Source organism: Asterias amurensis, chromosome 20 (assembly GCF_032118995.1).
Source record: "Asterias amurensis chromosome 20, ASM3211899v1".
Taxonomy (NCBI): Eukaryota; Metazoa; Echinodermata; class Asteroidea; order Forcipulatida; family Asteriidae; genus Asterias; species Asterias amurensis.
In genome coordinates, this window is record NC_092667.1 from 12,836,354 (window position 1) to 12,962,356 (window position 126,003).

At 38.7% G+C, this 126,003-nt stretch overlaps 6 protein-coding genes and 1 non-coding gene across 10 annotated transcripts in view; all 7 read left to right on the forward strand.

The window, feature by feature from the left end:
• The first annotated feature begins 507 nt into the window (after positions 1–507).
• LOC139952315 (uncharacterized) lies at positions 508–71,118 on the forward strand. Of its 3 annotated transcripts, none has more exons than XM_071951414.1 (5): positions 508–621; positions 10,283–10,510; positions 36,623–36,708; positions 58,410–58,705; positions 68,287–71,118. In XM_071951414.1, the coding sequence occupies exons 4-5, from the start codon at positions 58,681–58,683 to the stop codon at positions 70,161–70,163; spliced, it is 1,902 nt and encodes a 633-aa protein (XP_071807515.1). In that variant the 5' UTR covers positions 508–621; positions 10,283–10,510; positions 36,623–36,708; positions 58,410–58,680; the 3' UTR covers positions 70,164–71,118. The 3 variants fall into 3 exon arrangements, with proteins under 3 accessions (XP_071807515.1, XP_071807517.1, XP_071807516.1); XM_071951415.1 differs by lacking the exon at positions 508–621 and adding an exon at positions 3,674–3,759; XM_071951416.1 differs by lacking the exon at positions 36,623–36,708.
• Positions 71,119–75,320: 4,202 nt separating this feature from the next.
• On the forward strand, positions 75,321–94,964 carry LOC139952410 (uncharacterized). 2 transcript variants are annotated; one of them, XM_071951529.1, is made up of 7 exons: positions 75,321–75,538; positions 88,632–88,748; positions 89,315–89,604; positions 90,568–90,676; positions 91,109–91,309; positions 92,556–92,676; positions 92,901–94,964. In XM_071951529.1, the coding sequence occupies exons 1-7, from the start codon at positions 75,442–75,444 to the stop codon at positions 93,493–93,495; spliced, it is 1,530 nt and encodes a 509-aa protein (XP_071807630.1). In that variant the 5' UTR covers positions 75,321–75,441; the 3' UTR covers positions 93,496–94,964. The 2 variants fall into 2 exon arrangements, with proteins under 2 accessions (XP_071807630.1, XP_071807631.1); XM_071951530.1 differs by having other exon boundaries at positions 89,318–89,604.
• Trnak-cuu (transfer RNA lysine (anticodon CUU)) lies at positions 91,570–91,642 on the forward strand. The gene has a single exon. It is a non-coding gene; the product is annotated as a tRNA-Lys (tRNA).
• A 1,647-nt stretch (positions 94,965–96,611) lies between the features above and the next one.
• LOC139952324 (uncharacterized) lies at positions 96,612–101,999 on the forward strand. Its single transcript, XM_071951426.1, has 4 exons — positions 96,612–96,726; positions 97,483–97,924; positions 98,407–98,506; positions 99,280–101,999. The coding sequence occupies exons 1-4, from the start codon at positions 96,712–96,714 to the stop codon at positions 99,815–99,817; spliced, it is 1,095 nt and encodes a 364-aa protein (XP_071807527.1). The 5' UTR covers positions 96,612–96,711; the 3' UTR covers positions 99,818–101,999.
• Positions 102,000–104,894: 2,895 nt separating this feature from the next.
• LOC139952540 (uncharacterized) overlaps positions 104,895–126,003 on the forward strand; it is a 26,981-nt gene continuing 5,872 nt past the window's right edge. The window contains exons 1-3 of the mRNA XM_071951708.1: positions 104,895–105,427; positions 113,172–114,083; positions 114,917–115,061. Coding sequence (XP_071807809.1) covers positions 105,334–105,427; positions 113,172–114,083; positions 114,917–115,061 — 1,151 coding nt within the window. The 5' untranslated portion in view covers positions 104,895–105,333. The remainder of the gene's footprint in view (positions 105,428–113,171; positions 114,084–114,916; positions 115,062–126,003) is intronic.
• On the forward strand, positions 118,944–119,817 carry LOC139952764 (snaclec bothroinsularin subunit beta-like). The gene has a single exon (XM_071951990.1). It carries the CDS (start codon positions 118,944–118,946, stop codon positions 119,610–119,612), a length of 669 nt encoding a protein of 222 aa, XP_071808091.1. The 3' UTR covers positions 119,613–119,817.
• LOC139952094 (snaclec bothroinsularin subunit beta-like) lies at positions 121,031–121,699 on the forward strand. Its single transcript, XM_071951046.1, has one exon. The coding sequence runs from the start codon at positions 121,031–121,033 to the stop codon at positions 121,697–121,699; it is 669 nt and encodes a 222-aa protein (XP_071807147.1).

Consider the following 126,003-nt stretch of genomic DNA (forward strand, 5'->3'; position numbering starts at 1 on the left):
GGCCACATTCTTGACAACGATCACTCTCCTTAAAAATAAAGGCGAGGTATACGTTTCAAATAATTGTACGAGCGATGGACAAAAAAACACGAAAGAACAAACACTCCGCACAACACAAAAAGCAATGGAGAGGCAAATGCTACATATGTCAATTATAGACAGGATTAAAACCTAGAGTTAGAGACATCATACGGGTTATAAAACAAGAAGCTAAATGGAGATGGGCTGGACACACTGCCTGAAGAAATGACAACAGATGGACAACAAGAATAATGGATTGGCAACCAAGGACAGGGAAAAGGAAAGGAGGTAGACAGAGAAGATGATGGAGAGATGAACTCAATGGTTTATGCAAGAACAACATGGACCAGAACTGTACACAATATAAATTAATGGCATTTAGAAAAGGAGGGCTACATCTTACACTGGACGAACACAGCCTAAAATGTACGCAACAGAAGTAGTGTGAAACGAGGCAGTGCCCGAAGGAGGGCGCTGTGCCATGTTCCCTTCATTTTGTATAGCTGCTTCGAGTTCGCAGCCTTTTCTGCCCACGCTTCATCGAAGTGTTCAACTCGAGTGTCTTAAGCCGATGACCCCGGCCAAAGAGACAATTAAATGGTGAGCAACTAATTAAGCTTGTGACATTAAATATAGTTAAAGGCAGTGGACACTATTGGTAATTACTCAAAAAAAATATCAGCATAAAATCTCACTTGGTAACGAGTAAAGGGGAGAGGTTGAAAGTATAAAAGATTGTGAGAAACGGCTCCCTCTGAAGAGACATAGTTTTCGAGAAAGAAGTACTTTTCTATGATTTCGATTTCGGGACCTCAAGTTTAGAATTTGAGGTCTCGAAATCAAGCATCTAAAAGCACATAACTTCGTGTGACAAGTATTTTTTTTTCATAGTTATCTCGCAACTCTGATGACTAATCGAGCTCACATTTTCACAGGTGTGTTATTTTATGCATATGTTGAGATACACCAAGTGAGAAGACTGGTCTTTGACAATTACCACTTGTGTCCACTGTCTTTAAAGAGTAATTTAGGCCTTGTCACACGAAGCACCTTTTGTGGGCAACTTGAAGGCAACCAACTGCAGCGCAGTCTACAGACCAATGAGTAATTTTCAAACAATATCGTACGATCACCAAGACAAATACGTGAACATCCAGATGTGACTGACTTTTCTTCTTGTTGATTGCCTGGAACTGGTTGCCTGTATACTGCCTCGTGTGACATGGCCCTAAGAAGCAATTGGAAGGCTTTATTTGATTCGTAAAGTTTCACTTCAAGTATTGACAAATTATTGTGAAATCATCTACCCAATCACCCTGACCCCTATACCCTCAAAAAAAAAAATAGCAAAATACAAATTCATCGCTAACACTTTTGTAATAAATTTGGAAACAGTTTGCCATTTCGTACTGAGACATTGTGGTGAATGAGAAGGCGCCCCCTATCTTTATCTAAAAGACTACATACTTTATCTGGATCCTGCAAAGTTTGTAACTCAAAACAGCGCTCTCTGATAGCAATAATAGGGTTGGGAAATACATGCTGACTTGTATGTGAGTGCACCACACTAAGGATAAACCCTTGCGCAGAGCTTCCATTTTAAAACATAAACCAACAACTTGTTAGCTGTACTGTCGTTTTTTTTTTTTTTTTTTTTCTTCTTTGTTTTTGTTGTAGAGGCAGGCACATTTAAAACAATAATTATTGTTGGTTATCTGTTTAAATGTTGGTTGCTCTTAAAATTTGGTGCACACTCATAACTTGCAACAGCGCCCTCTAACTTTGATGGATTAGAGAACAACTAATCGATGCGCCCTCTGGTCTCACTCTCCGCATAAGCAACAAACAACTCATTGACAGCATATATAGTTTCGCAACGGTAAAGTACTTTGTGAATGTACCACTGGTTTATTCATTTGTACTTTTAAACAATCAACTTTGTGCAGTTAGTTTCTTCTAATTTTTCATTAAGAACAAACGAAAATATCAGGTCATGGGCCAAATTTCCTAAAGCCTGCACTGCAAAAACGTTGGTCAAATCATTTGTTGGGCAAAGTAACTTCAACAATTATTGGTCGATAATTGCCCAACAAAACAAATAATTGGTCTTGTTGGGCAAACATTTTGTTTGCCCATTCTTTGTTTAAAAGGCGGAACAAAAGTTGGGCAAGTGTTGGGAAAATATTTCGTAATCTGAATTCATCATAACTGTTGGTTACACTTTTGCTTATTTAATGGGCAACTTTTTGGTAATTTTAATTAATCTCGATTGTTGGTTAAAATTATGCACATTAGTTGGTCAAAATCGTCCGATCATGCGCACTACGATTAAAGAGTTGCCAAAAAGTTGGGCATTAAACAGGAGAACAAAGATATTTTCCAACATGGCGAGTGGAAGAGTGGCTGTGACGAGCGGGGTTGTCCAGTGGATATAGATCCAATTTGAAGGTGAGTTTTTAACTAAATATGAAGTTGTGTTTTCTATTCAGTCGTACATAGTCGTGACAATTGCAGAGCGAGCAACACATTGACACTACTGTGATAGTTTCAGTTTTATCATGCCATTATGTGCAACGCCGGTTGTGGCATGTATGCGTGGTTGTTGTGTTGCTTTGTGTATGAAATACATGCATGGAACTATCACTGCATTGCTTGCGCTGCAACTGTCACGACTGTGTACAACAACTGAACAGGAAACAAACTGTATTTAGTTAAAAACTAACCTTCCAAAGCATTTACAAACCATTGAGCACCCTCACGATTTTGAGAGAGATGCCAAGGTCACAACTCACCACCGTTTGCCATGGTGGAAAATATATTTTATATGCCTGGTTGTATGACGTATCACAGGAGAAACTGTAAATCAAAGGGTTAAATACATTCACCATTTGTTGGATAACACCGAAAAAGGTTAAACATTTTAACTAGATCATGAATAAAATCATCGCCCAATAAGTGGGTATATTGATAATTATTAAAAACCCAGAAAATGGGTAAACAAAAAATTACCCAACTGTTGGTTACCAAAATATACCCAACTATTGATGATGAAATATTACCCAATTATTTGGCAATCAGAGCGCCCAACTTTGATGGGTAAAACTTTGCCCAAAAGTTGGAGGAGTTCACTATTCGCCCTTAAATGGGTAAAAAGTTGGGCATTTTTTTACCCAATTTTTTTACAGTGTGTAAGCACAAAGAAAACTCGCTAAGCACAGAGTGGTTTTGCTCAGAAGAAACAGGTTACCAGCCCATGATTTTGTATTGTTACTGCTGGTGCCCGACTCAATTTTTGCTCAGCGAATACTTTTTTCAAGAAGTTGTGTCTGCTTAACAGCTTCATGAAATTCTGAATCTAAACTCCCTTTTCCCTTGTTGTTTTAGTATGAAACATATAGTGTATGTGTGTAACTGACTGTGTAATGACGAGATGTCCAGAACACAGTTTATCCACAAAACCAACTTCCCTAAAATCGATAGGAGTAATCCACTTAGCATTTGGAAATGTCAATATGGCGACCCCGTTTTCGGGATTCCAAAGGAGACCGGACAATGGGAAAATACTTTATGTACATAAACGATATCTCGAACACTACTATAGATGAGTTTTTTTTTTTTCAAACTGTCATTTTGTAATCAACCGTCAGACGATCGCAGTGCAACCGCCACGCCATAACTGTTCGATAAATTACTCTGGTTTACATACAAACTGTTATTGTCAACGAAGATAATTTGAAGGTAAGTTATGATAATGAACCGCTTCTAAAACCATACATAAGCCTTGGGGTATTTTGACTGTGAATAATTAGGAACTGGCCACCATCTTCTACCAATTATCTAACGGTGAAGAAGCTATTGACTGTTCGCAAGACTCTTAAAACTGCTTAGAATAGTGAGGTTGTTTACAGAGTCCTTGCTGTTAGAGATGAACCAAGTCGCCACTTGTAATGGTCGATCATGCTACCGATGTTTATATTGTACTTCACTAACATTTTAAGAATTGAAGTTGCGAGATTATAATGGAAGAAAAAACACAACTGTCACACACGAAGTCAGAACAATTTCTACAAGTTCTTCTGGCATTGGGCCTCGATATTATAGGCACTTGGTTTTTGTTGTAATTATCAAAGACTAGTATTCTCACGTGCTTTTATCCAGAGTTAATGCAAAGACAACAAATCTTTGAGACTGTTGACTCAAAATGCTCATCAAAAAATGCGAGAGATAATGAAAGAAAAACACACTTGTTGCCTTACAGATGCCTATTATAAAAGAATTCAGTCCTGAAGTCTTTTATTGCTTTAGTGAGTGAAAACATTTACCCATTTATGTTGCTTCAGAGAAAGTAGTTTCTTACAATGTTTTATACTATCAACCGTTCGTCATTGCTCTTTACCAAGTAATTTGTTACAATACAAAATTATTTTGAATAACTACAAACATTGGTAGTTACTCAAAATATTTATCAGCATAAAACCTTACTTGGCAACGAGTAATGGGGAGAGGTTGGTGGTATAAAAATTGTGAAAAATGGCTCACGCTGAAGTGGAGTATTTTTCGAGAAAGAATTAATTTTCCACGAACGAATTTGATTTCGAGACCTCAGAATTTGAGGTCTCGAAATCAAGCATCTGAACGCACACAACTTCGTGTGACAAGGGTGTTTTGTTTCTTCTTTCATTATTGTCTCGCAACTTCGACGACCGATTGAGCTCAAATGTTCACAGGCTTGTTATTTGATGCAAAATTATGTTGAGATACAGCAAGTGAGAAGACTGGTCTTTAACAGCAAGTGAGAAGACTGGTCTTTAACAATTAATTACCAATAGTGTCAACTTGACACCATTGTCAAGGATCGTATACTCTCACTTGTTTTGAGATTACTCGATGTTTATCTTAATATTTGATTTCACAAAATAAAACCCTCACCAAAGTACTTTAAAACACATCGAAATAATTGATTTTACTAATGGGATTCACCAGGGAAATTTTCAGCCTCATTTACATTCAACAGAGGGTTCTGAGAGTGTACTTTTTTGTTAACGCCATGTACGAATCGATCGACGGAAGATAAACTCTTGGGATCGATTAAATCCCACCGGCCCAGACTTATAATTACTTGTTGAACCTTGAGGATGAATTAGGCAATTTCTTTGAGAACAACTTTCGGGAAACATCTGACAGAAGAGGGCAATACATTCATCCCGGTGTCGCCCTTTTTTACAAGAAAGCATTTCTACGAAACGAAGCAAGGCTCGAAGGTAAACATAGACAGGGTTCTTTTCATATGTAATGAAAATGTGTAGTCACGACTGTTCGGGTGTGCAGGAACAAGACGTTGGCGGCAAACTGAGGAGCAATAATTGATTAAAAAATTATCTCACAGACCTACTTTACAAACTGTGGTTGATTGTTCGCTTGGCCTATTTTCGCATCATGGTTTAGTAACCAATCAAATGCTTTGCCAAGTTGTTCTCGATCTTGAAATGGAAAGATTGCTCGTCGACAGGTGGTGTGGGTTTCCTGAGCACGACTTCACTCAATCCTGTTTGGCTATAGATTAGAACACCTGTACACTGCAATGGATATTGTTTGTATTAAAGGGACATTAGCAACAATATTCTACAAATCTTAGACTCTTATCTGATCTTGTGTAAAGCTGGATTTGAAATTTTGTTTCATTTTACAAAATGGGCGAACTTAATAAACAGTACACATTTTCTTGATATGTATGTGTATTAACTCTTTGTAAACTTGCGTATTTCCCTTTGAAGAAAAACTGTCCTCAAAGCCCCCAGTCTCCTATATCATTTCACAAAGTGTGCATCCACTTTCAATGTGGAGATCGGCTCCAGGCATTGCGATCATTATCGTGTAATGAAGACAGTTTATTGTCTGCAGAATTTACCGATCTCTCCATCCAATACTGGCCCTCGGGTACTAAAGTCCTCCCCGATACCGAGTCGAGTTATACCGCACGACACCCAACTCCAAACTTCTCAATTACCATCGTTCAATTTAGGGCTAAATTAAAGGCACTGGACACATTAATTGGTATTTGTCAAAGACCAATTATCTCACTTGGTCTATCCAAACATGTATAAAATAACAAATCTGTGGAAATTTTTACTCAAATTGTCATCGAAGCTGCGAGAGAATAATGAAATTGAAAGAATAACAACCTTGTTGCACAAATTTATGTGCTTTCAGTCGCTATATAAAAGACTTCAGGTATGACGTTTTTAAACAATCGAGTGGGAAATTACATCTTTCTCAAAAAGTACGCTACTTCAGTGGAAGTCGTTTCTAACCATTTTTTGGTGCGTGTATAGTATCAACAGCTCTCCATTGTTCGTTACTAAGAAGTATTTTGTTTAAAGGCAGTGGACACTATTGGTTATTACTCAAAATAGTTAGTAGCATAAAACCTTTCTTGGTGACGAGTAATGGGGAGAGGTTGATGGTATAAAACATTGTGAGAAACGGCTCCCTCTGAAGTGCTACAGTTTTCGAGAAAGAACTAATTTTCCACGAATTTGATTTCGAGACCTCAAGTTTAGATCTTGAGGTCTCGAAATCAACCATCTAAACGCACAGAACTTCGTGTGAAAAGGGTGTTTTTTCTTTCATTATTATCTCGCAAGTTCGATGACCGATTGAGCTCAAATTTTCACAGGTTTGTTATTTCATGCATATGTTGAGATACACCAACTCTGAAGCCTAGTCTTTGACAACTACCAATAGTGTTCACTGCCTTTAACCATAATTTTTGAGAACTTCCTGCTTTGGATACATTTATGCCGCCAGGGTTCTAAAGAAATGAAGGTCTATTATTTCAGATGAATTTCATCCTGTGAATAGTTTGTTTTAATTAATGAGAACCAGGTAAACGACAAAGAGCGATCAAAGCCGAATCCAACCGTACTCGCAATAGTTTTTACCCCAGTGCAATAAGGTTACTTAATGATTAATACTTTTTAATTTGTTTTCGGGGGGTTGCAATTTTTATACTGTAATTGTCTCTCTGCATAATGTGCGCCTACTGTTGATTTGTTCGTCATGTATGTCTTTGTGGTTAAACGTTTTGTTCTGTATTTTTTTTGTAATTTTTAATATAAACTCACAAGCCGAAGTGAATTTTACTGTATATGTTTATTGTGTGACAATAATACAATTGGATCGAGTTGAATTGGATTGTTTACAGGGCCCATTTTCATAGAGCTGCTTAAGCAAAAATATTTGCTTAAGCAGAAATATCCTTGCTTAGTAAAATCAGAGTACCGGCCAAGACTCAACTCAATTGTTATGCTAAGTAAACAACAGCTAAATACCAGTCACAACCAATGTATATGTCATGAAATTTTGTCCAGTAACATGTGTAAAATAAGCAAGCTATTTTCGTGCTTAAGAATTGGCCCCTGTTTGTTTACTGATGTTAACTATACTTGCAACAACTCGCTAGCCAACTATTAATTCCCCTTCAGCTGCTACCACAAAGTGATCAGAGACATATTTCATATCCCCCAGAGGTGTATAATATAACTTACCTGCAAACCGTATATATTACAAAGGCTTAGGGGCACTGTCAATTCTAATAAAATAAGATTCAAGATACTTTTTTTTTTTTTTTTATTATCCTTTTTTCAGATAAATATCTCCCTGGACATGAAAATAAAGAAAACATACCAGGGTCACCGTAAAACCACTAATCGACCCCGCACGGCCGCCATTCCTTTCAATACCTTTAAAGTCGATAATGTAAATTGTCAAGGCCCCTTTTTCAAACTGTAAAATTGCCTTGTTTTTCTTCTTATGAACACGAAGTAGTTGTCGTTATTTACTCTTGAATGGTTCGTGCTTTGGACATTTCGTAGACCGAAACCCCTCCCCTAACAAATAAAAATAAAATAATACAGTCTAAACCCAGTCGTGTAACTTTACTTCGCACACAAGATCTCTTGCAAACCTAGTCTGTTTTGCAACAAGAGATATTTTGTACAACATTCAGTGAGTATCAAGGACAAGTAAAAAATAAAAATAAATAGTTATCAAAAAGATTCCCAAAGTAATATTTGTCAAAACATGAAAAGATAAAAAAATTGGTTTATTTTTTGTTTTCTTCTGCAGAATCAGGACGAGTTGACAGCTCTGTAATAGACTCTTTGTCAACAAACTCCGGGTTTGTTATAACCTCGGACCGTTCGAATATTTTAAAATCCCTTGAATGTGATGAGTTGGCCATGTAGGCTTATGTATGAAATTCAAACATTTTATGAAGTTCAAACGTGACACGCTTCTGCCATACACATCGTTAAGAAGTTGAAGTTGTTCACTCATAGTTCAACCCGATCTAGCGAAGATAAAACACAATCCTATTTTCATAGTACACAACTACTTCAAGTGATCCTTCACCTTCAATCAACACACTTACTACTTAATCTTCACAAAAATCTTAAGATTAGCAGCTAAACCAAAGCTTACTCTCACATCCGATGCATGGACACACATAACCAACCAGGAAATCCCTTTCTTGATCTGCTTCGAGATGTCCACCTGATAACTACGTCCTCTTCAGATTATGAAGAGATCCAGTTCTACTTGTGACCCCAAAACGCAGCTCGTATCACAACTGCAGGAATATATTGAACACGATGAATTCAGTTCTATAAGCCTGCTTTATAAAGACCATGGGTTTGAAATCACCCCTTGTCGTGTTCAATTACACCTCGACGATGCGACACTGTTTCCTGGGGCTGTTAGTGAGTAGAGAGACGTTCAGAATTCATGATGATCCTGCGAGGACATAAACAACAAATGACCAGAAAGTTTTGCGGCCTTTCATCCCAAGTCCACGTGCAGCATGATACGTCGTGGTGTTTCAGTTAATCAAATTGATCAAATTGATCTTCATTATGCTTATTGTTATTAGTCCATTTGTGATTTTTATAAAATCATACATGAGAAGGAATTCAAGTTTCCGGTCATTTCACTCGTCTTGCGATCATCTTATTACATATACTCGCTGAAGGTACTAAAGTAAAATAAACAGTATAAATAAAGTAAAATAAAGTTAGGGGGGTGGGTTCTGACCTGTTTTTTTTTTTTTTTTTTTTTTTTTTCTCTCAATATTATGACTTCATTCAGATGGAATTATTACAAAGAAAATGTGGTAGTGTTCTAGTGTGAGCTTTACAAAAATCAATGCATTTCAAGACTAAAATTTAATAATGGTATTTATTATCCTGTACACCAGTACATAATGTGTATTGTCTTCGGCGTTGCTTCAAGCGCAACCTCTAAGTGCGAAGAAAACAACGCGGGGAAACTAGCGGTTGCGGTAAATCATATTTCACGATACAAAATTGTCTGCACACATACTCCTCTTCAAAATAGGGGCGAGAAAAGTCAAATCAACCATTTGACTGAGTATGAATGGATCTTTATTGAATGTTCGTTTTACCCGCCAGAGAGACCATTAAAAGGAAATGTAATCATGATGGATGCAGAGTTCATCTGATTGCATTTCACAAAAAAACTTCTTTCTTTGCACGAAGTTTGTACAGCGTTCACAGGGCAATGACATTTCCTCTTAGTATAACTCTGTTGTCCCCTTATTAAAACCTCACTTCGGAAGTCCCTTGTACAGTGAACAGTGTAGTAACCCAATATTAATATCATTTTTTTTTTTTTTTTTTGAGTATTGCAAGAACCTTAGCAACATATCGATGTCTACCCCTGATAATTTTAATACCGTCTGAAATCCCCAAACCGCTGGGCAGTATCAAGGGACAGTGGGCGTCAAGAGCAACCGACTCTCTTCAATAACCACTTGAACATGAACACATTGAGTTTCTTCAACTCACCTTCAAGATGTTTTTATTTTATATCCATATAACCCCCTACATAAATTATTTGAAACTTAAGAGGGGGTGATGTCTAAAATAATGGTGGGACTAAGGCTTGCACTGTTACGGGTACATATATTCCCTCTTCCATGCTGAAGACACGCCTGACTCTGTCCACTGTCTACCATTTTGTAAAAAGTGCGTTTGAAGTACGCACTGCGTTGACCAGTGTAGGGCACACTGCATAAAACACAATATTACACGAGGAAATCTTAATGGGTGACGGCGTCAGGTAATTGTGTATGTAGGTGTTCGGAACACACCCTGATCAATCTCTTCATTTTTAAATCATCACAATTTTTCCTTTTGTAAACATAAAGTCTAACAATACGTTCTTGTTCAACTTCGCCTTTCAGGAGAAAATCCCGCGAGAATACAAACCCTGAACGAGCGAGACGCACAATTAGAGCGCAACAGATGACCATCGATTCTTCATAACGGGTCAAAGAATCTACTTCAGCGATAATATGAGACCATCGGGACCTGAGGAATCACAGTCAACAGGGTCCACATCTGAATCCCGTATACAGGAAGTTCACGGTCGAGAGGAGATGAACCTCTGAGATACCAACTCTAAACTGAAAGTAGGTTTCTTCTTTCTACGGTTCAATTGTAGCGTATTGCGTGACACAGTCTTGACATTTCTCGGAGCGTTAAAGGCAGTGGATACTATTGGTAATTACTCAAAATAATTATCAGCATGAAACCTCAATTGGTAGCGAGTAATGGGGAGAGGTTAGAAGTAAAACAAATTGTGAGAAACAGCTCCCTCTGAAGTGAAGTATTTTTCGAGAAAGAAGTAATTTTCCACGAGTTTAATTTCGAGACCTCAAATTTAGAATTCGAGGTCTCGAAATGAAGCATCTGAAAGCACACAGCTTCGTGTGACAAGGGTAATTTTTTCTTCCATAGTTATTTAGCAACTCCGACGACCAATCAGGCTCAAATTTTCACAGGTTCGTTATTTAATGCGAAGACTGGTCTTTGACAGTTACCAATAGTGTCCATTGTCTTTAAGAGATAGTTTACATTAATGCCAATGGTGATTTGTTTCCCAATAAATTTTGTTGTCACTTGGTTCGAAAATGTAGAAGAAAAAAATATATATTTAGGCGACGTGATAATTAACTTTAGAACCCTTCTGTGATTGGAAAAGTCTGGTTCAACTTGAGTAAGACTCTCGACGAGAAACTCAGTTCTGAAAAATAAGCTTTTGCCTTTATAGAGCGCCTAAGTTCTCAGAGGATGCAAAGCGATTGGACGTTTCCTACACACATCAAATCACATTCAAAGATGGGCCAAAATAATATATTACTGTCGACGAAACAAGTGAGTCTTTACAATGCATTGACGGAACAACATTTCATTTCGGTTCGGAGTCGCCTGGATTCTGACTATTAAAGTTCCTTCGGGTACTAACGATCACACTATGGTGTCTCCTTCATTAATAACTGTAGATGGGGTTCAGGTTCCGGGTCTGACTCTAACTGAGCCATGGTTCTAAACGCAATTTAAGTCCGGTTCGGATTCGCCTTGATATCTCCTATAGTTCAAATGGTCCATGTATTAAGGGTGGTGCCTCCTTCATCAATACAATGATTCAATTCATACCACAAGTGACATCCGGAGTTCCGGGTGAGACTCTCATAGGAGTCATAGTTCTATATATGCAACCAAAGTCTGGTTTGGATTCGCCTTGATCGCTCCTGGTTCGAATGGTCCAGGTAATAAGGATCACACTACACAGTGCCCCCTTCATTTATACGACAACTATACATTCAACCTGTTCGTGAGATACCGCTTAGAAATCTACACAGTTCACAAAACTGATATTTTGCCCGGTTGGGCATTCAATTGACAGACCTGCTGCGGCTGATAATGTTCATACAGATCGTCAGATACCTCGCAATTTCAGTTGTTGCTTCTGTTTACACCTCATTCGCGTCTTATTCACGGGGTTTATTAAGACCAGTCGGAATTGTTAAACTTTTAGTGGGAAGGTATCCGTGGATTAATGGATACAAGACTGAGCTAGATCAACAGCAAAGGTGCCACGGAGCAGTGTCTGTGTAGCACGATCTCGTAACTGGAAATCGATGCGTGGCAAGAAAAAAAAAAAAAAACAATTCTTACAAATTAATAACTGTAACAAGATCTGGATTTTTCCTCAGAACTTATAATCAAATTGTTGTAATCAAATAACTTGTAAGTAGCTTGTTGCTGTATATGATGGGGACATTAATAACAAAATTTAGTACAACTATTTATGTTGAATATCGTTTCGGTTTTTACATTGCTATTACACCGATGCCTACTCAATATTTTCCCGAGCTCTGTGGAAAAAACAAGTCACAAGTGGTCTCTGTTGACATCTGTTCTCTAACGGAAATTTATTCGTTTTGATTCGCGTTTCAAATCTAAGTGAATATAAAAATGCGAAGTTAACTATGTTTTTATTGGGGAGCATATTTTCCCGTACGATCTTCTACGTGGATCGTTATTTGAGCTTGTTTTCTGCTTAGAAAGGTTGTGTTCTTTCAACCCAGTCAACAATCTCCATTACCAAGAACTGTCTTTAAATTGAAACGTTGAATTCTTTAATCTAAACAATCTTCACGAACTGTCTTTAAATTGAAACGTTGCGCGACGATCGAGAGCATTTTGTAATATTAACGTCCTCCTATAGGCCTACCGCTACGTGACATTTCGCTTCAAATCGCATCAACCCACCCACATCGCAGGTAAACGGTTAGTTATATCAAATTTCATTCGCTTCTCCCCGCTCATCCTCGCGTCGTGTCCCGCTGACAATTTGTTGGATTTCAAGAATCCATTACCAGCGATGTAGCCGTTTACGATCCTACTCGCCACATCCCCTGTAAAAAAGCAATTACTCAACAGTGTGGTGCAGCCCCCAAGAGTACATGGTTCGATATATTGGGTTGGCAAGCACACTTAGTGATTCACCGTCGTCACGGGGACTTGGTCGGGACACGAGAAGAAGGACGAGAAATCCAGGGTCTCATTTGCTTCGAACCGTTACCTTGAGGGGGTCTCAGTGACACGGGTGTTGAATTCAAACTGAAGTTTCTTTTGAAACTGTTACATGACCGTTGTTTGCACTTAAAGCCATTGGACCCTTTCGGTAAACAGTATTTTCCAAGGCCCACGCTTAGTGTATCACAACTTCTATATAAAATAACAAACCTGTGGAAATTTAGGCTCAATCGGTCATCGGAGTCGGGAGAAAATAACGGGAAAACCCATCCTTGTTTCCGCACGTTTCGCCGTGTCATGTGACATGTGTTTAAAATAAATCCGTAATTTCGCTATCGAGAATTGATATTGTTTTACTGTTTTCTCAAAAAGTAAAGCATTTTATGGAGTAATATTTCAAGGGAAGTCTTTCACCACTACCTTCTGTAAGCCCTGCAAGTTATTTGTAAATCTGTGATTTTTATTTTGTTCTGTACCGAAAGGGTCCAATGGCTTTAAATACGGCGTATAGGGATCGAGTATAATATCGTATCCCACCGGACTCCATCGAACCCTTACATTGTTTTGGCATTGAATGTGCAGTTTATTATTATATGAAGTTCGAAGGTTCTTTTTTGTTGATAGTTTGTACTTTGTGAGTTAGTATTTAAAAAATATAGTGTAACATTGAAAAATGATGAAAACAATAATATAGGCGACAGAATGCAAATTGTTTTGGATTGTTATAATCCAAACCCTCTAAAAACAGTTTAAATTGTAAGGCCATAAAAATGCAAAGATTAGAACATAACTCGCAACATTAGGAAAGTTAAATATAATGTTAATTGTAAAGTCATGTTGGCGTCAGTCCGTCTCGATTTTACTCACTATACTTGATGGTCATTAATTGTACCCTCTTATTTTGATGTTTGAATAACTGTCTAAATGTTTCAGATGAACCACAATCACCTTCCAACCTGTAGACAGAATTTAAACATTTAATTCCAAGTCACGAACTTTCTACCCCCCCCCCCCCATATCATTATGCCTTGAATGTGTAGCACTCAGTGATGCGTTGCACACTCGCAGTCCACGGCAAGATCGATAGTGACGTCTTGGCTATTTTGAGCAAGTTTGCATCAATTATCCGTCTAGGCAAAACAGGTGTCAAAATGATATGTGTGCACTTCTTGGACACTTTAAGACCCCATTCTGGACTGCTAGGAACTGTCATAGACCAGTCTTCTCACTTGGCGTATCTCAACACATACATACAATAACAAACCTGTGCAAAATCGGACTCAATTGTTGGTCGTCGAAGTTGTAAGATAATACTAATATTGAAGAAATTGTGGATATCACATGAAACATCTCATATCATATAATACCGAACGTCAGGCCGTTAACTATTTTGTGCATTTCCGTTGCAACAGCTAATCTTGTTTTCTCTTTGCTACAATGCAAACAATTCAAAGTGATATTTCATGTTCCATATTGTAATTGTTGCGTTTCCAGTTCACTTCAACCAGATAAAAAAACAGCTCAGTTAGTACAAGAAAAGTAGTGGGATCGCTAGTGGTCAATTCTTACATCCTAGTCAAATAAGAGTTACTGAAACATTTCTTAGCAGACCTGATTAAAAAAAAAAAAAAAAAAAAAAAAAACGACATTGATGTATCAAACCTTGTGAAGCAATCATGTAGACCCTTGAGTTTCTCTTGCGAAACATAAAACCTCTAAGGCTAAAACTTGTCATGAAATAGCCATACTCAATCATAATATGACTGATAATGACATGAGCTGATAGGCTGCAGGATTTGCTATTGGTTACATCGCAATAAGCTCAGAAGGTGCTCAATTCTAAATTGCGTGTGCGTCGTCGTATCTGTCAGGGGATGTTTTTATCGCCAGTCGGTTTAGTTTACATAAAAACAAAAGTGGCCTAATTGGTAAAAATAGACGCAGTGATCACAAATCACCGTTTGCTTCTCACCTGCCCCCATAAGAAACCATTGTTGTTTTCTGCTATTTCAAACAAAAAGGCTGGATATGCAAAATTCATACTGTCCAACATAGATTCAAAACAAGTGTTAATGATACTCCTTGAAAAAAAAAAAAAAAAAAAAAAAAACAGCAGGTTCAGAATTGACAACCGAGACACTTAACCATTATTGCTGAGCCCTTCGGATGGAACGTTAAACCGTTGGTCCCGTGTGTTTTGTAACTCACGTAAATTAATACAGTGCAGTCATCGAATGAAAAAAATGTTTCGTCCCGATGTTCCTGGTTTGATTGGCTGTATAGTGCGCCACACTACCTTGCAAACCGTGGTGATATATGTACAGAAATTGGTCTCATACTTGACAAAACGTAGCTCCACATCAATAGCTTGCAGGGAAGATACTTAATGATAAAGTGCATTGAGCGTCATCGAGTGGCATTTGAGTGCTATAATAATGAGCAACCAATAAGTTCATAGTTTACCACACTACCCGTTGTGTTATACCCACCATGACCAATAACATCTTCCTGGGGGGGACGAGGTTGACCTTTACTGGACATTCTGTTGTAATGTCACTGTGTTTAAAATCACGTCGGTACCCAGATACCCGTGTAGCTTCTATATGCGCACTCTCTAGCGGACCTATAGACAGGTTATTGGTAGACATCAACTAAGATAATTCAACAAACAGACCGGCTAATAAATCACAAATAAAGATTGATTGATCCTCTTAATTAGATTTAATGGTCAACTTTGTACGGAACAAATTCAAAGACGAGATTAAATGTCATCGATTGGTCTTAAACAGGAAGGATCCAGACTGCAATGTAAACGCAGGTAAATGGATCTAACACACGGAATGACAGTTTTTATCCAAACTAGTATTAGTCCAATAGTAACTCTTTTTTTGAGCAAAGTTTATAGGCAGTGGACACTATTGGTAATTACTTAAAATAATTATTTGCTTAAAACTTTCTTGGTGAAGAGTAATGGGGAGAGGTTGATGGTATAAATCATGGTTAAAAACGGCTCCCTCTGAAGTGCCATAGTTTTTTTAGAGTAATTTTCTACGAATTTGATTTCGAGACCTCAGATTTAGAACTTGAGGTCTCGAAATCAACCATCTAAACGCACACAACTTCGTGTGACAATGGTACTTTTTCTTTCATTATTATCTCACAAGTTCGAAGGCCGATTGAGCTCAAATTTTCACAGGTTTGTTGTTTTATGCAAATGTTGAGATACACCAACTGTGAAGGCTAGTCTTTGACAATTACCAATAGTGTCCACTGCCTTTAAAGCACTTCCAATAGTTATTGTCCGCAAATCTAATTTCTGATTTGGTCACTATGGCTTTATTATCAATTACATGCTATATTATATCGGCGGCACTGACGTAGACTAGGGTGGGGTTGGATGGTTCACCCTCATGCACTGCATCTGGTTTCCTTCTCATTTCAATGAGGTCCACTCGTATCTGATTACAAGAACCTGACCAGAGAACCAAATTGCACATTGGCCTGCAAATTGCACATTTAATGGCTTCAACATCGGCTATGCCCGGAACTCTCAACTGTTATTATTACTGGCATGGTTTAGTTAATAAAACACTGCATTACAGCGGCATAAAGATGAATTATACAGTTTACAAAATAGTCGTTAAAAACATTACTATATAAAAAATAAATAAAAAATGAATTAGGAAAAGAAAAAAAAAAACTGTCGTTGAAGATAACGGAAATACCCGTAGCCAAAGCCTCAGGATTCAAACCCAGCTCGAGTTTATATTAAATGAAATACAAGATCTTCCTCATCGCCAAAAAAAAAATCAAATAAAAAATGGTAGAATAACTTCCGTCACTACAAGTTTATTTTCATTGTTAATCAATACGATAGGTAGCAGTATCCCATTATACTTCCTTGCGTTGTGGCATTGCCGTTAACCATCCCAAAATGGCAGTCATATATTCCGTGACAGATTCCTCATTAAAATAGATCGAATAACAAATCATTTTCTTGGCACGAACATTCATACTCTTTTACAATCTGTAGCCGGTGATTTGATACTCAATACCCCCAGTGACGTTGATGCCTGATGTAACAGGTTCTAATTAAAAGTATCGTGTGACCGAAACTCCGTCAATTTTTTACTTAATCGTTACAATTTATTGTAATATAGTCTGAGGAAAAGCTATACATCGTATAACGCTTTCTGGGTCATGCAACCCCCAAGTTCCACCTCGGCTGCAAATAAAGGTCGGAAATAACAAAAAAACATGATTAATATGCGCATTCATAAAATGGCCTAATCGTTAACAAATATTGAAGTTTCTTCTGAATTGTGCCTCCCGGATTATCTTCCGTTAATTTGTATTCGTTTCCCTAGCGAGCAGTAACCATGAGCGGTTTTACGACCATATCGAATCGTAGATCCAATTTCCTCCTCATCGAATACTAACAACTTTCGTAAAGATGCCTTAATACTTTGACACATTTTTAAATTGAGTTTTCGACAGAAGTGCGACTCGATGTAATCGATTATTTTGTAACCGAGACCCGGGTTTCGCTTTCTATAAGTAATCGATACATGCGTGTTGCGTTGTTGTGATAGCCTCTGCACTTTTAAGTAAACGAAACGAGAAGGAACTTAATCCATGATTTTTTCGATGATAAATAACTCAATCATGTAACACAAACACATGCCGCAGATGGAAGTGAAATAAAACAGACCTACAAGTTTATACCCTCCAAAGGAGATAAACCAATGATCAAAAAGCATTTCAACATTGACCAATGAAATAATATCAATTTGTATGTAACTTTATTGACTTTTTTTTAATTGACAACATGTTACAGACGTAATTAGACCAGACGAGTACGGAAATTATGGGAGATTTTTTTTTTTTTTTTTTTTTTTCCCACAAACATTGCGGAAAACAAAATGTTTATTTTTACGTCATCGTTTATAACTTGGTGTAATGCACACTTGTGGCAGGTTTCATAACAAAAGCATCCCTTAAACTTTGACAAACATGGGAAACGTCACGTGCTTGTTAAGGCAGCTATTTTCTTCAACACGCAGTGCATTGTATAAAATATTACGCGTTAATGTGCGTTCGAGTTGGCGTATTCCGCCCTTTCTACCTCCGGGACCCCGGTTCGAATCTCTCTCAACGGGGTCACTATCTGGATTAGGTTTTCCAGTCCTTGGGTGGATTTCACAAAGAGTTAGGACTAGTCTTATCTCGAGTTAGGACCAGTTACTCGTCCTAACTTAGGACTATCCATGCAGTTTGTATATCTCTTAGGACTAGTCATAAGTTAGGACTAGTCCTAGTCCTTAGTTAGGACTAGTCCTAACTCTTTGTGAAATCGACCCCTTATCTGATAGCGTGGGTTTCCCCTAGAATCAGTCGCTGGGATTTTGCTCGCACATCTAAAACTGAAACTTGTTTCCCGGTCCTCTCTTCATGTGAGCCTTGGTGATTAAATTCGCTTTTCTCAGCTTCAAAACACGCATTGATTGTTACATTGTGGCCCAACTGTTTGCGCCAATGCAATATATCATGCAACCTAACCCCTTTTGTGCAAATGTTCCGTTGTATCGGTAAACTTGTTTCAAAATGCAAAGTAAACTAAGAGCGAAACCAAAAACGAAATTCGAAACCGTCAAGGCGACAGTAACGGTAAATAACGAGAACATTCATTACCGACAAACTCACATGTACGGAACATAAAATGTTCTGTCTCCGTATGAAATAGCCTTTTATACATGATATTTAGATGCATGGAAGGATGTAACATAAGCATGTGTCAGTACTTTGTGTAACGTTAGGGTTCAGCTCGTGCTGTAAAACTTATGTTTCGTATATAGTAACTGTGTACACAACGGGATACAGCAGTTGTTAATGTTAAGACATACTTTAAAGGCAGTGGACACTATTGGTAATTACTCAAAATAATTATTAGCATAAAACCTTACTTGGTATCGAGTAATAGAGAGAGGTTGGTAGTATAAAACATTGTGAGAAATGGCCCCCTCTGAAGTGGAGTAGTTTTCGAGAAAGAAGTAATTTTCCACGAATTTGATTTTGAGACCTCAAGTTTAGAATTTGAGGTCTCGAAATCAAGCATCTGAAAGCACACAACTTCGTGTGACCAGGGTGTTTTTTCTTTCATTATTAACTCGAAACTTGGACGACCGATTGAGCTCAAACTTTCACAGGTTTGTTGTTAAATGTATATGTTGAGATACACCAAGTGAGAAGACTGGTCTTTGACAGTTACCTATAGTGTCCACGGTCTTTAAATTCGCTTTTCTCAGCTTCAAAACACGCATCGATTATTACATTGTGGCCCAACTGTTTGCGCCAGGGCAATATATCATGCAACCTAACCCCTTTTGTGCAAATGTTCCGTTGTATCTAAACTTGATTCAAAATGCAAAGTAAACTAAGAGCGAAACGCAAAACGAAATACGAAACCGTCAAGGCGACAGTAACGGTAAATAACGAGAACATTCATTACCAACAAACTCACATGTATACGGAGCATAAAATGTTCCGTCTCCGTATGAAATAGCCTTTTATACATGACATTAAGACGCTTAAAAGGATGTAACATAAGCATGTGCCAGTACTTTGTGTAATGTTAAAGTTCAGCTCATCGTGTAAAACTTATTTTTCGTATATAGTAACTGTGTACACAACAGGATACAGCAGTTGTTAGTGTTGAGGCATACTTTAAAGGAGTTTGACACTTTCTTTTGCAAGAGTTTGCTATGATGTTGTTACGGTTTGTCATTGCCGAACAATTTAGCATTGAATTCAAGCTATTGTGGTTAAGTCATCGGCTGATGTGGGTTCGACTCCCCGTCATGACACTTGTTTCCTCGAGCGAGATAGATACCTAACATAATACTAAACGATGCTTATCTTTACCCCGGCAGGGGTTGATAACGCGTTCGTTTGAAAAGGCCTTTGGAGCGCCCCTGCAGCCCAGGGGTGGATTTCACAAAAAGTTAGGACTAGTCTTATCTCGAGTTAGGACCAGTTACTCGTCCTAACTTAGGACTAGCCATGCAATTTGTATATCTCCTAGGACTAGTCCTAAGTTAGGACTAGTCCTAACTCTTTGTGAAATCGACCCCAGGGCTGTATAAATCTCCAGGTAGATGAGAAAGAAACAAACAATTGGTTTGCCAAAATAACCAGGTCACCAAGTAGCTAAGAACTAGTTACTAACTATTACCACTGTCTCCCGAATTAAGAAAATCCTAATTTCGGTAAAGATTTCTTCCAAACTCAAAAAAATTCTCATCCACGGTAGTAGAGATACCAGACAAGTTCTCAAAAGAGCGTAACCAGCAGAGCATATGTACACATGGTATTACCGCACACCAAGTACTTTAATATCACACCATGCAATACCTCAAATTCCATATAACTAGCATTATCATTATGCCCTATCTGCAAACATAAACAATTAAAAGTACAATGGATTGAACCCGTAGTTTTTGACACAGTCTGTTTTAGAGCCGCGGTATCAACTTTCCTCTGTAAGTTGTGTCAACCATCTTGAACGGGAACGCTGATTCGGATAACCACTGAATTTGAGCAGGTAATCCGAGTCGTAAATCCCGTCGCGATGAGACCCTGGGGCGCCTCATCTTCCGTGATTGAGATGACGCCAGTATCTTTTATGAGATGTCTAATAAGGGGAAAGGGGTTCGATTGCCTACGTTGCACCTGCAGGTTCAACAACATGCACCTGCACGCAGTACATACACGCCACGAGGCACCCCATCAAGTTCTGACAAAGATATTATAATACACTGCGGCCCAGTGCCTTTAAAAATTACACCGATCCATCATTTACTAACCAGGAGATTTAAAAGCACTGGACATTAGTGGTTATTACCCAAAATAATTGTTAGCATAACAAGTTTACTTGGTAACGAGCAATGGAGACCTGTTGATAAAACATTGTGAGAAACGGCTCCCTCTGAAGTTACATAGTTTTTGAGAAAGAGGTTATGTCTCACTCAAATATTAAAAGACTTCAGGCCTGAAGTCTTTTAGTAGGCATCTGAAAGCACACAAAGTAATGCAACAAGGGTTTTTTTTTTTTTTCAATATTCGATGAGCAATTGGAAAAAACAATCACAGATTTGTTTTTTTTATGCATTCTCTGTTGGGATATACCAAGCAAGAACACTGGTATTTGGCAATTAACAATTTCAAGTGTCTTTAAAGACAATGGACACTATTGGTAATTGTCAAAGACCAGTCTTCTCACATGGTGTATCTCAACATATACATAAAATAACAAACCTGTGAAAATTTGAGCTCAATTGGTCGTCGAAGTTGCGAAATATGAATGAAATAAAAAACACTCTTGTCACACGACGTTGTGTAATTTCAGATACTTGATTTCGAGACCTCAAACTGTAAACTTGAGGTCTCGAAATCAAATTCTTGCAAAATTACTCCTTTCCCGAAAACTACGTCACTTCAGAGGGAGCCGTTTCTCACAATGTTTTATATTATCAACCTCTCCCCATTACTCGTTACCAAGTGAGGTTTTATGCTGACAATTATTTTGAGTAACAACCAATAGTGTCCACTGCCTTTAAGAGGTCCTCGATTTGATCAACAGCTGTAACTTTAATTAACAATTACACCTGTTTTTAAACGGTTTTTGATACATCATATTGAACCAACTTTACATGAAATGTAGACGGTGTTCATTGATTGGTTTATAAGTGTATTGAGATCCACCTGGTGTACGTGCAGTCCACTTGGGCGATTATTATAGATTTCAAACAAGAATCCATGGTTAATGAAGTGTGCTGTTATAATGCATTGGGTTACCATACACTACTTACTGACTAGGAGGATGACATAGCAAAAGCGAGTACGCCCTCAATTATTATAATAATAATTATAGTGGCTTTTCATATAGCGCACGTATCCGTCACTCGGTGACGCTCAACAAGGCGCTTTAAAGATGCTATGTCAGATTTTTGGCTCCAAACATTAAAAAATAGATATTTTTTTGAGTGAATAGTATTTCCAAAAGTATCACCCGTTCTAACGAAAAAAAGGTTGACTTTTACTTTTAATGGTCAGGAACTATGACAACAATTTAAAACGTTTCTTATAAAACACATAAGAATTGGTCACGTGATATATTGTCGGGATCCCGACAAAAACTAATTTTGAGCACTTTATTTTACTGCTACTAATAATTGCCGGACTTTTTCGAGCAATGGCTCAAATGAAAGCTTGTAACTTTCTCGACCCCATCAAAATACCTATTGAATTTTTTAATTCAACATTTTGGGGGTCAAATCGGCCACAAATCTGACATAGCATCTTTAACATATACAGTGTATAAGTGCAAGGTATACTTTGTGAATAAACATATTGCTTAGCAGATACAAACAATTTCAGAAACAGGTCATTTTGCTCAGCAATATGTTTAACTCCGGTACTCAGACAGAAACAACTCTGTGTTTTAATCATTTGTATTTGGCACATCGGCCGGATGCCGAAATATGGCGTGGAATGGACACTGAGCAATCAGGTTATTTGCACACCCTGAGTATACATTACATACACGACGCAGCCTGTATTTAAATAGTACGTTGTGTGCAGTTTGATACTGTTTGCGAACTGTCTGAAGTTTAAGGATGTATATATAGTGTTACAACAACTGATACAATTGCAAAACGTTCTTACTTTGTCCTCATTGGTTGTACTTAAAGGGACCGCCGTCTTTAGATTGTTTTTTGATAATGGATCACTGGTACAAAAAGACAGCTACCTGTCTTTGGAATTGTAAAACTACTATTTTCATTCACCAAGTCCGTGGAACTCGAATCAGTCACACGTTTGCAAGGAGACACCCACATTAAATATAAATAGAATATTTACAAAAAATAACAACAGTTATTTCAAGTGCGTGACACTGCCACTTCGGGACGATCTTCCCCCTCCCCTAACTTAATGACGTCATTGATAACCTGATTACCCATTCGCTGGTTGATTTCTACCTAGTTTGTTATTGGTAAAACTTCCCGCGTGTTTGTGTGTCTCTTCAAAATGACGGGGTGGCTTCGGGCGTTGGACCAGCGGAGCGTAAATTCAACATTTACCCCGTGGGTATCTTCGTCAATGTTGCTAGTCCGGAACGTATGGAATGGACTAAGTCCCGTCTTGACTGACACCAAGCTGCCGGACTGTAGTTGCGATTCTCCCCGGTGTCGAGGAGGTGTTTGTTTTGTCAGGGTGTCTATATACCCGGACATTTGACGGATTGATTGCAATTTTGAGTCTCTGACCAAATTTCCCAAAGCAAATGTTACTAGTGTTTATCATTGAAAGATGAAAGATATACGGTTTACGTGCGTGCCTTCGCTACGTTATTTAATTTGCTATTTTCAATTCCTTGGGTTCTGGATTTCTCTGGCGGCATTTCCAGTGGAAATGATATGCTTCAGCACAGTTTATTATCCTCTATAAATTAGGTTGTATAATAAACATTAATGTAAGATTCTGAATTATGTTTATTTTGAGAAGGATCAAATTGTGCGAAAAGGAATGTTCCGCAAAAACGAATATTTATCAAACTGTTGTTTGCGGAGAAGAAGAAACAATGCATATTTTGTTCTCCATTTGTTTTTGTTTTATTCAACTCGGTGGTCCATTCAGTGAAAACCACTGGTCTCCCGTGGGTCCCAGCTTGTTTAAAAATACAATGCAATCGGTTAAAAAAAAAAAGGGTAAACTTTCTGCGAGTTGAGCAACACGACCCCTCTTTCGCGTAAGTCCTTTTGACGCATGATGATTTCCAATAATAAAATGTAAACTAACATCCCACCTGCAACTGTAGATTATGCTAATTCATATAAGCTGTCCCCATCTTTCTCTCGCTCGGTTGTCGTCTGTGTCTATTTTGTCACACCGCGAAAACGTGACGCAAATAATCTCCATTTTTAACAGGAGAGATTACCTTCGTTTGATCGCGTTATGAAGTCGCACATGTCGAGTTATTGAAATGTGTTATTCATGAAGTTTGGGGTAGACTGACGATTTGATAAGATATTGTTTGACCATCTAGGGAGAATTACAGACCTGGTTGAGTATTGGGAACTGATGGCCGAGTAATATATCGAGTTAGAAAATGTGCTTCAGTGGTTTGCAAAGATGATGTTTATCGGACGAATGGATTGTTGTTTCCACGAGGAAGGTTTTAGACTTACGTGTTTATTGTTTTTACATCTAGATTTGAGGAGAAGTGTCCAAACAATTTGTCAAAATGCAGCCTTGTTATTCAGTCGGTGACGTTCGTGTAAAATTACTTTGTACCTTCCACGCTCATCATTAGGATATGGTGAATAATGTTGAATGTATAATTTGCAACCTAAAGGAACACGTTGCCTTGGAACACGTTGCCTTGGAACGGTCGAGTTGGTCTTTGAAAAGCATTTTAAAATCGTTTGTTATGAAATGCAAATGGTTAGATAGATAATTCAAAAGTAGAATATAATGATTCACACAAACATGTCTCGAAACTTTACGTTTTTCCTTTTATGTTAAGAACAAACACGGTCGGCCATTTTGTGGAGTTAAAGGAACACGTTGCCTTGGATCGGTCGAGTTGGTCTTTAAAAAGCGTTTGTAACCGTTTTTTATAAAGTGGAGTTAAAGGAACACGTTGCCTTGGATCGGTCGAGTTGGTCTTTAAAAAGCGTTTGTAACCGTTTTTTATAAAATGCATATGGGTAGAAAGATGTTGTAAAAGTAGAATACAATGATCCACACAAACATGCCTCGAAATTGCGTGGTTTTCCTCTTACCTCGTCGACTAACACGTCGGCCATTTATGGGGGTCAAAATTTTGACTCCCATAAATGGCCGACCATGTTAGTTCGCACAGTAGAAGGAAAACCACGCAATTTCGAGGCAAACTTGTGTGGATCATTGTATTCTACTTTAAAACATCTTTCCAACCATATGCATTTTATAAAAAACGGTTACAAACGCTTTTGCTTTGACCAACTCGTCCGATCCAAGGCAACGTGTTCCTTTAAACTTTTGCTTCCATAAAATGGCCGACCGTGTTAGTTTGCGACGTAAAAGGAAAACCGTGCAATTGCGAGTGATACTTGTGTGAATCATTATATTCTACTTTTAAATTATCTATCTAACCATTTGCATTCCATAACAAACGGTTACAAACGCATTCCAAAGACCAACTCGTCGATCCAACGCAACGTGTTCCTGTAAAGGGAAGTCACCGTTTGGTAACCACTCCTGACATTAAAATCGATAAAAACTTACTTGGTTAGAAGTTTTATAAGAATAATTTTATTATTTTATATTTGTTATGATAATTGATATCGGGTTTTATCCCACACAATTTGAAGTTGAGAATCGTTCCTGTCGGAAACGTTTCTCAGGATGGGTGTTCCAATTACAATTAATCGCATCACCGCTCTGTGTTTTCGACGATATCTAAAAAACGTGACCACCTTTTGAGGTGAAATAAGTCCAGATTCCCAAACTTGGGTTTTTGCAATTGGTGACCCCCCCCCCCCCTCCACCGCCTCCAAGTGTTCTATATCAGACTCTTAAGCATAAGGCCGAGCATATGTATCGACGTAATAAGAGCCGTTACCCAATGTCCTCATTCGGATGTAGCCATGCGTCTTAAAAGATGCCAAGATAATCGTCTTACAGCCGATAATGGTCTCTCTTAAGTACATGGTAAGACTTGTACAATTCATCCATGCTTGTACTAATACCAATGTAAGTCGGTGAAGATTTGAACATCAACACGTAGCTCTAGGGATTCGAGGGATGCGTGGTGTTGCAAGGGGGACCTTTTACTTGTATTTATACGAAGATGCCACTAAATGGGCTGCGTATCGAAACAACAGAAAAAGGTCGTTCCCTCGTGTATATGACAGTAAAGTTAGTTTGAAATTTGAGATTGGACATTCACATTATGTTTGCACAGTGAATATCGATGCCTCCGTATGCAATAGGTGGGATGAATGTTTGCATATTAATTTCCAAAACGAGTTGTCAAGTCTCCCTCGATCTATACCAGAGAGAAAAGAGCGGGTGTTTGGGGGTTGTCTCGATCTTGCATCTGGCAGGGCTAGCTACAGATTGTGGCGAAGTATTCTGTAAACCCCGTTAAGGTGCTATGTAAATGGATCTCATCGATCAAAACAATTTGACTACCTTTGGTCAAACTAATGGAGACAACTCTTGTTAACAAACGCTGCGTACAATTCGTAGTGTATTGTTATTTATATATTTGAGGAAACATCGGGAAAGGAGGAGTTTTTATTTTTATTTTTTACAGTTAATAACATACATTTAAATTGTCATGGTCAAGGCAAAAGTTTATTAAATAACTACCATATTATATCCAATACAACATTAGAAAAAACATACAAAATGCAAAATAAAATAAGTGAAAGTGGTGGGATTAATTTCTACCATACATAATAAAAAATATAAAAAGAGCCACTAACTACGCAAAACAAGATGATTACATTAAACAGAAGGAAAAAAACATAAACAACTAAAAATTCGGCAGTTAAAAATGTTCTCCCCTGCTGGATCTGAAAACATGAAAAGAGATGAGACCCTGCTTTCAGGAGCAAGATTAGAAAACTTGTCTAGGTCCCTAAGACCTCCCCAAGACCTGCTCACCTGCAACTATATCTGCGATAATCATGAATAGTGCACTTATTTTAGTCTTGTTCTGCCCCATTTCTACTCATATGTTTATAGATCCCGAACCCACAGAACCCTGAAGGCGTGTCAGACTTGGCCTAGTTTGTGTGATTAGCTCAGAAACTGACGGCTTGTATACTGTCATGTTTACTTAATACCCAGTTGCCATTATAATCAGGACAACATTTCCAATATATATGGAAAGCCAATCATTTGATGGTTGTTAAATAAGTCCTCTAAAATCATGAAAACAATACACACAAACAGCAAACAAATAGCAGGCAGAACATAACAGGACAATTGAACATAATTTTTTTTTTTAATCTGTGCAAAATTAATTCAAGATTGCCCAAACAAGGCTTAAAGCGACTACATACACTGGATTGACACGTTTGGTAATTACTGAATTTTTTTTATAAGCATAAAAAACATACTTGGTAACGAGCAAGAGGGAGCTGTTGATAATAATTATAAAACATTGTGTCTTGAGGAACGACTCCCTGTAAGTTACTGTAAGTATTTTAATCTTTTCAAATTAATCTGACAATGACTTCAGACTTGAGGCTTTTTTTTTCAAATGTGATGACAAAAGGAACAATTTTTCCCCAGGGTTGTTATGTTTATATATGTTTGGATACACCTAGTGAAAATACTTGTCTTTTGCAATACCAAAACGTGACCAGTGCCTTTAAAAACAGAACATCTTCCTGTACTTTCCATAAACCTATCTTTTCTCCAGGTAATTCATATTACAAAGTGGTGATTCTCGGTGAAGGTTGGTGAAGTTATAAGCTCCTGTATCCCCACGTTAAGCCTAGGCGATTGAGAATAATTCAAAATTGGAAAATTGTGCAGCGGTTTGGAACAGAATACGAGCATGCCCTCTTATCGTTAATACCAGTCAATTATATTTGTCACGTGCAGGCACAAGACCCGGGATTATTGTTAGTCGTGTTCACTGTATAAGTGGCGTAGCAAAACATGTTCGTTCGGGAAGGAGGTTGGGGTGGGTGGGGTAGAACCTAACTGAGGGTGGGCGTGTGGGGTTGGGGGTTCTAAATATAGGTGCATGCTTTATGTGAAACAGAAACACCAGAGTTACTCCCCAATTCTTCCACGGCATGTGTTCGTGTACGTTACGGTGTGTAAGTGCAATACGCCACTATCCGTCCTAGTTCGTAGGACCTAAGGGCGTAATATCCCATCCTAACATTTTACGAAGCATTTGAACACCATTAGAGTGGACCAGCAGAGTCCTTTGCTCTTATAACCACTTGCTCATACAACTATAAACTTTTGCTTGAATCGTCAATCATGGGAAATGTAAAACTTGGGAATTGGGATTCCGGTTAAAGTGGTCTTATTTTAGGAATATTTACTTCTAGTGAAAGAAAAGTGAGGAACCAATTATATAGAAAGCACGTGTGAAAAATATTGGTTAATCTAATTCACAGAGCGAACAATAATAGTTTCAATAGAGAAACTGTTTACTCCGAGGTGTTTTGATTCTTTGAAAAAAAGAGGTCAAATATTATAATACGAGCATTTAAATTAGTGTTATAAGCAGGATGATTTGCAACTATTGCCACTGTTGCTGATGTTCTTGTTTTTAAGCGTATACGAAATTCATCACGATGACATGTGCATTAACTTCTCTAGAGCATTTGATGTTTGTTCAATGTAAAATCCTATTAATCTGTCTATTTAGAATCGTCCACTTTCATCAGGAGACTTGATGAAGTTAAAGTTTAAGTCTTATCTGTAAGGACTGATAGTGGAAATAATGATGTCATACACAGACATATACACAGACAGACATCAGCGCATATTATTCTAATCGAATAGTCACAATGTATACTGACATGAAGTACCCATGACATCTCCGAAACACGTCTTCAATCTTCCGCTGTCGGGCCTCACTCCACAGTCCATCTTAACCCCTTAAAGGAACACGTTGCCTTGGATCGGTCGAGTTGGTCTTTGAAAAGCCTTTGTAACCGTTTTTCATAAAATGCATATGGGTAGAAAGCTGTTGTAAAAGTAGAATACAATGATCCACACAAACATGCCTCGAAATTGCGTGGTTTTCCTTTTACCTCGTCGACTAAACACGTCGGCCATTTATGGGGGTCAAAATTTTGACCCCCATAAATGGCCGACCATGTTAGTTCGCACAGTAGAAGGAAAACCACGCAATTTTGAGGCAAACTTGTGTGGATCATTGTATTCTACTTTTAAAACATCTTTCCAACCATATGCATTTTATAAAAAACGGTTACAAACGCTTTTGTTTTGACCAACTCGTCCGATCCAAGGCAACGTGTTCCTTTAATATCAACACTTGACAACATCTCTAGATTGTCGTCAAGTGACTGGTTTAGCAATTCATACTTACGGGTCTATGTATAAACCTTTACAACAGAGTATTAAGTAAATACAAATCAAGATAGAACGTCGGTCCGATTTTCTCGCTTTAAAAAACCTTAACATCTGATTAGCAAATCGTATTCAACAGCCATATGCCATATAAAGGTTCGATATATTTTACGGGACGGCCCCCTGGAAAAAGAAATGTGCAAATTGGATGGATAGGATTTGATGGATTCCCGAGGACGGCAATGAGTGTGATGCCCTGTAAACCAGTTGTAGAACAAGCTTAAAGGTACTGGAAACTATTGATAATTACTCAAAATAATTGTTATGCATACAAAACTTACTTGGTAACGAGCAATGGAGAACTGTTGATAGTATACAACATTGTGGGAAACGGCTCCCTCTTAAGTAACGTAGTTCACTAGAAAGTCTCAGTAAAATAACTATTTGAATTTTATTTCGAGACCGCAGGATTTGATTTTGAGGTCTCGAATTCAAGCTTCTGAAAGCATACAACTTCGTGTGACAATGGCGTTTTTCTTATATTATTATTTCGCAACTTCGACGACCAAAGGGTTCAAATTTTCACGGGTTTGTTATTTTGTGCATGTTGAGATACACCAAGTGAGAAGACTGGTCTGTAACAATTACCAATAGTGGCCAGTGTCTTTAAGTCTCCAATGCTCACCTCGGTGTATTACAGAGAAGTTGGTTGCTGTCAGCATCTGTTAATCCTGTGGCGGTCAGTTCGCTCGGTTTTTTAAGTCGATTAGCTGCATTCGCATCAACTGATTAGTCGAGGTTGTAAGATCTATTACCCGGTACTCGTTTGATTGGATTACTTTTATAAACACAATCCTCATGAAATCGAATCGAAGTGGTTAATCTGATTTATACTAGTCTAAATTATACTAGATTTGTATAGGATAATTCTTGATGAAGGACGGTTCAACCCTTTTCTAAGTTAGTTATCGATGCTTGCTGGTCTATTTTGAAATAAATGTAGGCTCGGTTTCCGTATGCTTTTTGAGAATGTACCGAACTTTCTGGCAAAAGTAAAAAAAAAAAAAAACAGTTTTTACATATATAGTATTATATAGTTTTTGGGGTAAAGCAAATATACATTGACACCAATGGCTTCACCGTAATAGCCTGAGTTTTACAATAATGCCCCTGCGTCGACACACATTTAGTAATATACCGCAATGCACCGTGGAAAACAAACAATAGTCGCGACTAGTGTGGAAGTCGCGACTAATAATATTTGTAGCGTGACTAACCGAGTAGTACATTTCACAGTCACAATTAAGGCCCTAATCACAAAATACTCAATTATCAACGTAAAATGACGCTTCGTCAAGATTTCAAACAGTATCAACCGCACGTGTTCGTAGAGATCAAGCTGTTTAAATTAAAGGAACACGTTGCCTTTGGATCGGTCGAGTTGGTCTTTGAAAAGCGTTCTGTAACCGTTTTTTATAAAATGCACATGGTTGGAAAGATATTATAAAAGTAGAATATACTTATCTACACAAATATGCCTCGAAATTGCGTGGTTTTCTTTTTACCTCGTCGACTAACGCGGTCGGCCATTTATGGGAGTCAAAATTGTGATAGTTTGCGACGTAAAAGGAAAACCGTGCAATTTTGTGTGTTACTTGTGTGGATCAGAATATTCTACTTTTAAAACATCTTTCTAACCATATGCATTTCATAACAAACGGTTTCAAACGCTTTTAATAGACCAACTCGTCCGATCCAAGGCAACGTGTTCCTTTAAGAGCCTATACCTCTTCTTGTATGTTGTTTTTGTATATCCCATCTGCTCAACTTGCACGTAAATAAAAAAAAGTTCCAACAAGTACTTCGAGACCCGAGTTCACCGCTTAATCGTAACGTTGGCGGTTACAAGAGTACGGTTTGCAACACACAACGCGCAGTTCATAACGGAAGCTTTCAATTTAGCATTGCCTTTACCAGGACACACACAGACCTGCTAGCTCATTCAAAAACCAAAGCTGCAACCCTTTGCACTTCTAAGTAAACTTATCCATATTGGATTTGAGAGTTCTTTTCTCAGCGAGGTCGCCATACACTTACACGCAGGGCATTGCACTGAATGTGGACATGTATATATGTAAATGTTGTCTACTTGAAGTATTGTTGCACACAAGCCAACATATTAGACAAATACAGCTCTCCCGACGTTGCATAAACCGACGAATCCAATCAAAATGACATTTTTACGTTATTAAAGGGAACGTTTGCCGCTCGTTTTTTGGAACCGTTTGATTGTTTTATTCCTATTTAAAGTTGCTGATACAATGAAACTAACCAGTGAAATCTTAATTTCAAAAGGTCGAATAGTGATTTTTAATTATCACCAAAAAAGTCCGGACCTGTTAGGTTGGAAAGAACAAGATACCCCGAAGTTGTGTGCTTTACACTTTATTTCGTGAACTAACACGGTATAAACTGTTTGTTTTCGAAATACAAGAAACCAAACAATTTCGAGGGATATTTGTGTGGAACACTATAATATTCCGAAATACTTTTTAGCCATATTTATTTCCTAGGAAATTTCAAGGAAGAAATTTCCTGCTTAGGATTTGTTTGTTTATGCTTAGCAGCTCTATGAAATTGGGCCCTACTCTTTAGTAAGCAGCAGGTTTTGTGATTTTGCGGATGTCAAAGAGTCGTAATGTTGTTTTCTGACTTTGTTGTGCCCTCCATTCACTTGTGTTTGCTTGGTTGTCTTTTGTGGACGTGTGCAACCGTGTTTTTGATCAATTCGTGCCAATAACGTTCGCCCTTGATTTTCGTATCTACTTTTTGTACTTTATACTGAGTTCAATGAAATCAGGCCCCCTTGTTTTTTTTAGTGTGACCTCTAATTCGGTAATGGTATAATCATATTGCCACGCGAGTGCACACGAATGTTTGAGGCGAAATCGAAAAAGAACATTCACCCAATTATTCTTCAATCCATTTATTATAGGCGTTGGTTGCTCAGCGCAGTGATAGATATGATAATAATGTTGGCAATGCATTTGAAAAGAAAAGAGTCTTTCTGCTAGGCCCCTATTTTCCGTACTTATTTCGGGTTTTGATGACCATTCATCGTCGGGTAGTCTCAGATTGACTTTCATCAGAAGTTAATGTTTGACCTCTTACCAGATCACGTTTACCACGCCGTTATCACACTAGTAAACAATTACTAACCGTTCAGTTTCCCCTAGTGATGTTTTACTTGCTATAATAAGTTGACCACTCTTTCGAGATTGAAGTTTGTGATCATCTTAGCTAACGACCAGTCCGAGCAACATCAATTTACCATGACCATTTTAATTTTGCAACTTAGCTAAGTGCTTTTCTTGTATCTACTCTGTTACTGCTTGACCCCAGTGACAATGGTGTTTTCCAGCTGGTTGGTAATGCTAATGCGGACGTGACAGTAGAGTTCACCTTTTGCTATTCCTCTTATAATTATACTATCTGGTTTACAGTTCACCGGTGGGTTCACGATGTAGGCCTCTTTTAAAGTGCTGCAAGTGCAATGATGTTTTCCAGCTGGTTAGTAATGCTGATGCGGACGTAACAGTAGAGTTCACATTTGGCTAGTACAATTATCTATATCTGGTGTAATTGATCGGTTCATTCCCGAGGCAGGTCTATCGGGTGTCGCAAGTGGCAATGTCTTTTTCCAGCTGGTTTTTAATGCTAATGCGGACGTAATAGTAAAGTTCACCGGTGGCTATTGCAATTCTTCATTTCTTTAGTCATAGAACAGGCCTCTCCTCTCTCCCTTGAGTGAACGTACGAATGTCGTAAACCTGCGTCGTCTATTATCGATGCTGACGCAGAGGAAGACGATTGTTTGTAGTTGCCCGCCAAATTTACCTAATGTGTGATAGAGTGGTTATGAGCAACCTACATTGTGTACATAACGAAAGTGTTTGTAGTTTGTCTGTCTAGACTGTCTTCTACGTGCCTTTGTTTAATCTGACAGCTCCATACTGTCTTAATTTAAGTCTGTGTGGATTAACTCCTTTCCCTCCATCTTCTGTGCTTAAATACTTTGCGTAGGCTTATCTATGCACAATTTTCATATTCGTGATATATAAATAAATAAAAAGTAGTATTAATAATATTGACTTAATTTGTCCCATTTTCTCTTGTTTTAAAGCCATTGGACTCTTTCGGTACAAAAAAAAAAGTTCACAGATTTACAAATAACTTACAGGGTTTACAGAAGGTAGTGGTGAAAGACTTCTCTTGAAATATTATTTCAAGAAACGCTCTACTTTTTGAGAAACCAGTAAAGCAATATCAATTCTCGATAGCGAGAATGAGGGATTTATTTTAAACACATGTCATGACACGGCGAAACGCGTGGATACAAGGGTGGGTTTTCCCGTTATTTTCTCCCGACTCCGACGACCGATTGAGCCTAAATTTTCACAGGTTTGTTATTTGATATATGAAGTTGTGATACACGAAGTGTGGGCCTTGGACAATACTGTTTACCGAAGGGGTCCAATGGCTTTAAAGAGCGAAGAGAAAGGGTCCCTTTAATACTTTGTTTTTGAATGTTTCAACTTGCGTGTTCTGAGAGAGCGTCTTCGGGTTGTCTCTTACACGCCATACATTGTAATCTAACCTCTTCCTCATGTGACTCTGACCAGAGAAACACACCCTTCACTGGAAAGAACCAAACATTCTCCACAGTAATTCACTCTCCACTCAATTCAAATTGTTACCAGACGTGTCACACTAAAGTGCTAAAATTGAAAGCTCCAAAGCCCTCCAGACTTTCTGATATTTCAAAATAAACAAGTCGGTTACACACACACAAGAAACAAATAATGTCCCTCTTTTCAACGATTACGACTCTATGAAGCAATAAATAATTCCCAGCGGGTACACGACAATTCAAATTAAATTTATTGAAAGGATAAAAACTATAACATACTGGGCTGGAAAAATACTTCAGGCAGGAAAAACAAATCATGCAAACTGACCGAGTTCTGCCAAATATTGTTTTATGATTCAACATTCCATTCAATTATACCAGAGGCAAACATCTTTAGTTTTGGGGAAAAACACTTTAAAAAGTCGACCGTCTAAAAAGTGCATCCCCTCAAAAACTCGGGCTTTGTCCTATATAAAAATGTTGTTTTAGATCAGCATCTTACATTATTCAAGATTAATGTTATAGTGTGGGCAGTATTCTGACATAGTTTCCAACAAGTGATTTTGTACAAACGGAACAAAATAATTGTTGATAATATTTACGTAACCAAAAATTATTCAATAATTTGTTTGTTAAGTTTAAATTCAGATGGCTTCTAAAAATCATAAAATCCTATGAGGAAGTGAGTTGCATCAATGCATTTTACAAAATTCTTTGTACTATCGAAAGCTGTTGTAGGTTTCTAATCAATAGTTTGATTGCTATTACTTTTAAGAGTTTGTTACCAGGCGTTTGTTTTCCCCTTGAAACAGTATGACCTGACGGAATACCACCTGTGCCATAAATACAATGAGGCATTGAATGGTGAGGTATCAATGTATACTTCTTTTTGCGGTAACACCATGTGTGTATCTACTTGCCAGGTAGAGTTTTGTTCTTTAGAGAACTGTCTTGCTTAATTCTACTACCGCGGAGCAGATGTTTGTCATGAGAAGCTTCATTTGCGCAGGGCGTATAGACAATAGGGACTTTTCGTTTTCGACGACGGATGGTTCTGCGACGGTTGTTCAGCTAAACGTTGTCGTTTTCAGCACAACGAAGATTTATCCCAAGTACTGTCGTAGAAATTGAGGGACGACCGTCCTCAAAGCCGACGCATGCGCAGATGACGCCAAATGTCATCTTTACCGTCGCAAAACCATCCGTCGTCTGAAACGAAAACTCCTTAATAATGTCAGACGGCGAGCTTAGAGCTACACACTGCTTCGTTTGGGTAAAAAAAGTATCTGTGTATTTCATCTCCTTCTTGCGTAGTAGTGACATTAATGATGGGGATGGATAGATCGGCAGATGGCAATGTGATGGACTCATCGTGATATCTTATGATGTGATTAGCATCTCGTACTAACTATAAATATCCGGTTTGTCCCCGGGAGTTTGCGGGGGTGGGTACGTCATGGGAGGAAGCGAGTGGTAAATTACAAATCAGGATACAAGCAAAACTACCAAATCTATGAAGATCAGACTTGGAGCGGTCGGGTTGGTGGTGTAGGTTATGAAGGGGTAGATACGGCGGGTTTGCCTGCTTAGACAATGGAGACCACTTAGACACGGGTTGCTGATTGATACAAAATTCACACCTCGTTGAGTATGAGAAAGCGGCCCGAGTCGTGTATTAGAAAATTTGTAGCAATATTCAGGACTTGCGTATTGTTTGCCCATTACTATATATATATATATATATTGTTTTGCCAGACAGACCGTAAACAAACCTTCAACAAATAAGGTCGCCCAAACCAAATTCACCCATCAAGCTTTAAGGATATTGTCCAGCCTTCAAATAACTCAGTCCCTAAACCTCAAACATGAATGATACATATCGAAGATAAAATTCCATCTACTGTAAGGTTGCCCAAAGCAAATCCACCCATCAAGATTTAAGGATATCATCCAGCCTTCAAATAACTCCCTAACTTCAAACATGGATGATACATATCGAAGAAAAATTCAATCTACTGTATTAGTGTGCTTGCCTTTTTTTTTTTTTTTTCTTTTTTTTTCTTTTCTTTTTTAAATAACATACTTTGACATTTTGCTGCTCAGCCTTTCTTCACAATACAATTTCCAGAAAACCTTGATGTAGTGTGCGAACGACTTGCTTGCATTATGTTCGGCTTACTCCTTAAGTGAAATCTAGAAGCCTGACCTCATAGCGAATAAGAGAAAGACCAGGTTGTTCTCTTTTCAGCCTCGTTTTTGTCATACATTTTACGATGACTTACATTTTGTTACTCTCTAAAAACTCACATACTTTTAGGAATGACGTGTATAAAAAACGGAGAGCTGTTGATAGGATAGTATTAACATTGTGAGAAACGGCTCCCTCTGAACAAAGACTCAATACCTGAATTCTTGTATTGTGCATCCGGAAGCACAGACTTTATTTTGTGCATCAAGGGTGTTTTTTTTTCTTTCATTATTCTCTTGCAACTTCAATGACCATAAGGCCAAAATGTTCACGACACCAAGTGAGAATAGTCTTTGAAAACATTAACACATGTGCTGGACACCTTTAAGTAACATATATACCACAGCCTTGATCCGTACAGAAATGATTAAATTTTTGAATTCAAAACAATCTATTCAACTTTAGCTGCCCAGCCCGCATTATGTATAGCCCACTACAAGACATTATAAATCAGTGAAAAAAACAACAACTGCGTTGTTCATCTTGATGATTTGATTGACACCATCGCCACTCAAGCGTAACAGAGATGACGTTTCTACAATAAAAGCATCTCACATCTTCCCGCTCGAGTGAACATCCACTCTCCCTGCTGGCCACTAAAATCACATCAGTTGTATTTTATTTGTGCATTCCTTCTCGTCCTTGCAGCTCTTCCTGATGAGAGGCATCGTCGCGTGTTGCTCGGGATGGTAACCCCACTCCCCTCGCCCTCAAAAACAGCTTATACAGGAAAGGTATGTGTACATTTAAGCCCTCTAGATTAAAGTAGGGTTGTCATACTCTGGGGATACATTGAAGTAAATCTGCAATTAACACACCCACACACTGTAATAACACGACGTTGAACATGAAGCATAAGTACTCTATAAGCTTCAATTGCTTGTAATAACTCCCACGATTTAAACATAATGCTGAGAACAAATGTCTACCGGATAACACCCTACGGCTTTACAAAAAGTGTAGAATTGCTGCCTATAAATCCATGTTCGTTTTGTGTTTATTCCGGGAATAGTCATCATACCTGATGTAGTTGAAAGTTGTTAGCTTCTTCTTTGATAAACGTGTGAGGTACAGTAAACGATTTGCAGAATGCCGTGAATTTCGCCATTGCTCAATATATGATTTGTTCATAGCTGATGTTTGGGCCTGTAAAAACCTGTATGCAAAATGCATTATACTGACGATGAATTGTGTGCCTTGATTCAGAAATAACTTCAGTTATCATTGAACCATCAGTGATGTACGTTATCTTGATTCAAACAGGTTTGCCCTGTCAGTATAGCGGCAACATTGACTTCACTTAACATGGCCTGTGGTGTACAGTACATACCTTGGTTCATACACTTTGCTGAAAGGTGACTCGTAAACGTTTGGTCATTACTCTTAAAATTAATGGCAGTACAACATGTTGGTTGGAAGCTTACCCGGGAGGTTTTGCTAGTACAACACATTTAGAGAAACAGTTAGAAGTAATAGTGGTTTATCTAATAGGATATAAAATTATATTGCACCCAAAAATAATACGAGAAGCGTTACCGCGTAACGTTTCTCAGATGTTGTATTCATATTGGCGAATGTTCTTCCTACGATAACAAAGGCGGTAATGATTTTTGGTAATATTTCGGGAAAAACGCGACCACCTTTTGAGATTGTTTGTTTCACATGTTAGTTTTGTTCAATACATCTACATGTATACAATCAAACAGTTAAAAAGGGTATACTTTGCTTTAAAGCATTTCATAAAGGGAATGTCAAAACATCTCCCAACATCTCCAGATCGTTGGTCGAAAGAAAGTAGCTTACATTACTAATGTTAGTCTAAAACACCTGATTAAAGTATTATGATGTCTATACTTCTTCTGTCCCCTCTTTTCTTACCTCTTCCTTTCTACAAGTACCTTGAAGGAATGTTGAGTGGGGCTTGAGACTGAGTCTATGACGAGCTGACTTGTTAAATTGTCAGACGGTCATCTCAGCTACTCAGTGTGGTTTCTTCTCTTAATTGCACCCTGTTAGGAACTGTGAAAAGAGCGCCTTAGGCAATTTTGGTTGACAAAACTTCTAGTGATTTGCGAGTATTGTCAGTCGATCTGCGAGTGTGGGTAGATTGCTTTACCGTTTTGTACATTCTCTGTTTGAAGACACAAGGTCGGTGTCTTTTTTACCAACTCTCTATACATGCATTAGCTATTCGTACAATGGACACGCGCGATTCAAAGAGCGAGATAACTTTGTGTTTAGTGTTATTAACGTGATAAAGACAGCACTACTAATGCGATTAGAAACTTGACGGAAAACGTGGAACAGGTTAAGCAAATGTAAGTGCCTTTATGTGAACTTTAAAGGATCATGTAAACCGACGTAGCTATCACACACACTTTTGCTCAAATTTTGAGTAATGGAGAGCTTTTGGTAATATAAAACATTGTGAGAAACGGCTCTCTCTGAAGTAACGTAGTTTTCGAGAATGCAGTAGTTTTTTGCCAATTTGATTTCGAGACTTCAGATTTAGAATTTGAGGTATCGAAATCAAGCCTTGAAAGCACACAACTCCGTGTGACAATGGTGATTTTTTTCTTTCATTATTATCTCGCAACTTCGACGACCAATTGAGCTAAAATGTTCACAGGCTTGTTATTTTATGCATAATATATTGAGATACACCAACTGAGAAAACTGGTCTTTGACAATTACCAATAGTGTCTAGTGTCTTTAAGCAGCGCTATGAAATTGAGCCCTGGTTTTATTGCTGTTCATTGATCCTAATTATTTATCTAAATATGTCGAGCAACAGCATAAACTTGTTACAATTTCATGGTTGTGTTAAACGAGTTGGGCAACGAGTAAATGAGGACCCCTCGAACTTTTCAGGTGTTAATTTAGAGTACCTAAAGATGCACTCAACAATTCCCCATCAGAACTGCACGACAAAGTGAATTCAATTACATTGCGATAACGCAAGAAACAAAATTGTTGTCACGTTGGCAAGAAAACTAACTTGATTTCCACCTTTAAAGAAAGAAAAAAAAAACAACCAGGAAGGGTATTCCGTTGCCGTGTGCCTTGGTTGTCACGAGACAACCCAGAGTTTAGCATTAATAATTAGTCATTGCCCAAAAGCTCAAGACAAAATGACCATCTTAAACTCGATTTCATGATGACCCTGTTGTTTCAGACGGGAGGTTTTGTAAACTTATGTGTGAAGTTAGTGCTGAAGGGACGTGTGTTTTGGGGCGCTAAATTTGATCAAATATGCAAACCACGTGAAACGGGTGCTTCCCAAGTGGTTTACCGGGCGCAGTCAGGTTTAATTAAAAAAGGAGTCTGCACTTACCTGGAGTTTCTCGAGAAGGGAAATTGATCGTATTGTGACCCGTCCGATGGGCACAAAAACTAATCACCGGCCGTTGCCATACCTATAAATAAATACAATAGTTGAAGGTGTTTTTCCAAAACTTGTAAATCCAGGAATTACGCTTTCTAGTAACATTCATTATCCAACACTAAAGATAGTGTGCCTGGGGATGGTTTAGGTTGTTTTGTCCTTGTTTGGTTTGTTAGATTTTGGTACAAAAATAAAAAGTGGTTGGGACGACAACAACAGTTTGTCAAAAAATGTCAAAGCATGTGTAAGAAAGGGAATATGCCGTTAGGTATATGAGTCAACCTAAAAATAATTCCAAGTGCTTATTATACTGTTAACTAGTGAATATACAAACTTATGTAACTACGTTACTTCAGGGGGAGCCGTTTCTCACAATGTTTTATACAATCAACAGCTATCCGTTGCTCTAATTACCAAATAAGTTTTAACGTTTACAATTATTTTGAGCAATAGTGGTCAGTTCCTTTAACTGGTTCACTCGTACTTTGGAAGTGCTTATTGATGTCATTACAACAACATTGACGGGAACCCATTGAGGACACTATATCATGAGCGTAATCCTCCGCAGCGTAAAAATGTCAAACGCTACCTGCTGTACAATAGCAGTTTGCTGCCCTACGTCATCTGTGTCCATAGGCTGTTGTTGACCAACCACTGGAGCTTGTCTATGGCTCCATGGGCCGGGGCTGACCGATGAGTGTTTTGCCAAGAAACTCCGGCGTCTCGGTGATGGGTCACTCCATAATATTCCTCGAAGCTATGCAATGAGATTACTTTAAGTACCTGCTAGTATGACCCCAAGCCACGCATTTTCAGAGTGAGATCTTTAAAGTATGACTTGGTCTTTTCAGTTGAGAACAATAATCCTAGCTAAGTAAGAAAAGTTGATCCAATGGCTTATAGGTTTATAGTGGATAGTGTTTTATATGGTTCCAGTATTTGAATCCAGACCAGTTGTAATGCATGTAAGCTTACGGACGTGCTTGAAGCTTGACTGTAGTATGTACCACGAGTACAACTACACGAATAACTTATAACTGTACTACGAGTAAGATTATTAAATTAAGCTCAAAGTACCTTTAATTCCATACCAAAAACAAAACAAAAGAGACACACAAAGAAGTCACTGGAATTAAATTGAATAACCAACACAATGTAAGAAGCGAACATACTAGGTCAAACGGAGCGTCTATCTGGACAAAATAGATCCATTTTGGAAGAATAATACAGAGAAAAACACGATCAAGAACAGCATCAAGACAGAACAAGTATTTAAACTTTCCAAAAAATAAACAAGAAACTATTGACATTTCGTGGCACAAAACATGTTCAACCTCTCCTCGACCAGCTTAGAATCCTACGACGGGAATCGAACGCGACCTTAAAGATTATTCGTCGTCCATTTTGTTGATATAAATATTACAATCTACAATGAATACATCACAAGAGGGATTTTTTTTTTTTTTTTTTTTTTTTTTTTTTTTAATATTTTGGTCTATTCCTGCATAGCCTTGGTCCACTGTCTGGATGGAAAGTTTGGTTGTTTTGTGTTTGGTTGATTTTGTGTTTTACATAAAATATTCACGGTTTTGTATCTGATCTTACTTAAACCGAATAGTTGTATTGTTGGCTTAGAGTACTCAGACTAAACGAGGCTCTCTTTCTACTGCAGTTGAACATTGCCCGAGTCGGACATCGCACATACTAAGTACTTTTTTTAGCTCCATCAGTTGTCAGTAAATCGATTCTGTGTCAACTGACCGGAGAAAGATTGTGTACCCTTTTGTCCGTTTTGGGGCTCATAAAGGGAAATATACAACACAATGTTATCTTTCTGGCAATTGGCTTTTCATTTTCCATCGCTTAATCAAAGCAATGTTTTATCAAACTATATAATCTGTGTGTGCTCTTTGAAACGCTCCAAAATTCACATTTCTCATATGGTGCCCTTTACTGAGAAGAAAAGGCCTTGCCTGCCCTTGCCCTTTCAAAAACGAGGCGTACAGGCTTGGATAACCTCCCTCTTGATTAGTTGAATGATATATTCTGGGATACCAATGAAGTTGACTCCACCAGGACATTGGTGACCCACTCTGTGAAAATGAGTCACATGTCGCCCAATGCAATATTAAGTTATGGACAGTTTAATGTGGAAAATGTAAAAAAAAAAACAAAAAAAACTAAAAAACTTTAGAACACCTTTAGAACGTTAGAACACTTACTTTTAGGCAACAAAGCTACGAATACAACAATTTTGTAAACATCCTTATGTCTAATTTGAATCCTTTTGCACACAATGGTTGTTTAAAATATCATTTTATCCTTTTGCACACAATGGTAGTTTAAAATAACATTTTACTTGTAATTTGTTTAAAAAAAAAAAAAAAAATGGTGTAGTGGCTAATTTCAAACGGGAGTAACTCAGCAACGCGAAACACCCCAAAGCTTAGACACATACCAAATTACTGCTGATGATGTATTCTTTCCAGCCATGTATATAACTCAATTCCTGAAATTGCCTACATCTGACTCAATTTCACAGAGCGGGTCACAGGTTGATTTGGATTTTAATGACTTCATTAGTGAGTATGTGCCACAACATAATTGGCCCCCTCCAACGTAAAAGACATCCGCAAAAGGCTTACAATTCCCAAGATGTTTTGTATCTGCGTCAAGACTCATCTATATCGTCAAATGTCATCCGGCCGTAATTTCAATAAGTAAACTTCGTTGCGTCACCGTGACGAAAGAAAACCCGGTTCATACTTGATTGGGATGCGGGTGCAAAGTGAAAGTTTCAGAGGAGTTGAGCGCACAAACTATTATTCATTGCGAATTGTGTGACGTCAAACTATTTCGTTTCGCATTCGAATTTGCGGACTTAAAAGGCAGTGGACACTATTGGTAATTGTCAAAGACTAGCCTTCACAGTTGGTGTATCTCAACATATGCATAAAATAACAAACCTGTAAAAAGTTGAGCTCAGTCGGTCTTTGAACTTGCGAGATAATAATGAAACAAAAAAACACCCTTGTCACACGAAGTTGTGTGCGTTTAGATGGTTGATCTCGAGACCTCAAGTTCTAAACTTGAGGTCTTGAAGTCAAATTCGTGGAAAATTACTTCTTTCTCGATAACTATGGCACTTCAGAGGAAGCCGTTTCTCACCATGTTTTATACCATCAACTTCTTCCCAATACTCGTCACCAAGAAAGGTTTTATGCTCATAATTATTTTGAGTAATTACCAATAGTGTCCACTGTCTTTAACTAGTCACCGATTGATTGTGTGCATCAAATGTACTGGCATACAATCAGAAAACCCTTAAAGGTTAAAGCCATTATACACTTTCGGTAAACAGTATTGTCCAAGTCCCACACTTCGTGTATCACAACTTATACATAAAATAACAATCCTGTGGAAATTTAGGCTCAATCGGACATCGGAGTCGGGAGAAAATAACGGGAAAACCCACTCCTGTTTCCGCGCGTTTCGCCGTGACATGACATGTGTTTATAACAAATCCGTAATTCTCGTTAACGAGAATTTATATTGTTCTACCGTTTTCTCAAAAAGTAAAGCATTTCATGGACTAATATTTCAAGGGAAGTCTTTCACCATTACCTTCTGTAAACCCTGTAAATTATTTGTAAATCTGTGAACTTTTTTTTTCTGTACCGAAAGGGTCCAATGGCTTTAACAATAATTTGTGGAAATGGATCGATAAACGAATGCACTTTGAATAGTAAAAGAACTCTGTACACAGTGGATGTCAAATTTAACGTATCGACATCACGTCATCGTTGAGAAGCGCATGCGGCTTGTGCTATTGACGATACAAACGTGTTATTGAACTTGTGGGAGTCCTTGTGCAAACTATACCATGCAGCCGTTCACTTTATAAACACAGGCGTGTAAACGCATTCTTATAAACTCAATAACTAACTGATAAATTATTCGTCATATCTTCTTACTTTGGATTATTCAATGGCGAGGAATGTTGAACTTAAAGGAACTGGACACTATTAGTATTTACTCACATTGTTAACGAGCAATGAAGAGCTGTTGCATGATAGCATAAAACATTGTGAGAAACATCTCCCTCTGAAGTAACGTAATTTTTGAAAAAGACTGTTTTCTCAAGTTTTAAAAGACTACAGGCCTGAAACCTTTTATAGGCGTCTGAAATCACACGAACTTGTACAACAAGGGTGTTTTTTCCGTCGTTATTTTCCTGCAACTTTGATGACCAATTGAGTCGAAATGTTCACAGATTTGTTATTTTATAAATATTGGGATAGCTCAAGTGAGAATACCGGTCTTTGACAATTACCAAAGGTGTCCAGTGCTGAATCACTGAAAGGAATAAAAAAAAAAAAAAAAAAAAAAAATCACCACTGCTGGTAGTTACCGGTTCGGGATTCAAACCGTCCTCACGTCTGACGTCATTACAGCGATCTCGGTAGTCTTGCTGTCAAAACAAGGTTGATAATCCGGAGTTTCAATCTTTGGAAGAAAACACACAACTAAACAAAATTGAATATTAACATAAAAACGTTCCCCCGTAATCTCAATCAAAACAATCAAATTGGATTTGAAAATAAAAAGGTGTGACTATATCGTATGTATATGTTTTTTTAGTATATAGGTTAATACAATTACAAAACCTGTTAAAGGGTCTATGTAACTTTTGTAGGGCAAAACACACAATGTCCACAGATTTACACTAAACTTACAGTTTGAAGATAATGATAGTAGAAAGCTTCCCTGAAAATACTACGTGCTGAGGTGCTGTAGTTTTTGAGAAATGAGTAAAACAATGTCAGTAAAATAATGTTCGTCTCATGAGACGAAAATTATTTTAATAATTTACAAACGTATTTTATGACATTGTTTTACGCATTTCTCAAAAACTACAGCACCTCAGTAAGTAAGATTTGAAGGGAAGCTTTCCACTATCATTATCTTCAAACCCTGTAAGTTTAATGTAAGTCTATGGACATTTTGAAAAAGTACCCAAATCCTTTAAGAAAAACGCTATGGGGAGAGGATGCTCTAATTGAATTGAACTGGGCGTGTTGGTATAGTTATATCCGATTATTATATTTTCTTAAATATTGATATTTGATTGAATCCTACCTTTTTATTATTATTTTTTTTAATATCAGTGCGAAACTGTTTATTTTTAGGGCGATAATATTAAGCAAACAATTATAATATAATAAAAAAAGAAAAAAGGAGCAATTTCAAAATCGATGATGCTATACCCGAACAGATAACCCCATGTTCATCTTGGGGAACTAATTTTAAAATCAACTTCCATTTTTCGAAGTGTACTTCCGAAACAACGACCCACAATGGCTCAACGCGAAGGGTTGTTTTAATAGTTCATCAGCATAACGTTATCTCTTCACTATCCTTTTCGGGGAAGTAAAGTATAACGCAAACATATCCCTGGTTGCATGTTTGACTTGAACGTTTACAGTCCATATTCAAGTTTGTTGTTTCATAATCCCCTTCAGTCAAAAACCTCAAAGCTATGCACTCTGGAGCAGCAGCTACCATTTTTATTGGATTTGACCCAAACAATTAGGTCAAGCTGTATGAAAGTAAAGGTCTTGATAACTCTACAGCTAAGAAACACCAGTTAGAGAGCGTCTGTTCATGTTATAAATTCCCCAAGTATTGGCCTAGATCTTTGGGAGTGTCCTTTTGGCATTTTGATATTTGGATCACTGATAAAGCATCAAATTGCCCGTGTACTTTCGTCCGGTTAGCCAATATGACTTGAAATTATCTCCAGTAGTATGTCATCTTCGGCAGCCGAGGCGAGTAGTTGGAACCAGCGACAGCCCCTGGATGCCCTTCCAGCCCGTCTCTAATAAAACGCCAAATACGGAACCGGGTTAAAATGGGGCTGTATATTTATAATAAAACCAAGCGAGAAAAGTCATACTTGCCAAACAAAGCATTTTTCCACACGAAGATATTGTCGCGATCTTCCCGACGTAGCCTAGATATTATAAATAGATTTGGTATAATCAAAGGAGAGATGAATGCACGTCTGGCTCATTAAAAAGACCTATACATATTAAACCATTTGGTTGGACTCAAAATATCAAATCAAATAATATATAAACTGGCAGAGGAGTCGGATACTCAAGCATTAGTTAAACAATATGCTGCCGATCTAACCAGGAACACCGGGACGAACCCCTTTCTCTTTTCGATGAGTGCACGATGGGTTCTCTCACGTGCGTTACACAACACACGGGACCAACGGCTTTACGTCCCATCCGAATGGCGAATCATCATAGAGTGTTTTGCTAAATGACACAGGGATTCGAACCCACAATCTATTGGTCAGAAAACACCAGAGTTTGAGTCCGATGCTCTTAACTGCTAGGCAACGAGATGCCTTTGTACTTCATTTTATTCACCCCCGCCAAGGTTCGTCACTCTGACGTCATGTTGGATAGTATACTGGTACACGTGAGATATGAAAACATGATGGCTTTACTTTTGTAACTCTCTCCCCGTCATTCGCAAACTTATTTACAGACATTTTCAAATGGGTAAGAGGGGGGTTCAGCTCCTGGGAGACAAAACCAATTACTCATAAGTTGTTCACTGCCTGTTTTGTTGAAACTTTGTAATCTTATTATGTATTATTAGCCAATTGTTGCATGTTTACTTTACTGTTGCATGGTGTACTTTTTTAATCAAGGATTTTTCTAAAGGCCCCATTTCGGAGCAATTTGATTTATCAGATGTGAATTTATTTGTTGAGGCCTAATCACCGGTCTCACTCTACTTCAATATTCTTCACTTTCCATCTCTTTCCATCTCTGCGTCTCGTTCCCCTTTGCAATATCTAATCTAAGACTCGTTAGTTTCGCAAAGATGATGTTCTCCCCGAAGCCTCTAGCCGTAATTGAGTGTCGTATTGGAGTGCCCAGTGGTGAAGTCATGTTTTCAATGTATACTTTTTAATCCCAGTCGATTGTCAAGAAGCCCCGGTCTGATGGGACTTATGGACGATGCATCGCCACGAGCTGTTTGTTACGAACCGGGTTCCTAGAGACTTGTTTTCCATTCACTATGTGCCACATCCACGGATGTCATTTCAGCCCGCCCGGAGAAAATTGAATTCTATATTTGCTATTACGTTAATTTAATATATAAAAACACGCCGACACTGTGTGGACAGAAGTCCCCAATTGCTATACGGAAGGTTTAGGTTCTGCAAATATAGAATCCTTATTCTGTTTTCATTTGGGATTTTGGCGTTAGATACATATGAATTGCTCACCTGTTTCTATACTAAAAGAGCATCCTTCTTAATTTGATAATAACAACAGTCTATGTTTATAAAGTTTCTTATCCGCCTAAAGCAGGTGGCTTCTCTGCATATTTTTCTAAAATTTCAAAACGATTAGATATTTCATTACTTTGCTCCCGCCGTCAGGGATTTAATACCGGTTAAAGTGACTTGTATCTAAAAGGTAGGGCCAGTGATTATTTTGTCCAATTGTAACGTCGATTGAGGTAATGTGTTTTGAGAGAAGGGTTAACGGTTTAGTTGTGTACAAACCCATCCAGTAATGTCTTTTATATAATAAGTTATAATAATAGAACTACATCCAAAAGAGGGCGTACAAAACCATGTGAAATAGGGTGCGTTCAATTAGCTTCTCTGGGTCGACCCCGCGGTGCTCACTCAGGTGGGCCCCTGACATGAGCCAATCGAACGATCACACTCGCCCTCTCGTGGTGACGTCATACACCTCGGGCCAGCCCCAAGTGACCCACACCACAAACATGCCACATGGGGCTGACCCGGGCGAGCCCCTGTAATGACATCAAAGCATATTCGAACGTACCGGGGGCAGATCGGGGTTGACCCAGGGAAGGTAATCGAACGCAGCACCCACGCAGCCATTGAAAAGATGGCGCTGATCAATCAGAACAAAGGTCATCCAAGGTCAGTTCACAAAACCAACAATTTGGAAGTGGACATCTTTATGAATAAACTACTCATTGGTATTCATGCACACGGTGGGACAGAGCAGTCTCGTGTCTTTAGTTAGGGTCGCCCCTCGAGTTCTATTAAGCAAATCCTATGGATAAAACCAACAATAATTTTTAAAGTAAACCCTCGTGCGTATTTGTTGATACGAACCCAATTCAAGTTAACTCCACTGTCCCAATATTGTCACACACATTCTAACACGGATCGCTCCATCTACCCTTAGTATTGCGAGCTGAACATGTGTTGATAATGGTTTCAAAAAAATTTGCAAACTAAACGATGTCGAATGACGCGCTTCGTTGAATTTGAGACAAGATATCCTTTTACCAAAAGGTGCACAGTACACTGGAAGTAGGATGTATGATACCATTTCAAGGTATGTGGTGTTTTTATTTGTATTGTCAGTGGGGAATCAACTCACTCCTGCCTAAACACAACTTTCGACATAGTCAGAAATATAAGGTTTCTGTTTTCATTATACGGATTATATGTATTCCAGCTTTTTTTGTTTTTCTATTATTGATAAACACTAAGTTGTGTGCTTTAAGATGCTTGATTTTTTTGAGACCTTCAAATCTAATTCTGAGGTCTGGAACTCAAATTCGTGGAAAATTACTTCTTTCTCAAAAACTACGTCACTTTAGAGGGAGCCGTTTCTCACAATGTTTCATCTATCAACCTCTCCCCATTACTCCCAACCAACTAAGGTTTGATGCTAACAATTTTTTTTTAGTAATTACCAGTAGTGTCCACTGCATTTAAGCTCGCACATTTGTTTGTTTTCCTTAAACAGTGACTACAAACCTCACTGTGGTATGCGATATAGAATTGTTTAATACAATATTGTAATAATGGGATAATGGGATAGCCATGTGTTTTTATCCCCACAGTGTAAGATATTTATGTTCACATTTTCATGAAGAGTCCAAAACTGTTAGGGCCGTTAATTACTATAACAGCGTCATTACTAAACTGTTGTAAACAATTCTAGGAATATCATGTAATTAAATGTCAACTAGAATAGGCTTTTGCAAACAACTAACGAAATGTACCTATAGTATAAATGCAAACAATAGTTAATGGCCTGACGTTTCGAACCTAGCAGAGTCTTTGTTGAAGGCCTTTGGGAAACACTCTGCTCTAGTCGAAACGTCAGACCATAAACTTGTTTTGTTTAGTTAAATGTTGGGACGATTTAAAAAAAAGAAGAAAAAAAAAAAAACAAAAAAAAGCATGGCTTTAAGTTCCAATAAAATCACCATTAGCCTACAATCACCCGTGAATTACGCCAACAAAAATATGACATGTCTTGCAAAATATTTCCCAAACTTCACATCGTCAAGAAAAATACCCCTTCATATTTTCCTCTCTGTGAACCCGATGAAAGACTCTGAAGGCTCAGGGTGAAGGCGAATCGATGTTTCCTTCCTAAAATAATACGACGGATATTAAACTCTCCCTAGTTTTAATAGAGAGGGAATAATTTTGTCTAATGGTGTATGATTTCAGCTGTGGTTGACCAATAACGTTCAATGAAGACTCCATAAAATAAACAGACATTCCTTTAAAAGGGTGGAGCTCAATGGGTTTATTATGACCGAGATTAAAGAGGATAACCTTGGTCTCTGATAGAAATTTGATTTTCCAAATCGCTCTCTGTGAGTCTTTCGAGGAAGATGGTATTCTTGAAAACGAGAATCACCTTTTTACAAAAACATTATTTCCTTGATTGTCAATTACCCTCTTTCCACCGTGTCGTTGGCCGGGTAGCGCGCATTTTTGTTTCTGGCGTAGCAGACAAGCTAGAAGGAGCAATCGTTGCATGGTATTTAAGAGATGAATTTATTTCAGACGAAACAATTCAGTAAAACAATTTAAGAATTTAACTGCACTGCATTGCACTGTTTATTTGAGCTCATGCATGCCGTTGTATTAAATAAGTTTTGCTGTTGTCCTCGAAGGTACGACATTTCAATTTTAAATATTTTTTTAATAAGTAGGTTAGTTATATGTATTTATATTATTCATGGTTTTTAATTTGTTTGCGAAGAAATTATTTAATCTTTAATAAGTAGAGTACATTCTGCAATAACGCTGAGAACCAATTCATCCCTTAAATGTAATTAAATTCATATAAAAATACTGTGCTTCATGAAACCTGTGCTATAATACTTATGCAAAAACCAAAATGTCAAACACATAAAAAACTGTCGTCGTTATCCTTTAACCCCGGCAGCATTTATTTGTTTCTCAATCGATTCAAAAAGTGGAGTCCTTAAAACAAACAAAAAATACATCCGGACACTGTTTGAGGAAGACGATTTTATTGTACAGAAAAACAAATTGCATCATAGCTATTACCCACACGAGTGTGACGACATGAGACTTATGTGTCTGTAAACAAGGAGTTTTTTTGTTTTTTAGTAATGCAACTTTTCTTAATAACACCAAATCATGAAAACAAGATCTAGAGTTAAAGTCCTGTCAACAATTCCGGCTCGTTTCATTCTGCCTCAATTTGTGGACAACGAATGCTTTCTTTTTAGCATGCAACTCTTCTTAATAGTACCAAATCGTGAAAATGAGAACTAGAGATAAGACAACTGACCTGTCACAAATTCCACCTCCTTTTATTCCACCGTATTTTGTGGAAGAGGTGCTTTCTTTTTAGTAAATGCAACTTTTCTTAATAATACCAAGTCATGAAAACAGGAACTAGAGTTGAGACAACCGACCTGTCACAAATTCCACCTCGTTTCATTCCACTGTGTTTTGTGGACATGGCGAAATAAGTGTCGCCTGAGGTTATGTTGTGTTGACTCTTCGATGAGGTGTGAACTTCTCACCCTATACTGCTTCTTCATTTGAAACTTTATTTTGTCAAATCGAGAAAGTTAAATCACGGCAAACTTCTGCTGTTTAAAGTTGCAGCTGACGTTACATGGTACGGTATTGCAAAAGTCACTATGACTGTTTACAGTCTGCTCTCGTTAAATTATTTACTTAAAACAGGAACGTTGTTGTATGAGGACATCGACAAAATAACAAAGAGCAGAAGTAGGAAACACAATCACCAACTTCACTGACATTTTCATTATGTTGGTTTAAAGGCAGTGGACACTATTGATATATTATCAAAGACCAGTCTTCTCAACATATGCATATTATAAAAACCTGTTAAACTTTGGTCGTCGAAGTTGCGAGATAACTGTACAATAAAAAAACACCCTTGTCACACGAAGCTGTGTCCTTTCAGGCGCTTGATTTTGAGACCTCAAGTTCTGAATGAGGTCTCAAAATCAAATTCGTGAAAAATTACTTCTTTCTCAAAAACTACTTCACTTCAGAGGGAACCATTTCTCACAATGTTTTATGATATCATCCTCACCCCGTTACTCTTTACCAAAGTAACGTTTCTTGCTAATAATTATTTTGAGTAATTACCAATAGTGTCCACTGCCTGAAGGTCGTTTGAATTGATGCGTTATTCACAAAACCTGATGCCTCGAATATCCCTTTGAAATAACTCATCCTCTGAGCAGATGTCTCTTGGATATGACAGATTTTGACTGACTTCAACCAATCCAATCAAAGACCCTTGTGCCAAGCATGAGTAAAGAAAAATTCACTTTCCATCACATTTTAAAGCCTGCCTGCCGTTGAAGCCCCCAAAGAAAGCAAAATAGGCTAAGTATGTTCATTTTATAACTATTAATGTTTCATGGTCACATGTGAAATATTATTATGCAGTAATGCATTTGCTTTTGCGTTTCTAAAAACTTGTTTACACTAAAATACACACTCAAAATTCAACTTAATAAACAAAACTAATCGAAACATGTAGACAGTAAAGTATATAATCTCGCCATTGATCTTACAATGGTTTGATACTTTCGAAGAAATCTGGCTCCGAAAGTCTCCTCGCAAAAAAAGTACGATCCGGCAGCAAGACATTGTTGTGTGATGAGGGAATTTTACCCGCGACCAGTTTTTGAAAGACGATCCTAGTTTTGCTAAGAGATGGGCTAATTTTTGCTGCCAGCGCGCACTCAGAGTGCGGCTGCACTTCTCTGGTTTGTTTCGATGGAAATATTGCGGTGTTTTCTCCTTAGGCAGTATTAAAAGGTAAACACGTGTGCATTTGTAGGTCGATTTATTAGGTTTACCAAAATGGAATGACGTTACACTTTACATACATTTCTGACACGTGCTCTCTTAGTGTAAAAGAGTGAAAATGTACTCTTTGAAGGGCCATATGAAGGACAACTCTTTTTCGAGTGGTCTTCCACTCTTGAAGTTTGCATCTTTTTGAGTGAGTTTTCACTCTCTCCTGGAGTGAAACCCCTTTAAAAGAGTGCAATAACCACCACACTTTTTGAAGAGCCATTTATATGACGGACAGTTCGAAATGTAAAGAGTGGTGTTTTTCATTCTTTTACATTTAGAGAGTGTTTTTTTTTTCTCTCTCGCTACGTTTAAATTAAATCTGTGGGTTTCTTTATTAGTAAATGTGTCAATTGGTGTGAACATTGATTTATGAATGGGTGTGGGGAAGTTATTAAATTGGCTTGATCTGATATACTCTTGTTAGACTCTTAGTGTGGAACCGTTATTGGTTGTGTTGAGCTTTTTTCGGGTTGCTAGCTTTTTATTAAAACTTACCATGAACAGCATCAGCAAGAGAGTCCAGGGGTGGATTTCACAAAGAGTTAGGACTAGTCTTATCTCGAGTTAGAACCAGTGACTTGTCCTAACTTAGGACTATCCATGCAGTTTGTATATCTCCTAGGACTAGTCCTAAGTTAGGACTAGTCCTAACTCTTTGTGAAATCGACCCCTGAGAGTTTTTTTTTTTTTCAAACTTACCATCATCATTTAAAATATTATATCTAAATAAAGACAGCACAAAAAGTAACGCAGCTGTTGTAAAAGCATTTATAACTTTAAAATTGTTACTCGTATTCTAAAAATGAAAATACCAGGAGACGGACAATTTAATTACGGTGATTTTGACGCCCTGTTTGTAACTCCTATTGACATGATTGATCTCTCCTATGATTCAGCGTGAAGCTAATAGCGGGAATTTTGAAAAGCTGTTCTTGTCAATAGGAATTACTGCAACAATGGAAATTGACACTTTTCACCTGTAAGCACTTACTGCGATAACAATACTCCACCCATTGTTACAAACAAGGTGTCAAAATCACTGTAATTAAATTGCCTGTCTCCTGGTATTTTCATTTTAAGAATACGAGTAAAAAAAAAAATATAGGTACTTTTACAACAGCTGCGTTACTTTTTTTGCTGTCTTTATTTAAAAGCATTATTAAAGATATAAAAACAGGCAATTTAAATAAAGGCTACGAGCATACGACAACAACACCTTCGATAGCTATGAAAAAAATATTATGTTAATTGTATAAGATGATTGCCTTCCGTTGCGCTGTCCCCATCAGCATTTAGGGGCGACGTTGTGGTAGCATTTGCCACACATAACCTCAATTTGTCTCTGTCTTCTGATGCCCTGAGAAGTTTGGCCCAATTTAAGACCTGTCCATTCCTTGATGTTATCTGCCCACATTTTCCACTGCAGCCAACCATCTGTTCCACCCTACAGGAGTGTGTTTCGTTTGTGATACTCCCCATCTATCTGGTTGTCCAAACCTGACCTGTATTTATGTTCGATGACTGTTGGCAATCTCTTGTTAGATACTTTGTTGCGGAACATATTCGTCTGTCTGTGCTAGCTAGTCTATGCTAGCATGCTAGCGTATGATGTTGTTTTATTATTATTTATAAAACCACATCACTTCAAATTAACTCACAAATTAATTTTCTCACAAATTATCCAATGATTGCCATTGATTTTAAGAGTGATTATCAAACATAATCATTGATACACTAATGGTCGATGAAAACTAAAGATGTCACCTCGATGTTAATTCATTCAATCAAATACTGCTGCCAGTTAGTTTAGTTTAATGTGCCAATTGTTTGTTGGCCTCGTTTATGAAACTCATATTGCAAAAATGCACTTAAAAGCGATTACTGACGAAAGATCTTCAAAGAGAAATGATAAAAACATCTGAACGGGTAAAAGGTAAAACATCAAACAACATGAACAGAATTAGCTTAGATAATTTTTAATGGACTTTTAATGGTGTGCTAAGTGTTTGCTTTGAGGTTTTTGTGCCGATAATTATTGTATCTAGGTTGATTTGTCACATTTTTTTTCTGATTGGTCTAGTTTTATGTGAATCGTCATCATTTCTATTACACTGTTAACAAGAACCCCAGGTCAACATTGTCTTAAAGGCACTGGGCACTATTGGTAATTACTCCAGATAGTTGTTAGCATAAAAACTGACTTTGGTAACGGGCAATGGAGAGCTATTGATAGTATACGACATTGTGATAAACGGCTCCCTCTGAAGAAACGTAGTTTTTGAGAAAAAGGTAGTTTCTCACTAAAATATTTGAATTTAACTCGAGACCTACCCATAGGTGGGTCACTGGTAAAAAGGGTATTTTAACCGGAATTTCACGCCAGTTTGACCCATTTCTTGGTCGAATTTACACGAATTCCCGGGTCATACAGTCCCATTCAAAATTTAGTCATGACTAAATAACTATAACATCATTACAAAGCTGCATGAGTTTTTGTATAACTACCGTTCCACTTTGCATCTGATGATTCAGTTATTGTCAAGCTCATGCAGTATTTCATGTAATTAGTCAGCCTTTAAAGACACTGGACACTATTTGTAATTTTCAAAGACCAGTCTTCTCACTTGGTGTATCTCAGCATAAATGCATAAAATAACAAACCTGTGAAAATTTGAGCTCAATCGGACGTCGAAGTTGCGAGATAATAATGAAAGAAAAAACACCCTTGTCACACGAAGTTGTGTGCTTTCAGATGCTCGGAACCTCAACATCTAATTCTGAGGTCTCGAAATCAAATTCGTGGAAAATTACTTCTTTCTCGAAAACTATACGTTACTTCAGAGGGAGCCATTTCACACAATGTTGTATACTACCAACACCTCCCCATTACTCGTTACCAAGTAAGGTGTTATGCTAATAATTATTTTGAGTAATAACCAATAGTGTCCACTGCCTTCCTTGTCTCAACCTTCATCCAGTCCCTGCTGTGACGTAATTTTACGTCACAACACGGATTTGATTTTACGCCTGTTTTCTGAGACACGTACTTCAAACAAATTGTTTCTTTATTATAAGGGTTCAGTTTCTATATTAAGGTACAAGTCCCTGAGCGGTAATTGCCTGTCTGGTTCACTGATCATTTACATGGCAAGTGAGTGACCATATAATGTAAAAAAAAAAAAATAGATTTGGTTATAATTAAGAAAACTTCCCGACTTCTCAGTTTCATTCAAAGGATATTATTTCTTAATAAACGATACACCGTCCACAGCGGTCAATGCCTTGCTCTGAGAAGCTTGTTTGCCACATAAGATGCCCTTTATTACTTTTCGGAGTTGACAACAATTTATTCCAACCGTAAACGTCTTACAAGCAACTTGTAAGCCGAACGTTCGTTATTAAGCTTTGTTTTGTATTAATATTTTGTCGTTTTGTGTTCTTATTGCGTGGTGTGCTACTGTAGCTACTCAACTGAAAGTTGTTAAATCAGGGGTAATTATTTTCGTAGTACAGCTTGTTTTTTGTTTTAAATTCAGTGTGTGTTCCTCCATCCTCGTTTATTTTGCCTTTTAAGTTGGCAATATTAATTTATTTTATGGCCGGCGCTATTGCCCAACTATGGTTGATTGGTTTAACATAGTTGTATTTTAGTTCATTTGAATAATGTGTGGGGGGGGGGTTCTCAAAAAAGTTGTCACTTATACAGATTAATTTACATCACATAATGTATATCTTTAAAACCGACTAAACATTGCATCTAATGACTTCTTCAATATTTAGTGTATTCATGCAACTTTTTTTGTCAATAAGGCTTTTGATTTCTACTTTTCTGCTTATTTTTACTGGGGCGGGTGTACTTTTTGTTTGACAATTTCGGTGTAACTTTCTCATGGTATTTTTTACTGTTATGTCCCCGGGTCTGGAGAGAGCGCAATATAAATTCAGTTTATTGGTATTATTTATTATTATTTGCATTAACTATTCCCATTAAAAACCTGTTGAGGGTTATTTACACTATCTGTACTTAGTGGCCTTAGCGATTATCACCGGTTGAAACAGCCAGATCCTCGGCGCGCACTATGACGACTGTGTCCCGCTTCTCAACGAGCATTCCTCCATGGGGACTCATCTATTATAATTGCTTGACTGGCACAAAATGAGTTGTCATTATTCATTTCTCAAACAAGATTCTTGCCCCCTAAGCTCTTCTCTGACTGACTCTGATGATGACCACTGACTGAGCGATGACCTTATATACCTGCTTCTATTCATGGTCTGGGGTTCGATAAAAGGAAAAGAAAAAAGGGACTAAATCAGAGCGATGAATCAACCTGGATCGAGAGAGTTGTGCCGCTCGATGTCGGGATGTCAGTATTACTCGGCGAATAGTCAGATCATCCACTCGACTGTTACCTCGCAGACATTGCCGCTGCATTTACGATCTTATGTGATTATTTTCACAATAGACGTAAGCTACTAGATCAGCCCCTTCGGCCCCATTCCATAATTATGAAGAATGGAGACAAAATAACAATCTTTGCTATTTTATTGTGGTTACAGGTAACCACTGTTGAACCTCGTATCTTGTGGCATGGTTTTCGGCAAAGATGATAGACGTCATCCATGGTAGTAGATTTTGAGAAATTTCAACAACATGTTATGATTACTCATGCTTCCTTTCTCCTGAAATCAACTTATCGTAAGCGAACAAACATCAACAGGAAAGTCTGCTCTCGTTTTGCATGAAGATTATTCAGTATTCAGAATATTGACTGACTCAAGGGAACCGTGGAGAGAGTTGTTGGTAGGAAGACAAACAACACAAGTCTCAACCCTTCGATGTTATCAACGATGACGAACTGTTAAAGGCACTGTTTTTTGGACACTACTTCTAGTTAGTGAGGTGTAAGCTTTATAAAGACTTACTTGGTAACGATCAATAGAGAGCTGTTGATAGTATAAAACATTGTGAGAAACGGCTCCCTCAGAAGTAACGTAATTTTTTGAGAAAGAGGTAAAAACAAATTATCAATCAAAAATATTAAAAGTCTTCAGACCTGAATAAGTTAATAGTGAAACTGAAAGCACACAAATTTGTGCAACAAGGGTTTTTTTTGTCAGAGTCGAAATACATTTTTCCGAAAAATTACTCATGTGCAACCAAAGTGGTTTTGTAGCATGCTCTGTAACTTGCAATTCGCCTGCTAAAGTTGCTTCGTGTGACTTGCCGTTACATCAGAGTCATTTTTTGAAGTGTGACTCACATTTTCGCTCTGTCCTATGGCCCCAAAACGAGCCACAACTTGCCAGATGTAATTAGTTGGCAGGAATTTAAATGAACATTTCATAGAGTCTGGTGGTTATTATTGACTCAACCGTCCCCAGTGGGTCGACCGAGGCAGGAAATAAAATTGTAATTGAACATGAGGATCGTACGTGTCTATCCGATAGTTGCATCACCTTAATCAACACCCATGGCTTATGACTTACTACAATTTGAAGCTACATCCACTTGCAATAATACGTTATACAAGTTGTATATAGGTTATATACGATCTTCAGAAGTTATAGCTGAAATACCAGGCTTTGGAAAACACTTCTGAAAAAACAAAATGAGAATAAAAGAAAGCTACTTGACTGCATGTTTTAAATAGTTCTTAACGCCTCAGAAGACAATAATTTAATTGAGACTGGCAAGCTAAAGCCAGAAGTTAAAATACTGGAAAGAAAAATAAATACAAATCTTTGTTCCTTGAGCCAAATGACAAGAAACACTAATTGGTACACGTTAGGACGCCTTTTGGCGCTATATGGTGACTGGTTTTTGAGTTTGCAAGAAGATGACGGCCTTCAAGTTGTGTATAGTCTCGCGTACAACATATCTGTACGTTCCTGGTGTTGTCTGATGTTGTTCTTGTCTTGACAATTCAAACAATTGACAAACTTCTTCTGCTCTGTCTACTCCGTTCCGAATGATGACAAGAGTTCTTGACGAGAAATGAAGGGGACGGTCCAAGACATCTGAGAGGTCTGGTGGCTAACGAAGAGATGTTTGCGGCAACAACAACTGAATATCTCTGTTGATCAATGTTGGTTCTTAAAGGAACCGGTGGTTAACAACTCAACGTTTCGATCAGTATTCTCTGATCGTCTTCAGGAGAATGCTGGACTAGTAGTTGCAGTTGCTCTGTTGGTCTGGTGGAGTGCCACCTTTCGCAGCACACCTCGGTAATTTGTGTCTTGTTGGTGGAATTCAGGGCTTCAATCACAGGTCTCTATCGCAGTGTACTCTTCCGATTAGTTGAACAAAACTAAAACCACATAGGGTCATAGTGGTCAGACCTTTTGGTCAGCTTTCACAAAACCCCGTTTAACATTTTGAAAGATTGCCTCCTTTTAACAAAACTATAAAAACATACGGCCACACGCAACCAGGCTAATTATTGCCACAATGCAGAATATCGCCTTGCAACTTCGTTATTTCCAATTCCTTACCGCATCATATAAACGGCGCTATTTAAGTAAGTCATCCCCTACTTTCATGCCCTTTTCTTTTCTTCCACGAACTTAAAACTTTCCTAGGAGACTTCTTTTAAGGATGTGCCCTTCGTTGCTTATAACTTCCCTCCTTAAGACCCCTAAATGCCGACCTCAGAAGCACTTGCTCGGTTTCCGTGCTCCAGGGCGAATTCATGCGATTTGTTTCAAACCTTTGTAAAATGCCTCGGCCATCAACAAACAAAGATCGATCCGGGTTGCCCCTCCCACTCTATATCACGGTAATGCTGCGCATCACCACTTACCCATACATCAGTCTCTATCACGTACCTCTCTTATGCTCCCGTCCACAGGAGGAGCAGTCAGCAGACAGTTAAACATGCGCACTGGGGGAGATGACTATACCATGGTGTGTTTTGAGATCGTTCCACAGTGACAGCTAAACCCATCTCGTGGACGGATAGCAAGAAACCACACCTGGACAACTGTTTAAACCAAGAGAAACTGCTCAAGACATTCTTGGGTGAATTACACGCAGTGGATGTAGCGGTACGTGGTGGGGAGCAGATCTCTCGACTTACTCGTCGTTGTTTTCTTGGGATGTAAAAACCTGCCAGTTTCAATATGGATGTTGATATATCAAAAGAAGGTATGTTTTGTTTATTTTAGACCTTTTAGTATTAACAGTGCTGAAACCCAAACCTTTGATTGAGTAAAATTCACAAAATGTTGCATTTCTCATGATGTTCGAATCTTGTTTTATGTCGTTCAATTGCTGCAACTTGGCTTGCTATTAACGAGCTGTTAAAGACATTCGCACTTAAAGCCGTTATACACTTTCGGTAAACAGTATTGTCCAAGTCCCACACTTCGTGTATCACAACTTATATATAAAACAACAATCCTGTGGAAATTTAGGCTCAATCGGACATCGGAGTCGGGAGAAAATAACGGGAAAACCCACTCCTGTTTTCGCGCGTTTCGCCGTGTCATGACATATGTTTATAACAAATCCGTTATTCTCGTTAACGAGAATTTATATTGTTTTACCGTTTTCTCAAAAAGTAAAGCATGTCATGGACTAATATTTCAAGAGAAGTCTTTCACCATTACCTTCTGTAAACCCTGTAAATTATTTGTAAATCTGTGAACTTTTTTTTTTTTCTGTACCGAAAGGGTCCAATGGCTTTAAAGACACTGGACACTATTTGTAATTGTCAAGGACCAGTCTTCTCACTCGGTGGAATTCAACATACAAAAAATTATGCATAAAATAACAAACTTGTGAAAATTTGAGCTCAGTCGCCGTCGGTCGTCGAAGTTGCGAGATAATAACGAAAGAAAACACAGTCACCCTTGTCACGAAGTCGTGTGCTTGATTTCGAGACCTCAAATTCTGAATATGAGGTCCTGAAATCAAGTTCGTGGACAGATACTACTTTCTCGAAAACTACGTTACTTCAGAGGGAGCCGTTTCTCACAATGTTTTATACTATCAACCTCTCCCCATTACTAGTTACCAAGTATAAGGTTTTTAAGTTATTTTGAGTAATTACCAATAGTGTCCACTGCTAAAGCGTGTGCATAGCATTTATGGGAGTAAATGTAAAAACAAATCACAAATTTGCACGCAGCTTGACATTAAGATTGTCAGGATTTGTTACTACATACTACTACCTTTGAGACATTGGTGCCTGAAATGCAATAGTTTCTGAAAAGAATGTGAAACAAGTGGTTTTGATCCTGCTGGTCCAAAATTCGATGTTTAAAAACAGTTAAAAAAAAAAATAAATAAATAAATAAAATAAGGATGTTTACGTTTTTTCCCCTTTTTCTCGTGACTTCAAAAACCAATAATAATGGCTTAATCTTTCACATAGAAAAAATTGTTTTTTTGACAACTACCAAAGGTGGAGTGCCTTAAAACACGGCATGTTGTGATTTTTAACCTCTACAGTAAAACTGTTGTTCCCCTTACGGTGTTCAAAGCCCTCTAACCTACCCCGCCGTCGTTTAACTAATGACTGCTAAACTATATAACTAAGGCCCACTGGAGCCTCTCGTCCCCGCTTATCTTATCAGTTTCTCACCCCCTTCTAGTTCCAGGCGTCAGTTGATTTCCCCTGGGTGGGGAGGTAATCCCCTACACAGGGGGAGACTAACCGACCTCCCTAGCTATTGATAACAGTGTTTAGAACCGATCGGCGTATGCTGTAAAGGCACTGGACACCTTTGGTAATTGTCGAGACCATTGTTCTCGTTTGTGTATCTCAAAATATGCATGTATGTTCAAAATAACAAGTTAGTGAAAATGTTGACTCAATTTCTCATCGAATTTACAATAAATTTCAAAGCAAAACAAATAATACCCTTGTTACATTACTGTGTATGCTTTTCAATTGCATAATAAAATGCCTCACATGAAGTAATTTATTATTTGAGTGCGAAATTACCTCTTTCTCAAAAACAGCGTGAGCTGTTTCTCACAATGTTTTATACTATAAGCAGCTCTCCATTGCTCGCTACCAAGTAAGTTTTATGCTCACAATAATTTTGAGCAACTACCAAAAGTGTTCAGTGCCTTTAAGTTATCATGCCGCTGGGTTTGTGGGAGGGGTGGTCATTCTAGGTTAACATCGGTCGTTTGGATGCATAAAAGCCAGGGGTAGCTAACGAAGCATTGCCCTGGGAGCAAGGATCGGTGTCAACAAGATAATATCCCCAAGAATATTTCTCGATTCATCCCCCACACGGAGAAAATCACCTGCTTGGCTAAACACGGGAGAATTTGGAGTTTAGCCCCAAAAATAATCTGATGATACTTGGGAATAATATTCCGATATAATTACGTAAACCAGTCTTTTGGGATTCTGCGAAAATCCTCATAAAAATCACGGTCTGGGTTTTTTAAATTGAAATAACACGAGTAAGCCGGATAAAAGCTGTTTTTTCTGCGTTGTATTTGGCAGTAAACCAAAAACAAATATATTCAATGTCTAAGCACGGAGGAAGGAAGCGACTCCTCCATGGTTACAGGTAGTTTGAGTCTCGACGGTGTTATCATCTTATGCTATCGCTGCAACATAATTTGATTTCGAGACCTCAGAATAAGATTGAGGTCTCGAAATCAAGCATCTGAAAGCACACAACTTTGTGTGACAAGGGTGTTTTTTTCTTTCATTAATATCTCGCAACTTCGACGACCAATTGAGCTAAAAAAAATTCACAGGTTTGTTATTTTATGCATATGTTGAGATACACCAAGTGAGAAGACTGATCTTTGACAATTAATTACCAATAGTGTCCAGTGTCTTTAATAAGAACAGTGTACTTGTATCAAGTATCAAGTGTGCAAGCTCTCTTGGCAGGAATTATCATAATGAAGAAAAAAAAAACTGAGCCACTAAAATGGTCTTTCAAAGTCAATATTGGTTTGTTTGTCCTACTTTCTGGCATTAGTAATGACGCCAGTGAGCTTCAGCATTAAGTTGTGCTTGATCGTTAGAGAGTGTTCTCCACGTGGCTGATTACTGGGTTTGAACCACGATCGATGTGTAAACGTCAATATGTAAATCCCTAGATTGACACGCGTCAAATCGAGGTTGGATACAGTTTAAAGGGGGAACTCTCATGTACAAACGAGAAATTGTGCTGCCCACCGTCTGAGCCTGGCACAAAAATGCGATTTTTTTTTTACCTTCACGTCCAAGCAACTATTTTTTCGGTTATCTTAAATTGTGTAATTTGTTTTATTGTAAATGTTGTTTTAGTATTCTTAATTTAAGGAAAATATGACCGAATTCAGCCTTCTGAAGGCTGTAAAACTTTTACTTCTGATATAAACCAAGCAATAAACTAAAATTTTGAAACAAACTAAACCACACGTCTCTTTGGATCCAAATCGTGCGAATAACTATGTGATCTGCCGGTGTCGCATGAATTGTGTCCTATATGCAATACTATCCGGAGGACATGATTGCAAATGCAATCATGGTCGCTGAACGGTTTTGCATATGCAATGGTGTCCGCCCGGACGCTGCTGCATGATGCAATTGTGTCCGCACGGATATTATTTGCATATGCAGTTGTGTCCGCCCCCGTGCAAAACCGTCCTTGCAGTAAATTAAACGCCCTTGGTCGACGGAACACGTTCGCCATTTTATAAGCCAAATGCATGTCAGAATGACATGAAATGTTCGGCCGTTGGGTACTCGCTGCAATCATACGTGCTGCATACACGTAGGTTCAGTTCATGCACGCTCGCTTACGCGCGCACATACATGTACAGTCATGTGCACGTTCACTGGACGGTCTTTGCATTGCGCCGGACACGATTGCAAATGCAAAAGTGTCCGGAGCGGACAGTATTGCATGGCGGACACAATTGCATCTGATCCCGGCAAACCAAGTCAGACTGCCATACCCTTAAACCCAGGTACGGGTTGGGATAAGTTAATTTCAGAAGGGGTGGGGGGGGACAGAAAGCTAGTAATTATTGTACGCCCGTTTCAAGAATAATGTCACTGATTGTGTTACCTATTTGCAAACCACGGGAATCGAATTTGTATCCAGCACGCGATGTATTAAACCAGATTACTGATATACCAGTATAGGCAGCAAGGTATCATTCCCAAGTTATAACTTGAAAAGTAAGATATAACGTCCTGACATTTCGAATCGTGTGATCTGCTCGTGAGATATACGATTGGAATTGTGACTGCATGATACCGCTTCGAGCCAGAAAGATCAAATTATTTTCTTAGCGATCTACAAAACGAGCATTATAACACGTACTTTGTTAATCAGACCCGGTCAACGGCCGTGCAGGACATCTCAATTATCCAGAACCAAATGTGAGCTTTCAGGCTGTGTTGACAATAACACAAGCAATCACAGGTTCCGTCTTCGGAAGAAGAAAAAAAAGTATAATACGGTTTAGTAAACGAAGTTAGATTCAAGGATGCCCCATTCTTTGCTATAGAAAATGGGGAAAACGAAATCCATTGACGCTAAAACGTAATCAGAATGGACTCTCACGTTCTCATTGTCAAACAAAAAGAAAAAGCTGATTCGGATCTCACATGTTTTGTGAGGCGAAGGTGTCATAGAAGCTAGGCGGTATGTTTAAATGCGAAGGTTGCGATTGTAAAATAATTAGAAAGTCAGTTTTTTTTATAAATGGAACACCCCGCTTCTCTCGCAACCTGTTTCCGGTTCTTTCTTCACGTGTACTTCCTCCCTGTGGGACGGTAACCTGATTTCCTACCTACTTATTTTGAGTCGTGATGTTAACAAGCGTAATCTCCTTTTTGATTGTCTCTTTGTTGTGACCATGTTTTTTGGTCCAGTTGCCTATTTTTCCCACAAGCTTCCTAGGCGTCAACTGCCTTAGAGTATTCTATCATATTGAAGCAAATGAAGTAACTATCCTATAGGGATAATTGCAGCAAGGCCATACATGTCATTTATGTCGGTGTTAACAATCACGTTCCATGTATCTGATGTATTGTCCATCAAATTATGAGGCAATTTAAAGCTAAAAATGAAGGATTTGCTCACCTGTGGGATTAAAATGTTATTCCGTAGAGCGTGGACTACGTGTGCAGTTTCGCTTTTGCAGATTGCTTTTAGACGTCTGCGAAATTGTTCTATAATTTACGAGGCTTTGTTCTATATAGTACAGTTTTGTAAAATGTTAAAAGTGTTTTTGTTTGTTTGTAGTTGTTGTTATTCAGCGTAACATCGACAAATTTCTTGTCATAGGACAATAAATATGTTGTTTATAATGTAATTGTATAAAGCCCATTTAGTATGTGGGCTGAAAACAGTTTGATAAGGCCTAACTGTGCCGAATTGGTTGACATTTATATATTTACCGTTTAGTATAATGTGCAAGGCATAATTCCTGTGTCTTTTTAGGATTTGATTGCTCTTGGTGTGGGCAGCTCGATCCATGTCATTCGTGCGTCAAGCTACAGTTTTTGTTTATGTTATTTAAATTGTTCAAACCTACAAAAGTGTGTCAACGTATTCAAAGTCCGGGTCGTTTGTTTTCTGAAATGGAAATTTTGAGGGCGTATGCATAATGCTCTTTGCGTACGTCGACAACAGCGGTTAAAACTCGGCCACTTTGGTTAAAGGTTGGTTCCCTTTAAAGACCACTCCTTATTCAACCCTCGGTGTGTGCCCCTTTAAGTAGTGCGCGGCTGTTGTATTTTTCCTGAAATTAATTGTGACTGTTGCATGTAGCCCAAACCATAAATCCCCAAGAGTCGTGACAACTATGATATAAGTAATGATTAAGATGTAGCACTTCACTGTCAGATCCTAATCACTCACATTTTAACATTTCCTTGACACGGGGGACCATTCCACATCTTTCGTGATCATCTTCGTTTCTATGTTGCCGTTCTCCATAAAAATGTTTTAAACACTTTAGCGCCGAAGGAGACATAATCTCTTCAAGAAACTAGACCAAGAACTATCCAGTTTCTACTTGAGACGTTGAGGGCTCACGTTTAAAACACTATTAGCAGAGTACTCGTTTGAAGAGTATGGGTAGTTGTTGTAGGACACAGAACGCAATGCCCACAAATTTACATTAACTGAGTTTAAAGATGATGATGGTAAAGAACAGGGATTTTGGATAATCCAAACAGGAAGTGAAGTGTTTGGAACCTGTTGTTTAATTGATAATTGATAACAACCTTAAATGTTAGGAAAGCATTTTAAGTGGTCTCCCGATAGTTAACAACCATGTCAAACAATTGTATGTGCCAATCGTTACTCCATTGTGTACTGATTAATGTTTTTCACCTCTCAAACCAGTTCCATTTTATGACAATCGTTTAATTAAATCCCTTGTGAACGGATTAATGTTTTTCACCTCTCAGACCAGTTCCATTTCATTATTCGTGCTCCTTGCTTTGTTTAGTTTCCAATTCAACACAACAGAATGCTGCTGTTGCTTCACATGGGATTTGACTTGTCAGCGTTTTGGTTCTTCTCCCTTTTCTGCCGTATTGTGTTTTGTTTTGTTTTTGCCGGGCCCTCTTTGAGAACAGTGTTAGAACTGTGTTTTAACACCGGTGGTGCTACACAGCTCTCTCCATTACTCGTTACCAAGTAGTTTGTTATGCTCAAAATTAATTTGACGAATTACCAATAGTGTCCACAGTGTGTCCACAGTGTGTTCACAGTGCCTTTAAAGGCAGTGGACACTATTGGTAATTTTTCACAATCTTTATTAGCATAAAACCTTTCTTGGTGACGAGTAATGGGGAGAGGTTGATGGTATAAAACAATGTGAGAAACGGCTCCCTCTGAAATGCCGTAGTTTTTGAGAAAGAAGTAATTTTTCACGAATTTGATTTCGAGACCTCGGATTTAGAACTTGAGGTCTCGAAATCGATCATCTAAACGCACACAACTTCGTGTGACAGGGGTGTTTTTTTCTTTCATTATTATCTTGCAAGTTCGATGACCGATTGAGCTCAAATTTTCACAGTTTTGTTATTTTATGCATATGTTGAGATACACCAACTGTGAAGACTAGTCTTTGACAATTACCAATAGTGTCCACTGCCTTTAAGTGTTACCTTCCTTGTTTTATCTATCACTGTTATGTTTTTAGTACTGTGTGTGTGTCGTGTGTGTCTCTCAATAACACTTATATCGTTGCCCTCTGTGACTCACCGTTATCCTATCGCTCGCATATTTATATCTCAAGATCAAGGAGACTTTATGTTGTTTTCAAATACACCCCGGCATTCTTGAGATGACATCTACGTATCCTACAATTTACACCTTCTGTAAAGTGTTCACACTGCAGGTTTAAACATTTCTGAGTTATCGATTTTTTTTTTGTTATTCTTGTTTTTCTATCTCCTCAGTTCTAATGTCATGCCTGAAGAAGCACAGACACGGATAAAACTTTACAGAAAGCCTTTTACGACGTGACAGAAAAACATCCTAACATGAACGTGTTAACGCTTTCAATCTCCGCTAAAAAACTGAATCCTGGTAATCAAATTATAGAAACTAAAAAGTTGTTTATTTCTCTCGTGGGACTGTTAATGTTTTTGTCACCGAGTTAAAATTGGAGGTGTGAAATCATGTTAGTCTCTTGCAATGCTTGATATCTGCCTCGGAAAAGGCTCCGCAAATGTAATAAACTCCGTGTGGGCTTTCAGGTAATTGATTTTTATTTTCTGTGGCGAGATGAAATTAGAAAAAGTTGGAAAGAAAAAGCCACTATTTCTAAGTGTTCAAACCACCAGTTTGCTTGAATGCATCGTATTTTTGTGTTAAGTGTGTCATGTATTTCTTTTTTCCAATTATATCACATGTGCACTCAACAACAGACTCGCAACGAGATGATGGGACAAGCAATTATCGATACCATGAAAATGCATTGCCCGTTTATAAATATAAAAGACGAAGTGGATTATCAAATGTTTGAATGTAACCACCTTAAATTGTTATTGCGTTGTTGAAATAGTTTTTGTATCTTCTATTTAATCAAGAGAGACTTGTGAAAGCAACATGAGTAGTGTTGGTTCTGGAAAAAACAGGTGGTTGACAAAAAATGACAACTCAACATTTCGATCAGTTTGCTCTGATCGTCCTTGGGGGTGCTTGACTCTGTGGTTTGGTTTTGTTTAAACTTTGAAGTAAAATTCAAATCATTTTCAACTTGGAACTTCTCTACTCGACCTGTCTTTGGGCGGGTTCGTTCTTTGGGCCCCCTGCAGGCTTCTTTACTCCTATTCTCAAAAGTAGAATTGTCTGCGCATTATTATACACAAGGTGCAAGCAGCGATATTTCTTAATTCATTCGTAACCTCGTCAAAATGAATGCAGTTCGTTACCTAACGAAGTTTATAACGGCACTGACAACTAATCAAAACATATTAACTTCACTCATGCATCCGACATGATGTCATAAAAATGTCACAATAGAATTTCCGTCCTTTGAAAATAAAATCAGTTAAAACTCTCCATGTTCTTCTCACAGGGTAGCTGTAATTCGTTTGCCCCACTTTTGTTCACATGAACGTGGGTCTCCCTGCCTATACCTCTACTCCAGATTCAGTGTCACCTTCCATGAGCCAATTTAATGAGGGGCATGCTAAACCTACCCAACAGATATTATGTGCGTTCAGCCCCCTCAGTCTTGAAACCTCATATGTGCTTACCGTAAATGCTCTAGATTGGGTTTCACCTATACACTCAGCATTTGGATATATTTAAACAGAATGTCATTTGAACATTCACTGTGTAAACAGATAACATTGTGTTCTATTAAAGCGGGCTCCCGTTTCGATGGAATTAGTTAAAGTGATATGGGACTTTTTTGTGTACGACGTAAAGCATTGTACACATATTTACATTTAACTTAAACGGTTTGAAGATAGTGATGGCAGAAAGCTTCCCTTGAAATATTATTTCTTGCTGAGGTACTCTATGTTTTTATGAGTAAAAACAATGTCACTAAATAAAAGAAGTCTCTTGAGTTCCCAAAAATCTACTTCGCGGTAGTAGAATATAAAAGCAAGACATGCTCTCTAAAGAACATAATCTACCTGGCAAGTAGATACACACATGGTGCTACCGCAAACCAAATATTTATTCTCGAAAGGTTGTCTTAAGACAATTTTCTGCTCCGGTTATTTAAAACAATAATATTTGAGAAAATTTGAAACCTGAATTTATGTTTGATCTTTACCGAGATTGGGCAGGGCACTGTTTACACTAGGTTTGATCCAACATTTTAAAGTAAGACCCCTGAACATTGTATATGTCCTTTATTTTTACAATTATTTCCAAGTGAGCTGAAGTGATAACACAGGGTTGTACTGGTTGCCAATTATACGGCAACACTGTTTCAGCCCCAGGCGAAGGTGGCAACGTGCCCCGTTGTCAGTTGATTTGGGCAAGACTATAACAAGCAGCAGGGGGTACCAACCTGTCGATCAGAACAAGTGTTGGGTACCAGGCATGTCGATCGAAACGTGCAGTGTACCAATACGTCGATCAAATCGATGTGTACCAGCTTTGTCAATCAAAACGCGCGCTGTACCAGTTATGTCGATCGGAACAAGCACGGTACCAGTATGTCGATCAAAACGTGCAGGGTACCAAGATGTCCATTAAAATGGACTGTAGACAAAATGTAGAACAAAATTACACTCTTTCATTTTATTTTTCAACTGTACGTTTTATTTCCAGGACTATCGGCCGCATTCATGAACAACAGCGACACTGACGTCGACAACGACGGCGAAATTGATCTGTACACCGTGAGTCCCGTCAAGGAGATTCTCATAGCGACCTTCGTGTCCGTCTTCATCGTCAGCTTGGCGGGAAACGTCCTAGTCGTCTTCGTCATTGTGCGCAACCGCAGTATGCACACCGTCACCAACTTTTTCCTCCTGAACCTGGCCGTTTCTGACCTCTTGGTGACGCTGTGCTGCGTGATCCCAACTCTATTGTGGTTCACGCAGGATACGTGGAGATTGGGGGTCTTCATCTGCAAGGCCCATAAGGCTGCTATCACCATGACGACGACAGCGTCTGTTTTTATGTTGACGGTGATATCGATGGAGCGCTTCATCGCCATTTTGTATCCATTTCAAACGAAGCGGATTTTAACAGTACAACGCCTCATAGGTGTCGTTATAGTGATATGGTTATTGAGTATAACACTCAGCGTTCCTCTGTTCGTATTCTACGAACTGGTCCCGTACCGTGACAATGAAACGTTCTGCGCTCCATCAAGACATTTTTTGGATAATGGCGCCCAAACTCAGGGAATAGTAATGGTGATCGTCTGCTATGTATTGCCATTAATGATTATGCTGGTGTTGTACACTAAGATAGGGCAGGGTTTATGGGCGCGTAGTAGAAGTGGAAGTAACCCACTGACTGCATCAATGCCGGTTGAAAGTCACAAAGGCGCTGAGAAATCCAAATCACATTTCAAAGTTACCTATAAAAGAAACAAGGCTGTATCGAGTCTGGCAGAAACCAAGAAAACCCCAGTTTTGTCGGTAGATGGCCTTCGCGAGGGCCTCCGTATCCACATCGGTCCTCAGTTGTCGCCTCCACCACCGGAAACTCCTTGTCTTTACAGCGACAATGAAGACACTCCTCATGAAGCATTACTTCGCCCTAGTAGCTGCGAAACAACACCAAGGAAGAGCAGACACGCCCCCGAAATGATAGGTCCGTTTTTTGTGTTTGAGCCGGATGAAAATGAAAATGAAAACTTCGTGGAATTCGACGATCGGGAATCGACTACAACGACAGTGCTCTGGAAGCCGTGTAATGACGTGATACTGAGTTCCAATGTCGATAAATCGATACCAGAAGAATCGAGTAAAATCGAGATCAAGATCACAGAGAACGGGTCCAATGGAGTTGGTTCCCATCACGAAGAAAAAAGATCAGATAACTTGAACAATGTGATTATAACTGACAACACCGATGAGTCCACACCGTGCATTGATAAAACAAGTACAGAACCAGAGATTCCAAGTCCTCAGCATCTTACACCAGGGAGGACACAAGGGGGCGTCAAATCACGTCTTGGGAGTAAGACAGAAGGAGGAGATAAGCGGCAGATTCATAGGAAATATGAACCAGCACCTAACAGCGGTCAGACATCGCTTGCCTATGGCCGTGGCAACAGCCACTCCCTCTCCCAAAAGTGTTTTAAAAAGACGCCCAGTAAGCGCAAACGGAACGCCGAGGCAGTCATGGCTGCTCGGAGGAAAGTCATCCGTTTGCTGGTCGTCATGGTAGTGTGTTTCGCTGTCTGTCTGTTCCCTCTGCAGTTCGTGTTCGTCTTGAGTTTATTCGGTGGTTTCGATGACAGGACTGTACCTGGTGCACTACTAACGGCCTTCACATATCTTGCTTACTTCATGAACAGCGCCCTCAATCCATTCCTCTACGCGTTTCTCTCGGATAACTTCCGGACTAGGATGAGGGAAACGTTGCATTGTGGGTCTAGTAGAGCGCGAAGGCAGGCCAGTCTGAGGCAGACGAGGCTTAAGAGCATGACGTCAGATGCCTACACTGAATCAGAACTCATGCCTAGCTGACAATCAACACATTGACGTACTACTCTCATTCTCTTACTCTAAGATTGGTCTCAACCCCAGACAGTCGTCTGTGTTTCGTGAATCAACCTCGAACAGGCATCTGTGTTTTCGGATACGCTGCATTAACAAAACAAACATCTGGAATAACTACCCAAAAGAAACCCCGACAATTTTAGAATTGATTGCAGTATCGTTTGGCAATGTTGCCGACGTTCAACGTATTGTTTCTTGAGAAGTGACCTCGTCATCAAGCCCGATAAGACGTCTTTACAAGACGTCGTTGAAACGTCGCCCCGACGTTGCCACGACGCCATTCTAATGTATTCACGACGACATTGCCACGACGTCGTCAAGATTGAATTTAGATAACTAAGCTGTACAGTTGTACTTTTAAAATAGAAACCAAACTTATCAGAAAGCGGAAGTTCATGTTTCATGTAATTATTATTCAACTGCACAGACGCACCTTTGCACCTAAAGTAATAATTTGTGTGCGACCTAAGACGCACGTATTGAGTAGAAAATGTACATAAAGTTTTAAATAGTGGAAGGTGTAATATTTGGACAACCAAGGCTGTTTGTTTTATTTCATTTTACACACGGGGCCTTTTATAGTAATATGAATACATACATATAACACTATGATAATATTAGGGCAGGATGGGCGTATTATAATGGTACAGTGAGAAAGGATGGATGTCATTCTTAATAAGAAAGAGTAACAGAAAGGATGGGGCGGAAATGGATGAAGACAATGGCGAGAAAGTTTTGTTTGAAATGAGCTTGGAGCGAAAACAAATACTTTGTTTGTTCTTACTTCGCCAACTAACTCGGTCGGCTATTTTATGGAGTCAAAAAGCCGTTGGTCCCATGTGTTGTGTAACGCATGTAAAAGAACCCAGTGCACTTATCGAAAAGAGAAGGGGTTCGCCCCGGTGTTCCTGGTTGTGGCTGCTTAATGCGCCGTAGCACCTTGTAACCCCTTACAAGGTGCTAAATAACTGGGTCTCAGAAATCATCACTACAATAACCTATCTTTCTGAAAGTTTGTATATACTCAGCGCCTTGAGTACCTTGTTTGGTAGATACGTGCGCTATATAAGACTTCGATATTATTATTATTATAAAAACTTGACTCCAATGGCGTACCGTGTTAGTTCACGACGTATAAGGAAGACCATGCAATTTCGCGGTATACCTGTGTGGATCATTATATATTCTACCTTTAAAACAAAATAAGCATTTCATAACAAAAGGTTTCAAAAACTTTTCGTTGACCAACTCGACAGATCCAAGGCAATGTTTCCCTTAAAGCAACGGTTCTCCTTTTCAAACGACTGGTAGTCTCACCCTTCCAGCACTCGATATATCATTTTAGGAAAAACAGGCAGAAATCAATTACATCGTTGTTGTTCCGTGAAACATACTTCTTTTTGTAACCGTAACGTAAAATCAAATTGTTTAAATCAAGAAACTCTGGAACGTAGTCGCGCCTAATCGTGTTAGTGTGTACGGACTTAAATAACCTCTTAATCTGATTTATCTATGTTTTCTGCGTAGTGCTTCAATGATAAGATCTCATTAATGTCGTGACAACACGTGCGATCTCCTCCCATTTAAAGGCACTGGACACATTTGGTAATTGTCAAAGACCAGTCTTCTCACTTGGTGAATCTCAACATATGCATTATTACAATAACAAACCTGTGGAAATTTGAACTCAATTGGTCGTCGAAGTTGGGAAAGAATATTTGTAAGAAAAGACACCCTTGTTGCACAAGTTGTGTGCTTTCAGTTGCTTGAATTGGAAACCTCATCAGCTGAGGTCTAGAGTTCAATCCAAATATTTTAATGAGAAATTAATTCTTTCTCGAAAACTACGTTACTTCAGAGGGAGCCGTTTGTTTTAGATTATCAACAGCTAGCTCTCCATTGCTTGTTACCAAAGTGTTTTTGCTAGCAGTTATTTTGAGTAAATACCAATACCGTCTAGAGCCTTTAAACCTTTCCTCCATGTTTGAAGCAAGATCGTTATCCCTGAGCAGAAGTATCCCCAGTAGGTACTGATGGTGGCTTTGAGCTTAAGATATACAAGGTTAAAAGTTGACAGGAAGTTTACACTTAACTCTAAAGTCTCAAACCCGCGGAGACCAGGGATTGTGTTCAACCAAGAAGCACAGTTAGAGTTTATTTGAGAAGACGTCTTTTTAGAAATGCCATCACCAAAAACTTGAACAAATACAATAGTTGTGTTTTAACTTAATCAACTGTTCAACAAATATTAAACAAATATTGGAAACAAGCTTTGGTTGCAAAAATAGTTGATCGGCGGTTGCGCAAAACACCTCAGTATTGACTTCCGTTGTTATTATTATTATTATGTTTTTTTTTTTGTTTTTTTATTTTTAACACTTTTTCTTTCTTCTCTGTTCCAAGTTTTTGGTCACATCTCCTTTAATCTTTTTCGCCACCATTTCTTCAGTTTTGTTGTATTCTATTAACCCATCTTAAACTGCAACTGTCACAGCTCAGCCTTCGGTCTTTTGTTCTGGAGTAAGGCTTACATTGACGATCTCTCTTTTTCTCCTCAGTCTCAGTTTTATTAGTGTTTAGTTTCCCTCGTTTTCATGCCTGTTTATCTATAGTCACATATATTCGAGAGGACAATCAACGTAAAACAAGACCGAATTATCATGATTAATGACAAAAACACTTTATAATTTGTTGAGATGAGATGGTTTTGAAATCAAAGGTTTGGTGTTTGTGGAGCGTTTGGAGGTACATACAGGATATGTCGAGCTGGCAAAACAAGTCGCAGTGTTCATGCTTTTGCCCAATTACTATAAATAACAACATGTTAACATTCGGGCTGAATTCGTTATGAGTCAGCAGAATGTATAGTGAACAAATTGTACAGCAAGTAAATACATTTTCCTCAATTTTGATTGTAACAACCAAATTAACCCCATTTTCGGGGGGGGGGGTGGTGGTTTTTGACTTTTACTCACAAAATGGTTTAGTATGAACTTCATTATCAGTGAGTCTTTAGACTAAAATTATACGATGTTTTTTGTTTGCCTCACCGATCCTGTCTAATACAAACCTACCGCAAGGACGATGGGGTGAAGAGTGATTGCTGACTGGCGGTTTGAGTAAGTAGATGTGATAAAATGAGAGTGAACATGAGAAATGTATACACATACAAACCGGGAGCCCAATAACAAAAGAGGACAATAGAGTCCACGATTCGGGAAGGTACACAGTTGCGAAAACGTACAAGACCAACGGGAGCTGTTGCAAAAAAGTTCACCGAGTACAACAAAAAGAGGGACAATCGGAGGTCCACGGTTGCAGGCGTACACACACTTGTGTAAGTGGGAATGATTGTTGGGGACTGTGTTTAGATCTCGTTCATTAAAAGCCATATTATGTTTCTGACATCCAATCCACTGCATCCAAATCGAGGCTGGGATGTAATGTATGATCTGCCTCATTATGGAGATCGGTCTGGAAACATGTCAACGATGATGTGAGTGCATGGTGAAGATTTATTGGGCGAGAATGTAATTTAAGTTTTATATGTTATCGGACTAATTAAACCAGTTGAAATACGTTGACCACTTTCCCTAAGTAACATAAATGTATGTATTACTATCGTGTATTGTATATAGGCCTATTTATTTGGTTTATTTTATTTATATATTTATTTTGTATCCTTGTATATAAATATATATATATATTGTAATTATTTCTTAAAAGGAAAAATCACAATCACCTTGTGCATGAAGAAGAAGTAATTTGGTTTTACAAATATTTGGTCTGCTGTGGAAAATGACCAGATGTTTTATTTACATGTTTTAACTGTTTTCAGATTTGTTTGAACAATCGAGTACTAAAACAGTTTTCTTTTTTAGTTCTTTGTTTTCTTCTTTTCTTCAAACTGGAATTGAGGAAGCTTTTTGTGAGCCTATATATTCATACAAAACAAAACCTTAAACGAAAATAAAGGTGACTTGGGGGATAAAAGGGGTGAGGCACATCATCATCATCATTCTCTGTGGACCATCAAGGGGGACGTAGAGCCGCCCAAACCAGACGATTGCTTGCAGACTGCCACAGCTGCTGTGCCGGTGGTCGACTTCTAGCTGGTGCAACCAGGTGTGAACTAAACTTATAAAACAAATCGACTCTCGCCCGTATTACAACTTGAGCCATTTCTAAAAATAATGGGCCGAATCATAATCCTACGGTATCTCACACAGGGGAGAGTCGGATGTCCGCACATCGTGTTTTTTATTATAATTTTGTTCTGTACTATCCTTGTATTTGTGAACCAAGTTTTCAATAAAATGTATCCTGTTCGTGGCTTATAATGTACAGAAAGAGTGTATGTCGTGTGTTTATGGTTTACCGACACTTCCTAATCCATTACATTAAAATGCCTATGTCTTCAAATGCATCAATTACGCGGCTTGCTGAAAAGTGCATTGGCTTTAAATTTTTGCTCATTCCCAGGGGCCTATAAACAGTAAGTAAGTTAACTTGACTTACCGGAACAAGGTTATCAGAGGGAAAGTATGTCACATGTACAATCTGTGATTGATTATGCTCACGTTTTTGCTAAGTAGATAGTTTGTTTAAAGGCAGTGGACACTATTGGTAACTACTCAAAATAAATACTAGCATAAAATCTTACTTGTTAACGAGTAATGGGGAGAGGTTATTAGTATAAAACATTGTGGAGAAACGGCTCCCTCTGAGGTTACGTAGTTACGTAGAACTTTAAGAAACGCAAATTTATAGTCTAAGAACTTGGTGGAACGAAACAAAGCAACGAGGCGTAATCATAAATGAAGAAAATAAGAATTTCAGCGTGTTGTTGGGGGTTTTGGGGAAAGCGGGAGGAGGGGGGGTGCAAGTACCCAACCGGACAAACTTCAAATTGGTTTGTCGCCGCTGCAAGGCCACCCAGTTTATTTCTCTCTTAGACAGGCGCAGTGACACCGTCCGTGACCTGCCATGTATGAGTACATAAGGGAAGGGGGTTTGATACATCAACTATAGTCTTCCCTTCTCTATGACTAATAATTTGCGCCAGGGGGTTTCATAACGCATAATGCTTAGAACGAACCCACCCTCCTAAAGCATAGCTATGGATTTATGAAGAGTAGATGAGAGTATACTGTGCCTATGCTTCATCGCGTAGTTACTCCACTTCTAGAAGTCTGTTTGTTTTCGTAGCTTTTTTTTAAAGAGGGCGTGGACATTGTTATGTGAGATGACAGAGATGTGCCTAGCGATGGGCTTGAGATGTAGTTTACTCGGTTTGTGGCTGGTACTGTTTGCCTGGCGAAGTGTGGACTGCATGAACACAAGTAAGTCAAAAACTAACAACAGTACAATTGGTTTGGCACATACTTTCTCGACTATCTGTCAGTGAACTGAAAACTACCTTATCTACATTGTTTATGATTTTTTGTTTTTCCTTTTTTTATGGCACTGGACACTCTTGGTAATTTACACAGATTTGTTATATGTTGGGATACATCAAAATGACAATTACCAAACATGTCCAGTGCCTTTAAACGTAATTCCTGTTATTGTAGTCATTGGTGTGGATTTGTTGGACAGTTTCATTCACACAGTCTTCGAGTATTAACTTCCTTGTACAGTTTTAGCCAAGTATAACCAAACACACATGACAAACAACATTTTATTTTCTGCAGGTAAGAGTTCTTGGTCATGAAAGCAAACTTGGGCTATAATCATTGAGGATGAGGGTGGGGTTTTGGTTTCCTGTTTCCTTCATATTGAATGCAACCCCTGGCCAATAAGTTTAGAGCTTTGACTTGAAATGTAAGACCTTTCTAAAGGAACAACCGTGCTTTGTAAATCGTCGATACGGTTATAACTTAGAAAACGGAGTCACATCTATGAGCCAAAGACCAGATTCTCCCAAATGTTATACGCAGTACATATATTGGGTATAAAGGGGACATGTTTACAGGGTATACCTAAAATGTTCGGTTTTCCTCCACAAATAGTTACTACTTCCAAGTTTGGAAATATCTGTACGCATTCTTTATGTTTTTTCTCACTATCTTTTTTTTTAAGAAATAAGACACAATCTTTTGGCCACACCTTTCATTTTCAAAGAAAAGCTGCAAACAAAAATGTGTGGCATCAGCCATGGACAGTATCAACAACTCCTACGCGAGTATAGGCTTAGATAGTCACTCCGATTATTTTGGGTCCCAGAAACATTCAGAGCAAAAAAAAAAATTGTTTGCTGCTTTTTCTTTCGGACACGTATAATAATGACGATTGAAATCTGTACATGTCTATAAATATGTGAGTTTTAGGAAATCACTTCATTTCCTGAACCAGTCTTTCGTTATCCATGACCTGTCACCACATAATTAACAACAGTTACTTTAAAATATTTAAATATTTGATTGAACGCTTCTCATTCCGTCAAAGTCAGAAAAATATAAAATGGCAATTGCGTTCTTGATGTCTCGATAAATTATCATGTGAATGTTAGAAATCACCTAATTTCCTGGGGTGGATTTCACAAAGAGTTAGGACTAGTCTTATCTCGAGTTAGGACCAGTTACTCGTCCTAACCTAGGACTATCCATGCAATTTGTATATCTCCTAGGACTAGTCCTAAGTTAGGACTACTCCTAACTCTTTGTGAAATCGACCCCTGAACCAGCTAGTCTTTCGTATCCATGATCTGTCACCTTTCAATAGTATAGGCCTACTTGATATTGACGTCTGCGTTATGACGACTTGTGTCATTTTTAATAACTTCGAAATGCCCTTATTTTCTGGCCCCATCGCGTCGTTCTTTGCATCTGACCTCCCTATGTCCGCCTGATGTCAACATATCTATAGCCACACCAGCCGTTTCTTACCTCGTTTAAGGTCAGACAAGGGTGATTGTTAATAGCACTTTGTAGATCTTAAGATGATTTCAGCCTTGTTCATAAGAATAAGGATAGGGCACCGAGGAAGGTCCAAAAAGACAGCAGACGGTTTGTGTAAGAGGACGTTGACAATATCGTTGAGAGTTTCCATTTAATGTCTCCAATGCACCAAGTGAGAGAAGACTCTTATTTGATACACCAAGTGACAATAACCAAACATGTCCAGTGCCTTTAAGATGCTAAATGAATTGTCTATTCTGTCAAGAGAAATCGATGGCCTCAAAATGAATATTCCATTGCCGACTCAAGACATTGGGAAGATGCGGTTGATTTTATTCTCAAGACGGCAGTGATGATACGTTTGCCGCCTTCATGCTCAGAAACATCCTATAGATTAATGTTTTAAGGCACTGGACACGTTTGGTTAATGTCAAAGACTAGTTTTCTCATTAGTGTATACCCAAACATGCAAAAAATAATAAACCTGTGAAAATCTTGACTCATTTTGTCATCAAAGTTGCAAGAGAATAATGCAATAAAAACACTCTGGTTCCACAAATTTGTTTGCCTATTAAAAGGCTCGTTTTATTATTTGAGTGAAACCTCTTTCTCAAAATATACGTTACTTCAGAGGGAGCCGTTTCTTACAATGTGTTGTACTATCAGCAGCTCCCACTGCTATTAGTTTGAGTAATTACCAATAGCGTCCAGTGCCTTTAAAGACAGTGGACACTGTTGGTAATTGTCAAAGACCAGTCTTCTCAATTGGTGTATCTCAACATATACATAAAATAACAAACCTGTGAAAATTTGAGCGCAATCGGTCATCGAAGTTGCGAGAAATAATGAAAGAAAAACACCCTTGTCACACGAAGCTGTGTGCTTTTAGATGGTTGATTTCGAGACCTCAAATTCTAAACTTGAGGTCTCGAAATCAAATTCGTTGAAAAATACTTCTTTCTCGAAAACTATGTCACTTCAGAGGGAGCCGTTTCTCACAATGTTTTATACTATCAACCTCTCCCCATTACTCGTTATACCAAGAAAGGTTTTATGCTAATAATTATTTTGAGTAATTACCAATAGAGTCCAGTGCCTATAACTCCCTATATCTTCTCAACTGTCTAGCCGAAGGACACGATGAAGAGTCGCTTCAGAAAAGCATCAAGCATGCCTAATTTTACAGATTGAGAATTAGTCTCTGAGAATGCATGCTCTTCCAAAACATCTCCGGCCTTCGCAACAAACGTCTGGAGTGACAGACTAAGTGAAACTCTGGGTCCATTGGTGGCTCGTGTGCTAGAGCATCTAGTAGAGTGGTTAATGTATACACCACTGTTCTCGGATGATAAGCACGTAGTATACGAGTGTCTAAACTGAGAAGGAAAAAAAAACACCGCTTAAAGCCCGGTTCATACTTCATGCGAAATGCGAATGCGAATGCGAAGCGAATTTGACGTGAATTTGACGTCACAGCTATCCTTTCGCAGCGATATTCGCAAGTAAGTTGCCCGGAGCTGAACTGCTGCGAATATTCGTTGCGATTTTTGTGACGTCAACATTCGCTTCGCATTCGCATTCGCATGAAGTATGAACCGGGCTTTATGCGGCTACACGAATAAACAAAAACTGTCAAATCAGGATCTCCAGGGATTTTGAATTCCCATTTGACTGTTATATCAAATTAAGCTTTTGGATTTGTCATCTGGTTATCTTAAACCCTTCTCATGCAGGTCCCTCGCATTTAGAGGAGCTACTCTCTCAGAAGATGTTTATTCACCAAAATGGTGTGAAATAATTATATTTTGGCGCAAATTGTCCACCTTTGTTTGTTTTTCATTTGTGAATCCAGCCGCCTTTACGTTGTCTCCTGCAATCGTCATTATTTGCTTTTTATTTGTGCTTAAATTTTCTGCAAATATGAAACGTGCAACAATAATTGAATACCCCCCCCCCCAACTAAAAAAAAAACCCCGACTTTCAGGCGTGGATTTTGCTTTTTTTTTGGGGGGGGGGCGGCCAGTGGTGGTGGTTTGCGTACGATTTATTTTAGTTTTCTCGAACACAGATGGAAATTCAGCAACCTGTTTTAATATTTGTTTAATTCCCTTTATTCTAATTTATGTTTCGATCAAATACTTCTAAGTTGCCAAAATTCTTACTGAATTATTGGTAGCTGGTTTTGTCCATGTTGCAGCACCCATGATGAGGAGTAAATTTCGTCAATATTTACCGTGAATTCGAGAAAACAAAAAAGTTGGCGTGCTACCTTAAAAATTCGATTAGCTTGAAACCCAATATAAACAAGATCTCGGTGGTGGAAAGGTTATGACAACTTCTCTTAGCATCGTAAAAGGTTTAAACCTGGATTCATCGATGGTTCAATCAGCGTGGCCTAGACGAATGTGTGTACAGTGGGTCATAATTACAGATTTCGCAGTAAATTGATTGAAAGAATGTCCTTATTTCGAGGATTCCTTATTTCGAGGACAGCAGGGTTGCAAGCAGGAGGAAAGCCTCTTTACAAATTCTCCGTCTCACTCTATCCTGCGCTGTCTGTTGCCAAGAAATGCCCTTATATGTACTTAGTTCAGCTCTCCATCTTCTGTTTTGTCGCTCTCTTTTTCTTTGTCCGGTTTCTTGGAGTCCAGATGGTTGTTTTGCATGCCCCCGTTCTCAAACCTCCTTGCTGTAGGTGACCTGCCGTCGATTTGTAACAAACTCTACTTAACTTTAGGATTAATCTTAAGATTTTTGACGAGTTCAGTTCCGTATCCGAAGACGTTTTGGTGAGGTTGTGTTATCTCCCTTTTTATTTTATGTACTTATTACTTATGTTAAAGTGTTTTACTTTCTTAATGCTGTTGTTGTTGCATACCAGACAAGACTTGTTTTCCCCCTTTAAACGAGCCCCATAGGGGTGGGATGAAGGGTTGAAATTGCCAGGGTTATGTGACTCGTGTTGAATCACAACTTCCGGTAAGGCTCAGCTCTACCTTCGAATGGCTCTTTCGATCCCTGCGTATCACAACAACAACATCTTTTCTCATGATGATGACTGGAGCAAGCTATAGTCGAAACGTTGGGACCAGTTTAAAAACTCACTCCGTGGAATTACATTTAATAAAGATCCTATAATCATGGAGGAATATAGTCATCTTTGTTGTTATAAGCGTGTTCCGCTAGGCAAATAAAAAGTAGTGCAAAGGTAATTACAGGAAACGATGAATGAGAAGTTAATGAAGTTTATTTGTGTGTTGGCGCTGAACTGGGATGTGATTGGGTTCAACAGAGGTGGGTTATTACAAATAAAGTAGACAATTATAATTGAATGTCAAAACTGCGTTACCACGATATACCTTGGTTATGCGTTGTCAGTGAATAGGTATAACATTTAACTGATATGCCATAACTGTCAGTAATGTTTCTGAGACTGTGTATTTCTGCGTGAACATTATTCGCTCAAATTTGTCGGCGATGTCTCAATAAATTTCGTTTACATCTACTTAAAAATTGTTCAAAAAATTATACCTTGCCTTTAAGATGACTTGTCAGTATCACCATATCAAGATAATATTTGTTGTAATACAATTGCTTAGAAATTAATAATGATTACTAGTTCAGATCAGTCTTGACTCTTTGTGAACTCGGCCCTTGATCATCCAAACACGACTAAATTGTCACAATGACCTGATGAGCAGTTGACCAAAGTGTGTCATCACAAACAGGAAATTGGATTGGATTTCAAACTGTGTATAGGAGGCCTACGCTATCACAAAATAATAGCTTGTTGACAAAGAATATACATTCTTCATAATAATGTAGTCTGGATTAAAAACCCTGTTTTCAATTTCTGAATACATGATCGGAGCTTAAAAGCCAAAGCCGTCGTTTCGAAAAGGTCATATAAGAATAACTATCTTTGCACTTTTTGTGTGGGAAGTAAACACATCAGGGTGACAGCCACAGTGCTACACCCGGTAATGATATACATGTACAATGCTTTAGAAAGCTAGCTCAATACTGATTTGTAAATCTGGGAGTGACAACAAAACTGCCTGTAGGTCTATTGTAATTGTGCAACGGTTAAGGCATAAAGACTCACTCCAAAATACTTGACCTTTTATTGGTTTGTTTTTAATCTTCAATGGACGGTATAAAGAAAGTGAAGTCTTGATTAATTTGCCAGTCGTGGATTAAATTGTCACACATAAAGGAATTCATAGTTAGATACAAGATTTATTGAGGAAGGAATCGGTCAACAATATATAATCTTTGATTTCCTGATGATGATGCCATTATTTCTCGCAGTCTGGCGCCGACCCATTGACCCCGTCAGGTCAATAACAATAAGTGTCAATTTGTGCTTACGTTGAACGCAGAGACGACTGGGTTTTGACCACTGGCTATAAGTCTAGCCACGGACGCTTCAGTTTACCTTATTACAACCGTAATTATGACATAGACAGACCGGAAGTCATTGGTTGTTTCATCTTAGTCACATAATTTGTAAAAACTGCATTCGTGATGTGGTAAGTTGTCATTGTTGTCAATCACTACTTTAAGTTTGAAGAGTAAATAAGGCAGAAATAGTGCTTTTTAGCTCCCATAAGTGCAACTTGTAATTTGCTCAAATCTTCTTAATTCCTCTTGCGAATTGATGTCAGTAGGAGACAGGAAACCAACATCGGCGTTTAAAAAGGCACTGAAATAGCTCATTATGTTTCAAATGTACGGTTCCTGTGCCAGAAATTTGTGTTATTTTTTCCACTAGTTCCGCTGGAGTTCATCTTTTTAAAGGGAGGGTAAACCTTAAGTAATTACTTTCCAAGTTATTGACCATAAAAAATCACTTCGGTAAAGAGCACTGGAGAGCTGTTGATATTTTAAAACATTGTTAGAAACGACACACTTTGAAGTAAATCGTCTTAAAAAAAGAAGGTATATTTCTAAAAAATAAAATTGAGTCTGAGAAAGGCATATTATAAGCATGAAGCCTTTCAGGCGTCTGTGAAAAACATAATCTTTAAAAGGGTAGCTATTTCTTTCATTGTTTTCTTGCATCTTCGATCACCGGTTGAGCCCAAATTTGCACAGGTTTCTTATTTTATGTTTGGATTACACCAAGTAAATATACCGGTATTTGACACTTTCATAGAAGTTGCAATTCTTTGTCGTGAAGAGAAGTGAGTTAGTGAGTTAGTGAGTTAGTGAGTTTGTTTGCCCTAATGTTGCAGCCACTTTCTTCAACTCATCTAGGTTTTTAAAGTCGGAGTGTAATGCTACGTGGCACTAGTGAGGCTAACGCCCCAACAACTCTGCATTAATAACTTCTTACCCATTGATAAAGGGTTACTTTAGGCATACAGGTGTTTGGGAGCAACGAAGTGTCTTGCGTTGCTCATCGAAGACGGATTCGTACCTTGGGGATAGAACTAAAGATGAATGGCAATGTTCGATTGTTGGAGATTTCAAGTGCACAACAACACGTCAGCTAAATGATTACTTAATCTGCTTGGATTGCTTTGTTTATACACCATCAATTACTGACATTGTCCTTGGGAAGCACCTGTTTCCAGTTGAACGATAATTAACAACCGGTCAAGGGAAACATCACAGCACAAAAGACAACCATCAACAATTATAGAATGTGTGTGGCCAATTAATGTGTCTATTTTTATATAAGAGTTATGTGTATCTATCTGGCTGGGTAGATGTTCTTTGAGAACTTGTCTTGCGTTGTATTTTATTGCAATTGGTCTATTTGATTGCTTAATAACACCCTTGGTGGAATTCAACAAACACTCGTAAAAAATGCTAAGTATGATCTAATTTGTTGTCAACCAGTTGGAATATTTTATTGGAAGTTGATTTAGCTGTACTAGTCATATTTACCTCAAGCTTGAGACCTAAGTAAATGTTGTGTAAATTACTGAATATTTTTAAACAATAATTTAAAAGTGTCAGACTATAGGTTTATTCTGGCAAGTGACTTACGCTCTCTGCTTGAGTCACTAAAATTGGACAAATTAGTAACTTAAGAATGTGGTTTAATGATTTTTTTTGTTTCGTGAAGGATATTGTCTCTACAATCGTCACCTTTTTGTGTGAAAAATCACAAAATTTTGCAAATCGGTGTTTGTAAAAATTATTGACGTACTCTTTAATGTGAACATTTTTAAGCAATTTTCGGAATTAATGAAAAGTAATCACCAAAACATATTCACGAATGAACACATTCTGACAATTTAGTTCTGTATAACTGAAAAGTTCAGTTTCATTTTGATGGTCAGACTGAAGGCAGTGGACACTCTTGGTAATTACTCAAAATAATTATGAGCATAAAACCTTACTTGGTAAGAGTGATTGGGATCGGGAGAGGTTGGTAGTACAAATCATTGTGAGAAACGGCTATTGTAGTTTTCGAGAAAGAAGTAATTTTCCACGATATTGATGTCGAGAACTCCGAATTAGATTTTGAGGTCCCGAAATCAAGCATCTGAAAACACACAACTTCGTGTGACAAGGGTGTTTTTTTTTTCCTTTATAGTTTAACAGATAATCTATGTAGGATCACGGTAGGATGCATAACTGTCAATATATCTTGATATTCGGGAGTCCCTCGACCAGGTAAACACGATCTCACGTTACTGTTTTAAGCACATTACAACCATTGCGAAGAAAGAACGTTACCATCAAAGAGGAAGGGTGTAACCCTAGGGGTTTGTTTGTACACGATAAGCCCACGAGCTGTGACAACATGAAACATCCGACCGATGATGTTTGACTTCGGATCCATTCCAAGTGAGCTCGGAGTGTCACGCCACCTCAAGTGGTTATTGTTTTTTGTCAATATGATGTCTGACAAGTGAAGCCGTATTGAAATTAGCGGCTACGGCTACGAGTGTTGCTAGGATGTCCTGTACTTCAACAATGACGCAGCGATCAAGCCGGAGCCACATCCAGAACCGCCAATTCGTACCCTACTTTAAATACAGTTTGTGATATGTACGTCCAGACGCTGATTGACTGACATAATAAACAATATTTTGTAATGGAGTGGCGGCCATTTTGATTTTCCGTGATCGCAGATCAGCCGAACACGCGAGTCCCTATGGGAACAAGAGGTACCAATATTCTATGACGTAACTTTAAATAATTTGCCTTAATACGCACACAGGGGAACTGATGCATCGGTGTGAAAGAGATAACCTGATCAGTCGAGATGGTTCGGCTTGGTTTTACTGACCTGTGAAGTAAAACATCCATTAAAAACAACAGACATGTGACACTAGTAGTCCGGACCTTAACTCGATTGCAAGTTGAGGGTGAGTTGAATTATTATAGTTGGTGAATTCCTCCAAGCTGTCAGGGTTAATTGATAAGATGAATGATATAATAGTTGATGATGTGCCTCAAAACCGCGACACCGGAAGTGTTTTATAAGGATGTTTTACTATACGGCGCTGAATCGGACACAGAAGACGTGTCGTATCTTAGGCGTTTCCCCTTTTACCCCTTGTCTGACATGTGGAAATCTCGAGTGATTGATTGATTGACGTAAATGCTGTCTGTCAGTCTGATGACATTCGGATTGGTTCGATTGCATAGACTTGTATAATGTGTGCCGGTGTTTTGACTTATAATGACACTACAGTTAAAATGTTTTTTGTGCTACATAAGTGAGTACAAATGAAACGAACGCAGAGCAACTTTTGTTTGAAACTGTCTCTCTGAATCTTCTGCCAATCAATATTGGATCCCAGGGATAACTAATCAATCAATATTGAATGTCCTATATGTAGGGAGCTCAGACGTCGTGAACAGACTGTAACTATTCCTACCCCTGGGCTTCTCGAAGAGAGAGTGCGTTTATTTTTTTCTTTAAATGGTTGACAGTCGATGAGCAAGAGGATTGGCGAGCCAGGCTACGTCTTATTCGACTCCCAGTAACCCGACTCACAAGAGGTAGCAGCTGATATCTCCGCAGATCGATTTGAATCACTCTTTTCAGAAATATGATCTTCCCTGATTTGATGTTCTTGGTGTTGTGCAACCGAGAGCGGAAAGATGCGATCACAATAAATTGAAAATTCTCTGTCCGGAAACTAGAAAGAAATGTTAAAGAGTGCATCGTGATCAACTCAAGTGTAATATCTGACATGATTCGTAAATCGATGGTTGGGGCTTTATGATTAACGCCCTCGTGATCCTAGTTCAATATTACAGCTCCCTATAAAACATGTTTCAGTTTTAATATCGTGTTCTTATGATGGCTTTCGTGTGAACTGACATTAATTTATCTGATGACTTTTAGTTCGAGACGTGTATTGATGAATGTCCAAAATGCAGAAAAGAAGATGTTTGTTCGTTGCCCCCTCCAAAACAGCCTTACTTGGATATGTTGGTTTACTGTTTAGAAGATAATTTCCGGTAAATTGATGTGCGGTTTTTTTCATCTTCAAAGATTCAAAGGCATACTATGTTTTGATGCGAAAAAATTTTTTAAAGGTCTATCTCGGCTTCATTCTACACTTAAACCGCTTGTCTTTGTTTTTGCTCATCTCAATTTTTTTTTTAAGAGTAAGGTTGTTTTGCCATGAAAGGGGCAAGGGCCAACCTGCACTATTGAAAGAGATACAGTTTTTGCATATAACATAAAAGTCATGACTATGTGCAAACCCCTGCCGTAACCTTTGACCCAACTGAGAGTCACGCCCCCCTACACCTCCACCCCCTCGCTCCTACATTCCTAAATCGGATCTCTGTTACTGCGTCTTGCAGCTGTGGGGTTGACGGAAGACGGCTTAATCATCTTCCTGCCTCACAGGAAACTTACAAAATGTACAAGATTTGTACCAGGCAGGAGAAGAAACACTGGTCGATATGTTACCCTAAAACTACGGTGGCTATGTTTGGACGTCGACAAAAAAGAAGAAGAAGATTAAGAAGAAACTCTTGAACTCAATGGAATAGATGAACTGTTAAAAATAAGGGCGTTATCACTTCAATATATAGCTAGAAATAATTGCATACAAATGTTGATGTTGAAGATTTGTATTTGATGCATTCCTCGAAACAGAACTCTCCGAAAATGTTCCAGGTTTTTTTCATTTTTTTTTTTCTTTTTTCTTTTTGGGAGTCTCAATAATCTCGACATCAGATTTATTTCAACGATGTTTTCAAATGAATAAATCTAAAGATTAAAGTTAGTTCAACAACCTTCTCCTGAAAGCGATCAGAGCAAACTGATCGAAGCGTTGAGTTGTCAACCACCGGTTCTTTCCAGAACCTACACAATTTATACAAAAACAAACTATTATATTACATATAAAACAGATTATAAAACACAAAATAAAAGACGCAGTTGTCATAAATAATGGAATGTTGATTGACTGCGTTGTATAACAAAACGTCAATTATAAACTCAATCAAAGAATCTTATCTAAGGGATCTAAGGATTTCCACTACTTTAGGTCTCATCAGGTTGTTTCCAATCATCTGTCGCTAAAGAGTGCATTCAGGTTCTATTTTTGTAAAGACATTGCCGGCTATTTAAAGAAGTCTGGATTTATTTATGTTCCCTTGTTGATTCTGCTTCTTAGATGGAAATCTTAGTCACTCATGTAAGATGCAATCGATCTTTGTAGGATCCCAAAACGTTTTGTTAGAAGCCTTTAAATCTGAAATCTCCTGGCGATCACGCAAAGTTTCCCATTACATAAAACCTGGTACTTGCTAAAATGCTGCAAAAAAAAAAAATGGAGAAACTGTGTGGTATGGTTGAGAATGTTAATATTTCCCCCAAAATGGTACCTAATCACCGAGGTCACGCGGTTGAGTTTATATTCACTGTGATTGAGTGAGGTTTTGTTTTCATGTCAAAAGAATGTCAACGTGAACACATTAATTTGGTATGATTTGGTAATTGGTGTGATATTTTTGCACTGTCTCTTAAACAATTGGTACAGGGTTTGTGTGTAATTACTCATAGCTGTTGGCACAAAAAAACTTATTTCAAAACGAGCGACGAAGAGCTGTTGACCTGAACATCGTGAGTAATGGCTCCCTCTGAAGTAAAGCAGTTTTTGAGAAAGAGATAATTTATCACTCAAATGTTAAAAGACTTCAGGCCTGAAGCTTTTTATTGGTCATCTGAAAGCACATACACGACTTTTGTGTGCAACAAGGTTTTTTTTTTTTTTTTTTTTTTTTTTCATTACTCTCTTGCATCTTCGATGACCAATAAAGCCCAAGTTATCACAGATTTGTTATTTTATGCAAATTTTGTTATACATCAAGTACTAATACTGGTCTTTGACAATAACCAAAGGTTTCCATTGTTTGAATCATGGTGTAATACTTGAAGACTTTTACTGAACTCAGTGACTTTGTCTTAAAGAGCGTGTGATCCATCTTCTTAGCGCTCACGTCTTATATGATATCATCCGTCGATCAAGGGATTCCTTACTGCACCATATATTTTTATTTTAAAGATCTCCTTTAACGACAGCCGAAATTGTTTGTGACCCAAAGACGTGACAACCTAGCCTATATCTTTGGTTCAAATCTAATGGCATAAGCCGATCCAAGGATAGACGGAACAGGGCGGTATTACCCCCTTTGGCTCCTGGATTAACCATAAGAACTTATCCATATTTGAAGTTACTGATTTATTTTAATCACATTGGGAGACCTATAGTCTATATGGCTCTCGCAGCATTATTTTTAAGTCAAACATTATCTCATGTTTAATCCAATGGTGTCATTAATGAGCCTTTTTGTAAAGCTGGTTTTAGCACAAACCTTGGTTAAATCTTCAGTAAGGGAAGCAGTGTAGATCTATGTCATTCCACAATAGACCTATCGCCAAATACTCGGTACGCGCGATGTACAAGGTGCATCCCGTGTAGCCTGCAAACTTCTGTTTCATACCATTTATTGACCACAAAGATTCTCTGTTTTGCTGTTAGTATAGCTGACAACCTGAGGTTTACACACTGTCTGAAGGCCAGAATGACATAGGTTCAAAAGTTAACCATTTGCATTTTTGCACCACAACTTCAAGACAGTGGTGCGATCATGATGCGTGACCCTAGAATGAAACAAAATATTATCATTGAAAAGCACAAGGCTTCGGCTCTAAGATGATGCCATGCTTTCTGCTGGTAAACATAAAGTCTGGCCATAAAAACCCTTTAAAGTATGATTACCTTTTTTTTTTTTTACATCCTGTGTAGGCGTTGCATGAGTGCATGCTGGTCTAGTTCGTTCTCAAGTTATATCCCTAGCTAGACCAGCATGCACCTCATTTAACAGTTAGCGCTTGCGCAATGGTTGCAAAAAGGTGTATGGGGATATTTCCCATTGTAGTTACTAACAAGTATTAAAATACAACACTTATTATTTTAATGAGAGCCAGGTTAAAAAGAAGTTTTTGTTTATTTAATTGGCAAGAAGAAACAAGAGTTCCTCTAATTCCTTACCAAGCTTCTTAATGATGGTCTTCCCACCTTCTTAATCTTATCTTTTGCAGAGACCATAACATGCCAGTTCCAGGGCGGGCTTTGCGGCTACACGCAAGACGTGACGGACGATTTCGATTGGTCCTTAGAGGTTGACGATACCCAGGCAAACCAGGCTCCAGCAGAAAGTATGTGTCACTATCCTCTACTTCTCTACTCGTGCACTTATAAGGAATGTACAGATCGAAACTCCCAAAATAATAATCTCGCGCTTACTCCCTTACCCCCACCCACACCCACCACCATTACCCCCCCCCCATCCTACCCCCCCCCCCCCACTACACAACCAGCACACCTACAACGAAACGAGCACTAGAAGTTCAATCAAGCAACAGGTTCTCCCGCCTGCTTTGAATAACAATAAACTTTGTGGGTTGTGAACGAGTTTTAAATCATACAAACTTTTGTCCGCATGCCTTCAAGAATGTAACAATTGTATGTACACGTCCCCATCAAAGTTTAAAATCCCACGAGTTAAGTTTACCAAATATTCAAAACAGTCTGCATCTTTTCATGTTGTTAAAAAATGACTGGTAAGTTCTTCTTTAACAGATAACTACATCTGTGCCTGCAGAAACGGTACAACCATCTCTACCGGTCAAACTTTAAAATTCTACGAGTTAATTTTACCTTATATTAAAAAAAAGTCTGCGTCTTTTCATGATATTACAAAAAAAAAATCTTTCTTCTTTAGCAGATAACTACATATGTGCCAGCAGAAACGGTACAACCCTTCCTCCTGGTAGTCTTTCTCGGCTCATCTCACCTATCTACGAGGTCAAAGTTCCCTCGCTACTTAGTCTCCAGTTCAGACACTTCAAAACAGAAGACGACGACAGCCTTCTACGAATCCGAACCCGGAGTGTCTCGAGAGAGGCTGCCGGTCATGACGAGCAGCCGTTTTTCAGTATGGTCGATGACCTGAACTCGCCACTGCCTTGGGCGATACTTGAAGGAAAGACTAACGTCTTCTCATCGTTTCAGGTACTGATATTTCTTGACTTTGCACAGTATTATTTTTTATTTTTTCAATCTTCGTGGAGAAATTTAAAACCCTTAGCCGAGCTTGATTCCAGAGTAGAGTGGATCATTGTGCAGTTTAATTAAAGTGACAAAGCTTGCTCGAAAAGAAGCAGTGAGGGCCAATTATTTATTGCCAATTTTAGACAGTGAGATCTGGACCAAATTTCATTATGCTGCAGTAGCAAAAGGTGCTTAACAGTTTTATGCTAAACCAAATTTTGCCAGAAACCAGTCACAGGGGACACATGTGAAATGGTATTTTGGCTGCTGGTCCTTTTTATGAAAGCTACGTTCTGTGCTTAACAAGCAGCTCAATATGAAAATTAGGCTCTGGAGTCACTGTCAGTGTGTGTACATACCAAACAGTTTCCCTTGCATAAAGCACACGGTGGTCGAAGGGATCAACACGGCAATCATCAAAGGAAACTTCAAAGTTTCGTTCTCGGACCTTATTGACTTTGCCCTTCCTGTGGTCTCTCTCCCCCACTCTATCTTCCTGTTTTCCCCCTCCTCCATCCAACCCCCCCCCTCGTTCTTGATCTGGTTGTCCGGTGTCCATGTCTACAAACTGTACCCAGTTTAAGGATGTGTCTGTCTCACTCCACTAACGAATCTGTTGGACATAGTACAAAATGATCAAGCCACCTGGCATTCACAACACCGAGTGTTTCTGAACTTAATGGGTACTTTTTGTATGATACAAAACACAATGTCCACAGATTTACATTAAACTCACACAGTTTAAAAATAATGATGATAGAAAGCTTCCCTGAAAATATTACTTGCTGAGATGGACGGTGTAGTTTTTTATAATTTGGACGAAACAAATCACAAAAATTATTTTAAAGCATGTGAAACCCATTTTCGTGACAGTGTTTTACTCATATAAAATTAACCTTGCTTCGGGTATTATTTTACCTACAGTTGGTGATTGAAGCGGAGTTGGGCATTTCCATGAACAGTCGTGTTGCAGTTGATGACGTCATCGTCAAATTGTACTCCTACACCAATCAACAACCGGAGAAAGCCACTGGTAAGAATTGTTGCGACTTGTGAAACTTTTTCCACCTGCACACACAAAAAAACATTATTAAGCAAACAAATTAAGAACCACACAAATTACTTGAAAATTGAAAGAGTCACATTGCCATCGAAAATCTCAATATTGATTGCTGTTTTGGAAAAGCTTGCTCCTTCTCTCTTTGACGAGTTGTTTGTAATTAGTGAGTATTTATAGTCAATACAAAAAACATAACATTTTCTCTGAAAAAAAACACAGTAATTATCTATTTGCTGGGTAGATTATGATCTATTGAGAACTTGTCTCACTATATGTATTTCTACCGCGGAGTAGATTTTTGGGCAAGACAAGTTCTCAAAAGAATCTACCATTGATACCTCACCATGCAATGCCTCAAGTCAGATATGAACTTGTAGTAATGGGCCTATTTATTTATTTTAACAGCTGAACCATCCAAGCCCGTCGAGTCGGTTATCAAGAACACCTCATCGATCCTGGCAAACAACAAACCGATGCGGCCGCCCCCAACACAGCGTACAGGGACGCCTACGCCAGTCACTACTATGACGTCACATCAGCAGGCCATCTACAATGGGGAGATTGTGGATAATTCAGTTAGCACTGTATTTCAGGAGAAGGCAGCGGGTAAGTGGAAAACAGTAGAGATAATCTGGTTTGCTTCACAAACACATCAATAACAATTCAATTCAATGTTATTATTTCATCACATCACATTACAAGTTAAAAGTGTAATTTGTTTTTAGGGTGTCCTCTAAAAATCATATGACAGCAAAAATACAATAATTTTATTACAAAATACAAACACGCGGCAGTTAACGGTTGTATGGCTTCTGACTGGCACCCCGAACAAAAATATTGACAAAATAGGGACACCGCCAACAACGGGCTAGATAGCTCAGTTGGTAGAGCGTCGGCACCTTAATCCGGAGGTCGTTGGTTCGAATCCCACTCTAGTCAATTCTTTGTTCAACCCCAAAACAAACACGATACAAAAGCGAAACCAACATTACAACACACCCGCCTTTAATCAGGGTATAATTGGTATTCGTCTCCTGACCACATAATTAATGGCCCCATCAAAATGTCGATAAAGGTTTCCCTTTGAAATGCTATGGTGTGCCAGTTTACACCCCCACAAAATGAGAGGCAGGTGACACTGGATGTGGTCCTACGTGATCACACAAATCTAGAATCCCCAACTTTGACTGTGATTTTCAGGCAGAAAGTTACACTTGACCTTGGAGTCACAGGCTGCCTGTGACTCATAAGCTGATAAGGTGTACAGGTAATTTACCCTTGCCCATAACCTGCTTTAAAGGCACTGGACACGGTTTGGTAATAATTATCAAAGACCTCTAATTTGACTTGTTGTATCCCATCATATGCAACATAACAAACCTGTGAGAACTTGGGCTCAATTGGTCATCGAAATATGCACACACAAAAACATGTTGCTCAAGTTTATGTGATTTCAGATGCTAAAAGGCTTCAGACCACAAGTCTTTTCTCAAAAACTACGTTACTTCAGTGGGAGCCGTTTCTCGCAATGTTGTATACTATAAACAGCTCTCCATTTCTCATTACCAAGTAGAGTTTGACGCTAAACTTTGAGTAATTACCAATAGTTGCCAGAGACTTTAACAAGACTTCTCATTGATATCTCTAAATATCTACACAAAAACAAAGTCCTTTCTGTTCACAAACTCCCTTTTATTCAAGCACAATCCTTTACCTATATTTTGAAATTTGTTCCTAATTCACCATAGGATGTCGAACATGGACGTGGTAATTGGCAGCCCATCAGACCAATTACATACAATTTCCTCTCCACTCACACCTGTTTTTTTTTTCTTCTCCCAATCACTTGTAGATCCGGACGATGAGGGCGTTCCAATGTGCTTCATTTTAGCAGTTGTTTCGACGAGTCTTCTGGTCGTGTTTATCCTCGTATTTGTGTTCGTCGTTTTCTCGCTGACGAGGAGGAAACGACGGTATGTCAAAAGAGGTCGCTATCAAAATACATTTTGTGCACAATACGCCGCGTGAGCGGACAGAATCTCTGGGGGAACAGAATCATTTGCCATACTGCATGTTGGTGGTAGACTTGTACTCAATGTTTGTTTTTTTGATAAAAAGAAAGCTCATTAATTGTCATTCGTTTACCTTCTCTCCTCACAAACTAAAATTACTTCTGGGTTCGTTGATTTTGTTTTAGGTATCGGAGGTTCCACTTCAGTCACGACTACGAGGAAATCCAAGGAAAGGAAGCTTATAAAATGAAATCTTCCTCCGTTTCTTCCATGGCACTAATGAAAAAGCGCCCTCAATCCCGGACATCGCACCATCGTAATCATCATTCAAACTCCCGCATCCACAGCCTATCGAGCTGCCTGTCCAAACTGAGCATGCGCGATAGTCTCCACTCAAGCATCTACGCCGAGATCACGGAGGCCGACTTGGAGCTTGCCATGGACAGGTCGGACGTCGAGTTCGGTGCCAGTACGACAATGACGACGACCTGTACTGGTACCTGGGATCTGATTACCAGCGACGGGAGCTCCAGTGACATCACCATGCCGGCTGAGGACTCTTACGCCACTTCTTCGTCAATGCAACTTTTTAACAGCAACAATGGCAGCCAGAATGACAGTGGATGGGTAGAGAACATCATATACGAGAAGACGTCTGATATGAGCAGTTTGGAGTCTATGAGGAGATTCTTCAAGAGGAACAAACCCTGCAAGGGGTTGAGTTACTACATAAAAGAAACGGATGCAGTGGAGTCTAGACAACGAGTTAACACCGTGTAGTCGCAACCACGGCTTGTGTCGCTGTGTCAATGACCTGTGTAGAGTTGCTTTTATAGCAAAGCAAGTAACCAGACCAATGATCACTAGCAAGGTTTATATACTGGTTCCCGGCAATTTGATTACAAAGCAATTTAGTCAGTTTTTCAATTAGCAATACATTTTACATTGCAACTCTGCTAAGCGCTCAAATTTGCTAAGCGTGGTTCCGATTACATTGCCTAATCCAGGTTGCAGTATTAATTTGTAAAGTTTAATGAAAGGACCTGAATGTTCACCGAACTTGTACTTGTGGATTCACAGGTGCCTTTCAGGAGATAATGCAGCCATTTTGCAATTTGTGGACATCTTGTGTTGGTAACTCTACAAGTGTGCACCAGTCTGTCTCTACCCCCCCCCCCCCATGTATGTACAGAAACGAACGTGTGTACAAAATTACCTTCTTACGCATTAGTGTGACTGATGTCTCTAACAGTGTTTTGAAAAGCAAGTACACAATGCTTCTGTACATTATCCCATACTCACGAGAGAAAGAGTGACTTTTTGAAGACAATATCACTGTTTTTGAACATGGACAAACTCGAACAGCTGAGACGAGTTTGCCAAGACGGAATAAAGATCTTTGACTGTCTGACTGTGAGTAACGTCGGTTCGTTTTGCTTCTCTCTCAAGTGGCTGACTCGAGTGTCCATCGCGGAATCACATCGCGTTTGATGTGGACAGAACATATTTCTGTGGAGCTTGCAAGCTAACTGTCAACAGATGGCGCTCTCTAAGGCAGCTGCTATGCCTAGTGTAGGCCCTTTTCGAAACGACGGCTTCGGCTTTGGATTCAGCTTTAATAGGCCAGCTTGGCCCGTCGGTTGTTTTACAATTGCGTGTAATGTGCGTATAGGCGCTCTGGGCTTCAGACGAGGGAACGGATCCTGAAGCCGAATCCAAAGCCGAAGCCGTGGTTTTGAAAAGGGCCATCCCTTGCCTTTATCCATGGTATCGACGGGAATTGCTCTTACATACCCGGTGAATTTATTGAATAAATTATTTCAATCATTGGATAAAATGTGCAGGGACATACGCTTTGTTTTGGTTGTCCCCGGTGTTGGTGCAGCTGACGAACGTCACTTAATTCGGACCAATCAAAACACAGATATGGAAAGCTTACTTTCGGTCGTCTGTAGTTTGTTTTGTGAATGATATAATTGCATGTTGTTGTATGTACATATAAGGAGTTGAATTGATTCACCATGTGCAGTGAATATAGGTGAACGATGATTATTGACAGGTATTGTCGTAGGCTCTGGTGCAATCCACGATTGTTTTGTCATGATGTTCACGGCTGACAAGGAGAACTCATTGTGCAGCCGATTGACATTTTCATAATAATAGTTGTTGCTGTTGGAGTCGTCTTTGATTTAGATGTTTATTGTTTAAAGGGACTGCTGTCTTCTATTTATGTACATTTTACTGTGAAAACCCCATGTTTGTATCTACGTGGACAATAAATTTCCGAAACGGATACAGTTGATAAAATGCAACTTTCTGCATCAATTTATTTTAAGGACTGCGTTGAATGATATTAGTTCAGACACACACCCAAGCTTGTATACGCATGCAGCCGTGGACCTCCTTTTGTTCCTCTTGAATTGCAACAGCTCCCTTTCGGGTTTTGTACACGTTGTCCAAGTGTGGACCATTCTCGAATCCTGGTCCCTATTGTCCTCTTTTGTTATAGGTCCCCGGTTTGAAGGAATGCAGGGGAAATACAACACAATGCCTTTAAAGACCCTGGACACTATTGGTAATTGTTAAAGACCAGTCTTCTCACTTGGTGTATCTAAACATATGCATCAAATAACAAACCTGTGCAAATTTGAGTTTGATTAGTCGTCGAAGTTGCGAGATAACTATGAAAGAAAAAACACCCTTGTCACACGAAGTTATGTGCTTTCAGATGCTTGATTTCGAGACCTCAAATTCTCAACTTGAGGTCTCAAAATCAAATTCGTGGAAAATTACTTCTTTCTCAAAAACTGCGCCAATTCAGAGGGAGCCGTTCATCATAATTTGTTATACTATCAACCTCTCCCCATTACTCGTAATCAAGAACGGTTTTATGATAATAACTATTTTGAGTAATTACCAATAGTGTCCACTGCCTTTAATAATAAATCTCTGCTCATAGGGACTGGTTGGTGTTTCCCCTTTCGAAACCAGTTAAACTCAGGAGTCAAAAGAATGTGCAGTAACACATTGGGGTGTGTTACACAATGTAATGTCCTGAAAATGAAGCTTTGTTTGTAACCTGATCATTTCGAAACTATCGGATGGGTTTTTGTTCTTCGTGATCTCCCGTCCTATAAGGTTCGCACTGTCACCAACAGGAGTGAATGAAGGCAGTACTATTGTTATAATAGATGTTAAATTTGCATCGATTCAAAATATTAATTTTACCGATGTGTGTTTGCATTGTATACTTAGTTCTTTTCCCTGAGTCATGTGAAACAAATATAACAGGCATATTACTCGGGTGGGATTCGAACCCACGACTCACAAATGTATTTCAATGACGTCAGGGGACCTTTGGACGGTCAATGTGAAAGTTTTGACCATTAATTGTTTTTGTGATAACAAGCGTGTCAGCAAATCATGATGTTGTTAATTAACAACATGATTTGATGACATGCGTGGTACAACAAAAACGATTCGTGGTCAAAACTTAATTTCTGCCAATTCATCAGGGGTACCCTTACAAAAACTTGAGCATTATAAATTTGATAAATGTCAGGAGTCACATAAAACAGATATGTGTACGTCTCTGCCATGTATAACAAAGCACCAACACCTCAGCCCCAACAAGGAAACAACTGCACACGAAAGTCATGCTATAATCCAAATCTCTCCTAAGTCTGAAATATTTCTTTTGAAACTCCACATGTTTGTGTACACTCAATCCAGTCCCTTTTTTCCGTTGACAAAAGGCTATGCTTTTTTTTTATATTCCGTTTCCGCATCCGGGTGTTTTATGTGGCGGCCTTTTCGTAGGCTGTAGCTGGGAGAGCACTGAAGCAGAACGGCTTTGATTATTAGTGAGTGTTGATCGGATCTGGATGACATTGGCGAGGTATTTGATGCAGGTTGCACGGGTGCCAAACCAAGAAGCTATAAGTGACGGTAATTATATACCCATATTCCTGTTTCGAGCTGGTGCAAACACAAGTCATGGAGATACAATCGGTAAGCTCAAAAACTATTACTAAAATTAACTCTGGAAAATTTACAAATAAAACTAGTTGTTAATTCGATTGTCCGCAAACCGTATGTTTAACCATACATAATTACAAAAGGCAAAACAATCGAGTATCGAGGTATTTCAGTGGTGTGTATGCATCGGTGATCTACCTTGTTAAGTACCTTTGCCACCAACATTTGTTTGATGTTGTTCTTAAGTACATGTTAACGGCTTCCAACGGACGTGTGATTGCTTTCCGCATGTTCCTGTCAAACATGCAAATTCCTAAGTTTTCATAATGTCAGGTTTTAGTCTTTGCATTATAGTCGGTCGGTTAGTATTCCAATTTACAGGTTTAAAGACAGTGGACACTATTGGTACTTACTCAAAATAATTATTAGTCATAAAACCTTACTTGGTGACGAGTAATGGGGAGAGGTTGATAGTATAAAACATTGTGGGAAACAGCTCCCTCTGAAGTGACATATTTTTCGAAAAAGAAGTAATTTTCGAAACCTCAGATTTAGAATTTGAGGTCTCGAAATCAACTATCTAAAAGCACACAACTTCGTGTGACAAGGGTGTTTTTTCTTTCATTATTATCTCCTAACATCGATGACCAATTGAGCTCAAATTTTCACAGGCTTGTTATTTTATGTATTATGTTGAGATACACCAAGTGAGAAGACTGGTCTTTGACAATTACCAACAGTGTCCAGTGTCTTTAATTAAATTTAAAAATTGTCTGGGTTTTTTGTCAGGTTCAAATGGCGTTGATTACCAACCTAGTGTTAGGGCTACTCATCTTGTATGTCCAACCTGTCTTCGCGAACTCAACGGTAAGGACATCAACTGGTGATGGTCCGGTGTCTAACATGACCACGATGTCAAAGTCAAATCCGGAAACTCTGAACACGACACTTCTAGAGTCAACAGATTCACCCTCAACGACGGATGAGACTTCTTCTAATGTCACTGAATCTGAGACGACTGCAATGTCATCAATAATAACAGTTACAAGCAGTATGTCAACGTCGTCGACACCCGAGATGGATCAATCCACACAGATGACAACAATGTCATCGTCAACGACACAAATGCCAAGCACTGTGCTGCCGTCACCTCCTAAGACAATGAGCACAGTGGCACCAATGGAAACGACAACCACATCGACAGGCACATACACAACTATTGCGACTGCAGGTAAGACTATACTGTGTGCAATCTGGGTTGATAAACTTTTGTGCTCGTGTTCGGTACCATTAGCCCACATCACACCGAACTCATCCTCACTACGTTCTGAAAAAAATGTTTTTATTCACACTATCACTCAACTATCGCGATCATCGGCGCTTGCTCCCTACTCGCCGCACCCAGTGGTATCGTCTTGCAACAAGACTTTCTTTTTCAGAACGTAGTGAGAAATAGTCCGGTGTGATGGGGGTATTGTAGAGACTTGGTAGAAATTAAAAGATGGAATATGAAAGGACCACATAGGGGAATTCTAAAACATGGGGTGTTTAATTTAACAAGGAAATGTACAAAATCCACGTCAAAGTGATCAAGGGTATGGACAAAAAGAACACAATAATGATTACAAGGATGCACTTTTGAGAATGCGTGTTTCTTCGCGTGGTCAATGTGTATCAAGATTGACTGTCGATGTTTATGTTTATGCTTTTCAGGACCAGCTCTAGGGCAGGGAGAAATCATCGCCATCGGTGTTGGGGGAGGAGTACTGCTACTTGTGCTATTTGCAATCGCTGCATTCTGCATTTACAAGAAGTGAGTACATTATTTGTTGCCAAACTCGGCTTATTCTTTGACTTAATTTAGCCCATCAAACAATAACTGTGTCTAAAAAATGTTTACTGATAAATATGTCATATATGGGAATGCAGTTATTCAGCGGTGAAAATGAGAGGTCTTTACCAAGATTCCCCTCCCGTTTATTGTTTCTGTCCGTAGCTTTGACACCCCCCCCCCCCCCCCGCTTCCATGATTGTTTCTTAACAGTAGCTTCTTTTATAGCGCCAATACCAGTCACTCAGTGACGCTCTATTGGCGCTTCCACAGTCAGTATTTTTCTGCACGGTATGTGGGACTACCATATGAGACCAGAGATCTCCTTTTACATAGCATCATGTTTTGGTCTACAAGGTGCTGTGGCGCAATACGCTGCCGATCGAACCAGGAACACCGGAGAAAACCCCTTCTCTTTTCGATGAAGTGCACTGTGGGTAATCTTACGTGCGTTACAACCAAGACACGGCACCAGTAGCTTAAAGTCCCATCTGTCTGTGACTCGCCCCCCCCCCCGTCCTTCCCCATTCGATTGTTTCTCTGTATAGCTTGGGTCTGCCCACCCCACCCCACCCCCATGATTTTTCATGTCTGAAGGGTGGGTCTGCGCACGATCCCCACTACAATAATTGTTATGTCCGTATAAACTCGGTCCGTGTCCCCGCCCCCTCTTCACCCCCACCACCACCATCATTGCTTAGGTTTATTGCTCGATTTATTTACCCCCTGTTTACTCCTCCTTTTTTTTTCGACAGGTATAGTGGCGACGGCATCGATACTAGACCTATCAGTAAGATTGACGAGGATGACTGCTTTCCCACCAGGATGTCGATGCATCGTCCCGAGTCGTCCACCATGAACGCTGACGGTGATCTCGCCTTCCTTACCTTCACGGGGAAACACAACGATGTGGACGGCATCGTCAACCCAACCTACGACACCACCGTCATCGACGAATATCCAAATCAATGTGCAACTATTCCGTCAAAAGCCCGGCTGTCCCAAAACCCAAACGAAGGAAGAGATGACGGTAAGGATGCAGATGATAAAAGTGACGTTGAGGGCGTTGTTGATGTTTCTGATAAAATGGACGCTGATGGCGCTGTTGACGCTTCTGACAAGAAGGACGCTGCTGAGGGCGATGTTGATGCTTTTGAAACTGAAAAGGCCGACGTTGCCAGCGAGTCCTCATCTATGACCACTGTCGGGGAAACACGACCGATCAGTGGGGTGTCATATAAAAGCGCAGACATTGATTTTGCCCTCGAGGTATTAGATGTAGGAACAGTCTGATGGAGAAGTCTATGCTTACCAAGGCATGACCTTTAGCCGAGACTTCATGTTCCCTCTTTCCAATAACAACAATGAATGCTAACGTGCATTGCGCATGGCACCAGACTACTATTTCGTCTAGCCTCAGTTTGGTTACAACGAGTTGGAATGGAGTAAAATGAAGATGACCACACCCCGTGTTAAAGGTCTATATCACGTTAAGAAAGGGTTGTATTTTTTTCAGCAGGGTCACGATCACTTATTATACATACATATAACAATATTTTATATATTGCCATTTCATCAAGACCACAACGGTTTGTGATGCAATAAAGAAACCAGGAAACGATGAAACACCTTGCAAATAAAAATCACAAACAACCAAACAATCATCGAAACAAATACTCATCAAGAGAACAAATACTACTTTAAGGTCATCGTATGATTATTATTTTTCTTAGTATACTTTGTTTTGCTTATGTTTGATTTTATTTGCTTTGTAAATAACAAGTTTTTAATATTTGTTTTATATTTTTCATTATCATTATTTTGTGTGTGTTTAATTAACTATTGCAGATTTTGTATCCCATCGCCAGGTTGATGAGTTAACTACAGTATTACGTTGTATACTCTAGTCATAGATTTTTCGTCATATGTTTTTATTTTATGTTTCCACAGTTTGATTTGTGTGTAACCTGGGTGCACCACTGCATAAAGAGATAGAATATCATGTCTAGGCACTAGACACTATTGGTAATTTTCAAAGACCAGTATTCTCACTTAAAGGGAAGGTACACGTTTGGTAATTACTCAAAACATATACTAACTTAAAAACTGACTTGGTAACGAGCATTGGAAAGCAGTTGATAGTATAAAACATTGTGGGAAACGACTCCCTCTGAAGTAACGTAGTTTTGAGAAAGAGGTAATTTCTCACTCAAATAATAAAATACTTCTAGCTAGAAGTATTTTATTCCTATCTGAAAGCACACAAATTCATTTATTAAGGATGTTTTTTGTTTCATAATTTGCCGCAACTTTGACGACCGATTGAGCCCAAATTTTCACAGGCTTGTTATTTTATGCTTATGTTGGGATGCAGCAGGTGAGAAGACTTGTCTTTGACAATCACCAAACGTGTACCTTCCCTTTAATGTATCTCAACATATGCATAAAATAACAAACCTGTGAAAATTTGAACTCAATTGGTCGTCGAAGTTGCGAGATAATAATGGAAGAAAAAAACATCCTTGTCATTCAAGATGCTTGAATTCGAGGCCTCATCAGCTAAGGTCTCGAAGTCAATTCAAATTCTTATTTTAGTGAGACATTACTTCTTTCTCAAAAACTTTTTACTTCAGAGGGAGCCGTTTCTCACAATGTGTTTGTACAACAGCTTGCCATTGCTCGTTACCAAGTAAGTTTTTATGCTAACAGTTATTTTGAACAATAGTGTCCAGTGCCTTTAAAATGGCAATGTTTTAAAAATTTGCTGAAAATGCTTGGTAATTATTTCACGTTGGAGTCTGGTCAACTTAATCGTGTTTTTATGTAAGGTGAGCCTAGCGCAACAGCTAAAACGGTTAAAACCAACACAACATTTAAAACAGAGTTATGTTTTCATAAAAATATTATGTTTTCATAAAAATAATATTTTTTTCTTTCTCCTAGAGGCTGATAGGTTTTTAAATACTACGTTGATTTTTTTTTTTTTTTTTTTTTTTAACTACCATTTAAGATTGGTCGCTATCGGGAGCTTTGTGTTTAGCACCAATCCATTTGTCATTATTGGACGAGCGCCCTCTATAGCAAGTGTTAGACAATCAAAAAAAAATCGCAGTTTTTAAATGCTCCGTAATGCAAGTTTGTATTTGATTACTTCACATGGTCTTTTTTTAAAGTTCTGACTCATCTTCAGACTCTATTGTCATTATTTATCCCATTTGGTGATTACATTTTGGAACATAGTATTCGAAAATATTTAAAGAATGGATCATATAGTTTTTGTGTATCATACTGAACTGTTTAATTATGCACATTTCACATTTATATTTTGTATTAATAGCCAATCTGTTTTATACCTATAAGAAAATATGCGTGTGCCAATTGTAGAATCAATCCCAGTAGGGTGAAGTGTTAGCAATAGAAATTAGGCAAGGAGCGGGTGCAATTATTTTATATTCAATGAGAAATTAAATTTACAAAAGTATCCTTGTTTCATACTTAATGATTTTGTTTTATCAAGCTATTTTTATGGTGTAAAACATCATAATAAGAAGAAGTCATCCGTGATGGGTCAAAGCAGCAAAATCAATGCCCAACTATTCTTAGACTGTCTATATTATACAGGCACAATTTCTCATGAACATTGCTTAAAGACACTGGACACTATTGGTAATTGTCAAAGACCAGTCTTCTCACTTGGTGTATCCTCTCAATATATGCATAAAATAACAAACCTGTGAAAGTTTGAGCTCGATTGGTCATCGAAGTTGCGAGCTAATAATGAAAGAAAATCACCATTGTCACACGAAGTTGTGTGCGTTGAGATGCTTGATTTCGAGACGTCAAATTCTAAGCTTGAGGTCTCGAAATCAAATTCGTGGAAAATTGCTTCTTTCTCGAAAACTACGCCACTTCAGAGGGAGCCTCTCCCCATTACTCGGTACCAAGTGAGGTATTATGCTGATAATTATTTTGAGTAATTACCAATAGTGTCCACTGCCTTTAAACTCGATTAAGGAAACTAACTTACATATACTTTAACTTTAACGTTCGAATAAAGCGCGAGACTTAGAAAGTCTATTTCTAAAGGTCAAGGGCTGCTGTTCCTTTATCTACACCACATTCTGCAGACGGAAGACGAGTAGTTAAGGTCACACAATTTGAACCCCACCTCGAAGATTTTGATCAACATTTCAGACTGACATAAAAGGTCTCATAATAGACTGATCAAAATGAAACCAACCAATTATTACTCTATAGGCAATGGACAGTATTGGTTATTACTCAGAATAATTATTGGCTTAAAACCTTACTTGGTAACGAGTAATGGGGAGAGGTTGGTAGTATAAAACATTGTGAGAAACGGCTCCCTCTAAAGTGACATAGTTTTCGAGAAAGAAGTAATTTTCCACGAGTTGGATAACGAATTTGAGGTCTCGAAATCAAGCATCTGAAAGCACACAACTTCTTTTGACAAGGGTGTTTTTTTTCTTTCATTATTATCTCACAGATTCGACGACTAATTGAGCTCAAATTTTCACAGGTTTGTTATTTTGTGCATATGTTGAGATACACCAATTGAGAAGACTGATCTTTGACAATTACCAATAGTGTCCAGTGTCTTTAATGCTGCTCGCAGAATGATGTAGTAAACAAACATATTATGTACAACAGCACCCTCAACGACGTCAATTATGACATGGCCTTATACGGGGTAGAGGGCATCACTAATACTTTAGCCCCCCCCCCCCCTCCTCCCCGAAATCCACTAAACTACTCCTGGATTCCAAAACGAGACCACAGGCGCAGCCACTGCAAGCGGTGGCGGACGTGCGCCAATTACAAGCCTCATTTTCAGTCAGGATAAGAACAATAGCGGGAAAGTGCGTGAAGGCAAGACCGAAAATAAGCCAGGCAGCCTTTAAGTACAAAATACATAATAATTGCTTGGAGATTCACCGCTTCAAACGTGGGTGGATCAAGACGCTTTTCCCCGGGGGCAAGGCCCTGAGTGAGTGACATTCACGTATACCCTCCACTCACCCCGTAAAGTTTCACTTTCTAGAAGAAACATTTGACTACCACTCCCTCCCATTCAACCTATTGAGCGGATTTCAATTATCTTTTCAGAAATGTTCAACACCATTGCGATCGAGGAAATTCCAACGGATTGACCTATTGACATTCTCGCTGGTTCGCATTCGTGGTCCGTTATAGTAGACGCTGAAATGTATTGCTGAGGATTGGGTGCCAGCTAAATTCTCAGCTGCCTTTGGGTCTTTCGAAAAGTCAAGAGCATCTAGTTTTCTTTTTTTGAGATCTCACATCTATGTCATTTTACGTTGTGCATAGAGACTCTGAACTTTTTTTTTTAAACCAAGTGTTATTTAGACATAAAAACCAAGCCTACAAAATAGGGACCCGATAATCACAGTAAACTCAAAGCATCTGTTTGTTTTTTATTGTTTGATTCGATTAATTTTATTAATCTAACATTAAACAATATTGTTATAGGAACTAATTTTATTTTAGTGTCTTTGCACTCAGTCAGAGGAAAACAAGTAAAATACACCGAAGATGTTCTGATCATTAAAAAAAAATACCATTGTTTAATTTTAGTCTGAAACGAATACTGATTATTCGAAGTTCATAAAAACTAGATTTTTTTTGGTGAAATATTGTTCTCTGAGTGAAGTAATATTCGAGATACAAACGCAATAGCTGCAATTTGGTTGTTAAAACCAAAAGTGTTTACATGTTTTTCTCACTGTTTTCTCATTACTCGATTAACGGGTATCGCAAATTATTTGGACAGGTTTTTTGTTGTCTTTAATAGAGTTTTATAGAGATAAAGTCCGCGCTTTGTTGGCATTTAAAGGTTAACGCAATGGGAGGTATGGGGTTTAGAGTTGTGCGGATATGATTGCCGCTAGCTTTAATGTTCACCCGCAGGAAAGCCGAAGTAGGTTATGTTTTTTTTTTTTCACAATATTAATATTCGAATGAATTGCTACCCCTCATATTGATTTGTTTATGCCCGTTTTATTGCGAGACGCTAGGGCAAGTACATGCCAGAGAAGGTTGCATCACAGCGCCGCACATCAAAGCGGCAGGCCTCTCCACACTATGAAGCGCCATAGAAAAACAAAAATAATGTGAACTTTGGAAGTCGGGGCGCTGAAGCTGAATCTGTCTGCCTCTTCAGCAGGTGATTCATTTCAATGTTGCAATAATTACGCATCAGCCAATGGGATAACGATCTGGTTCTCATAATGGAGTCAGGTGCCAGTCACGATTTCCACGTGGTGTGTAATGACTGTGTCACAAACCTTTAAAAAAAAATATCAACGTTGAACTCTCAGTTGAGCGCGCATCCATGTACCCAGTACCTAGTCAAGTGAAGCAAAAAAGGGATACTTTGTACTCCTACGCGACTCGACCGGGGCAGCTCCTCATTAGAAATTCACAGTTGCAGAATGCATTGAGGCCACCGTGGAAGCCCTTTTGTACACAATCCAACTGTGATTACAGAAAGTATACGATTTAGCTGACATGGGCGATTGAATTATGACGACTGTTTACACAGTCGGTTGGTAGCTCAGTTTAATGTGGTATAGCGCCGTCCGCGTGTATGCAGCGACTACAACACTCAAACCCACCACTACAGCTATATTTTTAGCATTGGACTCTAAATCACAACGCACCGTGTGGAGGAGGTCTAGGATATTTTTGACCAGGCCCAGCATGGTGAATTACTTGTGTCCAGTAACAAGCTGACGACGTCCTACAAATTGGTGAACTTGAGGACCAGAATGGAACGGGAGATGTACGGGGTCAAGACACTGCGTCGACGGGGGGAAGGGGCCGGTGCGAACTTGGCTTCTCTGTCGGTCTTTTTATTAACATGTAAGTACGCAGTATGAACTGGTCCAGTACCTCATTTTATACCACATGATTATTCATGTTTTATTTTTCTTGTTTGTTTGTTTTGTTTTTTTTAATAAAGAGGATGACTTCATATTTCTTTTTTTTTTTTTAGATTTAACGACAACAGCTGATACAAAGATATTAAATTGTGGGCTTGCGAAGTTGGTTGATTTGATTTGATGGGGGTGAAACGAAAACAGATGTCTAATTTGTATTGGTCGAAAACGAAATGAAACCTGACAAACCTTATTACTGGTTATGCAGTATTAAGTTTCCAAACGTCTATTTTCATATTCATGTCTGATTTGAGTGGGAAGTAAACAAACTGTTCGTTTTACCTGTTCGGCAGGAACATTGTTTTAATTTGCCTTTATTTATTTATTTATTATTATTGTTTAAAGGGTGTAGGACACTAAACTTACACAGTTTGAAGATAATGATAGTAGAAAGCTTCCCTGAAAATATTAGGTGCGGTAGTTTTGGGGTAATGAGTAAAACAATGTAATGAAAATAATTACAAACGTTTGTTTTTTCATTACATTGTTTTACTCATTTCTCAAAAACTACAGCACCTCAATAAGTAATGAAGGGAAGCATTCCATTATCATTATCTTCAAACCCTGTAAGTTTAATGTAAATCTGTTGACATTTTGCAAAAAGTACCCAAATCCTTTAAGTTAAACGTCAGGATTGAATTCCAAAATGAACTCCGATCTGGTAAATCGTATGGATCCTACCAGTGGAAATATAACTAGAAGTGGAACTGATATTGTAACTCTATACCGATCAAGTCAATCACAATTCCTAAAAATATTGTTATAAATCTGGTCAAGTTCCTAGAAAACGGTGTTAACAACCCTGTGCAGTGCTGAATCCATCAAGTTCAAGCAATGCAATACATTGACTTTGAAAAGATGGTTGATGTCAAGTTATGGGATTTGATGCATTGCATGGTGAGCTATCAATATATTAATCGCCTCGGTATAACAGCAAGTGTTTGTCTACTTGCCAGGTGGAGTGTGTTCTTTACAGATAACTATCTAGCTAGTCACTGCCGTGGAGTAGATTTTCGGAATTCTGGAGATTTCTCAGTTCTTAAAAGCACTGTCCTGCTGTAAAGTGAAGTTACAACCGTTTTCAGTGAACCAGGGGTGGATTTCACAAAGAGTTAAGACTAGTCTTATCTCGAGTTAGGATAAGTTACTCGTCCTAACTTAGGGCTAGCCACACATTTTGTATATCTCCTAGGACTAGTCCTAAGTTTGGACTGGTCCTAACTCTTTGTGAAATCGACCCCAGGGCCCAGTTTCATAGAGCTGCTAAGCACCAAAATTGTTTGCTTAGCATGACATGTTTGCCTTTATAACAACAAGTTTACCAACCAAATTTCCGCATGATATTTCAGGATAAGCAAGCAACAGCTGAATACCAGTAACAAGCAATATACAACAAATGGAAATTTGGTTGGTAATCCTGGGTTTATCAAAGGAAGAAATTTCATGCTAAGCAAACTTGTGTGTTTAGTAGCTCTATGAAATTGGGCCCAGGTATCTTTTTAACCATAAACCACCGTTGGTCCATTTTATCATCGATCCACACAATCACAAAGCTATCTCCAGTGACACACATTGTACCCTAACATTATCAAAGTTATCTTATTTGTGGACAGCTTCAGACGTTATGTCAATGGTCGACAATTACTGGTAATTGACATCAAACTTTGGCCATAATTATTCCACAATCAGAGGTGCACTGGTTTAAATCGTTGCATTGTACTCGGTAATGTACCGTGTAAAACACCATAGAGCTGCTAAGCACAAAAATTTGCATAGCATGACATTTCTTCCTTGATAAAAACAGGATTACCAACCAAATTTCCACGGGATTTTTTGAGTAAGCTAACAACAGCTGAATACCAGTAACAATCAACATGCAACAAATGGAAATTTGGTTGGTAATCCTGTTTTTATCGAGGAAGAAATTTCATGCTAAGCAAATTTGTGTGCTGAGCAGCTCTATGAAATTGGGTCCTGTACTACCTTAGTTAATTCTTGTAATTGTTGGGCGTAGCAGCTCGTTGAAATTAGGCCATGTAGTACTACTTCAGTTACTTTTTGTATTGTACTCGGTAATATACCTTTAAAGCAGGATCTGTAGGGCATTCACAATCCGTCTTATAAGCTTTTCATCGAATTGTGTTATTTGAGAGGCTTTATTGTGTAGTCGATGCACATTTTAAAGGGACAGTTCAGTATAGTCACATATTTTTTTTTCTTTCTTTTTTTCTTCTCAATTCTATTTTTGATCAACGATTTCGTACCGGTAGGCCTACTCTCCTGTGACGCAGTAGTTGTTTGCACTGTTTTGAGAATGATTGAACATGCAGTTTGTTTAGAAAATAATGATAAACAGTGGGGGATATTTACACACAACGAATGATTGACATGGGATAGCCTACTGTGACGAAGGTTTTTTCTCCAGAGAATCGAAATAAAATCAGTTTAGTCTTCATCCGTGGTTCAGTAAAGTTAAACCCAAGAGTGTTTGAACTTTAAAGGCACTGAACCCTATTGGGACTCAAGGTTATTGATAGCATAAAAACTTACTTGGTAACCAGAAATGGAGAGCTGTTGGTAGTATAAACGGCAGTGTGCGAAACGGCTCCCTCTGAAGCAATGTAGTTTTCGAGAAAGAAGTAATTTTCCACTAAAATATTTTTAATTTGATTTCGAGACCTCAGATTAAGATTTTGAGGTCCCGAAATCAAGCATTTGAAAGAAAACAACTTCGTGTGACGAGGGTGTTTTTTCTTCCCATTTAATCTCGCAACTTTGATGACCAATTGAGTTCAAATGTTCACAGGTTTGTTATTTGGTGCATGTTGAGATACACCACGTGAGAACACTGATCTTGCCCAGTGTCTCTGGGGTCTGTAAACGTTTATTAAAGGAACACGTTGCCTTGGATCGGACGAGTTGGTCTATAAAAAGTGTTTGAAACCGTTTGTTATGAAATGCATATGGTTAGAAAGATGTTTTAAAAGTAGAATATAATGATCCACACAAGTATCACTCAAAATTGCACGGTTTTCCTTTTACGTCACGAACTAACACGGTCGGCCATTTATGGGAGTCAAAAATTTGACTCCCATAAATGGCCGACCGTGTTAGTCGACGAGGTAAAAGGAAAACCGTGCAATTTTGAGTGATACTTGTGTGGATCATTATATTCTACTTTTAAAACGTCTTTCTAACCAATGCATTTCATAACAAACGGTTTCAAACGCTTTTAAAAGACCAACTCGACCGATCCAAGGCAACGTGTTCCTTTAATTACCCTGAATGGGAAGTTACTTGTTAATAAGTACAGCAGCTGATGATACAATGTATTTTGGGAAACTCTCCACTTCGAATTTAGGCCTAACTGAAGTTGTGGAAAATGATATCACGTTTATATCAAGTTCGGCATGCATCAAGTCTCAACTAGAGAAAATCCAGTTGAAAGTTCCCCTGAAATTTGTATTGGAAATCTTGATTTTAAAAAGCGTTCAACTTTAAAAACCGTTTTCTCAAATGTCTACTTTTCACTGGGTGGTAGGCCTACCATCGTGTGTGCTAGTTCCAATTTGCTAAGGAAATTATTTCAGATAAATGAAGTTTATTTAGGTAAACATGTTAGACTAAAATGGAGGGGGACAAAATCAAAACAACATTACGCGCTCAAATCAGATATGGCAGCTGAGTGATGGCAATTACATCCAGATAATTCATTTTATTGGAATGTTGTTTCTTTTAAGTGCAGAGTACAATCCTTAATAGATTTGTCACCCCAGGCACAAGAATCTCATTCAAAAGAAGCGGTCATATGCCGCTTTTGTTGAGAGTGTCAATAGTGATTGCATTTCGACAATTGGTGAAAAAAAATAGGCTCCACCCGACGGAGCGTGAAATGGAGAAAAATATGCGCCGTCTGAAATGACTGTCGGTTGACTGCAATCGTATACAATGTGTTTTTACCCGTTATTTTGACGAGTTGCAATTAGGACAAGTGGATTTCAAGTATAGACGTACTTTTTAGATTGGATTGCGCGGGAACAATCTATGATGATAGAGAAGGCATGAAGTGAATAAGTCCACTCACGTTATCTTATAAGATGGGACTGGCCAGGTTCTATTTTTAAAGACACTGGACACTAACATACACATAACAAACCTGTGAAAATTTGAGCTCAATCGGTCGTCGAAGTTGCGAGATAATAATACTATTAAAAGAAACCTAGTCACACGAAGTTGTGTGCTTTTAGATGGTTGATTTCGAGACCTCAAAATCTAATTCTGAAGTCTCGAAATCAAATTCGTGGAAAATTACTTCTTTCTCGAAAACTACGTCACTTCAGAGGGAGCCGTTTCTCACAATGGTTAATTTATACTATCAACCTCTCCCCATTACTCGTTACCAAGTAAGGTTTTATGCTAATAATTATTTTGAGTAATTACCAATAGTGTTCACTGCCTTTATTACGGCTTTTTATAAAACGAGGGTTGACTGTTTACATATTAAGTGGCTTAAAATGTAGTAAAGATTCGTCTTTAGCCGTGGCTACTGCTAAAAGTTTCTCTTAAAAGCAGTCATGTAGTGTGTATCTGAAAGCCTGACAAAAAACATACAGCTGATTTTGGTTGTTGCAAACAAAAATAAGGACACTGTGTTAACCCTGCTAAAAATAGTTTATGCGTGTTTTCCCACTGTGAACTACTGACTCACACAAAGGATTTAGCCAAAATTTTCGAAGTTTTTTTTTTGATGTACTAATGGTTGATGACACAAAACAAGAAAGCTGTCTGCAATTATTGTCAACTCTACAGATAATAACCTTTAACGAGGTAAATAAAGCATCAAACAATTCATTTATAAGCAATGTACACATTTTGTAAAGACACGCCGCTCCAACTCGATAACACTTTGTCTTTAAAGAAATTTCCGCCCAGAATTGTCTCCCATTGTCCCGCTGATCCCATAACCCACCGCAACCCCTCTGTATTTGGAAACAAACATTCCCAATCGGAAATCGGGTATAACCGAATAAGTGCCCGGAGCAGCAAAAAGGGGAAATTTGTGTTTAGTAATTAACGAGATTTTTCCTGTTTAAGATCACGTAGGCCTATGACGTCATTCAACGACGTGGAAAGTGGAGATTGTGGGTACCTTACGTTGGTAAACTGCCACTTCAATATTGTTTGTTCATTTTAAAATCTGGATTTGGGGGTTTAAAAAGTACAACAATAAACTTAGGGTGAATACATACAATACACGGACAAATACACCTGTAGACTCCAAAAGTAACAACGTTCGTTCAGACAGGGTTTATTTATTTGTTTATTTATTTTATTTATCCCGTATTTAATTTATGAATGTACCAAGTTTTAAAGGCACTGGCACTGCAGCCGATTTCACGAAACGAACGGATCAATCCTATCTCGAGTTTGGACGAGTAACTTGTTCAATGCGTTCTAACGCCTCCCGGATACGGAATTAACTCGTTCTAAGTCCTAAGATTAATCCTAAGTTAGGAAGAGTTTGGTGAAACCGACGGCTGTACACCTTTGGTAATATTGTCAAAGACCAGTATTCTCACATGTATTCCAAAATGCCTAATTTATATAACACAACAAATCTTTGGGCCTTTGGGCTGAATTACTATGGTCATCGAAGTTGCAAGATTGAAAGAAAACCACCCAACTTGTGTTTTCAGATTCCTAAAATGGGTTCCGGCCTAATGTCGTTTTAAAACTATTTGAGTGAGAAGTTTCCTCTTTCTCAAGGAGCTGTGTCGGTAAATGACGCCATCTACTTCAATCTGAATCTATTATTACAAACGTTGGCAATGGCCTTGCTTTGATGATAATAAGTATGACCTTATTACTCACATTTTATTTTTATATAAAGAGAGAGGTCACAGAAGATGACTGTACTATGACAAATGTATTTTGGGAATGAGTTCAAAAACGGGTAATTGGCTTGTCCAGGCTTTTCCCAAACCCTAAGCAACGCCGGCGTTGTTACACAAATTCGTTTGCTTTCAGATGCATGAAGTTTTTTTATACTTGAGTGAGAAAGTAAACTACGTTACCTCAGAGGGAGCCATTACTCACAATGTTTTAAACTATCAACAGCTCTGCGTTGCTTGTTCAAGTAGGGTTTCAGGCTACAGCTTATTTTAAGTAATTACCAATATTGTCCAGTCCCTCTTATGACCTTTCGCTTGTTACGCAGGCCGTTTGCGTACCTTAAAGGCAGTGGACACTATTGGTAATTACTCAAAAAAATTATTATCATAAAACCTTTCTAAATTACGACGAATGGGGAGAGGTTGATAGTATAAAACATTGTGAGAAACAGCTCCCTATGATGTGACGTAGTTTTCGAGAAAGAATTAATTTCCACAAATTTGATTTCGAGACCTCAGATTTAGAATTTGAGGTCTCGAAATCAAGCATCTGAAAGCAACCATCTTCGTGTGACCATGGTGCGACAAGGGTGTCTTTTCTTTCATTATAATATCTCGCCACTTCGACGACCGATTGAGCTCAAATTTTCACAGGCTTGTTATTTTATGCTGGTGTTTAGATACACCAAAAAAAAAGAATGGTCTTCGACAATTACCAATAGTGTCCAGTGTCTATAATAAAGCATGACTGAGGTGGCCGTGTAATACATAGTTAGAAGGCAACAACCCCTGTGAGCACATTACTGGGCTATATTTCATCAATCTCTACTCATGACCTTCACAGATGTACAGAAATAGCTGTACGCCGCTGCTCTCACTATTTTTAGTGTCAGCTCAAACTGCGTACAACAAAGTTGCATGCCCTTGGCCTATAATGTCGTGTATAAACAATGCTGACTCGATGATGTGCACTTTTTAACAACCGGCTCTTTTTCGAAATCCTTGAATCGTCAACCTCGACTTTAAAACAATATTGTCTACCCTATCATCATGATTGCCATGGTTTTGTAATTCATTCCGAAAATATTTGCACAAACATCACAAAATAGTGCGTGAAGGTCGAGGGACGAAATCTAAATAAATTTGGGAATAACTATTTAGAAATAAAAGTAAATCAATCAATAAACCCCAAAACTTAATGATTTTCAACTTCAATCAAGGTGTTGAAAAATTTGCTTTGTGTTGTTTACTTAACTAATAAAGTCTTTTTGCTTATGTTAATGGTATGTGGTTGAGGTTTTGCCTAATTCATAACTATTGTGTTTAGTTATGTTTTATTTTATTTATTTTTAAAAGATATGTAAGGACCTGACGTTTCGACCTTTGTAGAGACTTTCGCAAAGGCTTCGAGAAAGACTCCGCTGTGGAATCGAAATGTCAGGCCATTATTAAACTTTCCTTTGAATTTATACATAAGTCATTTTTGCTGGTACAAGCAGTTTGAAACGGCTAATTCTATTTTCTAATTTTTATTGTATAATTTTGAGAACATATCGTTCAACACATAATTATGTTTGACCACTTGGAATTTGTATTGCTGTGTAGGCCTATTTCATAGGGTCGTTAACTTATGCTTATTTTAGTGGGCAGTTTATCGGAAATTCGCAATATTTTGAATTGTATTTAAAAGCAATACTTGAGTTTTTGTTTGTTTTTCATCTTGCTGATTTGTTGCTAACAGCTAACAATATTTCCATTTCTGCTTTGGCACTTCAGGTGCTGCTATTGTGGCGCATGTGTCAGCAGGTGATTCAACTACAGTGAACTACAATACACCTCAGTTAATGCCTTTCACTACCCATGGACCAATGCCAGAACTCTACCCTCCAGTCACCAACAGCTTTTTACCCATTGCCCCTAAACCGGTCAACCCCAGCGTCGTTCCGACCCAAAGCCTACCAGCAAATGACACTCAACCAACAACTGGGGTTCCAACAACTGGGGTTCCAACAACAATGCCTGTACCAACGACTCCTGCAATAGTTGTACCCCCAACAACGATCCTTCCAGCAACGACGACTGGGCTTCCAACAACTAAGCTTCCAACAACTAGACTTCCAACAACGACTAGCCTTCCAACAACCACAAAAAGCATTCCAACAAAAGGCCTTCAAACGAAGGGCGTCCAAGGAAACACTTCCAACACGACTGGCCCTCCCTTAACTACCCACCAGGTGACCCCTCTGTTAGTAACCGACCCTCCATTGGCAGATCAAAACACAACAATTCCACTAGGAACTAATGATTCCAACAAAAACCTTGTACCTTCCAACAAACCTCCAACAACTCCTGCTGCCACAGCTCCCACTACACAAGAAAATACTTTATTTCCAGCGCTTGTTCAACCCACTTTCGAAACTGGATCCACCAGCGGCCTGGGGCATGTCACCAAGACACCGCTCACAGAAACCTGGAAACACGCTGATGTAACGGTTGCTAGTCTTACTTCGTCATCGCTCGACACCACCTCCGTCGTGTATGATACCAGTATTGTTTATGTAACAGTGAACCCACCGTCTGATATTACGGGAGGAAATGAGGCTACACCTTTCGTTAAACCAACCATAGAGCAAGGATCAGGAACTGTAACAACAAATGGAACAGGGTTGAATCCAGACCACGAAAAAGGTTAGATTGTATTACTCATCATGAAGCTTATTTTTATTCAATGTCGTAATAAGTTGTGGGTTTTTATTTGTTATGCCAAAATAGTGTTTATAGAAAATGTGTTATGGCAGTTCACGAGATGGAAAGATCATTGGACAACATTTTTGGGCAAAAACTGAGCTTATTTAGTCTTAACCTTTTGTACATTCTAAAAACTCCCCAGGGGTCTGAAGTGACCTGGTTTCCCAGGGCATTATGTCCACCTGAGAGTCGGTCCCCCATATGGGAAATTAACGTGGGATGTAGGAGGAGGATTCAAGAGAGGGCGCTATCAGAAGAAATGTGTACACAGTGTGCCTAATGAGGGGACAGCATCATCTCGGGGGGGGGGGGGCAAGAATCCCCTGCAACACTGGATCCGGGTCACGTTGAGCCTAGCCCATTTCTTGGTTAGTGTGACCTAGAATCTGTGTCAGAATGACCCGGAATTTAGTCCAACTAAATCTGGAAGGGATCAGTGGTCAACAATTTTCTTTAACAAATTCCTGTGTCAACCCAACTCGGAAATAGGTCAGGTTTAGAGTGTTTTGTAAAAATGGACCCGGGTCGATTTCACAAAGAGTGGTCCCAGGTGATATTTAAAAAGCAAAATTAAGGCTAGTTCTAACTCGTCCTAACTGGAGATCACATTAGTCTTAACTTTTTGTGAAAGCCACCCCAGGTAACCAAACGGTATTGACTTGTTGTTTGTGATTGATTAACATTGGCTTGTTTTCCCCCCTTTTTTTTCTTCTCTCGTTTTTTTAAATACATTTGTTAATGACTTCTTTTTTTTCTCTTGTTTTGATACCTAGATGAGCTAAGGATGTTACTTCTAATAGTGGGTGGTTCCATAGGGGGTGCAGTAACTTTAATCGTGCTAGTATTCATCGTCGTGTATCGTTTTGCAAAGAAGAGATCAAGAGATAAAAACAGCAGATACTACAACTTCAAAAAGAAGTAAGTCCGATTTATTTTCCTTCATGCAGTTTTCCTCACACCATGTTTTAGTAAATGTGTGTTTTCCCCACCGGGTAATCTCGATGGTCTATAGTTGGTAAGACAATGCTCTCGAATTCCAAAGGTCGTGGGTTTGAATCCCATCCAACTATTATATGCGTGATTTTTTTTTTCATAGAGTATGGCATAGTTCTGTCAATGTTTGTAGTATTATACCCGTATAAGTTTTAGCTCTTTAAGCCGTCAATGGTTTGAGGGGAGAAAGTGAAAACCACAGAGCAATGTTTTCAGGAGAGTCACGACGTTGTACGTACTAAAATAATGTTCGTCTCCTGATGGGACGAAAATTATTTTCGTGACATTTTTACTTTACTAATATTTATATAAAAAAATACAGCTCCTCAGCAAGTAATATTTTAAGGGAGCTTTCGACCATCATTCTCTTTAAACTGTGTAAGTTAAATGTAAATTATTTGTGGTGTTTTCTACCATCATTATCTTTACACTGTGTAAGTTTATTGTCAATAATGTGGCTATTGTTTTTACTAACTAGCTTAAAGGAACACGTTGCCTTGGATCGGACGAGTTGGTCAAAACAAAAGCGTTTGTAACCGTTTTGTATTTAATGCATATGGTTGGAAAGATGTTTTAAAAGTAGAATACAATGTTCCACACAAGTTTGCCTCCAAATTGCGTGGTTTTCCTTCTACTGTGCGAACTAACACGGTCGGCCATTTATGGGAGTCAAAATTTTGACCCCCATAAATGGCCGACGTGTTAGTCCACGAGGTAAAAGGAAAACCACGCAATTTCGAGGCATGTTTGTGTGGATCATTGTATTCTACTTTTACAACACCTTTCTACCCATATGCATTTTATAAAAAGCGGTTACAAACGCTTTTCAAAGACCAACTCGACCGATCCAAGGCAACGTGTTCCTTTAAAGCAATCATGTATCTTCCTCTAACCACGGACCTTGCTCTAGCATTACTGGCCTTGTGGGGATGAGTAAACAATATTGTGGTAATGTGTAAAATATTGTGTGATGCCTCGTCATGTCTTACTTGAGACACAACCTGTTCAACCACAAAACCTTGTGTAAGATGATGCTTTGTGACACCGGCATCAAGACGCCTAAATCTGTGTGTGTTGTTTGCGATTTCTTTGGAAAACATGATTGAAAAGATGCTTGATTTCTAAATTCGGAGGTCTCGAAATCAAATTCATGGAAAATTACTTCTTTCTCGAAAACTACATCACTTCAGTGGGAGCCGTTTCTCACAATGTTTTATACTATCAACCTCTCCCCATTACTCGTTACCAAGTAAGGTTTTATGCTAATAATTATTTTGAGTACTTACCAATGGGAGACTTTGAGGCGCTAGGTGGCAGCAGACTTACCAGGTAAATTTCCATTGTTGACGTAGTTCTGAGCATGCGCACATTACCGAGAACAATGGATTTTACCTGGTAAGTCTGCTGCCACCAAGCGTCCCAAAAGTCCCCCATAGTGTCCACTGCCTTTAAGTCGATATGACATTCGATAACACTATTAGGCCTTACCTATCTGAACTTTGGACTTGAATGCAAAAACATCATTCTAACTAGGGATTAATATTACTGAATCAATAATCAATACATAGTCATTAATTATATTAATTAACTAACTTAAAGTCAAATAATATGCAAACAATTACCAAGACACTCAAACATTCAAAAAGTTGTAAAAAACGTGGGCAAATCGTGCAAATTGCTGGGGACTTTTAGGTCATTTCTGATTCGAGCTGAAGGCTTTTCGGTCCCACGAGATCATTGAATCCAAAAATAAAGTCAACTTTTATCAAGATGGATCATTTTAATCTTACACCAGATTAATAATTATACATTATCACATCGGTATTTGCTCTTATCTACTTCAATGGGATCAGTTTTCCTTATTGTTAACTGTTGAAGAAAAAAAGAACACAACAACTATTGCCTAAAGTGCATATAAAAAAGCACATAAGATAATACAAACCACTGTAAAAGGCCTAACAAGCATTACAAAAAAAAGAGAGATGGACGTAATGGAGATACTTTAACAAGCAAGTCTAGACATCAAAATGATTCTTGAGCTTACATAAAAATTCCGGTGAAGGGGCACAATTTATATGAAATAATTGATAACCCTCCAAACCAGTGATACCCCGATCATGCTGATAAGAGCACCAATTTCCAACATCATCACTTCTCTCACGTTGTTCTTCTCATGATCATGCTACCTCCACATACTTGATGCAAACTCATTGTCAACATTCATTCAAATGATAATAACCCGGTCATCGTGTTCCCAACGGCTGTTTAAAGCCCAGCGGGGGGCATTCTGACACCATCACGGCCAACTTATGAATATTATTTCTCATAAAACATAAAATATGTTGAGCCTATTGCATTCCATCCACACGGCTGATTTCCGTGCGTTGCATCGGGTCTTATGTTTATTTGTGTCAATGTTGAAATTGGAACTGTCATTTTGTCAGACAGTGAAATACCGGGATCGTTCTGTTTCAAATTTGGGCATGAATTGTCATAGTATGTTTGCGGGAACACCATGTGTATATCTACTTGCCGGGTAGAATTTGTTTTTTAGAGAACTGCCTTACTATGTATTCTACTAACGCGGAGTATAATGTTCAAAGTATATTTTATAACAGATCCCTAAATACGACATCAAAAGGAGCAGTGTAATTTGTATTCATTGGCGACCGTGTCCCGTTACTCGGTGTCAGAACATGGGTTGAAAAGTCTTTCAAAGTTTCTCAAATTTAGATAAATTGTAATTTTTTAAATTGAAAAATTTCTATGATAAGAACGGATTATTAATTTGTTATTGCGGTTATGCCATTGACATTTCTTGGAAATGTGTTATATGTATTTTTACCCAAATAATAGACAAATAATTTGTCTTTTTAAATTCTATACGTGATACGTGACAAGAACATTTACGAAGGCTCAATTTGAATTTACATGTTATTTGAGACTTGACGAGTGCTTTTAATTTATTTATCTGTTTGTATCATTCGCTTTACGATGGACAGCTTTCAAGGAACCAAGCCATTAAAAGCAGTAATTGCTAAGCAACTACTCAACAAACATTTACACCAAAACATCTATATCATAAGTTTGTATACCACAATTCCATCGAGATCACAGCAATTACCAAGCTTGATGAATCCAAAGCTAATAAATTGTATAATAAAAATAGTGTCATCACGCACAAAACACAGAATACAAAATCACCAATTAAATGCAATTGATAGGCCTACGTGCTCCAGTACAATACCGGTAAATTAGATTAACAAATGTTTTATTGAAAAGAGAAAAAAAACTGAAAGCGTGACGACTTCTAATAATTTATTCAGATCTCTTTGTATCATTCGCTTTACGACAGCTTTCAAAGGACCAAGCCACTCAAAAAAAGTGTTGCTTATAGCAACTACTTAATAAACAAATTCTAGTGGTGAGACCAAGCTAAGCCAACTGTATAGTGTCTTCATGCAAATTTATCACTCATAAAAGATGTATGGGCATCCTTGACAGTCAAACAATTGTACTGCAATTTGCAGTAACAGTTTCATAGTTATTCAGTGAAGTCAGTTGATCAACTGAGCCTGACACGTACGGCACACAATCTTCAAATAATGTGACTGGACTTTGACTAAAAACCTGCCTGAACTTTGCTTTAATCCAAAACCAAGGAAACTAAATTTTCTGACTGTTGATCTGTCATTTCTTTGCAAAGGAGTTGAGTCAACTGTTAATAGCAGTATCATGTTGGTATTAACTGCTTGCATTAAGAAACTGTTCTTGTTTTTCGCCGTTTTCGTTGTGGGGCTTCGAGCTATGTGTCCTCCCGGCTGGCTGACTTGGCAAGACTCCTGCTACATCTTACTGCCTCAGAAGATGAACTGGACTGATGCGTTCAGGGTTTGTGATCGGCCTGGAAGCGCCATGACTATGCCTGAAACTCAAATAGAACAAGATTTTATTTGGCGAGAAATGAATACATCGAGGATACAAATGGGTCTCGTGGACGGTAATCCATTTCAACTTTGGATTGGGTGCAAGAAAGATCTGACCAATCCTGGACACCTGTCATGTCCTGGTAAGAAAGTTGATTCCGACTACACCAATTGGAAGGGAAGCCGTTATAACGATGAGGGTCAGGACTGCGTCAGAATGCGACAAAAAAACGACGGTAAATGGGGAGATTATTTCTGTAATGGTACCTTTTTCGCTGCTTGTGAGATGCGCGTCCCTCGTCCCGTGTACTGCCTGACAGCTGACGATGACGGTCGCTTCACACATCAGTGTCTGCTCAACCATGACATCAAGAACCTGACAGCTAAGGGAGTCATTGGGTGTGGTCAGGCGTGCTGGGCGGAGCCTCGATGCCACTCCTTCAATCACTGGCAGCAGGGTAAGCTATGTCAGCTTAACAACGCATCCCGACTGGAGGCTGACGTCACTGATTTCAAGAACAAGGAGGGCTGCTCCTTCTTCGAACTGTAAAAATGATCCACGCAAAATAAACATGAAAGGACAAGTCTGAGATTTCAGTCAGTCAGACTTGAAATCAATTCTTTGTGAAAGAAGAGTTTGTTCAAAATATCGTAGGTCATCTGTAACACAAAGACACTCAATGAAGTTACGTGTTCTTTCTGAGGGGATACGATCAACTGTAAATATCTGTGTTAAAAATTGATATTCTGCACTTTTTTAATCACTCTGTGAAAAGTGTAACCGTAGACCCTTTTTAACATTTTCCCTTTGTCATTGAAGCAATACATCTTGTACATAACTAATATTTACGTTTAAAGGGAAGGTACACTATTGGTAATTGTCAAAGACTAGTCTTCTCACTTGGTGTATCACAACATAAGCATAAAATAAAAAACCTGTGAAAATTTGAGATAAATTGGTCATCGAAGTTGCGAGAAAATGATGAGAGAAAAAACACCCTTGTTGAACGAATTTGTGTGCTTTCATATAGGAATAAAGGACTTCTGGCTAGAAGTCTTTTATTATTTAGTGAGAAGTTACCTCGTTCTCAAAATCTATGCTACTTCAGAGGGAGCCGTTTCCCACAATGTTTTATACTACCAACAGCTCTCCAATGCTCGTTACCAAATCAGTTTTTAAGTTAATATTTGTTTTGAGTAATTACCAAACGCGTACCTTCCCTTTAAAGACAGAGATAAAAACAATGTTTCTAATCAGTTTTCACATTATTATCACTGGTCATTGAACACCAAGTTTAACTAGATTTTATTTGCGAATTATTTGCTTGAATACTTTATGAGCAATTTACTATTGTCCGAGGCCCAGTGTGTTATTCCTTTATCAAAAAATTACAAACTAATGAATACATTAATTTGAGCACCTTCAGCTTATAGCGTTCGTCACTGTCACTGTCACTGTCAATATTTTGAGCAATTTTAGCCGTGCGTAGAGAACTGTATTATAAATTCACACCGCCATGCCATAATTATGTCAATTAAAGGTATAGGAAACTTAGCAACCATTGGTTAACAATGGGTAGTTGTATAAAAAATAAGGTCATTTTACCCTCACGTCTTTGTTCGGATAACGCGCGATGAAGGTTAACAAATTGGTCATTGTATCTGCATCGGCAACGAAATTATAGGGGTCTTTGGTAAACTGGATAGGTATTACGAACAGCGCATGCATGTATTGTATCACCACAGCCATCAACGCAGAACACAATCTTCAAGTTTGTGTGGACATCACGAGCGTAAAATCGGGCTTTACTTGGCTTTAATCAAAGACCGAAACAAAACAAGAGCTCCTGACTTTTGATTTATCATTTTGCTTTACACAAGAAACGTGTCTACATTATGTTGGTATTAACTGCTTGCATTAAGAACCTGTTATTGTTATTCGCCGTTTTCTCTGTGGGGCTTCGAGCTATGTGTCCTCCCGGCTGGCTGACTTGGCAAGACTCCTGCTACATCTTACTGCCTCAGAAGATGAACTGGACTGATGCGTTCAGGGTTTGTGATCGGCCTGGAAGCGCCATTGCTATGCCTGAATCTCAAATAGAACAAGATTTTATTTGGCGAGAATTGAATACATCGAGGATACAAATGGGTCTCATGGAGGCTAATCCATTTCAACTTTGGATTGGGTGCAAGAAAGATCTGACCAATCCTGGACACCTGTCATGTCCTGGTAAGAAAGTTGATTCCGACTACATCAATTGGGAGGGAAGCCATTATAAGGATGAGGGCCAGAACTGCGTCAGAATGCGACAAAAAAACGACGGTAAATGGGGAGATTATTTCTGTAATGGTACCTTTTTCGCTGCTTGTGAGATGCGCGTCCCTCGTCCCGTGTACTGCCTGACAGCTGACGATGACGGTCGCTTCACACATCAGTGTCTGCTCAACCATGACATCAAGAACCTGACAGCTAAGGGAGTCATTGGGTGTGGTCAGGCATGCTGGGCGGAGCCTCGATGCCACTCCTTCAATATCTGGCAACAGGATAAGACATGTCAGCTTAACAACGCATCCCGCCTGGAGGCTGACGTCACTGATTTCAAGAACATGGATGGCTGCTCCTTCTTTGAACTGTAAAATAATCAACGCAACAGAAGTGACATGAAGTGTATAGATTTTAGATCGGCTTTCGATAAAGTATCAACATGATTGTGTTTCGTCATTTTGAACAAAGCAAGACAAACATTGACATTGTTTTGTTATTATTACTGTGATATAAGTATTGTTTCAACCTTTGACTGCAGTTCTAAATGTTAACATTCACCATTATTAGTTCATTCTTACAATTAGCAACGTGTTATTAATCAAAAACACTTGCCTCGAAAAATTTTCCGAATACTGCATCATCTTCAAGGCCGACGTCACCAACTTCATTTGGAGCACAATCCTTGGATTCGAAAATTAAACAATGAATATCATGAAAGAAGTTCATCAGGCTGGTAAAATATCAACTTATTAAATGAATTTTCTACAAAGCCAAATACTCGCGTAATTTTCGTTTACGTTTCGACTAGCTTCACTAGTCATCCTCAGAACAAATTAACTTTTAAACATTCCGTAAACTAGAACTGCTTGTTCGAACGTTAAAGACTTTCATGCCTACTAGCAGCCTCTTCTCACCGTAGATCTTTTCTGTTTTAAAACCATTGGACGCTTTCGGTTCAGAAAAAAAATAAAAGTTCACAGATTTACAAATAACTTACAGGGTTTACAGAAGGCAATGGTGAAAGACTTCTCTTGAAATATTATTCCATGAAATGCTTTACTTTTTGAGAAAACAGCAAAACAATATAAATTCTCGTTAACGAGAATTACGGATTTATTTTAAACACATGTCATAACACGGCGAAACGCGCGGAAACAAGGGTGGGGGTTTCCGTTGTTTTCTCCCGACTCCGATGACCGATTGAGCCTAACTTTTCACAGGTTTGTTATTTGATATAGAAGTTGTGGTACACAAAGTGTGGGCCTTGGACAACACTGTTTACCGAAAGGGTCCAATGGCTTTAAGCTGCGACTAGGGGTGTTTAATTATGTTGACTGGGTAATGGTGGTTTTTACACCGTAGTGTCGATGATGTAACAAATCAACGACTGTTTCATTCAGGCTGATCTGATCGTTCCCTTCATTTGAGAATTACGGGGCTCTGGAAGTGCCATCTGACATGTTGAGATCCTCAGATAATCCATATGTAGCATGATGACATCATAAACGTAAGATGACGTCTTACTGATGTTATGTCGGGAAGGCGACGTCATAAATACTTTTAGGATGTCGAAAATCCTAAGATAATATTATCTCGGGCAGTCGACACCCTGACTTTAGGTCGTCGCTATATCCCTAGACAGTCGACACCTTTGCGTTATGTCCCCATACCGAGATAAATTCACTCAGGATGTCTTCATCGAATTTTAGTGGTGTCACCACCCTGCAGTAAAGTATTTCAGGATCTCAATGAGTCAGACGGCACTTCCAGAGCTCCGTAGAAAATGAAGTAGAAGCCCCAATGATTATCGTTGCAATTAGTTGTAATTGTTGACGGTAGTTAGCACAATTTTTAACAAAGGTATTTTTGTTTTTTTATTTTTTATTTTTTCGTTTTGGGGGTTTAATTATAAATATATATATATATATATATATATATACAGTCAATTTTTCTTTGTTCAATCCTAAAATCATTTAAAAATGTACCCAGTCAGTTTCCCTTGTGGTTTATTATTTGATATATATATATATCGGCACCCCCGAACAAAGATATTGACAAAATTGGGAGACCACCAACATAGGGCTAGATAGCTCAGTTGGTAGAGCGCCGGCACGTTAAACCGGAGGTCGTTGGTTCAAATCCCGCTCTAGTCAATTTTTCTTTGTTCAATCCTAAAAAATCATTTAAAAATGTACCCAGTCAGTTTCCCTTGTGGTTTATTATTTGATATCTGATATAAAAAGTCGCATCCCCTTAAGGTGATCCCCTGTCTGCCGCTTCCCAGGTTGTATCGTTACCCGGGTGTGATCCCTGGCTACACGGCAGTTTGCGGTTTAATGGCTTCTGACAGGCACCCCCGAACAAAGATATTGACAAAATTGGGAGACCACCAACATAGGGCTAGATAGCTCAGTTGGTAGAGCGCCGGCACGTTAAACCGGAGGTCGTTGGTTCAAATCCCGCTCTAGTCAATTTTTCTTTGTTCAATCCTAAAAAATCATTTAAAAATGTACCCAGTCAGTTTCCCTTGTGGTTTATTATTTGATATCTGATATAAAAAGTCGCATCCCCTTAAGGTGATCCCCTGTCTGCCGCTTCCCAGGTTGTATCGTTACCCGGGTGTGATCCCTGGCTACACGGCAGTTTGCGGTTTAATGGCTTCTGACAGGCACCCCCGAACAAAGATATTGACAAAATTGGGAGACCACCAACATAGGGCTAGATAGCTCAGTTGGTAGAGCGCCGGCACGTTAAACCGGAGGTCGTTGGTTCAAATCCCGCTCTAGTCAATTTTTCTTTGTTCAATCCTAAAAAATCATTTAAAAATGTACCCAGTCAGTTTCCCTTGTGGTTTATTATTTGATATCTGATATAAAAAGTCGCATCCCCTTAAGGTGATCCCCTGTCTGCCGCTTCCCAGGTTGTATCGTTACCCGGGTGTGATCCCTGGCTACACGGCAGTTTGCGGTTTAATGGCTTCTGACAGGCACCCCCGAACAAAGATATTGACAAAATTGGGAGACCACCAACATAGGGCTAGATAGCTCAGTTGGTAGAGCGCCGGCACGTTAAACCGGAGGTCGTTGGTTCAAATCCCGCTCTAGTCAATTTTTCTTTGTTCAATCCTAAAAAATCATTTAAAAATGTACCCAGTCAGTTTCCCTTGTGGTTTATTATTTGATATCTGATATAAAAAGTCGCATCCCCTTAAGGTGATCCCCTGTCTGCCGCTTCCCAGGTTGTATCGTTACCCGGGTGTGATCCCTGGCTACACGGCAGTTTGCGGTTTAATGGCTTCTGACAGGCACCCCCGAACAAAGATATTGACAAAATTGGGAGACCACCAACATAGGGCTAGATAGCTCAGTTGGTAGAGCGCCGGCACGTTAAACCGGAGGTCGTTGGTTCAAATCCCGCTCTAGTCAATTTTTCTTTGTTCAATCCTAAAAAATCATTTAAAAATGTACCCAGTCAGTTTCCCTTGTGGTTTATTATTTGATATATATATATATATATATATATATATATATTATTATAAACAAAAATAAGCACTATTTTTCACACTCACTGTTCATTGTTTCTGAAGCGGGTGTTATTATAATACTTAATAGTGTTAGATCGGTTTGGATAATTAATTTTTTATTATTTTTAAAAATCATAAAATAAAATCTTAATATCACCTATTATTAAAGAGCACAAAATAATAACTGAAAAATAATGTTTCGCTCAGTTTGTGTTCTTCGTTTGACAAACTATTTTGAGTAATTAACTATAGTGTCCAGCGCCTTAAACTATGAAAACACAATTTCTTAGCATAAAATTGCTCTTTGAATGACCTACGTATGGCTCACACAGCCACTCGGCACGTTTTATTCCATTGTTATTTTTGTTAAGGTTTAACGCGCAATCCATTGTACCAACCCACTACGCAACCCCGGTCATGGTATGAAAGACACTGCGTTGAAATAAACACTGAGCTAAATCCACGATGCAGTGTCATTGATGCTTGTAAAGACATCTACTCACGTTCAAGTGGAAGGTGCCACATGATTTGACCTCAAAACCTGTCTAGCAGGCGTGCAGAGATAAAAGGTTTTCTCCAACAGGGGTCAAGGTCACGACGATTGTCGTCTAGTCTTCAACTCTGAAGAAGAAAAAAACACTATGAAATAATTTTTGTATTTCTAGGTCACTTGTAATTCATTATTTCCTTTATGAATACAGGGTGCGTTCGTTTGGCTTCCCCCTGGGTCGACCCCGGTGTGTGGCTTTTTTTTTCCAGGACGAACGTGGGTAATTATCTGCACACGTTCGTCCTGGGTAAAGAAAACGCCACACTCCGGGGTCGACCCGGGGAAGCGGATCGACCGCACCCTCTGTGGACCTGAGTACGTAGCTGATCTTAATTGTCGAAATAATGTCATCGGGTTTGACTCCGGTGACGGTTTTGCAACTAGGGCTTCCCAGAGAAATAAGCGAAGAGTTGGGCACTACGCACGCTCACCATATCACCCTAAAGCGAGGACATGGCAAATAACCACCCCCCCCGCCCCCCCCCCCCCCCACCGTCATCCCACACCCCATCCCTTCTATCTTTCTAACAACATCTTCCTGTCGAAAACAATTTCTGTTATGACATGATCGTCTTTCTGCCTGTTTCCCGCCTGTTTCCCGC

Coding starts and splice junctions, on each gene's coding strand:
- LOC139952315 (XM_071951414.1), top strand. CDS start 58,681: ATGGATGTTGATATATCAAAAGAAG. Junction 58,706..68,286: donor TGTTGATATATCAAAAGAAG/GTATGTTTTGTT, acceptor TTTTATTTCCAG/GACTATCGGCCGCATTCATG.
- LOC139952410 (XM_071951529.1), top strand. CDS start 75,442: ATGACAGAGATGTGCCTAGCGATGGGCTTGAGATGTAGTTTACTCGGT. Junction 88,749..89,314: donor AAACCAGGCTCCAGCAGAAA/GTATGTGTCACT, acceptor TTTCTTCTTTAG/CAGATAACTACATATGTGCC. Junction 90,677..91,108: donor ACAACCGGAGAAAGCCACTG/GTAAGAATTGTT, acceptor TTATTTTAACAG/CTGAACCATCCAAGCCCGTC.
- LOC139952324 (XM_071951426.1), top strand. Junction 97,925..98,406: donor CACAACTATTGCGACTGCAG/GTAAGACTATAC, acceptor TATGCTTTTCAG/GACCAGCTCTAGGGCAGGGA. Junction 98,507..99,279: donor GCATTCTGCATTTACAAGAA/GTGAGTACATTA, acceptor TTTTTTCGACAG/GTATAGTGGCGACGGCATCG.
- LOC139952764 (XM_071951990.1), top strand. CDS start 118,944: ATGTGTCCTCCCGGCTGGCTGACTTGGCAAGACTCCTGCTACATCTTA.
- LOC139952094 (XM_071951046.1), top strand. CDS start 121,031: ATGTGTCCTCCCGGCTGGCTGACTTGGCAAGACTCCTGCTACATCTTA.